Source organism: Xiphophorus maculatus, chromosome 19, assembly GCF_002775205.1.
Source record: "Xiphophorus maculatus strain JP 163 A chromosome 19, X_maculatus-5.0-male, whole genome shotgun sequence".
In the NCBI taxonomy this organism is placed as follows: Eukaryota; Metazoa; Chordata; class Actinopteri; order Cyprinodontiformes; family Poeciliidae; genus Xiphophorus; species Xiphophorus maculatus.
Window position 1 is genome coordinate 16,063,699 of NC_036461.1, and position 144,179 is coordinate 16,207,877.

Below are 144,179 nucleotides of genomic sequence, written 5' to 3' on the forward strand. Positions count from 1 at the left end.
TCTAATACCTAATTCCAGTTCTAACCTTCTCTCCTTTTTCCCTAAACCTAACATGACCAATAACTTAATGTTACAAACCTGACATTGAGAGCAGTAATCAGAGAATCTGCCAGGAGGACCATGGTATCTCTGTGGAGATCCACAACTCAGGTAGAAAACACATGGGAACCCAAAGGAATACAAAAAAGTATGAGGTTGCAATGTGAAACAAAAGCAAAACAGAGACATGTAAGCCATGCACTCATTGACCAAGTTTTATTAGTGTTATACAGGCTTGCTGTTTGTGAAATCCCCACACTTAATACAAGTTTAATTGAACTAAAAAAATACCTTTATATTCATATCAAAGGAAAAAAAATACATTTAATTGAACTAAAAAATACCTTTATATTCATATCGAAGGAAAAATAAATACATTTTTGTTACCTTGTTTTATTGATGTAATTATTTTTCTTTCTACAAATACTTGCAGAGCTCAGTTATGTGGAATGCATGATACACCAGAAATTATTTACTTGCTTTGTCATTTTCTTGAAGGCACGACTATCATGTTCACGAGTTTGTATTCCGGCCACTCAGCCTGCAACCTTGGCCGGCGTGTTCTGACACTCAATTTATTGTCTTGTGATTTCAGGCCTTTGTTTCTCATTACACCAAAGTTTTTGTGTCCTTGTGTGGCAAAAATTAGCTTGTGTCTCTGTGTAAATCACCTGTCGTATGTACATGCTCCTTTAAGGAAAGGCCAAGGGTGTCATTTGATTCCCGCTGCCTTGCTTTCATATTTATGCGTCTCATATTCACGTCTGCTGGCTGTGTCTCTGCTGAGCTATCCATCAAACACTTTTTATCCCCATCCCGCAAACAATGTAGACATAAAACGTTCCTTTACGTCAGCAGAAAATGCTGCCACAAATAAAGTGTGAACAACATACCTCTTTATTTGTCTTGGTAATAAACTAGATAGATTAAAAGTGATAAGTGACACAATTTGCATTAGTCAAATATTTTAGGCTTGGGCTTTAATGGATGTTACCTATGGGAAAGAGGCTGTAATGTAAAGTATAACTCAAGAATCGGAAGACATAGATGATATATTAACGAGTTCAGAAAACTGAAGGACAACCAGACCCAGGGGGATGTGTCCTGCTTTCTTGGGCCAGGGATATTTTTCAAACTAATATGTTGAAGTAACATTTTGAAAACTATATCACTCATTGTATCGAAATAAATCTGTAAGTGAAGTAAAATAACACATTTATTTGCAGTTGTTTTGCCATCATGATGAATCAGATGTACTTTGGCTCACCTGAAATATTGTATCAAGGTAAACTACATGTAAGATGTTCATTGTAGAACAGGAATATGCTACTGGATTTTGTTAGGGAAAAAAAGTTATTAACTTCAAAGAGATTAAAAAAAAAATAAGAATTGAATTTAATAAATGAATTTTAGAAAGGTAAAGTGCAAATTCTTAACCAACACTGGCATTTAGCTAAAAATCTACACTTGGAAACAGTTCTTTTTAGTGTTTACTCAGGTTATCTCTTGGGTGATATCAAAATTTGTCTGATGGTCTGAAGTATAGTAAAAGCAGAAGAAAACTAACTGTAAGAGGGAAAATACTGTTTTCACAACTCTGTACTTTAGAGCTACTTTTTTTAAAATAAAGAAAGCTCTACTTTCAGCCTGTTCTGGTTGTGCCACAACTAAAATGATGTTCGTCTGCAGGTTGTTGATTTTGTCAATTATTCTACAAGAAAAAAAAAAGAAAAAAATGCAAAAAGAAACAAAACAACAGCAAAAAAGGAATTTAGTTAAAAGCAATGGGATGAAAAGATGTCTCTCTCAATTTTGTACTCTCAGACGGAATCAGTTGCCTTTGGCCTGCTTAGGGGTAGAAGGTGAGGGAAGCGCACAAAAAGCAGTGCAATTATTCTGCTCTGGCACAACAACAGAGAGCAAAAGGAGCATCAAAGGCTTTCCTCTGAGCAAAATAGGGCTCCCTCAGAGGAAAAGCACAACCTGCGTGTGAATACCACTGCCTGGACTTTTTTGTCCTCTTTAAAAAAATGAGAAGTACAGTATCCACAGCTGTTGTAGCTTTAGTTTATATTAAACTTTGAAAATGTTTTTTTCCCCCTTGTTTGCACCATGTGTTTGCAAAAACAGTGTCAGACTACAGAATTTTCTATAGCCCTCTTCCTGATTGGACCAGTGATGAAATATAAAGCTACATGCTGCCATTCAACAGCTGGTTGTCTTTGTGGATTCATTGATAATTGTTAAACATTTTCGGGAAAACCTGGTCTGATAAACAGAGAGAGCATCCATCCTAATTTGGACAAAGCAGCTCCTCTTCTACGGAATTTATCTGAATTTATCAGTCCTCCACAGCACAATTCTCAGTAACTTAGTTACTCACCCATTACCCCACTGAGACAGTGTCTTACCATAGCCAAAGTCAAATGGATTAAAGATTAAGCCCTAATAAACAAATCATGAAAATCCAAAAGAAAAATATGATGCTGGCAGAATGGAAAAATAAATCACAATTATTAGTTGATGACTTGATTTCTGATAATCCGATTGATCCAGATTTGTTTTATTTCACGGTAACATGGCTGCAGTAAGAGGATTATATTAGCATATATGAGTAAATTCCTTCTAATTATTAAAATGTTCACATTTATTGAACAATAAGGTGAGGTGGGGGAGTAGCAACCACTTTTCATCCAGATTTAACATTAAGCCCATACCTATAAATAGCTACAATTCTTTTAAACAACTAACCCTTACTTTTTCTCATCAAAATTGCACTAAAACCACTTCTGTCTGTTGTTTTGTATCAACCAACAGGTCCTTACACTCATTTTTTAACTCAGATATTTTTAGCTGATTTAGTGTTAAATATTGATCAAATTAATATGGTGGGGGATTTATTTCATTGATGTTGGCACACATAAGTTACTATCACACATGGAAAGTGATTACCTACATGTATACTTTAATACCATCTTAGACTCAATTGACTTCACTCAAAAAATCCACAGACCTGTCTACTCCTATTGTGATACTTCAGACCTTGTGCTGAATGGCATTGAATGTGAAGCAATAACAGTATTTCCCCATAAGGGAACAAATTCTGAATATATTTTAGACCCTTACACATTTCTAGGTATGGTGAAGGATCAAATATCAGAAATGTTCAAATAACAACCTTTTTGTCAGACTCAGGTGTTGAAACAGACACATCTAAAAGTTGCAGGACACCAAAGTTTGTAGTGTATATTATGTAGTATTTCAGTATGTTCAAAGACAAGATATTTTGATGAAGCATTTGTAATAATTGTTGGTTAAAAATTACAAGTTCATCGGTGATCTAGAATAACAAATTTGCATAATTTTACAAGTTCTATTATTTCATTTCATGAGATTATAGTCCTTTTTTATGCTTGTGATGCTTCTTTCATTTTTTTTATACAGCAGATGTTTCTTTGTCTGATATTTCTATGTCTACATTAGCCTTATACAACCCCAAAACCTTTGGTGATCTGCAATAAATTAAAATAAACCCATTTTCTCAAATGTTAAAAAGAAACAAGTTTTCATTCAGGCACATTGAAGGCCGTCTAACATTTCGAACGGGGTCCTCGTTAACCCGGAAGCTTCCTATCACATGGTTTTGTGTACATTTACCGGTTGCTAAGAGCACTTATCTCACTATCACAGTAGTTTCTGCTCCCTTTTTATAGCAACAGACTGAAAGACGGGTTATAAGAAGATGAAAGTGGTTGCGTTAATCAGGTAATAACAGCTCTCTGCTTTTCGTTTGCAGAACTTTAAAACGAGCATCTTAAGGAGGCTGGCTTCATTCAAACTTCGACTGTTTTCAACACACACCACTTACAATAATTTACAAGTTGTCATAAATGTCTATAGAAAAGTATAAATTACTACAAGCGTAATAGTTGCATTTGCAACTCATTCCTTATAATAATAGATTCAGTCTTACTGCTGTAACTCTGCCTTTACCTTTCTACCTCTTTGTGATGCTGTGTGCAGTGGGGGCAAAGACAGCTGCTACAACATGATGCAGTGTGTTGCTGCTGGACACAAGATTGTGGCTCTGGCCAACCTGCGTCCCGCTCACACAGGTAAGGAAAATGTTCTGACGTAGCTTAATTGGATCCACAGTGGTCCTCATAGGCTACATGTTGTGTTTGGGACAGCCAGTACGTTTGTCGATATACATTTGTATATGTCACAGAAGTATTACAGTTTGCCCTTCTCTGTAATTAATAAGTTGTGTTAATTTTGCTTTTTTTAAAAAAATATTTTTTTGCTGCATTATTTTAGGAAATTCCCATTATTTAGAATTTTCTTTCTCTATCAAATATAAATATCATATGATAAGTAACGTCATCATTTCTATCAAGAAATAAGATGTAAATTTAAATTTACATTTAAATTTCAATACAACTTTGGAGGTTTTTGTTTACTGTACTGAGAGATTTGGTTCAATTTACAGAGATAACAGCAACAATACTCTTTTCCTTTTTTATGTTTCACCGTTTCTCTATACCCAGATAAAAGGTAAAAGGATGGCTGGTTATTAAAAGCTGACAGGCAGGGTACATCTTTGCATATTGTCAGAACATTGCAGGGCAACACAGAGACGCACTGAACCAATAAACATGCATCACACCCTCACCCGGTAATAACTGCGTGTTTTTGGATATGGGAGGAAGCTGGAATACCCAGAAAGTAACTTTACACACAAGGTGAACATGGGAACAATGTAACTATTATAAAATGGGATACACACCCTGGGCATTTATGCTATTGACCATCATCTGCTTTGTTCTTCACCCAATTCACTAGGAAGATTTCACTAAGTACATACAAATGTAAATATGCCGATCAAAACCAGCAGATGCTTTAATTTACATCAGTTTTTTTTTCAATCAAATCACAGTTCTGTCTCCAGCCTCATACAAAGCGTGTGCCAAATGATCAGATAAATGGTGAAAAATGTTTTATGAAACAGGGGTATTACGTAAGTTTGACTTTTTGAGCTTTATATCATGTTATAATATTATTCCCTCATCAAACATACCTGGACTATCGCTTTTCATTCTATCATGGAAGGTTAATCCTGCAGTGGTCTTAGTGAGACGGCCAGACCGTCAATTTCCACAAAAATCCACTGTAAAAATGCACACAGGGTCAGTGTGACCCCACCACACCCCGCACAGAGTAAAATGCCCCTTTCTCGGTTAAGGAATCCTTGACTCTCCCATGGCAGCCACTTGACTCAAAATGATTAAACCTTTGCTCCCACAAAGGTTCCACCTATTTCCACAAAAATCCTCCTCAGAGCTACATTCGCTAGCTGTGCTATTGCCTTACTGAGGACCCCTCTCCTGTTTCTCCTCTACTCAGCTCCAACAGACTAGCAGCAGCAGCAGCAATTAGTTGGAGTTTCTTAAAGAAACAGAGGTCCAATTTCAAGGCACCAAATTATGAAGTAACATTTCTTTTACATTTTACATTTGATATATATGTATTTTTATATCATCTGAACAGTTACTTGATTGTGCTAAAAATGGCACTGTGCCTGAAAAATACATTTTACTCCTTAGAAGGCAAGTCTCAGATTTCTAAGAACAACATGTGACTGCATCAGGATGGACCACCAAATATATTATAATTCTCTTTAAATTATTTCTTTTTATATGATGGTTTTCTGTAACAATGTTTGCATTAAGCCATGTTAAAATGGCATATTGCTAATTTACAGTAACTTAGCAATATACAATGGTCCTTAACTAAATTGGTAATTTTGCAGTGAGTTACTCCATTGCTTATTGCACATTTTGATGGACTTCTGCTAGCATCCTTTTTTATTTAAAAACACATCCTATGCACATCAGATATTGGGGTGACAGAGGTAGGAGTGTGTCCTGCAAACTGTGTCCATTGTTGTGGAGCTACAATCCATTAGCTTGCCATCATCAGCATGTGAATGGGAATGACTGATATCATTATAAAGCATCTTTGAGTGTCCTGAAAATGTGCCATATAAGTCCGATGTCATTTCATTCCATATATGCACTGCCATCAGATTTTGACTCCAAAACACTTTCCCTTATGCTATAGATGAATTGGATAGCTACATGTACCAGACGGTGGGTCATCAGGCAATAGAGCTGTACGCTGATGCAATGGAGTTGCCTCTTTATAGACGTACCATACAAGGCTCCAGCCTGGACACGAGCAGAAATTACAGTCAGACAGAAGGGGATGAGGTGGAAGACCTGTATCAGCTGCTGTACCTCGTTAAGGTAGGTTATATCTCAAGAAGAATTTATGGAATTTTTTTTCATTCTTTGTTTTTTTACCTCATCATCTGACAGTAAACTACTGCACAAAGAATTGAAACTACTGAAAAAAAAGGTTTAGAAATATTTTGTGTTGTACAATGGTAGTAAAAAAGATTAATGTGGTTTAATGTGGATTACATGTGGTTACATGGTAACTGCAGCCCAATCAGTTTTAAATAATTGGAACAGGAAACCAGGCACAGCCACCTGAAGCCTGCAGCCTATACTGGAATGTTGGTGAAGGTATCAGTTAATAAACACATCTATTTCCTTTAGAACTCCTTTTCATAGAGACTGGTGTCTGTATGGCCTTGGAGGAGGCTACTGTGGAACATCATTATGCACTTCCCATTATGAATGATGGAGCTCGATATGGCCTTGATTTTTTTGTACAAGTACAAAACCGCTGTAGTGACATGCACACACATCTCCAAATTGCGCATGTAACCTGGTTGATTGAAGAGACCCTTTCAGAAACAAAAATACATTGCAGTATTTTGAAGTATTTCGTGCAGTATTAGAATATATTACAATATATTTCAAGTATGACATTGGTGAATATTATTTCCTTTTGTGAGCGGAGTTGTACATTTTTCGTGTTGCAGTTTTTTAAATTTTATTTCATTTTTGCTAATCTTTGGTGCAGGATCAGATGGCATCGCTTTTTGCAGAAACTATCCTAATCTGCATTGCTGATAATTTAACCAAAACATTTATTGGTTTATTCCTTCACAACAAAGCTGAAAGTGGTGATGGACATGCAAAAACCTCCTATATGTAGGACAAATATGAAGATTGTAAAGAAAAATTATAGTGCATAAGGGATACCTATGGTAGTGGCATTATGGTTTAATCAAATGCTAAGAGAGCCCTATTGAATGATTCAAAAGATCTGAGAAAAAGAAGTTTACATTTTCTGCAAATATTCATACTTAGTTTAGTGAAACTGAACTGCGAAGCAGGATTTGTGGCTTACGAAGTAACTTCTGTCTCAGCTTGGGGTTTGTTCAGTTTTATGAACTACATTCACTTCTTATCTGGGTCTGTAGCCGAGGCCCCCCAGGTCTTGACCCTGACATGTCTGATCTAGGATGTGCGGGATGGTCTGCTTCCAGATGTCTCTTCAAGTTGCTGTGTTTTGCCAGGTATTGTTGCTCCACATGCTTTGCAAAATGCCTTTTTTAAGATTTGAAACGATTCCATATGTTCACCCTTTTCCTTCTTCTTGGTGACGCTTACTTCTTGCTGCTCAAGAAGATTGAGTCTCATGTGCTATTTTTCAAACTCTTTCCATCCAGTTTTACTTTTTTCTCATTTTATTTGTTCACCAATAGGTCAAATTACTTTGGCATGTAGACATTTTCACTATACCGTACTTATAATTACAAATTAGCCTTTTATTTACTTTTAGTCTGGTTTTGCTAAGAAAAGGTGGTGTTTAAATGTGGTGGATGTGATGGAGTCTAACCATCTGTTTCCTCATACTGCCTTAAGGAGCTGCTACTTATGTTGTAGCATCAGCTGAGCTGCTGCACTCTTCATAACACCTGTTATCATCTGCATGTAGTCTGCTCAGAAGAGTAAAAAGTCATGTTTGTGCTTTTAGTCTGTCTCATTTAGTATGCTGTAACTTCACTTGTAAGTGTGGTAAGTTGCCTCTTCGTCTCACTCCGGAACAATAGTATGCATGCTGCATCAGTTGATCAAAGTTTTATGTGCAAAGTTGGAGAAAGGTGCCCTTCAACAATGGCTTTGCAGGAAAAGTAAAATTTTTTTTTTTATCTCAGTTGACGGAAGATCAGATGCAAAAATTAATCACTGAATGAATATTTCATCAAATAGCCCGTTTGCTAGGACGCTGAGAAAATATTCATTTGATGGCAAATTATGTATGAGGACCTCGGTGGTCCGGTGCGGTGCAGGGGTGGCTGACTGACAGCTTTGAGATAAGTGCATGTGTGGTTAACTCAGCGCTGCCTATCTGACCGCCTGCAGCCATGAGGAAGCTACCTGGACAGAAACTTCAACCGCGGCAAAAGCTCTTCCTGCTGTCAGCGCAAACAGTGTGCGGGGATTGATCCTGTGCAGTGTAACGCATTATTCCCGCTGCACCCGTACACAACCTCCTATTTTAGCCAGATACATCAAAATTTAAACGCCTCTTATGGGATTGTGGAGTTTGTTTTTCAGATGAGAGCTGGCTCGATGTGCTGGAAATAAGACAGATAGTGTTTTCTCATGGTCCTTTCTAAAGAGCTGATGTGGAGACATGTTTATCTGGAACGCAGGGCTGCTCTGGGGTTTCCGCATGTTCACACATTCAGACCTAGTGGCAAGGGCCAGTCAGACTGCCCGGGGGCATTTCAAACCTTCGGCCCGCCTTTTTGTTTTTTTCTTTTTTATCATCTTCTAAATAAATCGCCCAGTTTTACACTTTTAAATCGAAAACCTCTTGATGTAGCCTTCGTGCTGTGATTATATGCAACTTCACACAGCCTGCTTTCTGTTTTTATGCTGTCTCGTAATCATTTACATTTAAATATTTCTGTTGCATGTGAGGCAATACCATCCTCGCCTGTGGCCATTTCTCTAATTGCAAAAGCCTGCTAATTTCCCATTTCCAGGGCTCTTCTGGCCTGACCTCTTCAGTCTGACTGGCCATAGATCAGGGCAGCTGGACTCCCATGGGGCCCTTGTAGGCCTGCAGAAACTCCAGTCATGTCCCCATTTACCCTTCTCACCGTCATCAACAATCCTTCACCATAAACAACAGGCTTCCTCTTTTGCTTACTGAGTGATGGCAACCATAAGAGTACAACTTGATGGCTCAGATTTCAGTTTCAGCTGCTGCTCTCTGAGGCTGTTTCCTAGTTGGATCTTGTGCTCTGCATACATATTGCTGTCAGTTGTATTTATATTGTCAACTTTCCTACAAAATTCAACTTTAACAAATTATTTACATGTCTTAGGGTTATTTTTAGTGTTTTAAGGTTCATTGTTTTTCTTTTAAAAACAAAAAGAAAAAAAATATTTTTGGGTTTACAAAAATTTTAGATATTGCTGAGAGAATAGATTTTGATAAAACTAATAGTAAAAACATTTTTGCTATAAAATAAATTCAATAAACAATATAAATTAAAATGATAACTTAAAAGCAATCAATAATGTTTTATTATGATTCATAAAACACCTTTTATACAGAGAAATGAGATAAAGTGCTGTGCAGAGGTTAAAAGGGACATAAAACTAGGAAATGCCACATTAAGCAAACAGTAACAAATAATAAAATGTATTGAAGAAACACTAGAAATAAATATCAAATAGAAATAAATGGAATAAATAAATAATAAAAATTTTAAAGTTAGTCCTTAGAAGTTTGAATTAATTTCAAGTTACAAGCCTGTATCTGGCAAAGAACACTTGCATGTAGATGAAAGATTTTTTTTTTCTCTTCCCAGATCCAAAGTTGATGACTTTTAAAAGTGGATATTCTTCCCCCCTCCTCCTTCTCTGTTTGTGAGGCTGGCAACGCAAACTTGTAGCATTAGCCAACAGTGCCATCTATGGATCATTCCCATTCTCTGCCCAAGAAAAGTTGTCTGAGAATGTTTTAAGCCATTCAGAAAATTCAAAGGAAGAGATTATATTCTTCAGAACCTTTGTTGATAGAGGGGGAAAAAAACCCTCCAATTATATTAGAAAAAAGTGAGCTATCCTTTCCTTGGCAGTGGCAATATTGGCAGAATGACAATGTGGCTCTTTAGTTGGCCTCTTTGCTCTCATCGCTGGCTGTGCATGGCAGCGCTTCTTTGAAGTATGTAACCTGATCGACATGCAAGCCACGCCGTACCCTGTCCCATCCTGCTAGGTGCTGATCTTTGAACTCTTCCTTTGAGGAGCTGAAATAACAGTTTGGGTGAAGATTTTTTTCTTTTCTTTTCTTTTTCTTTTTTTTTGCTTGAGGCTGCATTTTCACTGAATAAATTGCATCTTTGTGTCATCTGGGAAATAAATCTAAGACACTTGAATCCAGAAAGATATTTTTGTTGTGGTTTTAGGGTTTAAATACTCATATTTGCTTTCAAATGAAAGTGCTGTCACCGCAGAGGCGCATGAGTTACAAAATGTTATTTTGCAAGTTCTGTGCCCATACTTGACTGTGAGGTTGGTCTGCTCCGCTTTGTGTGATCCGCTCTGATGTGTGATACAGATCAACAGTGTCAGTCACCCCTGGCTGTAACGTCAGTCTCCACACTGCCCAAAGCTTGCAAAACCCCTCATATTAGTCATATCGCATCCCTCAAATCTTATATCCTTCTCTCTGTGTTCTGTGACCTGACACAGTGGCTCTTTGTGCCCCGTGACCCCTGTTGTGTGTCCGTGTGTGTGTGTGCCTTCCATGCACGCTTGTCTGTTCAAGGTCATTTCTAATCGGGGCCCCTGTTACATGATAACAGGTCTATCTCTGTTCTCATTGCACACCTTTCCACAAGCTTGGCCTCTTTCAGCACTCCAGGTTAAACAGAGGTGTTCTCACTCTTCTCAGTCATCCATGCACTCTGTTTCTTTTCCCTAGATCCAACTCCAAACATCGCAGATGCCATGGATTACTAGCTCTTAGCTACATTTCTTTTTAGAAACGTAAACAATGTTTTAGAAGGACGTCAACATGTACAGCACATTGCTAAAGTATTTTGGTTTTTTTTTCTGTAGAAACCCGGTTTGCTGCAACTACAGCTGCAAGTCAGTTAATCTTGCTTTGCATAACAAGAGAGTAACATTTTTGCCCGTTCTTTGCAAAATAGCTTAGACTAAGTAGGTTTAGGCTATATGTTAATTTAGGGTCCTGCTGGAAGATGAACCTCTGCCCCAGTCTGAAGTCTTTTGCAGCCTTTAACATGTTTTCTTCCAGAATTGTCCCATGTTTAGCTCTGTTAAAGAAATGCATCCCCACAGCAATATGCTGCCATCACCATGTTTTAAATTTGATGGGGAGTCTTAGTTTTCCACCATGCACAGTTGAATTTAGATCTAATCTTACCAGAGAATCTTCCACCTCATTGGGGCTTGAGACAAACTGCAAACATAAATTCACACAGCTTCATATCAACAATGACTTTTTCTTAACCCTCCTCCATAGATTTCCAGAGTTCAAAACTATTTGGCATACTGAAATACTCTTCCACCTGAACAATTAATCTTTGCTGCTCCACTAGACTTATCATAGGTATTTTGGATGCTTCTCTTGTTAATATTCTCCTTGTCTGACATGTCGGTTTAGGTAGATTTTCAGCTGCACCACTCTTCAAATGATGTTCACTCTTAACCCTTCTTTAAAACGCTCTTCAATTTTCTCCCCAACTTTCCTGGTGTGTCTATTTGCCTTCATTTTTCACTGATGTTCTTAACAAACCTGTAAGTCCTTCACAGAATATTAGATTTGTGCTCAGCCTTAATTATACGTACTCTGTTTGCTACCGAGGCACCTTCTGAAGATAATCGATTGCAGTGGATTTTATGTAAAGCTTTTATATTAGAGGATGTTGAATTGATATCCAGTCCGACCTCTCAGACTACAATGGGTGAAAATGTTTGGTATTATGCATCATTTCACCCTAAAGTTTACAGTTGCAACATGACAAAATGTGGCAAAGTTTGAGGGGTATGAATACTTTTTTAAGACACTGTGAGATGTAGAAAACGAAAATGACTTTATCGCATCGACTCTGCAACCTTTGAGCTGATGAATAAAGACAAAGACATTTAAGCTCATTAGAGTGATGAGGAACAATAGATGATATCTATGCACATGTTCTATTCCGCCAGCTCTAATTAGCCGGGCTGTAACATCTCTGTCATAGCGAGACCCCGCTTACAGGAAGATGGAAATGTTACTTTCAAATCTAATTTTTTTTATCCTTTAATGTTTGACTTCTCAGAAATGCAACTTTTAAAATAGTTTGTTCTGTTTCAATGGGTGATCTTTTTTCTTTCCAGAGGTGGAGGGGTGAGATGAGTTGGAAAAAAATCTTGAAGAGGCAGACTGAGACCTTTGGCCTTTATAGATTAAAAAATTCCCTCCCTCTCATGTGGGTTAAAACACCTTGTGTTTAGTGGGATAATCCTTCTCTTGAACTCACACACACTCTTTCCTCCTCTTCTCCATGTTTTCCCTGACCTTTATTAAATACACACTCCACTTCCCCCCACTGACGGTATGTTATTGACATCTGCACACAGGAGTGGGGCCCTTGGAGATTGTCAAGGCAGCCCATCCACAAGTCCAAAGAATTATCTTCTTTTAGCCTTTCCTCTTTCTTTCTACCTTTCCTCAACTTTTTCTTCCTTGTATTGTTGTCGCACTTTCATCCGGACTCTTCAGAAGCCGAGACACGTGCGTCCTGATTGAGGTGACTCCTGCTGTGAAGAGAGAAGGCAGAAGAACCAAAGGTAGTGGAGAATAATGGAGAACAGTGGTGAAGGGAGGTGGAGATGTCTTTGGTTGAACAAGGAGCCAAGCAGTATTGATTAGGCAGCCAAGGTGTTGTGAGACAAGATGTTGAGGTGCGGTGTGAACCATGAAAGGTGGAGGGAGGGGTGGGTCAGAATCAAACACCCGACTCTTCTCTGATTACCAGCATGGTGCCGCATTAGACGTACATCGGGGGCTCAACAGGAAAATGGATTTCTTTAAAAAGCTGGTTAATACATAAATCATGACCTCTGGGGTCACCGTGAGGGTTTAGAAGGTCTGATCGATAATAAAGCTAATGCAGGCTTATTGTAGGTGGTTTGTGGTGCAAAGAGACATCTAAATGGTGTTATTGGAAGTCGCTCACAAGCAGTTTTGGGCCAACAGGCAATCATTTTTTTTAATTTTAAGTTTTTATTGTTAAGAGTTATTGTTTGAGATGCAGCTTAAGAAATCTTAAAATAATTAAAAAGTTTGAGTGTTTTAGTTTGTAAAGTGAAACAGGGCTAGAGTTATCACAGGGAATCTGTCATACATTATTGCAAGCTTTTATTTCAGTTCATTTCGATTATTATGACTTCAAACTAATGAAAAATCACAAAACAAATGTTCACAGAATATTTAAATATTGTTTCAGATTACTGAAAAACATTTTAAATGCAGAAATGTCAGCATACTGAAAATGATGTTTATGTATTGTAAAATATATTCACTCAATACTTGGCTGGGTCTCTTTTTGTATAAATTACTGAATCTGTGTGTTGTGGCATGGAGACGATCTGCCTGTGGTTGCTTTTATTGTAGACTTCAGCTCGTTTATGTTGTTGGATTTTTTTGTCTTCTTCTAAACAATATTCCATAGATGTTCTGTGGTCTTAATGTCAGTCCAGTTTACTGGCCCATCTAGTAAAATGTCATTCAAGCAGGAATTGGTACTTTTGGCAGTTTCTGTAAGGGTTTTGCATTCATAATCTTCTTAAAGCTATAGCCATAACTGTTGATTTTCTACCACAGTTATTCCTGCCATTACATTTCTTTCTAGTATCGTCTTTTATTTGATCAGTTTCAAGTGGTCTAATTAAACCATATAAAATAGCACTCCTTGTACTGAATTTCAGAAATAAATCAACTTTTTTGGCATTCATTCAGGTAAGTTTAAGAATGTATTACAGTTCTCTCATAAAGGTTCCTTCAAGTAGCTGGATCTCTGGTGCCGCCTCTCTGTGATAGTCCTTGTTATCTTTTCCTCAGCTCTAAGATTCTTGTATTTGTGTTGGTCGACAGGCTTGTTTTGCACTTGAGGAAGGATAGCATTAGCGGTGAGATAATGGCGCTGTGTATTGTTCGCTTGGCCATGTGGAAATGGTGGGACAGGATCTATTAGATGCAGGCCCATTTCCCACCAGCTGACGCTACCGGTTAGCCGCAAACATTAGATAAAGAGCCGAGCCTCCCAGAGCCTTTGTAATTTGTTTGTGTTTTTCTGCTTAATGTACTTTGCTCAATCTTGTTTAGCGATGATGGAAGCTGATAGTCTTATCTTGCCTTGCCAAGGGCATGAGCCACCACAAACTGCTAGGTTTGAACATTGTCCCATTGAGGAACACAGTGTTTTTTTAAATCTTTGTTTTCTGGTGCTATTTTGAAGCTATGTTAAAGACATCAAACTTCAGTGCAAAAAACTTGTTTGCACTGAAGTTTTTGGGATTGAATTGAGCCTATAAGAAAGTCACTATGATCAAAATGATATTCTCAAATTTCCCTTTTCTCTCTCTCTAGGAATTTCATCTCTAAATGTTTTAAACTTATGAGGTACGCACAGCTAGCTTAATGCTATCTGCCTCACACCATGCAATAAGTGAAGTCTTTCACCTCCCTGCCAATAATCTTCTCACATTTTAGATGTTTTTTTTTCTGTGAACCACTCTCCCCTCACAAAATATTTGTTGGAGGCTTCATCACCTCCCGCAGTTAAAGACCATCTATAGAAAAAAAATACAGTCTGGAGCTTGAAGAGTAAGTTAAACCAGTATCAATGCTGTAATTTCTTCTCTCTCTCTCTCTGGGGATTAGAGGAGGGGTCTTTGAGATCTCGGAAGGATGTAGGACAGGAGAGTTACAACCCTAAAAGCTGGGAATACAGTATAAGCTCAATGGGAAAACAAGAAAAGATTTTACAATTTGGAGGTTGTGTGTGTAAATGGACATGAGCACATGTACGCCTGTACACCCTGCGGACCAGGCGTTTGCTTTGGGCCATAAAAAACAACTGACATAGTTTGCCTCTCTGTGGCACTGGATTTTGCTCTTTGATTCTGTCCCTCTCACTTTCTGAAAGCAACTTCCTGTATCAAATGCTTTTTTCCTCCCTCCAGCCAAACGGGAATGTTGATATACAACAGCTCTGGGATCATAACTTTGTTTTTGTCTCCCAGAGAAAGCTCTTGCTGCAATGTTTACGACTTTGCAGCAAGAGCTGCAAAAATTATGAATTGATTAAAAGCAAACCTTTAGTGACAGTTTGATTGAAACCTGGTAAGATGTAAGTTTGTTTGCTAAAGCTGCATAGATTCATCCATCCATATCTGTCTTCTGCTTCTCTCCATTTAGTTTTCACTGTGTGTTGATAAGGAAAGCCTCCTTGTCCTTTTCCTGCTGAAACAAAGACGTAGCGCTTGCTTTGGCCAAATACTCATTCCTCCCTGCCTGGCAATTGTCTGGGGGTGTGTTTACGTAGCCGTATATATGTTAAGAGAAAATCCACCAAATGTTAATCTCTCTACATTTCCAACCCCTAATGAATTTCTACATTTTCCAGCTGTGATGCATGGAAAATGTATTTGTCAAAAACAATTCTGTCACTGTTAAAAAAATAAATAAATAATACTTAGCAGGACAATATATTTGAAATTGAAATTTGTATTCTGTCATTTGAAATGAATGTGGTAGTAGTGGTAGTATTTATATGAAAAAACATTCTTATAAATTACATATGACAACAAAGTTGAACACAGTTTGGAGGTATCAAAATAAGGCTAATAACTCCAAATGGAGGCTGAAAGTACTTTTATGCTTTGGTTTGTGATGTTAGATAAAGTCTCAGTAAATTACTCCTTGCCTTAACATGCCCAAATACAACCTCAATAGAACAGAATGCCACTGTTGCACCTCCATAAATAAATTCAACATTTTTCCTTCTTTGTCAGCGCACACTTGCTTGTCACTCCTCACATTTCTGGTTGATGAGCATAGCTCATTCATCGGCCTGAAGAGACAACGTGTCATGTCATATCCTCTGTTGGCTGGTCACACCTGCATCGCAGCCTAAGCGGAGGATTATGCTCTTCTGTGGTCTGCTTCTTCCCTCCACGTCTTCATGCTACATCATCATCTTTGGAAGTTTATGTGCAGCTGGCTTAGTGGGAACTTTGTTTTTATTGTTTCAGCAGTGCGCATGGTTGAGACCTGACACATGTTGAGTCATCTAGCCAGTCTGTCTGCTAGCGCAAAGGAAGAGCCCATCATTCAGCAGCTACTTCAAACACACAGCAACACCAGTGTACCATAGAGAATGTGTTTTTGAAAAGCTTTTCGAACAAGATTTTACCTAATATGTGTTTTAAATAGACACCTGCTAAGCCTCCATGTCCTTTTACTGTTTTGTTGTAACTAAAACCCTCCGTAGATGCTCTTGTATCCAAATGGAAAAGGTTAAACTTTAAATGTTAACCGCTGCAACATAATTATAAACACTACCAAATATTTCTTGTATACGGTTTTCCATATGCTGTAACCTGCCTCTTTCTGAACTCAGGTTGTCACTTTGGTTCATACAGAAAGGTAAAGAGAATCAAACAGCTGTGTTCTTCTTTGCTCAGACTCAGCGTCCTGTCATTTTAGTATGTCTAAGCTGTCAGGGCACCTTATCACGCCCCAGGACTTTGTCAGTATTCCATTAAACGAGATCGCTTGACCCCAACAGGCCCCAACTCTGCACTGCATCCACTTTAGATGCAACAGCAACCCCCATCCCAATATTCCAGTGGGGGCAAGCACAGGAGGACAATCCCATTAGATTAAAACGGGTCCAGAGTGCATCTAATGCAGACAACATTAAAACTGTGTCACATCCAGTCACTTACATGATGGATGCAGGGAAGGTGGGGCAGAGAGAAGGCTGGATGGAGTAGAATGTTGAAGACAAGGGGGTGTAGAATTTAAAGCTATGGGGTCAGACATGCTGATAATATGACATTGTGATTGCAGCTTTGGAGAGCAGTAGACAGGACTTCTGTGCCCTTGTGCAAACTGTCATTCAATGCACTTTAATTGAATTCCTCCACCTTCTTCAGTTTTCCACCAAACTGATATTACAGATAGAACACTACATAAAACACACAACATTTATGTAAAGCATTATGCCGTACATGTTCACCAATTTGCAATTTACAAAGAGGATTTATAATCAGGACATTCTGGAAAGGTTTGGAATTATATTTTTGGTATTTTCCACTATGGGGAATTTAAAAAGGTTTAAACCTTAAAATTTTAAACCCTTTATCATTGTTTACAGATCTGTAAACGAATGGAAATGGTTGCACTTTAAAGCTTTCTGCAGGTTCTATGTTTAAAGCCTGATACCTGTAGAACTTTCTGCCATGAATTCAAAGTCATTTTTCCTGTTTTGAGAAATATGCTATTCTTATACGTGTTTTATTTTAAAATGTCATTTTCTAGAATATATTTTTGACATGAAAAATTCATAGGGACCCAGGGTGATAATTTGTTACTTTGCGTTTGTAATAGGTACAATCTGGGAGCTCTGGGCTCAGACTGAATCTGGCATTTTGGAAACCCACCATTCTGCAAATTGGAGCTTTGTATTGTTAGGGTGTATAATTAGAAGCTCATTGTGACAGCCATTGAGAGAGCATTAATGAGGGTTCTGATGTATTCCATATGAATATGAATATTGAATTTTTAATATTTTATGGCTTTCTAATTGCCTTGGTTGCTGTTAATAGCTTTGGCTGTTAAACATTTCCCTGACTGAATATCTACCCAAGTGAGGAGAGAATTGCAGCTTCCTTCAGATACATTTTTGTATGTATCTTTAGTGCAGATAGATGTCGTGACTGAAGGCATGTCTGTGACTGTGAATACATTTGAACCAGTCTTTTGCTTCCTTCCAAAGACAAATGTACATATAATTACAAAATACATCACACGCTACCTGATATAGAGTTTAATGGCCGTATCGTTTCTTTGTGGAGCATGTCTGCTGGCCTTAATCTTTTCCACAGCTGACATCTTAATAACTCAGGCCTCTCCATCTATTTCCACAGGAGACATCAGGATGTGGGGGAAGGATTAGTTTAATGAATTTGACAATTAGTAACAGAAGTTAATGACTGCATGGGGCTAAGTATCCTGATGGACATAGCTAGAGGGACTAAGGGCCTCCATTGCTGTGGGCCATAGATCCTCATTAATAGCTTCTCTGCCTGCTGGAGAATACATGGGAAGTCAGGTCATGCCTTTGTTTAGCCTGCCTTTGATGGAGCTTCTAGGACAGTTGCACAACACCATGCAAGAATAGGCCTGGGCAGGAGTTGAATAAAACCCCAATGTCTCAACAAGGTTAGGGTCATTTCATGTCAAAAATAGCAAATCAAGAACAAAGTACAGGGACTTTCAAAAGTTTTCATACCCCATCATATTTTATCACACTTCAACCTTAAATGTTTTTGTATTTTTTTACGCAATAGACCAACAAAATTTTATCAATGTGTTAGCATGGCCCAATCATAGTTCATAACTTAATCCAATTGAAAGTGTTGTTCACACAGCATTTCCAGTTTGACCATACTTGAACTATTTTGCTCTTCACAATTATGCACTATCTTGTGATGCTTTATCACATGAAATCACAATAACTACAAGGAAGTTTGTGGTTTGAATGTGGCAAAAGAAAAGGGCTTTTACAAATTGGGTTCTGACCCTCCTAAGAACCTTTGCGTTGATTATTAATATTACTTAGGTTTCACCTCTAACAGTCAAAGTATTGTTTTGTCAGAGAAGCTCTGGAAAAGATTCCATTTCATTCTGTGTTTTACTAAGGTACCTTGTTTTTATAATATCTTTACTTTTAACTATAAATTTCAGCTTTTCTAAAAACTACAAATTTGTTTTCATAGTAGTATGAATACCCCAAACATCAATCATTTCTAATCTATGGCTTATTCAAAATAATTCACCCTGAGTCTTGGACTAGATTTTGAAAAATAATCTCCAGAGCAGCGCTATCCCTCCTCATTCCAGCCTGTCTCCTGGCAATTCTGTAATGGCGACAAAAACACAGCCTCATCCAAAAATAATCATTTCCCAAAGCCACTGCCAAATGCTCCAGTAGCAAAAGTCTCCACTGCAAACAGAAAGGGATGTGTGAGAAATTCATCTCATGTTATAATTAGTGGCGAGTAGGCTGTAAGGCTGTGCGATGGGATGTAATGAGAGCCAGGGAAAAAAAGAGGTGCCATTTAATTAGACGAGGCAGAGTTGAACCTTTGAGGTCCAAGTACCCACAACCGCCTGCCTCCTGAGAGAGGGTAGATAGAGGGAGACAGACAGACTAAAATACACAAAGAAGCTCTTATTTGTTGTTGCTCTGGCGCTCTGATGCTCTTGTCAGGTCCTGCCAAGTTTAAAGCCGAGGGACTAAATTGGTGTTGATGTTGCACGCTCCTTTACAAACTCTCTCCTTTGTGAATCTTCTCAGCTTTCTGTCTGTCCTCCCTAATTCCACTCTGTGGCTCCTAATTTGCCTCTTTAGAGAGTGACAGTTGCATTTAGGCAAAAGGTTATCATTGTATTAGAGTGGTGTTTTCCTCGAGGCTTACCTAGAATTACATGACACCGCCTGCAGCCACCTTTCCCTCTATGCTGGCCTGAAATGTTATCAGTCTGACTTAATTACTGTCACCAGGCAATGGGATTGACTCTAATGTATGTTCTGGTCCTGGACTCTCTGGAGAGATTTTAGAACTTGAGGAATATCCCTTCTTAAGATATCTCTGTGTTTGACTGTATGCCTACAGTTTAATACCTCACATCCTCTGCTGCACAGTTAGCACAGTGCACATGCATGGAGCGCATCCTTTATCTGATTAGCTGGTGTGCCTATGTGGAGCTGTGCGTGCATGTTTGTTTGTGTGTCTGAGCTCAGCATCAAGCCCCAGGCAGGGCATGGATTTCATTTAGGAAAGTATCAAAGGTTTACACCATGTTCGCTTTAATCAGCATGTTTATCAGGCAGAGAAAAATTGCAGGAAGGGACCACAGGGAGAGGGAGGGGCAATGGAGGATGAGGAGGGGGTGGGGGGTTATCTTAAGGACCAGTAGCCAGGGAAATTGATAATGGCTACAAGGTAATTTACTGGAGACTTGGGCATCCCTCCACTGCTCCTACCCTTGCCTCTTGTTCTAATTACAGCCCATGTAATGTTCTAATGAATCTGCAGGTGTGTGTGGGTAGAGGAGGGGGGTAGCATGGAGGCATTTATGAGGATGTATAACCATCAGCATGTGGTTCTTGCTCGTGATCGTGTGTGTATATGTGCGTGTTTGAGTGTGTCACTCTAGATCAAGCCTGTTTTTCTGTAAGAAGATTGAATGCATCTCAAGGCTGCGCCAGCATCTCTCAAGTGCATTGTTGTCCCACAGTTTTTGAAGTATGAATATGATATGAAGAGCAATTAGATATGCCTTTAGCAATATTAAAGATACATGCCACTCACAGATGGAAAGTTGCGCTGGTGCTTTAAGTCGTCAGTGTGGCTCCATCTTATGGCTGGATGTGCAGAGGGTAGAAAATCTGGACCAGATGTTGATACAGTTGTTTCTAAGTAAATTAGAATGTTAACAATTTTATTATTTCAGAAATTCTCCTGGACTTCTTTCTGGTTTAACACAAGGAATGACACAATTTTAACCAGTGTCTTGGATAAATTTGTGTAGAATGACTCTTGAATCTCTGATCCCAGTTTCACTCCTATTTGTCAAAGTCCCCAAACTTGAATTGAATTTGCTTCTCAATCTTCTCAAAGCTGTAATTATGGTTGTTGCTTGTGGACAATTTTCTGCCACACTTTTCCCTTGCCCTTAACTCTTCATTAATATACTGGTATACAGCATTATGCACACCCAGCTTTACATCAATGAATTGTAATGGCTTACCCTCGTTTTGGCTTGCGTCAATGAATTTCTGCTTGTCAACTGTCAACATATCATTCTTTCTTGTAATTGTCTTGGTTTTAGCATTTCTGTAATATTGGTGGACAGCCTGTAAGACACAGAATCTATCATTGGTAATGTCTGTGCACATGCATGCACAAACACACACTTAAGTTTTTAAGACAGTTCTCATCTCCCTTCATTGCTCTGTCTGGGATTTGTCCCTTTGAGTTCAATTTTTCAGGATGCATTTAATCTGAGCCATTCAGCAAATAGAAGCCAGACTTGTGAACGATGACATTGAGTTTCTGCATTGTTTTTGAATTGTAGTATATATGGTAGTAGTTTGACAACAGGAAGTGAACAAAGCCATTCAGTCCCTGTTACCCATGCTTCCGCATAATGAGCAGTTAAAGTTGGAGCAAGAGGAATGTTTAAGACATTTTATTGGGATGGTTGTTTAAAGCACATGCAATTTACATTAAGCTTCACGTGTAGCTCCCTTCATCGGCAGTACCAAGGAAACCTTAATAAGCCCAAAGTCTGAACAACAAGGGAAATTTGGTTGCCGTTTGCCATTTCTGTAGCACTTTTGGATTCCATTACAAATTCAAAAAGAATAGTTTACTCTAGGAGAATATGACACCCCTGTTCAGTTACCAAGCAAGTTTTTGTCTTTTCTTTATAATAAAAAAAACCCCAATGAACTATTATTGTTTCTTGTCCTCACAGGAAAAGGAGGCCGTTGAGGCAGTGTCTGTAGGAGCTATTCTATCCGATTACCAGAGGGTCCGTGTGGAAAATGTGTAAGTCAAACACTGGAGGTTTAGAACAGCAAAGCTTATTTGCTCCTCTGAACTCAAGTAAGGCACAATCTGTGGCTCACCAAAGGAAAATGGTACATCTAGTTTTTCCCTCACTTGTGTGACTAAACTAAACTAAGACAGGGTTCTGTTTATTCGTACACAGTCACATGTACACACTTTTTGTTTTGCTTATGCCATTTGTATATAGACATGTTTCATTCTAGGTAAGTAAGCTGAAATTCTCATCATTTTTAAGATTTTTCTGAACAAATCTTTAAACATAAAAGAATTTTAACAATAGAAAAGCATTAGTTCTCCTTCCTTTTTTCTTTCCTTCAAGTTTCCGCCAGCTTAGTCTCTTTTTGTTTTCCAGACAGAGCAACACTAAAGATATTGTTTTAACAACACATACTAAATTTACTCACATGTATATGAAATTGAGACACAACCACATTTATTGGCGCCACTGATAAAAGATTATTTCAATAACAAAAATGTAAACTAAAAATCCAGCCCTTTGAGTCCCATTATTTAATAGAATAAGAAATCTATCATTAAGATACATCTTTTATAAATGTGAAATTACATGGCACACTTACTAGCCTTTGTACTTTGTTTTTTTGGCCATAGAAAGGACTTATCTTTTCTACCATAACATTATAAAACGTTGGACCAAACATTCATTGCACAATCTCTTGAGTCCACTAGATTACAGTCTTATTTAAAATGATCTGGTTCGTGATGCCATCCTTTATAACAAGGTCCCTGGGGTTCTTTGGCGAAGACTCAAGCCCATTGCATCATAGTATTTCACCATACTTGACAGTTTGCATAAATAAAATTCCCATTTTGATCAAACCAAACTGAATCTTGCTTGTTGCAAAACAGTTAAATTTTGGTCTAGAGTTTAGCGAACAAGATTAGGATTTCTCATTAAGTATATTCAAATTAAAAGTTGTATTTTTTTTATTTTTTTTTTCACTGTGAGATTATGCTACTGCTGCCACAACATGAGCTGAATTTCAACACATTTTTTAACAGCGATACCAATAAATATTTGTGCATGTGTAATAGACACAATGCTCCTCATCAGTACTTTGATTGGTGGACATTTGTGAATATACAGTTTGACTCATGTTACCTCTGGCTGCATGGTGTAATAAAAATCTTTAAATGGGGTTTTTTGTTTCCCATTAATAAGCTGTGAACTGTGGGCCTATCTGGGTGACAGCTTTCATGTAAATAGACAAGGTGCTATGCCAATATGAGGCTGTGACAATGTTCTGAAGTGGGCAGATATTCAATAATAACTACTTTGCATCTCTTTCACTTGTTTCACAGATGTCTGCGGCTTGGTCTGCAGCCCCTGGCTTACCTGTGGCGCCGAGACCAAGAGTCGCTGCTCTCTGAGATGATATCATCTGACCTACATGCCATCCTCATCAAAGTTGCTGCTTTTGGTGAGTTCTTTGCTTGTCTTTTGTTTGTGCCCCAGCCAGTTAACCTCCGTTCTAGTTGCCTGTTTCCCTCCTTTTATTTCCTTCTTCTTGAGGTGCCAAGCTGGTCAGAAACACAAACTTTTTATAATGAAAGTTAGTGGAAAAAAGCGGTGTATCTAAAGGAAGACAAGGAGATGAGTGAAGTAATACCAACCCATTAATCTGTGGCTTAGCGGCGGTGTTAAGACTTGCGCCAGCGGCAATGAATTGAACCAGAGAACAATATGAAAAGATAAGAAGCACAAAGGAGGAGGAGGGAGGTATTATTGTGGCGTTGTGTTAGGAGGGTGGGTGGAGAGATGGTTGGCAGTTGAGAAATACTCACAGGTGATTGCCCCTCACATTAATGCAAGCTGTCAATAACCGGCGCATGTCTGCACCGTGTAGGAGAGGCTCACCTATGCATAGCTCCATTTATACGGTCCGTGAAGTGAAGATTAAAATCTTGTTTCTCTCATTTGCAGTCTTCAACTGCTTCAGCTCTGAGGAAAGAGGTTACTATGGAGTCACATGCTCTCCTCTCATCTGTTTTGGAGCCTGAGGACAGAAAGATCAGATTACTGTAAAACAGTAGGGACAGAACAAAAGTTTTCCTTTATTCTTCTCTCAAGTACATGATGTCAGGATCCGTACCTGTATCTACTTGACAGTGCAGCTGGAGTCTTTTGGGCTGTTGCAGTGATAAATTATTATTATGGCTACAAATGGTTCTTTTTACTCTTAAATTACTTGCAGGGGGAGGTCATTATATACACACTGTTTACGTCCTGTTAAGTGCTTGTTGTCACCTTTGGAAGCAATCAGTCGGATCGGAGTCTGGAGCTGACTGATGAACTGTGAAACTGAGTATGTTTAGAATATTCTGCCCATCTTTCAACACTGCTTAAATAACCCCTTATGGCATGCACTTGCAAAACCATTTATTGTTGGTACTTAAGTTGCTGCAGCCAACACTCATTTTTTATGTTAATAATAAATAAAAGGGGTTTGACAATAAATATGATGGCCATCAAAGGAGAGATGTTTTCAAGATTTTATTTTCTCGCTAAATTAACTGAGCAGGAGAAATTTTGCTTTAAAATCAATTAAAGACATGATACATTTAGTTTATCTTCTTTAGAATCAAATAGTTCAGACTGATGAGGGCTTCAGTAGAACTGTCAAATGTACTTTTGTACAAATGCAAAAGTTGTTCTTCGTCTTTCATTTATGGCCTAATCATGAAATTAAATGAAAGAAATGTTTTTAAGAAAACAACTCACTGAAGACGTGTCGCCTTATAACTCTCCTACCCTGCCAAGCTTTCTAATCCAAACACAACTTGATCTGAAAGCAAATTCCTAAAATTTTTTGAAAGATTATAATTAGAATAGAAGATCACCTCGGGTGCCTTATGCGTATGTTTTGGCGTCCAGGCTGTAGATGTTTGTGTGCGTACGTGTATGTGTGTGTTTTGGCTACAGGTAAAGCGAGCAGATCGTATCAGTCCTGACTTCTCACCTGTCCCAGGGCAGTAGTAATTAGAAAGGAGAGAATTGAATAGAGGGGCAAGCGCCAAAGGCATTTTAGGCAGCCCCCCATAATTGCAGCTTTGGTGGGAGCAGGTCTGAGCAGTGAGGTGTGCTGCTTAGGGGAGATTGGGTAACAGAAGGGCGTACCTGGTGGGCTTTGGTTTTTGTGTGTGGCAGAGAAAGAAAATGAGTCTTTGAGGGATTTACTTGTGCAGACCTTTAGAAAAAGAGGGGAAAAAAACAACTTTCCTGGGGCAAAGGTTAAGTCTACGTCTGAAATCCCAACTGCAACAGCTTATGATATTCTGTATAAGTCTGAAATTGGTGTTTTTTTCCTCTGTTTGATTCTCAGAAATGAGAAGTCATTCAAGATTTACTTTCCATCATTAGCTTTTCTAGTCGACCAAAATTCCACCAAGACCAGAAATCCTTGAAGCGTATCTGTCTGAATGCTCAAAGTCGGTCTTCTTGAAAGCGTGTTTGTAAGCTGATGACTGCCTAAAACCTTTTTTTTTTTTTTTTAAAGATGCCAACTGTCATAGAGGGGAGTAAGTTCAATCACCCAAGTTTATGCAAATGAATGCTAGGAAATGCTTCTAATTAAAGAAAAATGTGTTTTGTGGTTCTGAAGCTGTCTCTTCAAAATGCAATATCTCTTGAGCTGACCATGCTAATTGGCATTTCTAAAAGCTAGTATAAAATATTCATGTAATTAGATAATTGATTGATTAGTGCAGGTATGTATCAGGGCACAGGTTCAGCAATTAATTGGTCCTGCCAGGAGTAATTGGCACGTGTGAAATCAAGGTCTGTCTGCATGAACTTTAAATTACCAGAAAAATAATTAAATTTATCTTTCAGGACAATTAATAGTTATGATAATGACTAGTAAAAGGTTTGCATGTTGAATAATTGAGTTCTTTTCCCCTCAGAGTTTTATGTTTTCTGATTATTAGATACGAGCTTCAACTTGTATCTAATAAAGCTTAAATTTTAGAAGATAATCAAAATGACATTGACATTATATGTCTTATGTCTTATACTGTATGTCTTTGTGTCTTTTGATTTATTCCTAATTAAAATCTTTTGAAATTGCTGTCACAGTAAGAAAAAGTTGTCAGTCTTTTTCTCAAAGCTCAGAAATAGTAAAATTATTTATCATCCTTTAACAAGTATATAAAAATACCAAAATTGATTTTTCTGAGTCAAATCTTATACACTTATTTATCATAAGTGCTGGTGATATAAAAGTATTACATTGTGAAGAATTAAACATTGAAAGGGGACCACTACCACTATAACTTGAAACATAATTGAATTTGTTGAATTAGGGATGCGAACCAATGAAAGCAAGTTACAAAAAAATCCAAGTGTTTTTCACCCTTTGTGGTGATGTGAGGTGAATGAGATAGTGGATTGTTTGCTGCAGTTTTCTGTGTTTCTGTGACCTGCTCAGGTGAGGGTCAGGTCTTTTTTTTTTTTTTTTAACACACGGCCGTTTAACCGGTTTTTGGTACCTTTGGCAGTGTAGGCAGATGCCAAGTGGAGAAACACCCTATGGTTCCAGGAAAACCATTTATCCACTGTTGTAGATGGCCATGCTGGCTAGCCTGAGCATTCATGGTAGGCTCTGCTGTGGGGAAGGTGCTGCAGTGCTGCAGAGCTAAAGGAAGGGTGTGAGCAGCGTGTTTGCTAGCATGATTGTCAGCGCCAAGACCTTCCTCCATTGCTCTGACTGTTGTTGTTTTCTGACGGTTGTTTTTGACCAGGAGTGGTGCATTTCTTCAGGTGTCAGTAGAAGGAGGCAGAGGAGTTTTTTTTTTTTTTTCAGAGGTCATCTGTCCCATATTATACTGTCAGGACAACGTAACATTTTTAACAAATATGTGAAAAATATATTTTATAAATTTGTAGCTTCTGTAAAAGATAGATCTATGAAAGTTGTAGATCGGGTAAGTATGTGTGATATATTTTTGTCATATTTCCCACCTCCGTATGACGTATAACATATAACTGACCAGATACAAGGGTACAAAAAGGTTAAGTGATGCCTACTTCACTGCAGGTTATTTCTTTTATTTTACTTTTTTTTCTGAAAATAAGATTACATCCTGATGGCATTGTAGCAAAGTTTATGCTGTCTATTATGCTTCTCACACCAACAGAATTTTAGATAAGAGCTTGACAAATTTCACATATCCTGTTAATCCTACCATGCTTTATGCTGTACCACTTCCCTCTCCTTCCTTATTTCATTTCTGTAATCATCGGTCTGCCTTGCAAAGATTAGGTGATAGTGAACAGCTTTTGTTTTGGCGAACAATCTTTTAAAACGTTGTTTAAAAGCTGATGCGGCTCACCTATGAGGAAGGAGATGCTTATTTCACCCATTTAAAGGCTAAAATGTTACACATCATGAATCCAATTTTCTCTGCTATTTCTCTCTAAAGGCAGGGATTAAAGCGGAGCTGTCAGCTCGCTCACCAGATCTTAAGACAGCCTGCGGATGTCGGCAATACTGTGCTCAGCTCAGTTTAGACAGTATCTAGAATCTCGCAGCTTTTTAATTTGGCATTAGGCTCAGTAACCAAAATCACAAGAAGTTTTAATTAAATAGGTAACCCAGCGCTGCTGGGCAACAAAAATCTACCTTCTCAAGGGTTGAAAGACTAATCGTGGTTTCTCAAAAGATATAGAGGATAGAGGCCTGGAGATAATTGTTTCTGACTTTAAGAAGGATAGAAGTGAGAGAAGCCTTTTCTCCTGAGTGAACGTCTGTTGAGTAAACAAAAGTTGCTTTTTCATTGTTTCCATTGGATCCAAGTTTTTTTCTTCAGAAGCTTTTCATGCATAAAGATAAAGTTTTATATCTTACTTTTTGACTTTATTAACTTCCCTTCTTTCCTCTTGGTCTCACAGAACATTCCTGGCCTGTTGGATCATAGACAAAAGATCTCTTGTGATATAATTAAGGTTGTGAAGCCAGGCTTTATGGATTCTTTGGGTTTGACCAGACCACAAGTTGGTGCCTACAGTGTTTGCATCAGTTTTAATGAACATTAACGGTTTACATAGGGACAGGTATTTATCATATTGTCTATCATAATAAGCTGTATTTATCATTTTCATAATAAATTGAAATTGATAAGTTGCAATTAATATATATTTTTACAAATTTTCCTTAGATTATTTTTATTATTTTCTCTGTTCAATGAGCGTTTTAACAAATGCCAATACATTTGAAAATATGATTAAATGCAGTTACTGTGTGCATTTTAGCGATACAAAGGCTTTTTTATGTAACTGGTGTCCTAAAGAAGCATATTACAAATGTGTAAGGCTGTTGTAGACAATTATTTTATTGCTATGATTGCTGTTCCAATCAATTAGTCATAGTTACCTAAAAATATGTAATACATAGTTCTTATAGTCCATTATATTCTTATTACAATACTATCACAAAATATCACAATAAAGCTTTAGATCAATGTTGCCCACCCCTGCGTAATTGTTTAGTACTGGAATTATATACGTTTTTGGTACTTGACTCACAATTCCTCAACGACACATTGTATTTCCGTCACCTATCTTGTTTTTAATGGGTTTTTTTCAAGCTCAGTTTAAGGAAACCTCAGTTTTTATCTGGTTTCCTTGTAAACTTTGTCTTCTTCTTGAATATTGCCCCCTAAATGCCATCTTGGTGCTTCTAAAAAATGCATTTAGTCATTACTGGACATTGAAGTTTTAAAGTTCACTGAATTTAACTGGACTTTTATGGGATAATAAGATGTAAAAGACCCTTTTAAAAGAGAGTCATTCCTTTCAGTCTCTCTCAGGAAAGCTTGTGTCTCTCCAAAGAGTGGTCTTACTGTCTCTGGTGGCAGACTAATGGCAGCTTCTAGTGGGCTTATTTGGGTTTAATGTGGCATAATGAGGTTAGGTAATTGGGTTTAGGTCAAGTTGTAAAACAGGTTTAGAGGAGACAGAGATGTGGAGATCATGCAAATGAGTGGTGTTAGATCGCCAGTAGCCTGCACTGATGGCTTCTTTAGGAGTTTGCAAAGCATATATTGTACAAGTGCAGCCTCATCCCAGCTTCCTTCATGTACAAATGGTTTCAGTAACCTTAATTCCAACCAGAACATCAATTAGGAAAACACTCACACAAGTGCTAAGTGGTCTTTGGAGAAATAGTTCCACATTAATGCCATCTTAGTATGGTTTTATCACTCACTCCTGTCATCGAAGGTTTCAGTCATCCTGTTCTCTCCTTGTAAATATCAAATTATGTGTCATATATTATTTAAGAGCTGGGAAGTTAATGAACACATTAAAAAACGCTGCACCCACCCTTAGGAGCGCGGAGCCAATTTTCAAAATTTGTTAAAAGGCATGACTAATTAAAGAGGATATTTTAATTGGATTGAATTTTAATGCTTTTCTTCACCCTCCTTATTACCTTTGTGGCGGGGTTAAGATGAGAGGATGTTGAGATTAGATATTCTCACACTAATTAAGACTACAGATCCCCTGGGAGGAGAATAAGGGCCTGCTCATTCTATCCTTCCACACCCTGTCTACTCTGCTTCTTTCCCCTCCTTCCTCACTACCATGGCCCTCCATCTCTCCTCCCTGAAGCGCTGGACCACGGAGACCCACAGCAGAGACGCAGCTGGGATTAAGATGAACACTCGATGGGATGCGACATCCCTCCTTCACATCTCCTTTCCATTTTCCTCTCGTCTTCCAGCCATCGCTCCTCATGGGGCCTGAAGATGACACATTAACCTTTGAGGTTGTCAGGCCATGAGAGACGAGAGATTCTCACATTAGGATTAACTTCATTTGTCTAATTAAACAGATGACCATGCCAATGAGCAGGACCACGTGATCTGTGCTAGTGGAGAAGCTATATTCGATTTTCGGTGGGAATTATGTGGCCATTTCAACAACTATCTTTATTACCGTGACATCACTGTCACCACTCTACGATTCACCCAGATAGGTCATCAGTTACTTGTTAATGGTTATGCCAGTCAGAGGAAAACCGTGTGGATAATGTACAGGTGCCTTGAAGTAAATTAAAATATCATTGAAATGTCATAAAAGTGAAGCTCGTATACTATAACGATTAGTCACACATACAAACGCTCAAGACTTTATTCCTGTTAATTTTGGTAAACTTGGCTCTAATGACCTGACTCAGGGTGGTTAGGCACCAAGATGAAGGCGATCCATCGTAGTCGGACTTTAAGCAGCCACAAAACACAGTCATACCCTTTTTATAATGATTTGTTTAGATGATGTTTTTCTTTTCAGATTTCAACACTGAAAAGGTGCTAGGTTCAGGTTCAGCGTGCACTTCTGCCAAAACATAGAACAACTATCTAAAATATCGAAGAAACATACCTATTCAAAATAAAGCAGCCAAAACAATAACACATAGACTCCTCACAAACATGTACAGCATTGAATGTGTTCTCAAAGGTGCTTCACAGTAAAGGTGTGGCAGGTTGGGATAAGCAAAGAATGAAAACGGGTCAATCTGCATCATCCACCATCTCCTCCTGGGAAACCAGTCCAAATCTGTCCATCTTTTGGCTCCACCAATCAGGAGAGACACCTGACACCTGCAAACTCAAAAACAAGCAAACATCCTGCCATTTTGGCCAAACAGCTCAAGCTTTGTCTTGCCTGAACATTTATCTACCAAAGGAATTTAGTTTTGCCTTGTGGACAGCTTCAAATTCAAACATTTACATGTTGATTAGGAACAGATGGTTCTTAGTCAGCAACTTCTCAGTCTGTTGATGTCAAGCTTTCTTCGAAGTGGACAGTGACATTGGCATCTTCCAGCTTAAGATAGATTAATTAAATTACATTTTAAATTGAACCAATTCAGTTGTTCAATTTACAATCACAAACATGTACAGCATTGAATGTGTTCTCAAAGGTGCTTCACAGTAAAGGTGTGGCAGGTTGGGATAAGCAAAGAATGAAAACGGGTCAATCTGCATCATCCACCATCTCCTCCTGGGAAACCAGTCCAAATCTGTCCATCTTTTGGCTCCACCAATCAGGAGAGACACCTGACACCTGCAAACTCAAAATTAGATATTCAGAAAAAACAGCACCTTTAGATAGCAGTTGTAACTATTGAAAACTCAACATAGTATATATTATAAAGGGCCAATTTTAATAAAGAATTATCAGCAAACTGATGTTCGTAATATACACTCTACTTGTCCTCTCAACATTGCTGTTATTCCAGATTATTGTGAAATGTTTTCTACAACACATTTTCCTTCCATTCTTTCCAACCAAAATGCTGGAAATTTTGGACTGATGCAGTACTCTAATTCTCTGAGAAACAGAACTTTGGGTTTTCCTTCTCTATCAGCAATAATCATTAGAAGTTAGAAAATTAAATCCTTGAAATAGATTACTCTGTGTTTAAACAGCTATTCAAAATGAGTTTCACTTTTTAAATTTAATATTAGAAATATATTATCTAGAACAGTGGTTCTCAAACTTTTTTCAGTGATGTAACCCCTTAAAAATATATTTTTAGTCAAGTACCCCCTGACACGGGCAAAACATTTTTGGAATTAAAAAGAGGTACAGTGCTGTAAAATCACTGTCTGATTTATTAAAGCCAAACAACTTATATCAGTGAACCTGACAAATACATCCATATTGCAAACATTGCATGGTTAAACAAAAAAGAAAAACAGAAGACGGTGACCACCAGGAAGGTATAAAACCAGTCAAACCGTTTTATTTTAAAGGATATTGAAACTAAATACTGAATATAAAATTCAGTGCATGAACACACATTTATATTTTATCGAACTTTTTACAAAATAATTTTTCCCAAGACTTATTATGAGGAGCCTACTGATTTTTTAAAGATATTTTGAAAAGCTTCACGTACCCCCTGCAGTACCTCCACGTACCCCCAGGGGTACGCGTACCCCCATTTGAGAACCACTGATCTAGAACATTATTTTAATTCATTGAGATACTTCTGTAGAAAAATAAGAAAGCGATCATGAAAGACCATCAGCTGCACTTGTGTGGTTCCTGTGACTTTACAATCGTACTGTTATTTTTTTAACTGTAAAAGTAGGAAAAAGGGCAAATACTTAGTTTGGAATTTCCTCAAATTTAGCATTTTATGTTCATGTCCTGTTATGTTTTTATTGTTCTATTCTTTGTCGTAAGCACCTGGTACTGTGAGCTTTGTTTTGTGTCTGAGCGGTAAAGTTGCTGTAGGAAATTGATGGCTGCACTTTCTTTCTGGGTGAGATGAAGTTCAACATTGAGGCCTCGAACTCCAGAGTCAAAAAGGCAAAGTCAGGACTTCACCGTCTCAAAGGAACAAAACCCCTCCAGGGTTTAGGACATTGTTGATTGATTTATTCTACCTTTCATTTCTAAATTAAACCAGTCAGTCTGTTAATATGAATCTGAAGCAGCAGATTTTTATTGCTATAAACAGGAAGAGCGCATTTGTTTTTGTAAATGGTAAATTAAACGCTTTTGTCTTATTGTCTGGGGAGTGTGGGGGAGTGAGCCAGAGCATGCCACCACTCGGTATGCATGCAAAACTGACCGGGACCTCTTTCTTTCCCCTTCTTCTTTTCTCTCCCATGCCTGTGAGTCACTTCCATGCACCATTTCAGGGGAAGGGGAGAAAAAAGGCAAATAAACAAGATTTCTTTCCAGAGTTTATGTTCTCAAAGGGAACTACATGTGCAGGGGGCAGGCGAGGGAGCATTGGGGGAGTTTGTGGCTTGCAATTGAAAATTGTTGCCTTTACAGAGAGAGATCTGTGTACACTACTTGCAAAGTCAAACAAATAGATCCAGGGTGCAGGTTTAGGAGAGTTTTTGTGAGACTGCCCGTAAACCTCCCTGCCTGTCATCTTCAATCACTAAGTCCGTTTCTGATCAGACCTTTTTTTCTCTCTCCCTCTCTCTTCTTGTCTGTGTGCACGGTGTTTGTGTGTGTGTATTTGTCTCTGTTTGTGTTGCTTTGTTAATGTTCTCCTGCATTTTCCATGCGGATGCCAGGCCTGGATCCAGAGAAGCACTTAGGAAAATCCCTGGCCGATATGCAGCCCTATTTGAAACAGGTCATACACTCTTAGATACCTTTCCAACAATCTGACCTCAGTACTTTGTGATATCTTAATGTGCACATACTTTTCTATTGAATACACATATGCTGTTCCAGTCAGAAGTTTACATACGTTATCAGTAGCCTAAATTTTTAACACATTTTGAGTATAAAAGAGATATTGGAACTTTTCCTTTTTTTATCTTCAATGATTTCTAAAAACAAGCAAACATCCTGCCATTTTGGCCAAACAGCTCAAGCTTTGTCTTGCCTGAACATTTATCTACCAAAGGAATTTAGTTTGGCCTTGTGGACAGCTTCAAATTCAAACATTTACATGTTGATTAGGAACAGATGGTTCTTAGTCAGCAACTTCTCAGTCTGTTGATGTCAAGCTTTCTTCGAAGTGGACAGTGACATTGGCATCTTCCAGCTTAAGATAGATTAATTTAATTAAATTTTAAATTGAACCAATTCAGTTGTTCAATTTACAATAGAAATTATACCAGAAGCTTGTTGATTTCTACAAAAGCGTGATAAAGGTGTAACTTGCTAGGGGAGATTTGTTCAGGAGGGGATGGACATTTGTATTTGTGTAATTTCAATTTTGTGTGGACCAGAGAAAAACAACTATTTTAAACTCACCCCATCCTTGCTATCAGAATATCAGTAAGTTAATATGACATTCATGCCCATGTTGAGGTTTTAGAAATGTCTGACTGGAACTGTAAGTTACATAAATCTTTGTTTTTCCATTGGTTTGGATATTGTCGTATAAAGTTGCCAGCACTGAATCATTATTGTATATTAATGTACGATAGCACAAATGCTAAAATATCTGTAAACTGATTAGCATCATTTTGCAGAATGTTTTCCATACTATGGCATATTACTAAAATAAAATATTTTGCTTTGCTCTGAGCAGCTCTCTGACAAGTATGGAGTCCATATTTGTGGTGAGGGAGGTGAATATGAAACCTTCACACTCGATTGTCCAATCTTCAAAAAGAAGATAACAATGTGAGTAAACCAGCACAACCCTCAGTCGACAAAATTATTTTCTTCCTCCAGGTGTCTGGATGTTTTCTGTTTGTTTGCGCAGAGATGAAGCCGAGACAGTGATTCACTCTGCAGATGCTTTTGCTCCAGTTGGCTACCTGCGCTTCACCAAAATGCATGCAGAGAACAAGCACAGCGTGAGTCTAATTTCTGTTAATTGAAGTTGATTCATATACAAAGTCAATCCCGTATCAATGGCTTTGCATGGAGAAGTTTGACTCTGTGGGGTTGATTACGTTCAAGCAGCTCTCAGGGCCAAACAGTATACCAGAACACAACCCTTTAGTGCTTGGTAACTTTGTCGAGGAGAGGGGAAAAACACAGCTCTGCAGGGTAGGATCCAGATCAACCTCCAGAAGGCCTTTCTAACTCTACTTCCACACATTCTAGCTCTTGGTCTCTCCTTTCATCTCCCGCTCTTGCTCCTCCAGCCCCACATGGCCTAGTTTGACGTCTGCAATATTCGCCGCAGCCTGAAACTAGGCCCAGCTTAATAAACATGTCTGCTCGCATTAAGGCGCTTTGCATTCAGGTAGCTGGCTGAGCGGACACAAGCAAAGGGTTGTGGGGAAGGAGAAGAAATTGGCTTTTGGTAAATTGAAGGCTGAATTGGGCCTCAAATGCTAGAGGAGGACGACACATTTCCCTCTCCCTGCAGGAGTGGACAGCAAATTCTAACATTTCTTAAATTGTTCTTGAAAAGATTTATTGAAGACAGATCATTTATGTATTTTTTTTTCTGTTTGAAGTTCCCATGTGTATTTAAAATTATTATTATTATAGTTTTCCTTTTCTGTGTTTACTGGGGTATTTTGTTGTCACACAGAATGATCAAGTATGTGATTTGAAGATACACACTGTGACATACACATGTCCCCTTAAATTTATATGTAGACATTTTTATATATGTACTGTATGTCTTTATTTTATATGGGGGAGGGGACTGTTATAGACAGAAAACATACCCCCATCCAACAACCTCTGCGACCCTCCAGCCTCACCCCCTTAAGCTATATATTTTTTCCTGCTCCCCTTGCAGCCGCTTCCACCCCCAACATGCAAATAGACACTGCATGCTCCTACGGCCCCTCTAGCCCCCCCTAGGTTGCTGGAGAAAGAGCAGGGAAAACCAGAGCCTGCAAGAGTAAGAAAGGGGAGGGAGAGCAAGAGGGGCAGTGGCGGTGGGGGGGACAACCAGGGGAGAACCTGCCCTGGTTCAGCTTTCTGAAGCTCTTCTCGTCAGGGTGACAGATCTGCGGTGACACCAGCACTAGAGGAAACTGCACCAAGCTCAGGGGGTGGGGATGGACCACCATCATTTGCCCTCAGTTAATGCTAGTCAAGCTATTTTTCATGCTGGCCAGGAGAGAGGGGCTGAAGTATAATTAATTTGATTATCATATGGCCTAATGCGGCTGACAGGAGACAAGGGGTGGGGGAGAGGGAGGGTGAAAGAGTATCAGGCGGCGTGAGGGTTGCGCCGAGGAAATATGAAATATGTATTTAAACGCGTGGCACCCTTGCAGGATTTGACAGGTAATATGTATGCCTTAGAGAATGATAATGATTTGTTATTTAAAGAAGTAGCAGGGAGCAGAGGCAAAGTATAAGCAAACAGCTGCAAAAACATAAAATAAATAAAAAAATGGTGCAATCCAAAACATGTCTCACTGATCTAGTGTTGAGTCTTGACTGACAGCCACTATGATTGGATCTACAGTATCAGAAAACACCACACCCTGTTCGCCTGAACCACGAATATGTTAGCAAGTTGTTTCATATTCATTCACCTTGAAGTTATGCGCGTCTGGGTCCTTGTCATGTAAAACTGACGTGCACACACAGCCTGCTCGGCGGCGTACGTGGTGAGGGTGGCTAATTATACGGCGTTTTGTCTGCCATTGCAAACGGCTCTGCGTTCTTTGGTGGGCACTTGGCCTGATGTATTCCCCTGTGGTGCTTTATTGCAGGATGCGGTGGCGAGAGCTTTGCCCCATGGTAGTTGTCCTTGCCAGAGCGCCATTGACAAGATGACTGAGGAGGTGGAATATGCTGATCAAGCTGAAGACAACCAGCACAAATTTACATCAAACTGTGACCTTAGTTGTCACTGGGGCCACGGTGAGATTCATTTGTTGTGAGACGTGTGCATGCAGACATGCATGCATGAATGTGTATTTATGTCTGGGTGTGTCAAATGATATCTTTGTGTGGTGTGTGTTGCTCTGGATCGGTGTCATATGTGACCAGCATCATAATGCCAGAGCTTTTTGCATGGCGGTTTGACAAGAGTTGTCATTTGAGTAGTTTATTTGTGACAGCATCTGAATTAATTTCTTTGATGACATAAAATGAATATTTATGGCTTGTTTATGAAGGAACAAATATTTAAAGATGTTTAATACATTATGATGAACTAAAACCTATTTAATGGTGGGAATCCTAACTTCTTTGTTATCTCTTCCCCCAGACGAGCCTCCATCCTGCTCCAAAAGGTGTTCAAGGGGCTATCAGTGGATCTCAGGCATCAATGGACTTAGGAGCCAAGATCTTGGGATTGAGGGCCAGACACTGGCAGCTTTAGCTATGCTTCAAGGTAAAGGAAATGTCAACAAGAACCAAAAAATCCTTCATACTCTTTCAACTCATTAAACACCTCAGTTTGCTGATACCCCTAAATAAAATCCAACGCAGCCTTTTGCCACATCTGTGTGATTTAACGTCATTTGTTGAAAATTGAGGTTCACAGAAGCTCACTATCGAATCTGATGAATCTTGAACTATTTTGCGAATAAGAATAGACAAAAATGTATGCTGTGCACATCTGACATATTGCGCCACCCAACAATGCCACTGTAATTGTAGCAAAAAGTCGTTCTACAAAATATTTAGTCAGGCAGGCTTAATAGAAATACACTGCATACTTTTCAAAACAACCAACTTTTTCATTCCTGCTTTTCAATTATGGATTAATTAGTGTTGATTTATCACTTGAAATCCAGACCTATATTTACTTAATGTACTAAAAATTCTGATTTTGATATCTAAACAGAAGTTACTGTTCTGGTGAGATCTAAATAAATGTCTGTCTGTGTGGTGTTAACTGGACACAAAACAAGATAAACAGCAAACCTTTAAAACTACAGCTTGACTCAGCAGTACTTCTTAACTCCTCAGACAAACTCAGTGTCAAAGATTCTGTCAGTCAGATGAATGGGATATGTATCTGGCCGCTGTACAAGGACAAGCATTGTAAGCCAACACAGAACCAACTGTTTTCAGACGCACACATGCGCACACAGTGCAACCATGTAGAGTTTATCATTTTTGCCCTGCAGAAGTTTTTATAGTGCACACTTTTCCCCCACTGTATTTCTATTTTTTTCTCTTTCTTTTTTTGATGGAGATGGAAGAGCAAAAGATGAAAAGCATATTTAATGTTTATGGTGGTGCTTGGCTGAGCAGCCCCTTCACAGAGACAATATTAAACAAGTTAATATTTAATGAACAACTTCTTTGTATGGGGGCAAAGTAGTGTGAGATGCTAGTGTTGGCAAAGGAAAAACAAACTTGAAGCTCTTTCAGATGATTGTTGGGAGAGAGAGAGGCCTTGCTTTGAGCCATGGAGCTTGTATTTGTATCCAAAGCCTCCAATATGCACACCGGATTGCTTTCAGTACTGCTCTCCAGTACTGCTGCTTTATACTTAAAGCCAGATACAAGTACTTTAGTTTGAGTGACTCAGGAATGTATTAAAATAAGAGCAGGAGTTAAAACAAAGATTTTTTTTTACAAAACCGAGCATTAAAGCTAAGTACAAGTAAGACTTTTTGCCAGATGTTTAAAGACTTAGTTTGTTCAGTCTAGGCAAGATTTTCTGACTTTGTACTGTGCTATTGATAATATCTAAAAATCTTATGCATTTTATCAGATGAGTTGCACAACAAGGCTTGGAAAATGAAGGACATCGTCTTGGTTCATCTCTATGTGAGGAATATGGAGGATTTTGTTTCTCTCAATGCAGTTTACAAGAAATATTTCGACATAAATCCTCCAGCCAGGTAAAAGCTTCCCTTTCTTGCTTTATATGTTTACATTCTTCACTTTTTTCATATTTCTTTTGTTTTCTTATGTAGGGTTTGTGTCCAGGCGCCTCTGCCTGCTGGACAGCTGCTGCAGATGGACTGTCTCCTCCATGACTGGACCGAACCTCTGGAGGAAGACTGTTTCCGCCACAAAGAAGCCCTTCATGTCCAGAGCCTCTCCCACTGGGCCCCCGCTAACATCGGGCCGTACAGCCAGGCCTTCAAGGTGAGGTTCAGGGACCTACATTGTGGATACATGTATGCAATGGTGACAGGATGCTTTTGAGGATAACAAGAAAGGAGAGTTTAGAATTAAGCGTTTATGGTTGATTCACAGTTTTGATGTACAGTGGAAAATAATTCATAGTCCTGCCATATTTAGATACAAAATAATTTTCATGGTGATTTAGCTTGATTGAGATTTTTTTTCTGACAAAGACAAAATTAAAATTGAGGATCTGTGGCTCCTTTTTGCATATGAAAAAATGCAAAATAAAAAAAGATCTGCACCTACCAAGGTGGAACTCTGATGTAGGAAATGACAGACTGACATGCATCATTTATAGAAACTGTTTCCTATTGAAAACATTTTTCCTGCCTTTTTATTCTTCCTCTTTATTCATATTTAAAAACCTCACTGATACTGAAAAAAGCTCGCTTCATATCTTCTTCCCTCAGTAAACACTTTCCTACCAAAGAGTGGTCTGGGAAGTGAAACCTGATAATGCTCAGGTTACCATCTCTGTCTACTGTTCAGGAAACAAAAAAAAAGTTATTTGGGGATAGTGAAACTGAAGATTGGATCATTTTCCGATTTTTATTTTTATTTTTTAATGCTAGGTGCCTTTATTGGGCCCAATCAGAATCCTCAGGAAATGAGCCAGAAGAGAAGCGGAAAAGAAATGCAGCAACAGTCTCATTCACAGAAGTATTCCAAGTTCTACCTCTATGCCGCACACCACCCCACATTTCACTTATTGTGTGATGGATTTTTTACTTGAGTAGTTTTGTCTTTACCTTTTACCATGTGTCCTTTCTAAAATTGCTAATGTGTACCTACCCTTTGCACTTGTTTATAAAGCAGAAAGTCTTTGTCTCTCATATTGTTTCAAACCTTTAAAGAATGTGAAATTCAAAGGCCAAGCAGAGGAAGTGTGGGCCGCGGTTGCATGGTTGGCTTGGTGTTGTGTTTACCCAGTGTGTATTATATAGGATTACACTTGTCAAGGTACTGTCAACAAGGATAGTGTCCATCTCCTCCACACGTCCTTGATCCTTCAACCAAATCCATCTGTGAGTGAGAACATGTGTGGATTAGCCATTCGCTCGGGTCTTGACGGGCGTATTTCAGCGGTCTGTTGCTGAAGCTGAGTTTGGATTCCTGAGATCTAACCTAAAGAGTTTGGTTTGTTTTTAGCATGCCAGCAGTGCTTGAAATCTTCAGTGAAGCCTCATCGAGACATAAAATTGAAGTCAGCTGCGTGCAAGTACTTTTGCCACAAGAAAAAAAAGTCTAATCTCTCATTCATTTAATTATAATTAAAATTCGCCATAATTTGAGCAAACCACAAAGAGAGTGCTTACTCAGAGCTCTGCGTGGCTCTTCACACGACCCCTGCACGGTCTCTCAATATGTCTACTCCCCTTTACGCAACAATGACTTAATTTGATCAAAAATGTATTAACAACTCTTCAGTGCAGTAGAGTTTTACATATTGATACAATTAGCCTCTTGCTGTGAGCAAGCACGCAGCTCACCCGCCCCCACCGTCTCATCATGGCTCTGCTGTGATTGTCTCAATCTTAATGACAATTTTCCTCATTGCTCAGAGGAGCACAGGGACAGAAAAACTGTGGCAACATAAAACAGAAAGTACCTCCAGTCCACATATCTTATTTAGGACGTAAAGGTTTCAACTATACTCAAAAATTAATCTGTAATCTTAAGCATATCTTAGTAGTGTGTTCAGTTATGTGAAGATGATGTCATGAGTGAAACCTTAAGGGAGGAACAAATTGAGCTCCAGATTCCTTAGCTTGACAAGTTCTGGGTAATTGTTTACTTTATTATTTACCAGTCGGGGGGCTAACCAGTTGATTCAGCTAAGTAGGGCTTTAAGCACTATGTTTATTGTCCTGCTATATTGGGACCAGTCCATTCCTCTGCTTCTAATGATCTGAGAGCGAGCACATGGCTAGTGACAGAAAATGGCCCTGCAGAGTCTAACCACGGAGGACCGCCGCTGGTGGAGGGATAGAGGAAGTGCATATTGGATTGGCATGTGATGGATGCTGGACCTTCAAACCCCATCCATCCATTCATCTGTCTGCTTGGCTTGTCATGTCTCTCAGCGTCAGCTCTCGGAAATGGCAAGCTGACTCAACGTCGACTTGGTCTGGCAGTATGACAGATTCAGATCTGACTTGATTTAGGGAATTAGTTAACCTTTTTAATGTCAGAGCTGGGGGGGCTCTTGGTGTATTGTGCACTGATATATTGTAGCCCATCAGTTTACTTTAAAGCCGCAAGCGACAAAGATAAAAACTGTAATTTAATTTATGATTTGATTTTCACTCTGTCATATTGTTCTTCACATGACTGACAGTTGTTTTTATGTATCCCAATATAATTATATCAAATTATTTGCGAGTGTGAGGTTACTGAAATTCTTGGCACAAATTTTTTGTTGTAGCAATAATTTACATGATCTAAGTATCTGTTTATAATTAATGTATTAGTCAAAAGATTTTGAGAATATTCAATGTTTTCAAGCTACTTATCAAGCAGTAGAGTAATTAATCATTCAAAGTAGCTTAAAAAGTTTCTATACATGGAAACCCAGCATCATCATGAACTTGCAACTTTCACTCCTCCTGGATGAAGACATAGTAACAATCGCCTAACAATTATTTAATACTTTAAATTATTTATATTTAAAGTTGTCTTGACACAATCCATATTATGGTATTCTTTCAAAGGAAAGTTTTGTGTTAGATTTAATGTTTGTGACTGAAGCCAGCTTTTGTTTTTTGTGGAGGGTGGGAGGACTAGCCATTCTACTTTTTACCAATAAAATCTAATTTAGAGTAAGTATTAATGATTGCTCCTATAAGTAGGTAGATTAATTAAATTGGTTTATCATGTACTAAAGCCAGAGTTGACGACAAGAATCTTAAGCTGCACACATCCCTCCATGTCTATTTAAATTGATTCTGCCTATTTGGTCACATTCCCTTTGGAGGCACATTTACAGAGGTGAACACAATAGCCCAGACAGGACTGAATAGAAGGACTATCAGTTGAATGGTTGTTAAACATCTCCTCTTTCCTGTTAAGGCAAGTGGTTCACCCTTGGGATATTTGCTGGGAAATTATACTCACTGATCACATTCTGCGGGGTGCGTTTAGGGAGCTGACTGCACCAGCCTCAGGTTGCTATAGTGCCTACCAATGCTTTTGCCGGGGTCTCCTAATTGTGAGTGACAGTCAATACTGTGGGATATGGTCTTGAGCAAGCCGCTGATAGGATTTGCATTGGGTTTTGAAAATTGTCAAAATGGACTGCGAGGCATCAGCAGTTATGTGGATCTGACGCTGCCCATTAACATCAAAGGGAGGGGTGCGTTGAGGGAGGTGGTGGAATTTGAATAATCTTCTCATAGAAGTATAAATATCTGAAAACAAATTAAATAAACTTTGTCTGGCCTTGTAGAAGTTGAGAGGTCAACTTGAGTGATGGTGGGCCACCCATTCTGGAGAGGAGAGCATGCTTGAAAGGAAACGATGTGCGGATGTTTCTGTCCTGGTTAAACCCAAGGTTTATTTACATAAAGACGGGGACAAATTAAATAGCAAAGAGGCCGAATGAGCCTTAAAATAAATAAACATTTTACATAGCATAATGTCACACTGAAAAATGTTAAAAATCCAACCTTTAATTTGAGTGCAACATACAAGTATTAATATCCCTAACACTATCCTTCAAAATAAGTGCAATATTTTAATTTATACTTTAATTTTTTGAGTTGGGCAGATTGTCCAAGAACTTGTAATTAGTAATCCAGGACTTTATAAATATGACATGACACAGAGGCCTTTTTTTTTTTCTTTTAGCCTCCAGCGACAAGACTGCATGAAAAACCATGTCTGTGGTACCATCATGCATAGTAAGGAAATGAGGAAAACTCTAAAGCTGACTGTGAAAGAAGTGCAACAAGCATCTTCCGGTTACCAAGTCTCCATAGCAACCATTAGATGCTGTTTACATGCCCACCAGTGTTTTGGAAGTATCACTAACATAATTATGCGACTTTTGCTAAACTCTTCTGGAACTCTAACTGGAACCATGAGCTGGATTGTTTTGGAAGAGAAACAGGCTCATGGCATGAAGGTTCTTCATCATACCTAACAGTGAGCATAAGGGACTTCTTCCACATGTTTATGTGTTAGGGATTTGGTCAGAAAAGGCTTTCTGTTGGCATCATTTCCAAAGAAATGGTTGGCATGTAGATAATGGTTATTGTCTTCATGCCAAAATAACCAATGGTAATGGTTATTTTTTTGCCAGTCTTTGCTTCAATTCTTTAACAGTGAGCTTTAGAGATTTTGTTGTTTTTACAGCTGTGTCCATTTTTCTATCTGAAATGAAAATGTGAAAAATCCCATGTGCTGCCTGTTAAGTATGATGAAAGATTTGTGATGCTCTGGGTCTGTTTATCCTCCAAAGGCCATGGGAACCTAGAAATACCCAGAAGTTTTACAGAACGGGAATCTGGTCACTGTAACAGAAGACTGGTATTGGGTTCTCACAAAACCTTTCAGCAGGATACCAATCAAAAATGTATAGCCAAATCAACACAGAAATGGTTCAGGTAGACAAAAATTCTACCTTCTTCCATTGTCTTCTCAGTCTCTTGGCTGAAATCTGATAGAAACCTGTGGGGTGAGATGAAGAGAAGAGCATAAGAAAGAACCCAAGTTTTGGGACAGGACAATAAGCGAAAAAAATGCTGGTCACAGATGCTTCTCTTTCTTTATGTTTCAACCTTGTGAAATGTTACAGGAGAAAACAAAGTGTGGTTCTATTTGCAAAAAAAAGAGAGATGCACCTTATTAACCCCATGAGTTTCCCTAATTGAAGCATCAAAGAATTTCTTAAGGCAGTTAACTTCCGCTAAGGAAATTTTCTCAAATTAAATTCTCTAAAATGTTCAGTGTCAGATTACCCTACTGCAATATAGTTTAAACCATGTTATACATCTTTACAAGGGGTTCAACAAATAAAATGTATCTGTGCCTGTAATCTTAATAATGGACAAAATGTACCAGCCAAAGTAGCACCTACATTTAGTGAGTCAGTACTTATCACAATTTGCACTATCACAATTCAGCATTTTCAAGTCTAATTGTATGCAAAAAAGAACAATGAATAGCAGAATTTTAATGTATTAGTTTAGTTTGGTGGTTTGAATGTTCTGCTGAAAAACAGCTAGCTTGCAAAAAACAGCAACACTTTTTCTACCACCAGCTCATCAAACCTCCCCCTCCCACACACACACCTTGTCCTCTTCTCCCCAAACTTCCTCAGCCCACATCTAAAGTCTACATCTACTTCAATTATCACAGAAGAGTAATTAGCTAAAATACTGCGTGTGCATGCATCTGCGTTTAGGGGGGTATTCATGCAGCACGAACAGATTAATTAGGACATTTAACTTCATTTCTAATACAACAAAATTAATCCAATAAAGTATGAGGCATCTCAGAGGAGGTGCCTGTCAGCATCTGATGCCTCTCCCCTGTTTGCCATAATCTATTAAAACCTTGCTTTTATCTCACCTCTCCCTTGTCATACTTTATGGATTTTTTTCATAAACCCGACCCATACTTCATAAATGTCTAAATTTTCTAGTCTATTAACATTACTTCAAATGCGCTTGATAAAAGAGGAGGGCATGCGTGAAATAATGCACCAATAATACAAAATGCTGGAGGCTAAAAACAGTAGGGGCGCCTCTCCAGCACGCTCAGACAATGCAAGGGGATGTTATCAGGTTTAATAAAAGAACAAATGATCACTTCCAACTGAGGAGGAGGGGAGATAAGGCAGGGGAAGAAGGAGTGGGCTGAGGAGGAGAACAGTTGTCGAGTAATTGAGCTGATGAAAAATGAGGTCTTGAAGGCTCAGCGGTTTGAGAAGTTGGGAGATTGAAGGCTACTCAAAGCTGCGGTGTTCTTTAGCACATGTAGTCACTTGCTCCAATTCGCAGCAGAGGAAGTAACCCAAATTTGTTTTTCTCCTTTTCTTTTCATTGGAAACATAAGCAGAATAGGCTCGTTGTTTCATTCCTGAGTGCCTGGATTGTCCGCTGCTCTGTCTGGGGAGAGCCTGGAGATGTTTTGACTGACAGTCAGGCTTCACCTCAAAGCTTTTCCACAGCGAGCATTGATTTAGTTTCTTTCGCTGCGCATCACCTCTGTAGTATCTCTGTAAGTTTGTTCCCAAACAACAGGGTCAGCTGTCTTTACTTGAATTAGACAAATAGGAAACAGTCTGATCAAACCAGTTAGACCTGAGCACAGAGACTTGAGTCTGCTTCAAGGCCTCTGGCAAAATGTTTCAGAGAGACAGTCGGACACACACCCATGGTCTTTGGGAAAAGATATGTGTGACAAGCTCTGTTTTTTTGTTGGGTTTTTTTCTGTTAAAATTGTGTACCTATCGGAAAAAATGTGTTTTTATTTTCACAATACAAATAGTTTTCCAAGATCTCAAGCTGTGTTTTTAACAATAACTATTCTCTGTAGAATTATCTGGTTTAGATTTGATGAGTTTAAAGGGCAACACATGCCAGAAGCAATATTTATTTATTTATTTTAAGCAATCCACTACCTTTGCTTCCATTTGGTGGCCGATTCTTCATGGTGCTGTGTCCAGTTTGTTATTCCTTTAGAAGCAATACATTTTATCATAATCCAACTATGACGTAAAGTGCTTCACATGATTCATTAGAGGCTAGTGTGTTTTCTCTTTCAGTGTCTTACATTTTGAGCTAAATATAATCAAAGCATCCTAGAATGATTAAAAAACTGAGAAACGGTTTTTTAGGTTAGTGTCATTAGGAAGTTAAAAGCAGATACCTTAGGACCGTTAGCAGCTGCAGCTGTGTGGTCTTTGTCACTATCTTACTTTTATGTTTTTTTACTGGGTACCAAAATTGCTGCAAGATAAATAGCTTAAAATTTTTAAAGGCTTTTTTAATTCTAAAACAACTAAACGTGGTCAGCCAACTCAAGTTTTTCTTTGTGGACTCTGTCAGCACAACAGATACTTCAAAATAAGAGTCTGAAAGAAATATACAACCGGGTGTCAGACTTAAATCTCTCAACTTCACACCCAGGGCTTATAATAGAAATGTTTGCTGAGACTTATTTCTCCAGAAGAAATCACCCGCTGATCAGCTGGATAGTACTTTGTGAGACGGGCATAACAAGAATTATCATGACATTTTAATATCACAAGATATTGTTACATCCTAACATAATCCATGCAGTCACATCACTTCAAACAAAAACAGGCACAACATATTTTTTATATTAATTTATACGTAAATATTTAGAATATTTGAAACCTTTATTCGATGTACTGACACGAATGTTTCCCTCGCTCTCTTTTGGTAAGTCTTAAGAAATGTATTTCTGTTTAAACATGTGGTCTTTGCCTTGAAACAGTTCTGGATCAGTTTAACTTGGGTTTGGAATTTTGTGCCTCAAAATGCAGACATCTATGAAAAAGGTCAAACCACAACACCTTTTTAATCTGATGAGGGGGCAGTTTTATGTGAAGTGGTAGACAGCAGCAAGGATAATTATTTTGCTTCCAACCAATATCCTCTGAGCCTCCCAGCCCGCTTCTCTCTTTCCTCTCCTGCTGTGACGGCATGAAGGCTGACCCGGCTTGGCAGTCATCATTTTCAGAAAACATTACCTCCTTTTTTTTTCCTTGTTGTTTTTGGTACAATATCCTGCCATTGCTGCAGCTCCATCATGGACGCAGGCTGGTATCAGCTTGTACCAGGCGAGGACAGGGGAAGGACTGGATCTGTCAGAGTGCATCGGCTCTCAGGCTGCGGCGTTCGCCTGTGCTGTGCCTCCGCCTCGGCCCCTGCCACACTCCGACTCATTAATGGGTCTGGCCTTGACAACTGATCCTAATTGTCTTTGAACAGCTCTTCATGTATTATTGGTGCCTGACTGCCTTGGTTCATGTCAACAGACCATAGGAAGTTGGGACAGGATAGCTATCGTGCCTCTTTCTCTTTTGCACGTAGAAGACAGACAAAAACAATGAGATACGCACTGTGTATGTGTGGACAATTTAGGCTTCTTGAAAGTGGGAATTGGATGGCACCTACATAAGGATTGTGCACGGGGACAATTACTGGCATGGATGTATTGAAGGTCTTAAAAAGTTTCAATTTTAAAACCACTTGATTGTTCTAACAGTTTAAGCTATTTTCAGCGAGATACCAATCAATCAATCAATCAATCAATTAATCAATCAATCATTCAGTTTGTTCACCCGATTTAACAAATTTCATCATTAATTTACAAACATGTTCTCTTATAACACTTACTATATACAAGCAGGAAGAAGAAAAATAAGAAAAAAAATGATAGGGTTGCCAGAATTTTTTCAAGTTCTGCCCCTCCCTCACCTATTACTGTGGACTGCAAGTCAGCTGACTAAAAAGTAGACATAATTGTGTGTTTGGGGAATATTTTTACCCCCGACCTGTTGCTGGGGGCTGCCTGTCAGCTGAGTGAATGAAGGTATGTTCCTCTTGTTTACAAGAAAGACATTTTTCTTTTAGGAATAATTCTGCCTGTGGAAAAGAAAAAGAATGGATAGTCATGGTTTCAAAACTAAATCAGCTCCACCCATCAATTAAAGTAGCATATTGAGAAATTAATTGATAAAATTTTTAACCTAAAAGGTTATATTACCTTATTAAAAGCAGAACATCAAGATAAGAATTTTAGAAATAACATAATTAATAATAAATATGCTATATTTTGCAAAAGTAGAAATGATTATTTATTTCCTGTCTTAAATAAAAGCAAATTAATCATTTTTGTCTTTACATTTTTCTGATAAGTGTATATATGTATGTAGATATTTTTACTTAAGATTATGATACTTTGATAATCACCTTCTCATAAATACCCACAGTTTGTGTAAAAGGGATTATTGTCTTCATTCATGAAGAGATTGCACCAAAACATTCAATTATATTTTGATTAATGCAATCAATTACAGTGTTTGAATATAATTACATTTGATAAATGATCGACACTGCTTTTTAATCTGAGGAGAGCGCATGTCGCATTGGTGTGTGCGAGAGCGTGTGTTTGAGAAGATCCTTGTTTGCTTCTCACTTTGTCACTGCTGATGAGCTGTGGGGAGGGGGGCAATGGTTCAGAGACATCAAGAAGGCATCTGAAAAGCATCATGTAAAGATCCCACCACCGCAGACATCTGCCAAGACACTCACGCTATTACAATTGCAATCGCAAACACTCAGTCAAAACACATCAATTATTTGTAGTCCCGTTTGTGAATTATTACCCCTTACCCAACTATTTACTTCCCATTTCAACCCTGTGATTCGGATCCAGTAAAAGGAGCGGTGGGATGGCTCTGTGTTTTTTTATTTTTTTTTTATTTGTACAATGTAATAACCGAATACCAGATGCATAGATAAAAAGCATAGCAGCGTGTCCTGTCCACTCCCATCAATGTCTCAGAATGGAGAGATGTATGACCATCCCATTACTATGGTAACTAGCCACTATATTCAGAGCTGCCCGGGTGTGTTTCTTCCCCCTGCAGTGACGAGAGGGCATAGCTGACAGGGCCTGCCTACACACATACGCATGCACACGCACACCCCTGCACAGTAACAAACAAATAAAGACGATCTCCAAGAGCTTTCTACATGTTTGTCACATATAGACAAAACAATATCAACCCCTACACAAATAATTTTGCAGACATATAGAGTTTAATCTGAGGTACCAATGGAAATGTTTTATTTCTATTGTCTTGAAAAAACATAGCTGAAACTAAAAACAGACAACAGCCAAATGTTTTTATTTTTAGTAGTTTATTAATGTATTGTTAATTTTTAAGAAAAAATAAAACTTGGTAAATGGTTATGAGGAAAAACTAGGGTTATAGCTGCATACAGTCATTACTTTAAACTAAAGAATGTTTCCTATTGCTGGTGAATTCAGTGTCTCTTTCACAGTCACAAGTGCTTTTATGGATAACTCCTGCAATTACATCAGCACTTCGACAAATTCCTCGAGTTATAAATTTTAACCATCTATTAGCATTTTGCTCCAACATATTACTACCAAAAATTACAGTATCAAATTGCCACCTTCATAAATTAATGTATATAAATATATTTTTACCTCGACTACAGATGATGCAGGAGAACGTAAGTGTTGATGTTTCATTGAGCCTCTCGCTTCACAATTAATTCCATGTAAAGCGGTTCTTCAGAGTATTAAATTTTAACTTGGGTTATTCACGTTTCAAATGCTGTTGTCATCAAAGCATCCCTTGCTGCGGTAAAATAAAGATGCTGCAGATGAATGATTTGCTGCCTGCTATTTTTTTCCTCCCAATATACCAGCGCATTCACTTTTAACATAAATTTATCATTCATGCTATACATTTGTAATAAACAGGAAGTTTAGTGTAGCCTGTAATGTTATGAAGTAGAGATGTTAAGGGTAAGGGCTCATTCTCCTGTTATGGACTAGACAATATTTACTACATGTCAAAATTTATTGAGCTGAATCTGATGCACTGAGGCAAATGTTAATATTTGCTGTATTTTTCATATGGGATTCAGTGCATTATAGGAACACTACTATATCACTTTGCTGTTGTTGGAATATTGTTAGATTTTATTGTATTATAAATTATGTATTACAAGAAAAATGTACAAATTAAATTTATAAATTATTGTTTTAAGTCTTATCTTTCTTTACTTATTTGTTGTTGGGTTTGTTTTTCTTTTAAATATATGTTATTTACTGATTTCATCCCTGCCAATGTTTTTTTTTGTATGAATTTACAAAAAAAAGAAAAACACATGTACTGTATATATATTTTACCAGAATCACCAAGGTATTATTAGTCATTAGATTTTTGATATGATTTCCAGTGGATTTTCTAATGTCTCATTTCTTTTTAGAATGTTATATATTTATGTAGTTTAGGATTTTCCCTCCAAAAAACAAACCAAACAATAAAATAATGAAAGTGAATCCAAAGGGATTGTTGATGCTCTCTGGTCAGCCTCTCCTATGTTTACGCTGTATTCTGTGCAGCTTTTTAATGTAGTCATACTGCCATCTGTTGATCAGAAAAGGAAATGCATGTCTCTACTGACACTGTATGTACTGTATTGTTGTCACTCTTTGCATTATTGATTATGTTTTTAGGCTGTTTATCTTTTCCTAGTGAGGTTTGGACTAAACACTTTGTCCACTAAAATTGTGTGACAAAAGGACACTGGGACAAGGTTAGAGAGTGTGTTTGTTTATGTCTTAATTTATTTTAAATGCAGGCCAGAACAAACTAACTTATTAGATGAATAGCTAAATATTTTTTTTATCAACTTTGGATTTACATTTTCCAGAATCTCATATTGTCCCTCACATGTAATTTAGCTTTTGAACATTCTTTAATCAGGCTGTTATGGCTTTACTTCTCTGATTTTGTTTGAGATTATTTATTTGCGTCCAGATCAGCTTGACATTTGTTCCTACTGGTCAGGCAAAGAGACAGAGTCTCACAAAAAAGGGGGGAAAAATCAGAAAAGACAGAAGAGATGAGATGGTCACAGCTGGGAAGGGAGACAGAACGGGGGATGAGGGTTGCAGTTTCAGCATCATTCAGTCAGACAACATGCCCCTCAGCTGAAACAGCGAGAGACCCTCCCCGATTCTCTCGAATTAGGGAGATTAGCGGGGGAAAGCGCATAATGCAGGATGATGGAATTTGTCATAATTTGCATTGTCCTGGAAAGATTCGGCTTGATAGAGCGATGCGTGCAGGGGGCTTGTCATGTCCCACGGGCAGGTCATAGAGGAAGCTTGGCAGAACTGATTTTTGCGATATGTGCATCAGTCGTAAAAGCCTCACAACCAATTTGTCAAAAAATGTGCGGCCAGGACAGTTGAAGGCAGCGGGGCATTTTGCCTAACCCGATGAAAAAGCATGCCCCTCCATCACTCTACGTTCACAGCCCCGACTCTGTTGTGGCACTGTGCTGCAATGCAAAAGCCAATTTCATTACGCCCGCCTCGGGTAGTTCGAGTTTCATTTTGCTGTTTGCTAAACGTTATATGCGTGCAGCAAAATGCAGAAACAAATATTGTTTCAAACCTAGTTGCTTTTATTTTATTTTTTATCTATCGAAGCAGAAAATGTATTTTTTTCTGTTTATTTATGCTGTATTCCTTGCAGACACATCTCTGAGCATTCAGTAGGCAGCTCCCCTCTGACCTTGGCTATAGTACTGAATGGCAGCTTCTGACCAGCATAAAGTTGACCAGAGCTGACAGTGCAGGGTTACAGCTCTGCACAGTTCAATGTCTACAGAGTGGACATGTCGAGGCCAAACATAGGAAGCAGAAAAAAAACATGCAAGCTTTAAAAACTTGGGGGGGCAGGGAACAGCTTCTGTCCCCCACACTGACCACACGTTGTCTCCACTACAGCTCCTTAAATCTCTTGACTTTTATGTACTTCTAAATTTGACAGTTTTGTACTTTTTTTTTACTTATTAATGTGTGCTTCTGGTTTGTTTCCTGATCATTTGTACAATTTTAGACAAACAAAAATCAGCTGAGAAATGTCTTATATTTGTTTTTTTCTTGTGCACTTTATACGGCTATTTATGTCACCGTTTAAAGAACGCTAATGTTTTGTGACAGATGAGCATACAGGGGTTAGACTCAAACTAGAGCACGAACAGCAAGAAGAAGAGAGGGAGCGAGAGAGAACGGGGGAAAAAGAGGAAGGAATAATAAGAAAATGGCTAATATCTTTTTCCTTTCCAATCCAATGTACAAAGTTAAAGGTTCTGTAGGAGAGAGAAAGGTTGTGCCTCTCCTGAAAGGTTTGCATTTGTAGAAATGAGGTGTCAGAGGAGGCAGGATTTCCTCAGGGCGCGGCACAACAAGAGCCCGTTTCTTATCATTTCCCAGTCCCAGACGTGATCTGCTTTGAATTCGCTAATGCTGAAAGAACCCCACAGACTCGAAGCCGGTTCAAGATGGAATCACGGCACACATCCCTGACAAACTGCCATCCACTGCATAAGGATTAAACAGTGACTGCTTTTCAAATCCCTATAAGGAACTAATATATGCACTTAAATGCATGCAACAAAACTTCAGCCTCAGTTTTTTGATCCTCACATTTTGGGGTGTTTTGAGCTGTTTGTCAAGCCTGAAATATTCAGGTAAAAAGGAGGAAATTGCGGAATCTAGAAAGACATCTTGAAAATGGAAGTAATTTTATTCCTTAAATGTTAATTATGATGTATTCACACCTCTTGAACTTTTTCAAACTTTGACAATTTTGTATCTTATTGGGATTTTATATGACAGAGCAATACAAAGTAGTTATAAATGTGAAATGGTAGGAAAATGATACAGGGTGATTTCAGGGGTTAAAAATCAGTACAGTGTGATTGATTGTTTTTTCTCAAGCTCCTTCAATCTGATACCCCCAAATAAAATCCATTGTGACCTACACTTCATGAAAGTGCATGATGGAAACCAACAAGCACAACAGTTTGGTTTAAAAACATGATTAAATAATGAACCTGAAAATGTAAAGCACAGCTACAGACCTACAGACACATGGCTGCACAGCTCCAGTCAGATGTGAGCAAAATCGAACACTTTGACCATGCAAAATGCTGTCTTACTAAAACTGCACCTCTCCATCCGCAATGAAGTGGTGGCAGTATCATGCTGTTGGAATGCTTTTCCTCAGCAAGGCAGGGAAGCTGGTCAGAGCTGATGGTAAGATAAATGGAATTAAAACTCGTTATAACAGACCAGTAAAAACCTTCACTGCCAGTGGGACAAAGAGAGCAGACATATAGCCAGAACTACAATGGAATGTATTGATCAAAGCATATTTGTGTCTTAGGATGACCTAAGTCTAGACTTAACTGCAGCATTGAGTCTTAAAGATTGCTCCTTAAGACTTGACAACATATGAAAATGTGAAAGGGGTATGAATACTGCAAGGCATTGTGAAAGTGTAATATAGATCTGATGAAAGGCTTTACATCTTGTAACATATAAATAGTGCTCACACATCAGAAAAGATAATAGGTCCTTTAAAGATACTTTTTCCTCTTACGTCTATAATGCATTTATTTGCTAGACATTTTGTAACATTAAAATAAATAGATTAATTACAAACAATAAATTAGTTTTGATTTTAGGTGTTGCGTTGCATTAATAATCCTTTTAAAGTCATATTAATCCAAATAGTTTTACACATATTTTCCTTGCTGAATTATGTATAAGGTCTCAACGGGGAGAAATGTGACCATTAGCATATCTGATAGGAATGTTGGAGCCATTTTCCACCTCTCTCTGTCCTTGGAACTAGGCAGGGGGAAAAAAACCTGACTGTTCGTCAATACCAGGTCATTTTATCCAAGCCTGGCTAGTTAATCTACACCATTCTAAAGTTTTGGTAATGACACTCTGAGGCGTCCTCGGTGTGATGGGAGGACCCAGAGGGCTCCAACACCAATATGAATATAGTCTCGCACTGTCTGGTCAACCCAGGAATCCTTTTGATTAAAAAAAAAACTGTAATTAGTAACACCTCAGACGTACCAATCTGAAATGAGACACCAGCAAGTTCCTTTTGAGAGCATTTAATTATGTTACTGTCTGCACCTCAAGAATAGAAGAAATATCATTAGGGCATTGACCTTTTGGCACTAACCGCCTTCAAAGTTTGTTAGAAAAATAATGCAGTTTTTAACTACGATGTAAAGAAATATGAGTTATAATGTAAATGCACAGGTCACATTGAAAAATCATAAAAAGGGAACAGTGTTTTAACTGTAAGCCCATTTAGTGTAAAGGAGAGTAATATGGCTGTTCAAAAATTTTTGCTGCTCTGTTGCATTTTATTCAAACATTGTGGATAAAAAATATGCTATTCTGAAATTAGCTTTCAATCAGCCAAATGACAAATATAACCCAACAGGAACACGTTGCATTCATTTCCTATCCCCCACATAAAGTCCTTTTCTCTCAGGGCCATTTGGAGAGCTAAGGCCACCATTTGAAAAATACTTACCTTGTTAAAAGAAAGTTAATGTCATATGCAATTATTTGACCCTTATGAATATTAAAGGTTCCCATCTCTGGCCTATTAAAAATGCATGTGGCATTGTGGTTGTTGATCACATTTAGAACGGCCATGCAAATTGGACTGTCTTCGCTGTCAAGGCCTCAGATGAATAATGTAGTTGTGTTGTATATTCAGGGACACACCAATGACAGTCAATTAACAAGTTTGATTGGTGTGTGAACTCATTCTTTTGAACTGTTAATTTTATGTAAATAGTATTCGCTCTTCCCTTCCGCGGTCTCTTCCCCCCATCCACGACCTGCATGGAAACGGCAAAACCCAAGATCCCCAATTCCACCTCCCACTAAGAGTAACCAGAGTGGGATCCTTAATAATTGATTATCACACACCTGCTCGGTAGACGCTATGGGAATCTACCTTTAACAGTCAAGAGGCCCCATGCTTTCACCTTTTGATATTCAAATTGACAAATGATAGTTGGTCTTTATGAATTCAAAATGCAGCAAGCACTTTTTCATAGAAGAGGTTGTTAAAAGACTCTAGCCACACGTCCAACCTGATGGACCTCCTCTTTGTTGGAGTGGATATGATGGCATTTGATGGCTCATAAATGGAATGCCAATTGACAATTTGTTGTTGATGTGTGGGAGTCTGGCTTTTATGTTAGGCAGTCTCCGTAATGCAGGCTCTTGGGCAGATCGTGCTAGCAGGTAAATGATCCGGTGATTGATCCAAATGGTTGAAAGCAGCGAGGGCCCTATCTTCCCTTTCACTCACACGTGCTTCTCTAATTCAGCTTCCCTCCATCTCCTGTCTCATATACTGTCCCAGTAATTTGCAGCAGCAGAGATGGAAACTAAAGCTTCATCAAAGCTGACAAGTGAACCCAAGAGCTGAGGATAATGGTTAACCCATTCAATTATGGAAATACCAATGACAGTGTCTGCTCTTTAGCAAAACACTTGTGTTGCTAACATCTTGTTCTGTAAGTATTTTATTAGGAAAAAAACCCAAAAAACAACTCGTATCACTATATTTCAGAGTGATAAATCAGAGCATCTTGAAAGTATTAAATAATTGCCTTTAACATTGTAAGTAATTGTACAACACTGTTTTCTGAAGTAAAAGGAAGCACGGCTCCATAAATGGATGATGATGTTGTGTCTGTAATGCCACCGTCTGGAAATTTCTTGATGCTCTTTAGTCTTCTTGGCAAAAATTATCTTTTTAATATTAATATGTGGGATGGATGTTTATCTGCTTATTGACATTACAGAAGAAGGGTGATACTGATGATTTTGCAACCAAACAAGACAACAGAGTGGCGTGCTATAGGTATGCTAAGAGTTTATTTGAATACAAGAATACAAAATACAAAATATACAAGCTTTGGACTTTTACTACAAACTCATGTTGGTGATAAGACAAAATTCCAAGTTCTGGAATAACAGGAGTATCACAAGCTGATATTAATTGGCTTATCATTTTTGCTATTAACCTTGGTAACTGGCTTGCAGTCAGTTGCTTAACAGACATAGATTAAGTATCTTATTGTTTGTTAAATCGCTTTGGATTTACTTTTTTGTCTTTTATCTGTCAAATAAAGGCCACTAGTGTGACAAAATAAAGAAAGAAAAACATTAAAACAAAGAAAAACTTCCTTTTTATTTGTCCAAACTTTTAATCACTCCATGCCCTAATTTTAAAAGTATTTTTATATATGCTAACCCTGCTAATACCACTTAAAAGTCTAAGCTCCTTGGTGGGGTCTGACATCGTACTTGTTCAAGCAGAGGAAGGTAACAGTAAATAGCCTTGTTCATGTATCAGTTTATCCCTGATAGAGATTTGCATGTGCTTGGCAGTCTCTGCAACTCTTAGCATACCTATAGCATCCATTTGCATTGTCCAGTACCTAGTGTCCAGCTGTAACGCTGTCCAACCTCAAATGCTGCCGATCTACTGTGTCTCTAAAGACCTGACCTCCCCTTATGCCGACTCGTCTGTCTGCATTAAGCAGATAGATTTTTTCAGCTTCCATTATTCAGGGAGCTTAATTCTAACAGAGGCATTTAATGGAGAATTGAGCTTATTATCACATGGTTAATTATGCTTATGAATAACAGCGACACCACTAAGGTATATTGGCAAGCATCTAACAGAATACTTGCTTGTATTAGACTTGTGAAATATGAGTTGCTGGTGATAAGATGCTGACAAATGAGAGAAGGAACCTGATAATTAATGTACTGCTAATGAAACATAGGTTTATAATTAATGTTAATTCGGTTATGCCACTTCTGTGAATGGTGTATTTTTGTTTTCTAAAACAAAGACTGTTTTTTTAGTTTCCAGGTTAAATTGCATGTTAATTAGAAAAATAGGAATACTACTCTGACATCTTACTTGTTCAAGCAGAGGAAAGAAGTTTGAATCTTTTACTTGAATTGAATTTCTTCTGAAAATATCAAATATTTACCTCAGTAGTTAACACAAAAGATAACTTTTCATGTTTTTATTTATATTGGCCCATTAACAATGTTATCATACTCCGACCAGTGATTGTTGAATTAACAATTTTTATCATTTTCCAAACAACCTTGAATTGTTTTGATCCAGATTTTGGGGTTGATTTTCCGATTTTCCTCCAGGTTATGAAAGAGTTAAAAATCTGCGCATTAGAGGATTTCAACTTTGCTTTAAGAACTTTAATTAACAATGTTCAAAATATTCAGCCTTCTTCCTTTGAGATATTATTAATTATGTTTTGTATTTGAATTTAAAATTGGCCACTGTCAATTGGTTTAGGCTTAAAATATAAAGTGTAAAGCCTTTATTTCATTTGTTCCAATAAAAATGAAGCAGTAAATAGATCCAACTGACAAACCCTTTGATTCCAGTCATAAGCTGATTTTTCATCGTGTCTCTAAGAATTTGTTTATCTCAACTCAGTTGGATGGGTTCAGTGTCAGCTGTTCCACTTCTTTTAATTTTTCTTGTCCAGGTAGATGAGTTGGTGTTCTGTGCAGGACAAATTCCTTTGGTCCCCTGCACCATGTCTTTGGTGAAAGCTGCCACCTCCGTAGAAGCTCAGCTGTCCTTCAGCCACGTGAAGAAGGTACTGGAAGCTGTGATCCCCAACTTGACCCTGGCCCACGTTGTCCAGGCCCACTGCTACATCACCAGACACCGAGACACGGCAACCATCAGAGCTGTGTGGGAGAGCATGCTGAAGGCTACAGAGGAAGAGAAGGTCAGTCGCTGCCAATAGAATGTTTTCACCATCAAATGTACAACTGTGGCTAAGCAGGGGATAAACGACTGTTTTATTATAGATGCAGAGGAAATATTGATCATACTATACACTCATATAGGATGAGTTCATGTTTAATAGATTAAAAGATAAATAAAACCATTCATCAAATAATAAATAAAAGAAGATAAACTTGCTGTGAAAACCAAGTTTTTCAGAGACGCCTTTCAGAATTGTGTTTTATAGCGGGGGCATGTTTGACGCCCCTCTCTGCTCCCGCGAGACCCAAGCCATTGCTACTGATATTTACCAGTGAGTGCGCTCATGAAAAGTTGATGATGTGGGAAACACTGGTGTCTTTGATAATGCAGAGCTTGGCACAGAAGCAGATGTCTTCCTCAGAGCCCTGCTAATCCTTTGCCCCCACACACCATTTTGGAGCAGCGTTCAAGTCTCAGAGCAGCTTATCCCCCCTCCTCCTTGCTCGTCTCCTCTGCCACCACCCTCCACCCTTTGCTCCGTTCTCCCGCGCTGGCTTACAACCCTTGCTCCGTACTTCTAATAGGGGCTTCAGTCTCCCTTGGCAGCCATTCTCCTCCCACAATAATCTGTCTAACCATGGGAATAGGACCTCTGGGAGAGATGCAGGAGCCCACCTCCAACATGTGGTTTGTTGCAGCGCAGAATACTGCTGAAGACTAGGGGGAGAATGTCAACTTTATGTCACTTCTTAGCACATAATCAAGTTAAACTATATGTAAAACTGTAATCATATTTAAAGTTAGTAATCATATTCACACAGCTTTGACATGTTTGATGGAAATTTCTACGTTTCAAAACATGTGTGCGCTTCATATACTGGTATGGTTAGGAGATTTGACATATTTTGCCACACTGCAAATTACAGTTGCATAAAAAAAATATATATCAAAAGCCTCGTTGGTGCAGATCAGATTTAACATATAAATGCAAAAATATTCATACTTCTTGAACTGTTTCATAATGTTTTCACATTTCAAACTAAATTTGACTGTATTTTGCAGAGCTTCTGGATGATACAGACCAATAGAAACTAGTACATAATTTTGAAGTGGAAGGAAATTTATTTTTTTTAAACAAATAAAAATAAGAAATGTCTCTTTGAGATTTACACATGTAGACACTCTGCAGTTTTTGAGTAGAGCTGAGTAACAACTAAAGCTCTGGGAGATTAGATGGACGGTGTCTTTGAACAGCAAGTCCAACCACAGATTCTCTATTGTATTTAGGTCTAGATCTTGATTGGACCATTCAAACACATGGATATTGCTTCATTTAGATCATGTCATTCTGACTCACGCAATGAGGTTTTTGTCCTGCTACAAGTTGAACATCTATTCAACTTTTTCATCCAGTGTCAGTTTTGTGCAGCAAAATGTTTTGCACGTAGTCTGAACAGTTTGGTCTCATCAGACCAAAGTTCCTTTTTCCATATGCTTTTTGTGTTCCATGCATGACTTGTGGTACACTTAAAATAAGACTTATTGAGGATTGAATACTGCAGTTTGTGGATGGTATGTGATAAAGTGGGTTAAGAGGTCAATGGGTGTGAATACTGTCTGACTTATTCTATTTAAAAAAAAAGAACTCAGATTAACCTTTGGCAATTCATGTTCATCCCAGAGGCCAAATATAATGGCAACAATGCCCGTCTGTTGGGCTTCCCTGCAGTCTGTCACAACAGTTTAAAATATTTATTTAAATGACCCTGGATTGCTACCAAGAGACCATGTCTGAGGAAGTAGTTCTAATTGACAGCTCGAAGTCTAACCTGTAATCAAGCTTCTGAACAAGTTAGGACTTTTTTTTCTTCTTCTTGGGTCTAAAACTTTTGCCCATCGTCTTGTTCAAGGGCACATCAAATGTGAGAGCAGCCGCTGTTTCATGGCAGCTTTTCACAAAGCCTTGTTCCAGCTTTAGGCATTAGTTATTCCTTAAATTTTTAATTGTGTTTAGGTCAAGCAATTTCAAAAGGGTATCATTAGCCTGCTTTATCAACTCCAAAATCAAACCTGTTATACAAGTTAGGATCATTCTCCTACTGGAACAATTAATTGTGTTTAAGTTTTAACCATCTTACTCAAACTGTCACACTCAGATAGAAAGACGGCGGTTTTAATGTCAGGAAAAAATTTAAAGAGCACCAAGGCACAAGCTGGTTATAAACCGAAAACTATAATCAGTTTGATGTTTTCAAACCTAAGAAAAACTACCTGGTAGCATAATTTTGATGGAACTGTGGAATAATGAGACTGGGAGATTAGCTCCAAAGTTTTCTAATTTTTCCCCATCAGCAAGATGGTCTAAATGTGGAAATGTTCCAGTGAATTCCAGTGATCCCAATAACCTCAACCCTGGTTTTGGAATAGATAAAATAGAAAAAAGAAGTTTCTAGAATGGTCTTCCCATAATCCCACCACAATCCCGATGAAAATTTGTGAGCTGTGCTTAAAAAACTACTTAAAACAACTACACCTTATTATCAAATTGTTTGCATTTTATATATTTCTTATGCATATTTTTGTTATTTTTCTCTACTTGTTTTGTCTACATGATGTGTGCTACTGGCTGTCTTGGCAAGGTCACCATTGTGAAAGAGGTTTTTATCTGGTTAATAAAAGGTTTAATTAAAAAAATATATAAATAAAAATAAATAAATGAAAGTCAAATCAGTATCACCAGAATTGATTCATCACAGTTAATCTGAACTAAGAAAAGTGGTCAAATATTCAACCAGGATACGTCAGAAGTAGTCAAATATTACAAAATATGAACTTCTTTGTAAAATATTCACAATTAGACAAAACCCACAAATAATTGAAACTCTCACGCCTCATTTTCTTTATGAAATGCATTAAACATGATTATTTTCTAATTATTGTACCGTAAAAAGAAGAATTATTCAAATAAATAACTCCAAATACAAAATTTATTTGACATCCATGTTCATGGCTAGTATATTTAAACTTTTGAGAGGAACTGGCAATGCATCAAGTTATTTGGATCATTGAGAAATTAAAAAAACTATGGCCTGTGCATGTAACACTTACTTAGAATATCAGAAAGCAAACATATTCCAGACAGCGTCTCTGTGAGGATGATGTTTAGAACAGAAATGCCTGGCTTGTCTTTGAAGCCACAGGGTTCCATAGTTGTTGTGCGTTGATAATTTCTCTAATCAGGTGGATGAAGAAGCTTGCAGGGTTAATTGGGAGCATACTGGAGTCGCTACATGTGTGAAATTGTATTTACGCTGCATTAAACCACAAAGAGCCTGTTTGTCAGCATGCATACAAGAATGTTTGATGAAACAGAGGATATGCATGTATGTAAAAGCCAATAAATGTTTTACCTCCATCCCCTTTTGAAGGTCTAAATCAGATGTTAAAAATACCACATTCTTTCATTCCAAAACAAATCACCTTTTCTTTATGGGTTTCGCTAAAATTAAGTATGAAGTTTCTTTTCTGAATAGACAGCAACACTAGTTATTTCTGCAACATAAAAATGGCCACATAATTATAAGCTCTTTTACACCCCACTGGCATCTGTGCGTTTCATTTACACAAACAATCTAACAAGCCTCAGAGTGGAATCTGAGAAAAGCCAGTGAATAAAAGAGTGAATTGGGGAGGAAGGGGGGTTGTATTATAGCAGACTGACAGCACTACAGTAAGTGCTGAGACATAAGAAGCACATGCTGAAGGCATCCTGCTGGGCAGGAAATGTAGGGGAACTGGCTAAGCTGTGCAGCCCCATCAGCTCCCTGCTGTTCCCCTCCTTTACACCACTTCCTTATTACCGTGTTTACCGTTCGGCTTTCATGCCTATCGGCCCTCCAACCCACCACACGCTCCAGGCACATGGGCACAAGTTGGAGGGAAGGATTGGGTAGGTGGGAGGTGGGGGCGCGAGGAAAAGGAAAACAAACATAAAGAGAAGCAGGTCACGCCCCATCAGGGTAGGGAGCTGATGGGGCAGATTCAGACTGTATGTGCTTTTACCTTGCTACCTACAGAGTGAGGCAGAGCACAGGGGGAATGGTGCATGCCCTGGAACTGAAGTGGCATGAAGTAATGAGATGGATTGTGTTAAGTGGCTGGCGAGGAGTAGAACAGAGCTCTTTGAATGCACACACACACACACGCACACCCCGGCGCACACCCTTGCCACCTTCCAGCCCTCGCAACTTGCCTCTCCAGCACTCAGGCTCCATCATATATCAAACTCTGCGTTTTGTCAGATTATTTAATTAATGATGTCCGATCGGGTAGGAATGAAAGTTGTTTTTTTCTTCCTTTTTCATAAACTTTGATACATAGAGTAACAGAACTGTGTACACCGATCCATGGGCGCACACGGAAATGCTATTAATTCTGAAAATCATTCCTTCAAATATTTAAACTCTTATTGATTTATCACACATAGTGATGTAGTTCAGAAAGTTTTTCTCCTTTTAATGTTTGTGATAACAGCTTATAGCAAATAAAAACCTAAAATTTTGTTTTTCAGAAAATTCCTTTATTACATAGGACCATTAAAACTTTTTATTTAATTCAGAAATATTATATAATGGCCTACACAATCACGGGACAGACTGATGGTGTGACAGTTTCCCACCAGACAGTCATCAACACCCTTCACAAACTAACTGACCCTTCAGGGTGCTGTAGCAAAGCATATAAATGGAAAGTCATGTGATAGGAAAAACTGTAGTATAAAAATATTCACAACCATGGATAACCACATTCTTGAGAGATTCGTGAAGTGAGAGAGAATCAGTGGTTTCAGTTCTCTAATAACCACTACAGACAAATGTATCCAGGAGATGGACTACATTCATTTCTTATGTCAAGTCACTCCTGAACTAGAGACAATGTCAGAAGGATCTTACCTGTACAAAAGGCAGAAAAGACTGGATTGCAAAATAAGCCCCGATCGACTAGAGTGTATATTGTACAGTGTAAGAACAAGCTTTGTAGTCAGCTGAGTTTTCTGTATTAAAATCTTTTTATTATGCAGTATTGTAGTTATCTTATTGTTGCACTTTTGTATCAAATAATCTAACTTTTTGATGATATTCTGATTCACTGAGATGCACCTAGGACATTTCGATTCACAGAACTGTTGGGTGAACTTCCCACCTCATGTTGAATCGCGGAAGGTAGGGGGTAAAAAAAAAAAGAAAGACAGAAACGAGAACTGATGTAAGCTTATCCGACAGCTCTTATAAAAAGTCAGCAACTGTGCTGTGGCAATAAAATCCTGCCAGAGGCTGAAGCACTATGCTGAAGTCCTCAAATCCCCCTCACAGGCTGCCGGTCGGGTATAGTACCCTGGCACTCAAGGCCTGCAGGGTGGCCTTTAAGCCTGGCTGAGCAAGAACTCCCCGTCCTGTCACTTCTCCCACTACTTTGCACTCTGTTCCACGTTCAATCACTATTGACAAGTGCTGGAGCTGTTCCCTCCAGGAGAATACCTAGACGGTGCCAGAAGTGCTAATATAACATTTATCAAAGCGCTGGACACGTATATGTGCTGTCACTCTGCCTGACACGCAGACCAGTCGGTGCTGACATGGCTATTGTTGTGGGCTTCTTTGATTCCACTACAAACGAGTTCTCTTCAAAAAACAGCCAAGTACAGATAGTCCTCAGCAAGCCCATTCTTACATGCTCATTAAAAACACACTGATTTCTGTTTTTGTTCTTTTAGTTTTGCCAGGGTTTGCTTAAGTTTAATCTGAAGCTAAGTGCTGCTTCGGCAGCAGATTGGGTCATGACGAGCCTCCGTCTCGTGAAGGGACAAAGGGGCCATCATCTGGTCTTGTTAATGATTTCTTTATTTTTTTGTGTGTGTGCGTGCGAGTATCAAAATAAAATGTAAGTAACCTGTTATTATTCTGCACTTACGAAGTAGGGTGTAAGTGGATGAAAATTGATCCAGCAAATTGAAAACGGGGTTAAGTGTTTTTGCCCTATCGACTCCGATTGGAATGACGGTTACATAAAACACTCATTTCTCTCCCATTAGCAGATGAAGCCGCAGCCAAGTATCATTAGAAGGCCACGTTGTAACACTGCTCTAAGACATTTTGTTTTTGATAATGGCTCTTCCATCCAGAGGAGAAGAAAGAAAATAAAGATATTTCACCCCCAATTGATAAAATTGAGCGTCTAAATGTGTGTGATGAAACATGTTGTGAATGATCTTCTCAAAAAGGTGAGAAGTCATCTCGGAGAATATGTAATTTTGCCAAATGCACCTAAGAAGAGAATTGCGTTTTGTTTGTGGTTGCAGACGCTGGATTCTTTTTGTATTGTTTGCACACTATCATTACCAAGGGTCATTTCACAGTCTCATGTTAATTGATAGGCTGTCAATCTGTCAAGCAAAAAGCCTGTCTTAGTGCTGTGTGGCAGTGTTTTTCTGATGGGCTTTATATTAAAGCTGATGGGTTAGTGCTTATGTTCAGAAACTGCAACATGCGTCTCAGCAGGAGGGTCTTGCATTTGATTGATTGTAGTGCGGTAAAACACGGTAAAACACACAGTATGTAATTTCCCATGAGGTTAATTTGAATACCATCTGTCTACTTGCAGGAGTTGCTGTGGGAATCTGAGATCAAACTTGCGCCACTTCTGATTGTTGTGATACCTGCTTTACCCAAGGATGCAGCTGTTGAGCTTCATGTGACTGCAGTGAATGACGATCCCTCCAGAAGAACTTCCCAGCATGTTACAACAAAGACGGTGTGCGGATCCATACAGTGCCACACCATGTTGTCTGCTGACCGTAGTAGCGCTTCACTATCACTTTCGATGGTCGCCTGTGAGGGCGACCTGGGAATTGCTGACGTGAAAAGCATCACAGAAGAACTTGGCACGGCTTTCATGAAGGCCACAAAGGCGATAGAGGACAAGCTGGTACCGCAGTGTGCAAGGGTGTTCTACAAGTGCAGCCCCTCACCAATTCAGCAGATAGTTCAAGGTATGCCTCTAACGACACTACCACCACGCAGCCATAACATAAAAGGTGCAGTCATGGTGGGGAAACTACAGGGCCACCACCCAATGTCAATGTTTCCAAAGTTAGGGCTGGTGCAATATGGCATAAAATAAAAATCCCAGATTTTAATTTATTTATTTTTCTGTCACTTTTTTCCCTTAAAAAAGATAACAATTACAGAAAATTGTAAGCTTAAAAATCACTTGGAACTATAGAAACCTGAGAAGTGCATTGGTGAAGGAAATTTGATTAATCTATAAAATCAATTTATCGCCTGGTGATAAATTTTAAACTATTTTGTGCAAAAATATATATAAAATATTTTCTCAGTTTGAAGCCTGTAGGATAATGTGATTTCTTCAATTTATTTTTTGTTTGATGGAGTAGGGGCAACACTTCTTGACTACATGGTCCATACAGTCAGGAGAAAAACTTCAATGAAATGAGACGTTTCTTTGCACTCTTATTAAAATAGACTTTAAAGAGGAGTAAATGTTGAAACCATAACTTATAAAACCTCAACATACCTTCATATAAGCAACTGGTCCATTCATTATGTTGACCTTTTGCTGTCAGAATTTTTTGTTGTGTGTGGGCCTTAAACTTTGGTCAGTGGGTCTCAACCAGCATAGGCCCACTGTTTCATGAATTCAAGAAAAAAGTTCAATAAAGTTTAAGAGTTTAATTTTAAATAAGGAAAATAAATTAACAATTGAAATATATACAATAATAACAATATATTGCCATAAATGTTTTGATTTTATGCACATAAATTAATTTCTATCACATTCTATTACACAAAGGTTTTTACAGTGGTATGCCTTTTTCTGGTGAATTCTCTGTTAAGATTTAGGAGTGTGTTTATGTAAAATTTTTGATCATTCTTCCAGGAGAATATTTGTGAGGTCAGACACTGATGTTGGATGAAAAAGCTTGGCCCAAATTCTCCATCCTAATTCATCCCATTTTGTTGTATTGGATTGACTCTGTGCAAACTAGTCAAGTTTCTATTCTCCAGATTTGCTCATTCATGTCCTTAAACAACTTGTACTGTTCACATGTTTCTGCTGAAGGTGGCACAATTGCTTATTGGTTACAATTCAGTTATCTGAGTCACCCTAAACCTCCAATGTGTGTTATAACACTGCAAAGGCTGAATGAGATTTGATTAATTTTAGGTCCCTATTTATTGCTGTAAACTGTCTGATTGAAGAGATCACCTTGAAACAAAGCAATTTTTATGCAGAGTTGGATCAAGTCCCACCCTAGTTGAAGGGAACTAGGGTGGGGCTGTATTTTAGCACTTGTAATCTTTATGTTTTGGTTGGAGGTTTAAAAAGTACAATGAAAGTTGACAGAGACTGTAAACTTGAACCACAGGGAGTGATCGGATTTCCTTGGGTCAAAAACGGAGGACCAGAAATATAAGTTTGCACCTCAACTTTTAAAAATGGTGCAGCAGCTGTTCCACTTGCAACCCATTGTTTATAAGTATTTGCAGCATGATGAGGTGCTTGACTTCAAACACTCATGAAAATGTTTGGAAAACCTGAATTCACTTTTGATAATAGGTTGTATATAGATCTAGTTTCTTAAACACATCCCTACAGATTTTGGGTCACATCAGCAAGTTACACTTCCATCTGTTGGATGGGCACTGTGACATGCTAAACCACAAACAGTTTTGTACTTAGTTAAATACAAACATGTGTATGAATACAAGGACAGAAGGTTTTCCAGTTGAGCTTTAAATTGCAACATCATTATTTTCTTCACCTGTTGGTGATTTATTATCTATGATTGTTGTACATGCCAGATTTAAAGTGATCTAATGCTTTCACTTACAGAGAGGATTAATCCCCTAGAAGACTTCCTGTTAAATATAACACTCATGACATGTTCTGGTTTTGCAAGTTGAGCTCCATAACACTCTTTTAATGGAAGCGACGTGACAGCCTCTCTTGCTCTGTGTTCTGTTTTCAGAAAAAGTTTGAGCCAACATTAGTTAAGCCATCATAAAGTATTCAAGGAAACAGTCTCCCCAGAGGATCTCCTCTTCTTCCTGTGTTTAATTATTGTAAGCCATTTGTTGTGTCTTCAGTGTGTACAGTAACCCAGGCAGCTGGCACAGTCTTTTGTCATCATTACACTTTTATACGCCGCCGTCTCCGGCTCCCAGGATTCTAGGATCTCGTCGAGGCAAAACGCAGAGCGGTGTTTGTTTTATCCTGAAAGATGTTCTCTGTGAGAGGAAAGGGCGATGAACACATCGATCACATGAGCTCAGCTGTCAGACCGTCACCAAAGCAGTCAATTAGCATTTCTGAATCTTTGCCAAACCAGATGCCTTTCAGTCATTTTTAACTTTGACATAATTTTTCATTCTCACAACGTTGAATTATGGTAACCAATAGTGAATAGAAGAAGGTCAGCGTGCTTAGAATGTGTCTTTAAATGCATGACAGTGAGTCGGTGCTATTTATGTTGTTGACTAATTATATTCCTGCTTCTGAGCATTTATGATGCTTGTCAATCTTTTTCCTCAGACATTCACAACAGGAGATTTTCAGCAAACATATTATTACAATATTTCCTTTTTAAACCCATATTTATACATTATACTGCAATAAAAGTGGGGCTTAGCTTTAAATCAGTTTTTTTTTGTTTTAACAGACATAACCTAATCCTTCACATGTATGTTTCTTGGATTATGGACTGCACAGAAAGCTCCCCTAAAACCATTTATTGACTCATTGCTGAGATGAAATCGGTTACCTTCTGATGCTTACACAGCCAGACCCTGCAAGCTTACCCGCTGGCATCTTTATGGGTCAAAGCTGATGCTCATTGGGTGATAAATCCAAAAAGTCAAAGGGGGAAAAGTAACACCTCTGGCGCCAGCAGTCACTGCCTTACTATTGTCGCTGTCAGTGCAGGGACGTACAGCGGAGCGAAATGTGACTGCACAACCCCGCCTTGTTTTGCTCGCTGTAGGATTCACAGTTGATAGACGTGGCATATGGCTCAAATGAAACCTTTAAACATCTTGTCTCAACTTGTTATTTACGATAGAAAGGTTTTTTTCCCCAGATATGACCCCACAGCTTAATAAAGTCTTCAGCATTTTTTTTCAATAAATGATCAAAATAATACCTTGTGATTATTATAGAAGTTTATACATAGATGAGAAATACAAAGTTATTTTGTGTTCTAAAAGATTTAATAACTACATTTCCTTGCAAAACTACAGTGTATCTTATTGGGAGTTTATGTGATAGAGAAACATAAGGTGAAAAGTGAAATGTCAGTCAGTATGAAGGCCTCAGAGGTTTTTAGAGAATGGTCAGAAGAGCATACCCAGATATGTAAAGCATAAACAACTGGAGAGACCGCAAGGAGAGTCAAGTTATAAAGCAATACCAGTAACTCTGGAGGAGCTACTTAGATCGACAGCCTAGGTGGAAGCATGTGTTGACAGGATATTTATTAGTCCTACATTAAGCGAATCTGGCTTTTATTGAAAAGTGGTATGAATGAAACCTTCATTGAAAGAAAGTCATAAAAATCTTGTTTTGACTTTGCCACGAGCTGTGTAGGAGACGCAGCAAATATGGAAGAAGGTAATCTGGTCAAATGAGACCAAAACTGAACTTTTACACCTATATATAAAGCCCTATATGTGGCGAACAACTGCGTTTGCACGTCATCCTGAACACACCATCCCCACAGTAAAACATGGTGGTGGCTAGGTCATGCTGGGAGGGAAGTTTTTCTTCAGGTTGGACCGGGAGACTGGTCAGAGTTAATAGAAAAACTCTCACTAGTTAAATACTGGACAACCCTGAACAAAAGCCAGTTAACGGCTGCAAGAGACTCAAACCTGGAGACTCATACTTGTTGGACAATGACACTAAGCTTACAGCCAGCGCGCTAGAAGCGTACGTATAAATGAAAGAAAATTTGCAGATGAGATTATAGTGAAAAGTGGTTCTGTGAATTATTCACTCACGGGAGCTAAATACAAATGTATACCACACTTTTCAGATCTTTGATTTTAAAACAAAAACTTTTATTTTTGCTGGCTAGCCATTAATACGTAATGGATAACCTAAACCCTTCAAACCTCTAATTTTTGTGCAGACTATCCATACAAAATGGTTACATTGTTAGTCCCAAACAATATTAGTACAGAAAATATCAGTAGAAATCAATGGATAATATATGTAAATGTTGGTTTCAGACTGATTAGAAAAGATAAAATAATAAAGAACGAAGACAAGCTGTTCCTTGCATGTTTATTCTTACATTAATTTGAAATGTTGTTTTATTTTAACAACATACTGCTTTAAGGAAGGTTATACATTTTCAAGTGTTTCAATCAGTGCACCACACTCCCAGAGCAGTCTTTTCTTTTTTCTCTCTCTCTCTTTGGCCCATACTGCTATAAGCCTAAACCTGCTAATTATTATTTAGTTCAGTGGATTATATGACCTGTCCAGAAATCAGTATATCACAATTATAACCTCTGGCTCCTAACCATACCCATTAGTAAAAGAGCACATAGAGTACATTTGAGTGTAAATCGAGCACATCATTGCGAGAGGTTTAAAAAAGAGAGCTGCCGTTCCTCTAATTTCACTAATAAAGATTTTAAAAAAGGAAACAATAACACAAAATTGCATGGCCATTCATGTCACCTTCACCCCTCTCGTTGTCTCCCTTTTATAAACACGGACCTGCCGGTGAGTACAGTCACTGAAAGTACCTCAAAGAGAGAGCAATTATTTCCCATCCGGTAGTACAAAGATTAAAACATTCAGACATTAAACAGGCTTAGTGTGCAAGGTGTGATGAAGGGTTTGTTTCTTCTCCTAATAAAACCATCCTCAGTCTGTGATCTCTGCGGCCTGCTAGGTTGTCAGCCAACTTTATAAAGAGGACCCCACTTCCCCTGGTGCTCTGATAACACATATTTAGGCTTTTTATACCTTCCAAAAAGGCCCATGTTCAGTGGGGGCATTTTAAGCCGTGGTGCGTATTAGCTAATTAGGGTTTTGGGTTCTTTGTGAGGGAATTCGCCATGCTGTGTGTGCATCAAATGAGAGAGAGTGAGGCTTATTAACAACCTAACTGCTCCTGTAACCTCCATGTGCTGACTTTACTTTCTGCAAGTTCACACAAATGTCATAAAGTAGGACAGGGTAACAAAGAATTGTATTAGAAATTTGTTGCTTCTTTGCCTTTTAAGATTATAATAGAGATTATGCAGCTTGATGTTACTTACAACGTAGAGTCACATCCGAGTCTTGTCCAACATGTTAGAAGAAAAGAAAGGCGGCTGGACAGGAGACGGCGAGGCTCTTGTGACCAATTAGAGCAACATCCCAGCTGCCTGCTGCTAAACAGACAGACTGTCATCAGGCTTGGCTCTGATGTGCTCAGTGAATTCTCAAAAGTCCACAGCCCAATAGTCCAGCTGCAGACACAATAACATGTTAACAAACAGAGGATCAGTTGTACTGGCTTCCCCCAACATTCACTACAGAGAGATGATTTAATGGAGAGTAAAAGGTAGCCATCCGCCTTTTAAACCTGAACTTAATGCTACTTATCTGGTTGAAGGTTACACTGCCTTGAACATTTTCATATTTTGTCACCTTGCTCCAGAACATTACTTGCTTTTATGTACAGACCAACAGAAAGTACATTAATGTGAAATGTTATAGAGTGATTTTTTACAAACAAATCCTGAAAAGTGTGTTCCATTCAGCCCTAGTTAGTTAATAGTTTGTGGAAGAACCTTTTATTCCAATTAAAGACAGAAGTTGAGGTATCTCTACCAGATTGAATGCGGTAGACCATTTATCTTCTCTAACAGAATTTCCCATTACGGCTGATGAAAAACCTTCCCACTGTATGATGTTGTCTCTGATGGGATGATGTGTTCAAGGTGACGTGCAACATTAGTATCGTTTCACATGTACTGCTTTGCGTCAAGCAAAAAAATTTAGTTTTAGTCTCATTTGACCGGAGCACCATTTTCCACTTGTTTGCTGCCTCATACCTGGAGTGTGGCGAACTTTAGTGGGATTTCTTAGGGGGTTCGTTGAACAATGGCTGGAATGCGTGACTAATGGTGGTCCTGTTGACAGATTCTCCCACCTGAGCAGTGGATCTCAGCTCCTCTTCAAGAGTCACTAAGGGGCTCTTTACCGCTTCTCTAAATATTCTTCTCCTCAACTGGTCTGTCAATTTAGGTTGCCTTACATGTCCTGTGTCATACTCTTTATTTTTGAACAAGAGATGAGCAGTTCTCTATAAAATGTTCAAAGCTTGGGATATTAAATAAAAACTAACCCATCTTTAAGCTTCTTCACTAGTGTATCCTCGTCTGCTGTGTTCTTTGGCCTTCAAGATGCTCTTTCTTCACTGATGTTTAAGAAAAGTGGTGATATATTGACTTGAGTGGATTCTGTGAACTAATTAAGTGACTTCTGAATATAATTGACTTTCCTGGATCTTATTTAGGGGTATCAAATTCAATACAAATGTCAACATAAATTGGGTATTGTTTCCCTTCCATTTAACAATAATGCAGGTTTAGGTTAGGTTCCCGTGATTTCTGTCTTTCACCTTCTCTCTTCTGTGCTATTTATATCTTACAGGACTTGAAGAAAGTCTACAGAACAGCTTAGGAGAATCCAGTCCATCTGTGGCCTTGGTTCCTGTCCTGGCTCTGCCCGACTCCCAGATCCTCCACTTGTCCTGCTGGCTCAGTTTATGAAAACACACCTGTAGTCAAGGGGAAGACTCCCCCAATCCACATATGATTCAGAGACACTTTTCTGGAAAAGTTACTGGATTACTTTAGACTTAAAGAAGAACATAAATGAAGGGGGCAATGTAAATTTCCCTTTAGTCTTGACAGTGTTGCTGTTCATCAGTGACAAATGAACAATGTGCAAGTGTGCAGCTGTAGGGATGTATTTGCTGCACCCTTTGGAGTGTCTTTAATCTAAAGGTGCATACCAGAAAACTTCTTTCATTCCAGCAGGCCATAAACTCCGTTCCATGATATCTTACTGCTTCTGGTGGAATTTCTCTGACACCGCTCATCACAGCTGAGCTTCACCTCTGACACTGCCTGTGTCGGTTGCAGACCTATAGATTTACTGTGTCATAGCTTTGGAGATGTGTGTAATGTATTTGTATGAGGTGAGCGAGTTTCTCTCTCATGCTCTACAGGGCACAGGGTGTGTTATTATTGTGTAATAGGCAATCAGTGCCAAGCACCTGAAAAGATTAAGCCTCTTTATGTTTTCTATTGATTCCAAGGCAGCCTGGTTAATAGAAGGACACTAGGACACAAAGATGCAGGGCAAGTGTGTGTCCTCTGTGTGTTGAGGGGGATATCAACGGATGAGTTGTAACCATGTTGAAAGAAAATAACACCATTAACCATTGCGTCTGAAGCATTTTTTTTCTCTTGAAGATCATGAATTGTATTGATAATCTAAGTTTGAATGAATCTTCACTCTGGCAATTCGCTCCAATGTGCTCTCAAAGTGGAGCAGGCTATTGATCTTTACCCACTACAGTGTTGCTTTGATTGTTGTCATCAAAAATTGAACAATAGAGGTAGCCAATAGAGCCTTCAGACTTTTATTGAGGGTTGGAAAAATACAAACAAGCAATTATTTATGGGAGCACGCATTCTAGTCCTATATCTATCCCACCACTTTACTATGTATGTTTAAATTGTCTGTGCATTGTGAGCAAAATCAAATTTCTTAGTGTGCACCAACTTAGCCAAATAAAACTGATTCTGATTGTGTTTGTTCTATGATGTTTTATAGTTCCAGAGTAAAATCCGATATTGTATTCTTGACAGAAGCTGCTATTAATTCCACATAAATATACATAAAGAAAACAGAAATATGTCTGCTTACTTTTAGGAGATTTTACTTAATGTTGCACCTAAACAACCCAACAAATAGACTTCAACATACTCTTCACATTTTAGCATTGTTTACCTATTGCACAAATTTTATTGTTGAATTATTACCTTTATGGAACCTCGATTGTTGTTCAATTTCAATGTTCTTTATATTAATTTGGATGACGTTTAAGTTTACAGCATTTGAATCAATATGATTTCCAGTGTCCTACATGTTTTGGATATGACTGTGCCAATAACATCTGATGGAAATGGCTTTAATACTTCCTTATTGTGGTTTCAAGTTCTGCAGAGGTTCTGTCAAGGCTTGGTTTCAAAACCACTATATGAAGAGAGTGTTTTAAATCTGGGAAACATGTAAAACCTGTAGAACACCGTATCAAGGGCTGAACAAGAGATACAACTGCTGCCACCACCGTACTTAACATTTGGCAAAAATTACTTCTAGTTTGTCCATGTAATGAGCTGCATGTTTTATTTCTCCATGAAGATGTTGATTTTGCAACAGCACCTTCTTATTTTGGGTCATTGCAAACAGTGCGTCTGATGTTCTAGGAGTTAGAGGTAGGGTTAGGGTTTGGAGAGACATGCACCAGTTGATTGAACATTGTTGGATGTTGAAAGAGAACAATCTCTCACAAATGCGTTAAAAGTAATTGTGGAATGGACAAAACCAGGCTTGCCTTAAACCTAACTAACCAGTTGAGAACACAGAACACAAAATGAACATAAGTTTATGAAGAATAGATGTGCATGTCTGATTAGAGCTCTGCAAAGAAAACAAACAGGATTTTATTGTCCTTTTAAAAACCTGGTTTTAATTGTTTGCTAGTTCAGATCCCTTCCACAATCCCAGTCATGATGTGTCAAGAAAGTGCAAATATGCATGTAAGAAATTTTTTCAATATTCCTCATTAAATATTTTTTAACTCCAAGTTTGGTTTTTGTGGGGGGTGGGAGGATGTAACTAATAAAGTTTGAGAGTAAATATCACTTCTTGAAAATCTGAAGCAAAATTAATTGGTTATTTCTTTAATTTTTTAACTTTAAATCTGTGACTAGAATCAAAAGTCAGATCTTTACAAATAGACTTTTGTATTATAGCACAGCAACAGTGGCAGATTCTAGATTTTTTTTTCTTTTTTACCATTCAGACTTCAAAATAATCACTCTTCCTTCACATACTCGCCCTTCTAATCTGTCTTTTAATAGATGTGTTTTCATACACACACTGGCAAAACCACAACTACGTCTTCACATCCTCATCTCCGCCAATGTGATGGCCCATGGCAGACGTGCGTTTTTGTGTCCTCACCACTGGGCTGCTTTACAAAATGAATAAAGACAGGGTGACATTTATCCTTTTTTTCATGTGCTTTGTCAAACGTACATTTTCTACCAAGCTGACCTGCAACCACTCCACAATGAAACAGACTTTTGTAGCTAATACTGTCCTTTGTGTGGAGTGTACCAGCCTGCGGCCCTTGTCATTGTGGCCTTGCACATGGACTTTAACTGTGTTTCTACCTCCAGGCAAACCATGCTGATGTCTGTGACTGTTTTTCCCCTTCCCCTACACCAGTAGGCTGCAATAGGGTTCCCTAGCTCTGGAGTGGCCTTGTCACAGCATGAAATGCCTTCTCCTCACATTGTGGTCCTCTTGCCTCAGTGATTGCGGTTTTGTTTGTGTTCAAGTTGGAATCCCTTGTGTTTCGTAATCGTTGTTTTCCAAGCTAGAACTGTTGTACGGCATGTCTTAACAGTCACAGCATTCGCTTGATGAAACTTTGCTGAACCCGCTGGCAACCTCATGCTGTTTGGTGGTGTATGCTTCCCTCATGTGGTCACTTGAAGTACTGCGGTTATAACATGCTAGAGCAAACGGTTTTTAATATTTTTCATAAAAATGATTCTAAAAAAAATTATTAAAAAAAATATATTTTTTTGAAGATTCAAATTGCATATTTTGTATGTCACCAAAGACATAGGAAAACAGATTTGGGTTCTATCTCTTTATTATCATTTTTTCAAACTTCTAAAAGGCTTTTAAAAAAATAGTTGGATAAGAGAAAATGGACAATAAATTCAACTTGAACACCTATTTCTTGTTTGTAAATCATACGTATTTATTGTTTGATGATTTCACTGGAAGAAGAACAGTTTGAATAAAATCATTGCCATGTTGAGTAAATGTATCAGAACTATGTATGCCACTTAAATAAACAATGATAAACTGGTATTACATCCATTCCTTTGGTTTAATAATTTTTTAAAGTGAATATTTAGCTTTCATGTTGCACATTTATTTATTTATTTATTTTTTCTCTGTTTTTGGTATAACAAGCTATTTTTGTTTAGGCTTTCTCACATTTTTTATGACCATTACTTCTAGTTCATGTAATGTTTGGTAGATTTCTTTTCTGTGAAGTTGTGACTTGTAACTGCTCAAATAAGGAGAATATGTATATTTGACAATAGGTGAAAGACACTTAAGCACAATATATGGCCATTAACATCAGTACTGGCCGTTGTTGGTCATTTTTCAGGTAAAACTGGACTTATATTATAGTTACTGTTTGACCAGGACTTTGTATTTCCGATTTATGATCTTTATTTGCACAATGATATGTCAACTAAATGCTTCACTTTGTCAGTCTTATATAAAGATGTTAAACTAGTTTAAAATCAGTATTTTATGTTGGTTAACTCAGCATCTGAATGTTATATCAGTGTTGAAAAAGCAAAGGTGCAGTTGTTTCAGAGAAAAGCACTGTGCTAAATCACTCATTAATAATTAAACACACAATATCCAAAGATGAGAAGAAACATTGAAGATGTTTTTGTTTTAAATCTCTAAGCTGCTAATTTACATTTTCAGTACACCTTTAGTGATTCGTGCATTTTCTTTGACATTAATTTCTTAATCTATTGAACAAAAAAGAATGTGTTAAGTTCCTGTAAACCTTGTGTTAGCTTCTAAACATTAGTTTATACTAAATTTGACCTTATTAAAAGTATCATGCAATTTTAAAAGACCATCCTACATTTGCTCTAAGTATTATGCTGACACACTCATTGCATTTCTGAAAGTTGTTTTTTAATTCTTAAAATTATTTTTGCTGGAATTTTGCCTTTACAATACAGAATGTTATTTGTTTATTAGAAATTATATTTTACTTCCCCGACATGCTCCTCTAAATACCAGTTTAGTTCTTTCTGCCATAATATTTTGAACTGCTTTGAATTAAAAATGATAACCAAGAAAAATATGTAATTTGTAAAGTTGTGACTTTTAAGAAAACAAGAAAGCATCCAAGCCAAATCCCGAAAGACGAGAGCTATTTTTGGCTGCCAACATATGCTGAATACTGCCAAATAAAATGATGAAAGACTTGATAAAGACAGCCAAATGTGGATTGAATAAGAAACGTGGTGAAACTGGTTTTAACTCATATATTCTACTCAATAAACGTCTTGCTTAGCGGTACGAAAGAGCGGATTGTTTGTAGTTGGGGACGACTATCTGGACGTACCCATTCAGGAAGTTAGACGCTTTCAGCGCGTTTTGTCACGCTCATGTTGATTAAACATATTAAAGGTTAGTAAGCTTACTTCGGTATTTATTTCCATTACGTTTTTCTATTTCATTTACTTTAATGTATCCGTTTTAAATAATTTTACTTCTGACCCGGACTTACAATCTCTTTCTGCCTCCCATTCTTTATTTACTGTATTATTGCTTTTAACATTGTACCTATGTAGTATCCACATCAGGAGCCTAGTTCTGCTGTAGTGTTTACTATTGCGCCAATAGCTATTTTATTCTATTTTGTTTTCCTCTTATTTCAAATGGCAGCCTTTTGAGATGGCCACCACGGAGAAAGAGAGTCCAGCTAAAAAGGTTGCAGCGCCTTCAGTGTCCCAAATAAATGCGGAATATGTCACGCAGGTAACCACGTACTCCAACGAGTTATGTTATCTTAAGTCTCAGCTTTTAATATTTGCACTTATTCTAACAAGCAGATATTAGTAGCTGTTGAAAATTAAATGCAAGGACCGATAAGATCCGTACCTCAGTAAACAACATTGTATGAATGCACTTATAATTGGCATTACATGTTTTATGTCTTGTTTCTTGTTATCAGCTGGCTAATAAATATTGGGCTCCCCATGTAAAGGAAAAGCTGCCTTTTGACCCTCAGGTGAGTCATATGCGGCATCTTAAAGATAATTATGTGATTTATGTTTATTGCAAATATGTTGAACGTACCAGTTAGCCATAACTTTAGTCCTTTTGCATAATGGTTTTCTGTCATATGGGACGATAAAGGACTACATTGAATTAAAAAATCGCGGAATGGCGATGTTAGTGGTAAATATTGCGACAAAGCAGTAAATTAATATTTTCCCCACTCCTCCTTTATTTTGTGACTAGTGACCATTTATTGGAAAGAGACTCCAATTAGCAAGTTAAATGACATTTGGGTATCAGTTTAAACTTATGTCACTTTGGCCAAAAAGAATGTAAGTTCCTTCATCCCATGACATATTATTTGTTATGTTTAGGTGATGGAAGATGTCTATGAAAAAGAGATTTTATCATCAAAGTAAGTAAATATTTTTTTGTTTGTTTTTTTATTTAAACTGCAGTTAAATGTCTGATGAATAAAAAATGACTCCTTATTGCCTTCTTGAATTGTTTACAGATTCGCCATCAGAAAAATTATGCTACTTGAATTCAGGTTAATGTATTTCCATTTTATCTCCTTACTTCACACATTAAGCATCCATTGGTGTGTTGAATATTTACTGTATTTTATTTTCCTCTCACCCTAGTCAATACCTTGAAAATTATCTGTGGGTGAATTACACACCTGAGGTCTCCAGCAAAGCCTTTATCATGTCCATTTGTTGCATCGTCAATGAGAAGTTCAGAGAAAACGTTCCAGCTTGGGAGGTAAGAGAATTGTTATATCCATGTTGTGCCAAATTCTCATTTGATATATATCCTTCTTTAAAACTATATTTACACAATTTAAAAAAAACAAACATCCAAACAGATTGTCTTTCTACAACTTTCTCCTTGTCTTTTCTTTGGTGTTTATCAGGTGTTCAAAAAGGAGCCCACACACTTCCCGTTTTTCTTCAAACGTGTGATGGAAGCTGTGCTGGCAGGCGAGGAGGCTGGTCTCACCTTAAAGGAGCAAACCATACTTCTGGTCTTCCTGGACCACTGCTTCAACAGTTTGGTGTGTAGTATTATTATAACACCTTACATTACCTTAACCTCCCTAAGAAAGCAAAAGATAGTTTCTACATTTATATATGAGCATTCCAGATCGCAGGTTTATCCTTTAGTTCATGTAAACATGGTCTGAAATTAGGAAGAACCTCCATCAAAAAAACGTATGAATTTATAACAAAAAGTTCAGGTAAATCACAATGAAATTCAGAAGGAAGTGTGGTGATTTGTTTGGCACCGAGATATTATTTTCTTTACAAAAAAAATAAAAAATAAACTCATTCCACATATCTCAGAGGGGAGATCTATCTACATTATAGTGCCAAAATAATTGGGTCATGCATGCGCATCATTAAACTGCAGTTAACCAACCACCCTCATAACCCTCATATGTGATTTATTCATGAATATGAAATTAGTTGAAATGGTCTTTAGATTAGGTCAGGAATATATTTATCAAAATATATTTAACAAATGTCTGATGAATTAGTAGTATTTGCTTACTGTGCAGGAAATAAGTTTTTGTTGTGTAACAAGATGAAATTAGAACATAGTTTTTTGATTTGACTGCTTAGGTATCCATCCTGCTGGTAGCACACCAAATATTGTAAATACGGTTCTAGATTATTATCTGTTTTTTGAGACATAACATTCATAAATATTTAAACTATGTCTTTATTTTAAGTCAATCAAAGATGTTTAGCCTCCTTTCAAAAAACTGAATGGCAGTGAGCAGCAACAAGTAGGGAAGAGAGTCGGGTTGCTTTCACTCTGCTATTTTCTCTGGTGTATCTTTAAATGGACTTCAGCCCATGGAAACAATATGAAGGAAAATCTTTAGCAGTTTTTAAACTTTTTAAAGGTTTTGTATATACGCTGGGAAATGGACCATGCCTTTTTACATTATTTTATGTGATTCAAGGTAGTAGACCTTCAGATAATATTCCTTTATTATTTTTCAATATAGTCAGCAGTGAGGCCTTTATAAAAATTATTACTAAAATTACAACATTGTTGTAGTTTTAATTGATTGTCTAAATGTTTACCAGTTTATTTTACACACCTATGGAAAACACTCATTTTTCAAAGTTTAAAGCTGATTAAATTGAGACTAAAGTTCAATTTAACTTTTCTAAGATTTCTGTAAACCTCAACATTTTTGTTGTGTGCATATTGATGACAAACTTCAACCATTTTTGGACCAATTGCTGATTTTTTCCCCCTCTCTATATGTTTAACTATGAAAATGAGAATACCTGTCTTTTAAGGTTGGCTTACTTGATAAGAAGGAAAGAACACAACATGAGTGGCATGTATTCTTACATCCAAAATTTGACTACTTAGTCAAATAGGTATCCAGACAAGATGTCCTTAAAATGGTTTGATACATTTTCCCTACTATTGGGGAGAGGGAGATGTAAAATATATGTAACCCAGAATGTTAAGTCCAGGTCAAAAACGTTTATTGTTATTATTATTTTTAATTTAATTTATTTACAAAAATGTTATTGTTTAAAACTGAACTAAAAAGCCTTGTCCGTTTAAAGACAGGTAGATAAAACCGGATATTAAAGATGCAGTAAGATTTGAGGCAGTTACTTATAATGCCCACTAAGTGGCAGTAACAGATAAAGCACTGCAAGCACTCTGTCATTTCCCAAAATAACTGCATGGGACCACAGGGAAACGCTGCAGATGTCTCACCTCAGAATCTGCTGTGATAGCTTGCTGGCCTGAAATCACATCCTATAAAGGCTTGTAAATATTTTATTTGGAGATTTTTATTAAGGGTCCAGATGCAATAAAAATCTGTCATGCATTGTGCATTCTGACAACTCCTTCCCCCTTCCTATCTCTTTGTATCCCTCTCTTCTTCCCAGGAGGTGGATCTGATCAGAGAACAGGTGCAGCAGCTCATATCTCTGCCTATGTGGATGTGCCTCCTACCAGTAAGATTAAAATCATAGCCATAATTACATTTTGGTGGTGAATATTGACTAAGTAATTTTCCCTTTTTTATTTCAGTTTTACCCCATGCAGACTTATTTTTATTTGTATGTGTGTGTGTGTGTGTGTGTGTGTTTATAGTCCAGACTCCTACAAGAGCTGAAGAAAGTTCCCAAGCTGCAGAAGTTTTGGAATCTAATCAAGAAAAAATTTGATAAGATGGATGCCGAAGCAGTGGAGCAGTAATATAATTTTCTTTGCTAAGCACGTTTAGAAGATCTATAGTTATTATGACATTATAATTCATGATTTGCAGCTACTGATTGTTTTCTTTCTGTCTTCCCCAGAGCAACCAAGGAAAGGACTTTCCTTTCGTCTCTCATTAAAAAGTTTCGGGTCATTCTGATGTCAGTTCCAGCTGAGGGTAATTGGAAGAAATGCTTTTAGCTCTTTAGGGAAATGATTCTTATTGGGTAGAATAAAATAGGATGAAATCAAATTAGAAAAAAAAAAACTGCATTTCTGTTATTGATCACTGCATTTTAAATTATTAATAACATGGCACAGTCCTACATCTTTTTAGCTATTTAGGAGAAACTGCACATTGTTCTACACCTGCAGTCAAGATAATAATCTTGACTGCAGAAATTTTATTTTCTTCAACCAAAAAATATATATATTCATTTATTACATGCAGATTGGTAGATAAACAATAGATGAAAAATATCTGCACCCAATCGAAAACACTACAAAGTAACATTCTGAAGGGATTTGAACTCCATAAAGTAGAAAAAAAAAACTGATAGTGTATTTAAAAATATTGTATTCAAATGTATCCATTTGATTTAGTAGGCAATACAACAACTTGGAGAGGGTGGGGGGGCGGGGGGGGGGGCATGTTGAAAATTTAAATGAACTGTACAGTTTTCAACTTGGACCCCTTCTATGCCATTTCGATCAATGTTGCTAAAGCTATGCGCTAATTGAAAAAAGTTCCACAAATGTGAAGATACACAACAGATAAACTCTATTGAAAATATCACTTTTTTTAATGCATGCTTTGAGTTGCACTACTTTCTACTTTCCTTCTGAGTGCTGGCGAAGAAGCATTCACTCAGCCACTGTACACCCACTGGCACCGACCACGGAGTGTGGTAATGCAGGCCGACACACAGACCCCCTACCTGAATGCTAAAAACAGAATCTGTGTTTAGGTAGAATTCAACGCTGACATACTAGATTATGATCTAGAGGCCAGCGGGATACGCTTCAGTCGCATCCTTGCTGCATTCGTCGACTATAAGTGCAGAACACGCTCGCCTAATGTGGAGTTGGGTCCCAGCATGCCGCTCTGCTGAACATGCAGCATCTTATAGAAAGGTCCATTCGGACAGCATGACACCTTCATTGTTGTCCACATGCATTTCTTTAATGAAAATACAGTCCTTTACAGCACTGCAACATTCAGTGTTTCATATCTTTCTTAAAAGTGGGTTGTTAGATCTAAGCTGCAGTTGCATTCAACAGTGTCTTTTATTGTTCACAGGGCCTGTTCCCATGGAAAAAGTGCATTACTGCGAAAGATTCATTGAGCTGCTGATTGATTTAGAGGTAAGACACATCATGTATTCACATTCTGTCTTAGTCAGTCTTACAAAATATCTCTATTCAAGCATTTCTGTCATGTTTTATTTGAAATTTACAGTGTAACAGCTTATCATTCACAAATTAATAACAATTTTACAGTTGAAACTTGATGGTCTGATATCGGTTTTTAGCTCCTCCAAGTGAATACTTTGTAGAATCACCTTCCACTGCAGTTACAGCCAATAATCTTTTGGTTTTCTGCAAGTTTTTAAATTGCTGAGTTGGAAAAACATTTGTAAACAATTTTCCTCCAGTATTTGAAGCAGGAGTGTTTCAATTGAGTCAAGGAGGAGTTACTTTCAGGTTCATGAGTTTTTGAATTTGTAGCATCTGGTGAACGTGGTGGTATGACGATTAATGTTACAGTTCTGTTCGCTGGTGTTTTTTCTTATCATTGTTTGCAATTTTGAGATCTTCTTTTCTTTAATTTTATTTGGTTTGATGAGCTGTTTGGAAATTTGATAACAGTCAATTTAAAAAGAGCTGCCAGTGACAAAATCACTTTGTTTTGTCATGTCATTTGTGAAATCTAATTGCATTTGTTTGCATAAAAAGAAACTGGCCTGGGAATGTAAATTTGTCAATGAGGCTGGTGATGACACATCATCCCATAAAACTGATTTTAGTGCTGCTGTTAGCGGTGAATAGAGTTCATGTGGCTGTTTGCTGACAGGCTGGCCTTGCAGTTCCTGGCAGCGTCGAGTGGCCGGCCAGCTGACTGTCTCTGCAGACTTCCCCTGTCCTTCAGCAATATCATTTTACAAAGCAGTGATGACTTGGAAAGGAGAGCCCAGGAAAAAGATCTGTGTGGCTTTCTTTATGCTGGCTCCAAGGACCGTGTTGAGATCAAAGACAGTGCTGGATATCAAAGTATCTGTTCAGCTCGTGTTTGGGTGTAACTCGCTGCACCTGCTACCTCTGAAGAACAGTCTTAAATGAATAAAGGATGATTCCATTTTACTTTTGTTTCTTTCTTTAGAATTTCACATTTCTAATGTATTTACCTTTATTGCTTCCTTGCCTGAGTATTTTTTTCAGTTAGTGTAGTTTGATTCTATATGTATCAGCCATGCTTTTACTCTGAGTTGCCCTTAAGCATTTTCAGAGTTTTCACAAAGCATAGCATCATATTATTTCCTCTCTTTCTGCAACAACAAGCTTTATTTATCCCTCTATTCTAGTGAGAGTAAAGGGAGTTGACTTACGTATGTTGTTGTCTTACTGTCAGTGTTGATATTTTTTTCATTTCTGTCAACCTTAAAACATAAAAGAAGCATTATCCCATCTTGCTAATCATAACCTGACAATCATTTTAATGACTACGTACATGAACTTGTCTGTCTAGGCGCTCCTTCCTACACGGCGTTGGTTCAATACTGTGCTGGACAACTCCCACTTGCTGGTCAACTGCCAGCTTTCTGGTCTCACCAAAAGAGAGAAGGAAGGACACCTTTTCTGTCAGGTACAAAACTTGCAAAGATTTCAATTCTACAGACATGGAGGGGGAATGCAAAGAGGTGTAAAAAGCCTTAAATTTAATTAAACTTTTATTTCTGTAGCATGACCTGATTCAGAAAATGTTGGAAACATATATGATTAAATAGTTATTGTGTGCTGATTTGAAAAAAATACTCTATTTGATGTAATGGAAGTCATAAGTAGCCTTCTTAGTTTTTTTTGTTTTTTTTAAATCAGTATTTGTGTTGCAGTCGGGCTTTGGCTCCAGTGAAGTGGAGACGCTGCCATTAAATCCATTACCAATGAAACTGCAATGGATGTTTCAATACTTTTTATTATAACTTTTATTTGTTTTGTAATATCACTAAAAATCATCATAAACCTATGTGCACCTTATCCATCAATATGAACAACAAAATCAATGGTGGCACACTCATTAATTTCCTTAGCAATTATTGAAAAATGAATGTTGACCTTAGGTCTGGAAATCTCTACAGCTGAATAGTTAGCTCTTTGTTGGAGACCTAGAGCAAAGAGTGACATGTTATAGTTATAGTTCATAGCTTCTTATTTTAAGGCCTTTGTACATCTTTACCAGAAACAGGTGGGGGACTCAAACAAACTACCAAAACAAAGTATTTCAGTGCTTCATCCTCTCTTCTGATTGTAGCTTCTTGACATGCTGAAATTCTACACTGGCTTTGAGATCAATGACCAGACAGGAAATGCTTTGACTGAGAAAGAGATGACCACTCTGCACTATGACAGAATCACTTCACTCCAGGTAATAAAACAAAACAGCGCAGTTGTATACTTTTGCTGATAATTTTGTGGGTCATTCCTCCTGGTAAGATATTATATATCACAATATGTTACATCTTCTCACTGGTGATGTGTAATTATACAACATTTTATTACTTTTTCACAACTTAATTTTCCTTTCAGAGAGCTGCCTTTGCTCATTTCCCAGAGTTGCATGACTTTGCATTGTCCAATGTTGCTGCTGTGGACACGAGAGAGTCTTTGACCAAACTCTTTGGGCATCTCAGGTAAAGAAAGAAGAGTGACTCAGATTTAGAATTTGTAAGACAAGATCAAAGACGTTTAAGTCTGTTTTTTTTGTGTGTCTATTTTCAAAAAGTTTCTCCAACATTTTTCATCTTTATAAAAAAATGTTGTTTTCCTATATAACTGCTTAAAGGAAGCACTGCCAAAGAAGGCAGTAGATTTTGGAGTTGATCTTCAGTTTGAAAAGGTTCAATTAGCTAATTTTTATTAACCCACGCAGATACTAGTACCCTACCTCCACCTTGTATCTCACCGGTCTGCAAAACCTTTGAAAAATGTCTCTTCAGATATTTCTTAGCCCAGTCTTATCGTGGGATGTTGTTTAGTGTTGAGCGGGTTTGAATCTTCCCTGCACTGGCCATATCTCTGAAAACTGAACACACTTTTCTCTTTGGAAGTCCAGATACATTGTAGTTCTGGAACATGACAGCCTCACGTTTGATTTTTCTCAAATTTTTTCACTTAATTTGTAACTTGAGTTCTCAACACGTTTCTTGCAACAAACCATTCTGTGAGGGTTTTTTCCCCCGTTTTGTGGTTCTTTGATCACCGCACAACATTTTGGCAATTTAAAAAGGGTTGCGTCTCTCTGAACAGCCTTTTTGAAGGTCTGTTAGATATGATTTATGGCCCCTTTTGCCTGTGCACTTTAAGCTTCCTAGAAATTATTTACACTTTGAAAGAGATTTGATCTCTTTAGACCAGACCCTCCCTCATTAAACAAATTCACATCACCTAATATGTTTAAAACTAGTGAGCATTTTAGTTTATATAATTTTGAGTTTGAAAATACTGTCTAAATGCTTACTTGCCTAATAATTGTGCACATAGTGTATAAATGCTTGACACATTGTTAAATGTGATCAAATCAGCTAATTACACCTAGTCTCTTTTTTGTGGCCAAATTTAGGCCAGACATTTAGACTACAAAATATTTAGTTTTTAACACATTTTCCAGGCTAAATGAAGTCAAGGACTTGACAATCCATAAAAGCCTGTGTTTGGAGGAACATTACCTAATCAAAATGTCACAGAAGTCGCAGTCAAAATTCAGGCCCTACATTTACAGTTAAGTCACCACTGTGTTGTAATATAGCCAAGCTGCCATTACTGCCTGACTTCCTTGCTAAAAGGTGGCTAGTGAACCCTTGAACAGGCAGCTGGTACAAGCCAGAGAGGCACGCCTCATTAATTTAATCGATTTGCAGTGGCTCGAGAATAAACTCTTTGAACAGCTGTGTTTGTCAAATCATATTAGCTGGCCAAATAGCCAAAAACCACCCTCACTTTGATGAGCAGTCCTGTGTCTCAGTGGCTGTGAGAATCTAGATTAACTTCAGGTATACATAACTGTATAATCACTTATATGCTGCTGATCTGCAAAAACTTATTAGATGTATGTGTTTTGACAGTGTAATTTTCCTGAGTACATGTTATCACTGTGCATTAACCCTATAACACATTTAACAGTGTGAGCCATTTCACATGTTGGTAGAAACTTTTTTTTTTTCTCCTCCCAGAATTTGGGTGTGAATATTGAACAGGCTGCATTTTCCACATCTTTCCTAGCTGCCACTGAAGCAACCGTTGAGTAACTCTAAATGTGGCGATCAAATTTAGCCATGCAGTTTTTGCCCAAACAACGCATCCAAATGCCAGTTTATTCCAGCTGTGCTAATCACAGGCTAAGCTTCCAGTCAACGACCACTCTGAATTTATCCGCTAAGTGCCTCACACACAACAAATGCACCATTATTGTACAGTCTGCCCACACTTTTAAACACTCCCACCAGTCTGCCTGCATGGAGACAAACTGTCAATTCTTTCAAACATGGCAAATGCATTGTAGGCAAAGAAGAGAAGTTAACTACATGATGAAATACAGTGGTAGCAGTATTTGTTCTCAAAGGAATACATCTGTACTTGTGATTGTTGTCCTCAAACTGGTGGATTTACTGAATACGAACCCTCCTTTGCTAGCTAAATACAAAATTGTCATAGGAAAGTGACAAAATACTGAGACATTTATTTTACTTGACTCAAAAAAATTTATCAAACTTACAAGGCCTTTCAAAGTAGTCATACGCTTTTAAACCTTTTTGCATTTTGCCTCATCACAATAAAACTTTGTTGCATTTTATAAAACAACTCAAAGTAGAAGAATCAAGAAAGTGTTTGGTGCATTTGTATTTAAACGTAGAGCTACCACCCGAGCAGAAGAAAAACACAGCTATATCCTGTCAGAACATGAACATTTTATTATACCGAAAATGTTTTATCATGTTATTACAATAAATTTTCACATTTAAACAATATTAAGTTAATACAGCATGCATATTTCCCAAGTTTGCATAGTACAGTGATTGTATCATAATAACATGATATGTTCTACAGACATGAAAATGACATGATGATTAGATTAAAGGGAGGCGATTAAATCCTTTTCCAATTTACTATTGAAAAGTTCCTGATATGTCCCCGCTCTACCTTGTTCTTAAAATGTCCTCACTCTACCCTGTCAGTGTCTCCGCTGTCAGTCAGGACCTGATCCAGTCATCTTGCTTACCCCGAATGACTTATTGTGCCAACGTTATCTTGTTGCTGAGGGAAGGAACTTCCACACGAGCCATGCCAGGTCATTCACTGGGCCACCAAAGTGCAACACTGGCAAAATTGCCACCCTGCTGCTCAAGTGTGTGGGTGCACATGCACGGTCGCAGTTGCTTAGTGCCACGTGTGGCTGTCCAGGCCTGTCACAACGTGTCCAGGTCCTGTCCTTTGCTGTTCACCAGAGTCTTCCTGTGTCACAGTGTGGAAGGCTGATTAAAACGAGTCTGCATGCAAAGAGCCGCGCCTCAGCTTTCCCAGCCTGAGATGGGCTTTGGTTTTCCTAATCCTGTCTCTGAGTGCGCCCTCGGCCCTTAACTCACATGCTGACGGTGCAGAAGAGCCGTGTCAAACCAAACAGAGAAATTGCTTTGTGCCGCAGTGCTAATAAGCATGAATTATTTGATAAGGCTGTGTATTGTCACACAGACAGTGTTGACAGAATTTTAAACATTTGTCTATCAGGAATGTAGTTTCAAAAAGTGCTAGAGAGACTGATTTTTCTTCATAGATATGGTTTGCACAAGCATCATACTGTTTTATATCTCTCAGATGTGGGTAAAAACCATGTTGTCCTTGTTGTTCCTCTGAATCGTCATAATTTTAGCCATTGCCAAAAATCATTATCTCAGTACTCCAGTAAGCTAATATCTTATTTCAATCCTGCATACTCTGGATGAGTGTCAGCTAAATTAATACCACAGGAATATTTTTCTCCGGTTTTCATTTTTTCTCTGACTAACCAATTGTTTTTCCTTTTCTCTGCAGTCCCAACATGCTCCACCGGGTGGCCTCATACCTGTGTCTGCTGCCTGAGCTGCCTGAAGGCCAAGACACAACCATTGAGAAAGAATTTCTCCTCGAGATGATGGTAGGATTCAGTGTTTTAAGATGTTGTGAGAACGTCATCATTTGAACTGCTATAGTAAATGTGTGTAACTTTAAAAATTTAAAACTGAAGAGAAAAATGTCACTTTGCAAGAAGCAGGTCTTCTTTTCTGAAAAAACATCTATTTAGTTTCTTTTGTGCTTTTAAGTTAGTTGCACTTTTAAGTTGATATTGTCAGTGTTGGTTGCTTAACTGACTGATGAGAAAGTTCCCATGGCAATAGTTTGTGGACTATTTTTTTAACATATTGTATTTCAATTCATGGTGTAAAATTATGGAACAAGTTAAATGAAGAGTTAAGACAAAGTCAAAATTTAATACAATTTAAAAGGAAATATAAGAAGGTCATTTTCTCAAGATGTAGAAATATGGGCGAGAGATAGCACTAATGTGTATGTAAATTGAGGCTAACGCATATGAGTGTGTGTGGGTATGGATGCATATATTTAGACATATATAAACCCAGATAAATTGGAAAATTAATTAACCTATGTTTATTTTTTAATTTGATTTAATAATGAGGGTCCATCTGAAAATATGGTATGAGTTTGTGGGGTAGGAGTTCATAAGTTTCTTACTTCTTCCTACTCTTTTTCAAGCATATTAAGATTATTGTGGTAGAAAAATGTGTCTTTTGCAAAGATAATAAACATGGAGCTAAGGCAGCAGCAGAATTTTTTCCTTACATTATTAACCTTGAATTTCTGTCTACGTTTTATCTCAATCACCCATAGGTGTCTCGCCATGAGCGCAGAATCTCTCAGATTGAGCAGTTGAACCAGATGCCCCTTTATCCAACAGAGAAGATAATCTGGGATGAAAACATCGTCCCAACGGAGTATTACTCAGGCGAAGGTAGGAAAAATATGTGTGAACTGGGATTTCATTAATGCACTGTGTACGGTTAGTGCCTTTACACCCACATATTGTATTGTGCTTCATGTGAAGTGCTGTGCCTGCAGGGCTTTGGCACCTTTTTCTGTTTTAATCCTGTTTATTTAGAGGTGACACAATTACAAAAAAATCTGCATAATTTACTCAAAATCTTTGTTAAATCCCTTGTTTTTACTCATGTTTATTGTTTGACTTGTTGACCTTCTTAGGTTGCTTGGCGCTACCAAAGCTGAATCTCCAGTTCCTGACGCTTCACGACTACCTTTTGAGGAACTTTAACCTCTTTCGTCTGGAGTCCACATATGAGATCAGACAGGACATTGAAGATGTGGTGTGGAGAATGAAACCATGGTGGGTAAACTGATTCAGTATAGCAGGTAAAACACGGATCAATATTAGCGTGTCTGTTCCTGTCTGTAGATGCCGTCACATTGAAACATAGTGGCAGATCATAATTTGCCACTTACTTAATCACTAACTTTAAAAGTGATTAAAGTATGTAAAGTGATACAGCAACCTGCTCTGTGTTTTACCAGAACTAAATAAGCAAGCTGTAGAGTCATGAGTTGCCTTAGATCAAACTCATTTCCAATTCTAAACAGCCTTCAGCACCTGTGGTGACTCTTGTCTTTCTGTTCACACAGGCAATCAGAATATGGCGGGGTGGTGTTTGGAGGCTGGGCTCGGATGGCTCAGACTATCACTACTTTTTCCATCGTTGAAGTTGCGAAGCCCAACATCGGAGAGAGCTGGCCTGCTCGTGTACGGGCTGACGTCACAGTTAACCTCAATGTCCAAGATCACATCAAACAAGAATGGGAAGGTAAAAACTGACCGTGATCCAACGTAAATACTTTTACATTTTTATAGAACATTTCTGCCATGTGTTTCCCCATTAAGCATTTCTTAAAATAGATAGATAACAGATGTCTCACCTTGTTTGATTTTGTGGTTCTCTTCCAGAGGTGTTAATTCTGTAGAAGGTATTCTTATAACTTCAAGGTATTTATAGTTGGGAAAATGTATGTAGATGAGTGAAATGGTTGTATGAACATGTAAGTATTAGATTTAGTCTCTAGATCCACATACACTTCATCTTTTATTGGTTGCTGTAAATCTCAAGAAATACAAACATGTTTAAATTTAAGTTTTCATTTTCCTGTTGTCTCTAATAGTTCTCCTTCTCTGTTTCCCCTCTTTGCAGGTCTGCGAAAGCACGATGTTTGCTTTCTGATCACAGTGCGCCCCATGTTGCTCTACGGCACTCGCTTCGACCGACGTCAGCCCTTTTTGGACCAGACCGGCCTGGTGTACGTGAGAGGCTGCGAGGTCCAGGGTATGCTGGATGAAAAGGGCCGTGTTATTGAAGAAGGTAAAGTAGCAATTACCTATGAAAACACACCAGAAAACCATGAGACATTTAACCAGGCGTACCCATAGTGTTTATTACTACGAGCAAATCCTCAGGATGGGTCAGATTTGTGTTTTTAATGGTAGAATTTTAATTTAGACCTGGTATGTTAGTGTTAACATTTCATCAACTTTAGATCAACAACAATCCTGAGTTCTGCCTAATTTTTCAGGAGCATTTGCTGCAGAAAATCAGTAAGCTCTTAGATCTGCAACAATGCTTTTCCCAGTTGTAATATATTTTACCATAGATTGTTTTCTCAGCAGTAGGACCAGCTTATAGCTGATTAAGCCTTTATTTTTTGCTGCTTAGTTTTATTTCAATGCAACTGGTGCAATTGAATCACCTCCTTACTCTCTAAATTAAACAAGTTAAAGTTTCTAGATTGTTTTCCTCTGTTTTCCATTTTTTTAAAAACATTTCTGTAATGTTCTTACATAAGTGCTTTACATTTAAGCTTTACAAATCAGTAAATTGTTGTTCTGACATATTTTCTTCTAAATTAGAGTATATATGTGTTGCAATAAGAAGTTGGTGCCATTAAAATACCCTTTTGAAATGCATTCCATGCATGCTTTCTCATATATAAATGGAGAAGCGGACCACTCCCAAAATCATTATCAGAACAATTTACAAATTCATCCCTCCTTCATCTGAAAATGAAACATGTCTTTAGTAAAAAAAATTGTTTTACAACACTAAATATAATCTGAATCATTACAATTTCTTTGTGTTTTTTGAAATATGAAAAGCACAAATAAATCCTTAAATGGCTCAAATCTGCCATTTAAGAAATAAAAGTATTTAGTACTTAAAGTACTTAAAAGTAATGGTAACCCAAAAAAGTGAAAGAAAATTAGCACATTTGTATTTTTTCACCTGTTGGTATAAAGCATAAAAACACCTTTAACATATAAAATAATAGTGAAAACATTCTATATAATTATGAGTAAAGCACATTTCTAAAAAAATAATAGCTATTGACAGATCTGCCAATTACTTGAGCGGTAAATTGCTACCTGCTGTACTCTTCTTTGAAGTGGTTTGCTTCTGCAGCTTCACCCAAGTTACCCTCCAAGCATCTTCTTAGTCTTCCCTCAGAGCATGTGTCCTTTTGTTGAAGCACCCTTCTCCCTATCTTGTCTCATCTGCTTTGATCAAATATGGAGAAGGAAGGGTTTTCTAAGTAGACACAATGCCAGGAGACATTGTCCTGCCAGAGTGGGCTTGCTTAAACTTTCAGATCCCCAACAGGGGTAAGTGGCTCTGTGGTTAGCTGCGTCGTGTGTCCATGTCACATAAATCACTGAGCATTTGCTGAAGGGTTAAGTTAGGTATGAGTAAACAAAATATCTGCTTTTTTTAGTTATCATTGACTGTCCTGTCCAGTTGAAGATGTTACACTGCCTAAATACTGTAATACTGTTTTTAGAGAAACATATTTTTTGTGTTGATAAATAATTGACCAGTTTTTATTCTGATCATTTTAATAACTGCAAATAAAAGTTCAAGTTTATGACCACTTGCACACATTATTTCAACCCTGTATTGTCATACTGTGCTTAGATGCAGAATGCCTCGCAAAAGTAGTACAAGACATTTAACTTTTTACAATTTTAGTACATTAAAACATATTTAAAGATATGGTAATGGGTATTTTGTGATAAACACAAAGTAGACATAATTGTCACATGGAAGTAAAATGGTGCACGGGTTTCATTTTTATTTTTTTCTAATAAGTATGTGCAAAATGTTGCATGCATTTGCATGAGAAACATGTCTTCTTCTTTCTTGCTCTTGAACAGGACCTGATCCCAAACCCAAGCTACGTGGGGACACCAGAACTTTTCGTGTTTGGCTCGATCCGAACCAGTATCAGCAGGACATGACCAGCAGCATTCAGAATGGAACTGAAGATCCATATGAGACCTTCAACATCATCATGAGACGCAAACCCAAAGAGAACAATTTCAAGGTAAAGACTAAAAGCTGAAGATAATTTTGCTTTTGAATTTTGGCATTAGTCTCTGACTCACTTTGTAATAGAAGTCATGCAAAGAGCCATTTTCTTTCTGTAAAAAGCCATTATGATTAAGTAATTAAAAAAACCATGTAGCTATACACACAAGAACATGACAATATACTTTTTTTCCAAGCTGTAATTAAATTAATAATTTAAATCCTACCTGGGTACTGTGATTTGGTCCATTAAGCAAAATTTTCACATATGAAGCATACACTGAGCTTGAAACAATCCTATTTATACACAATCTTTTTTTCTTGCTGTTGAATGCAAATAGTAAACAATTCCTATGATTTCTATGTCATTTTAATAGTATCCAGTTTAATTTAATTTAGTTTTTTTTTAGGTATTTAGGTATCTATTCAGTTCTCAGTTTGTCAAATAATTTATAAGAAATCTCTGCCATAACTGTATTTATATCATATCACTGCAAGCTTTTCTATATATACTTTAAAAATTGTCCAAAAAGAATTAAGAAATTGGGAAATTTAGAACAAAATGGGAACAAATATTTTTACTGTTAGTACTTGATGGTCACATTTTTAGGAAATTTGTAGCTTGTCAAAACATAATTTGCTGCCATAAAATTACCTCATGTTAACTTAGTCTTTGTCAGATATTATTATTCTGCTAAATCACCTCTAGAGAGATGACGGTTCTTTTTTTCTGATTTGCCCCTTCAATATGTTTTAATTTGTGTTTCAGGCGGTGCTGGAGACAATCAGGCACCTGATGAACACAGAATGTGTTGTGCCTGACTGGCTTCATGACATTATCCTTGGCTACGGTGACCCAGGCAGTGCCCACTATTCCAAGATGCCCAATCAGATCTCCACATTGGACTTCAACGACACCTTCCTGTCTCTGGACCACTTACGGTCATGTTTTCCTGGCTACACCATAAAGGTTGTGGAGGAGAATCCTGAACTCCAAGTTCCTCCTTTCAGGTAGAAATAAAAAAAAACATTTTAAAATGGTTTAATGCAGGTTTATATAACTATTACCATTATTTACCTTCTGAATAAATCTGATTTAATTTATGGAATTCAGCATTATATATAATTCATTTACAATTCATGATAATAACCTCTGCCATTGCTTCCCAGAATCAAGTTTCCCATCTCTACCACAAAAGACAAAGGAAAGAAGAGAAAGGCTGATGAAGAAGAGAAGGACAGCGAGGAAGATAAAACCCTAAATGTGGAACCATATGTCGCCCCCAACCGTGGGCCATATCCTTACAACCAGCCCAAAAGGTCAGAGAGCACCTCTCTCCTACTAAAACATCAGTTATTAAAATGATTGATCACGTCCTTTAAGTTTTAACCAATTGAAATGTCTTTAAATATTGCTGTGTTGCTGTTTTGGTGGCATTTATGTGCTTAGTAGTTTTTTATCTTTAACGTTTAAGAGGAAAGTGAATAGCCATGTATAACACCAAACAGACTGAATTGAGGGATTTTTAGTATTGATTTTTCTGTTGGTTTTGTTCATTGGCAATCTTAATGTTTGATTGATGCATTACTTGATAAAGGAGAGGGAACCATCTTAGACAGGATTTGTTTTACAGTTGGAGAACGCTGGCATTTAGCCCTCCTGTTTTTCTCTGACTGTTTTTGCACAAAGTAGTCAGTGCCACTACTTTTGGCAAAAATCAGTGCCACTATTGCTTGCATTAGGCAAGACCTGAACCTCACAGGGGTAGTCCAAACTCCTGCAGGATGGCACAACATTTTTTTTTCTATTCCCAGGAGCTTTGCTTCATCTCCCAATCTCAGCATGTGAGATTTCAGGAGAAGACTGTAGAACAGATACCAATCAGCAGGACTGGTATCTGTTCCGTTAGTGGAAAGATGAACTGTGTGAGGACTACTAGAATATGATCTCCAACAGACCTTTAACTTCTCTGGCCAACAACCAGAAACAGGTTTCATCAAGGAGGCCTGGGAGCTTGATGTCTTTTTGCATGGCTTCTTGTAGCCCAATTGGGATTTATAATATCAGAAATTGCTGGTTCACTGGTGATGCACTGTGCTTTTACAGATGAAAATAAGTTAACTTTGAGCTCATGCAACAGTCAAAAACAATCTGAAACAATTGAACATGACTGGTTTGATGGTAGGTCAGTCATGGTCTGCGGAGACATATTCATGGATCAGTAATAGAGAAGAAATCCATGGATCCAATGTCTGACCCTATGATGGTAGAATTAGGTCCAGGGTTCCTCTTGGTTCCAGAACTATATCCAGCCTCACGTGGTAACAATGGAGGGAGTTTCTGGAGGATATCATTGACCAGACCCCGTGTTGGCCTGACCTAAATCCCCTGGAACACCTCTAGTCCATCTGATTGCCAGGTTGCTCCCCAGATTTTCCAGGAACTCATTAATGCCCTGATCCAGATCTGGAAGACCATTATCCATGACACCAGCTGTAGTCTCATTTGGAGCACACCCTGTTTTGATGGACGTTTTCAAGCACATTGGGCTCAATGCTGAGTATCATTCTAAATTTCTGCAAAGAAAATTTGGCAAAATAAACTAGCTTACTTCATCTTTTCCTCACAAGGATTTCTGAGTTGTCTTTGAGTTCTGTAGGTTAAGTTTAATTTGTGGTTACCATACGTTCCTAACACACACGCCAGTCTATATCAGTATAAATATTACATGTGATGTGACATGTAGACATCTTCAAATGAATATAAATATGTTAAAATTATTATGGACCATTTTTTTGTAACATTTCTACAAAATGACTACTGCACCCATAAGACACTTGTTATTGTGAGCTATGTCATGCAGACTTCTCTCTGCAGCATAGTGTTTTGTGGTAATAATTAAATTGATCTTCAAAAGTGACAGATGAAGCATAAAACATGCAAACATGTCATCAGGATTATTAACATCAGAATTGTAAAATCCTTACAGGAATACGATTCAGTTCACACCTACTCAGATTGAAGCCATTCGAGCCGGGATGCAGCCAGGACTAACAATGGTAAGGATTTTTTTTGTTTGCTGAGATTTCTTGTCTATGATGCATAAGATAAAATTTAGCACAAATATGAAGGTGTATAATGGTAATAAGGTTGTCTCTGAAAAAAAAACAAACCCATAAATAAATAAAAATACACATTTCTGCAGTGAGAAGTCTCAGGCAATTAAATGGTCAACATAAAACAGAATAACAATGAAACCATGGCTTCCTCAACTTATTCCCATATTCACCAGTGTTTAACTCCAGCCTGGTATTTAGATATGAAGAGTGGTGTACCATGTTCCTTTGTGGTGACTGAAAGCTCTCATCAGGGTCATAAGGCAGCTCTACATGCATGCTATTATCTTGATCTGTCCTCATCTAACCTTTCTTCTTGGTTTACACCATATTCATTAGCAGACAGAACAAGCACTCTCTACCACCTTGTTTAGCTGGCTTTCATGTAGGGAAACCAACCAGCTGATTATGTGCAGATTTATGTATGCATATGTAATTGTGCTTACTATTTTTAGCAGAGATTACTCACCTGAGAGACTCATGCTAAAACCAACCTGTTTTATGAATATGTATTTAGTATATTAGATATAACCACATCGCCCTCTTCTTGTTAGTTGAGTAAATAGAGCTTGGGGTTATTATCATGTTAACTTGAGATCAGTAGTGAAGTGGCAGTAATATTTACATATTAAGTATAACAGAAAGACTGGAAGTGTAATTTATTCCCCCCACTGGCTCTCTGTCCTTACCTGCATATGCATTCAAAATGACTTGTTTCCAGGATGCACTGTAATGCACTGCTTCCATTCGAGCTTCACTTCATTGAAGCACAAATCTTGTTGCTGTAAAATACTTAAAATCAAGCTGTCAAAATAAATTTTTGGATCTAACTCAGGATTCCTACACAATATGGACAGATCAGGGGAAATGGTGAATTTGATCTCAGTGTTTTCCAGGTGTCAATAAGTACGGAAGAATCTTTTACATTTCCCCAATTTATTCTGCATCCCATTGTCCATCCATCTGTTTAGTCGTCTAAATGTCTGGCCATCCATTTGTCCATTCATTATCTCCAAATGTCTATTTGTCCATCCGTCTAACCGTGCATCCATTTGTCTATTTGTTCGACAATCCCTTTCTCCATTTATCCAGTCATTCCTTTTAATAGTGTATCGATCTGGTCATCCACCTATTTGTCCAAAGATTCAGGCCTGACATCTGTAGAAAGACGCTTTTTTTAGTCCTTGTTCATTTTGTGTGCATATCATAGAAAAGCACTGAAAACTCTGGAAATATGAGTACGATTATGGAAATGCATACTCTGCTTTTTCCCTAATGTACCTTTTCATGTCTTTTTGTCTGACTGTTATTAATTTCTTTCTACATAACTGCCTTATTCCTTTTTGCCTGCAGGTTGTGGGACCGCCAGGCACTGGAAAGACTGATGTGGCTGTTCAGATCATCTCAAACCTCTATCACAATTTTCCTGAGCAAAGGACTCTCATAGTGACTCACTCTAATCAGGTCAGCACACTCAAACTCAAAGACATGGAAAAACGGTTTTGCAAACACTGCTGAAATAAGTGTCTAGAGAATTCACAGCTTAATAAGGCAACAGTCACATTTATACCATGAAGGAAAAACTTAAGCTCCTTTGTGCCACAGCCCTCCCCTTAAGTATTAAATCATAAAGTAATCTGCTCTTGTTTTACACCAGTGAATGCCTACCAGAAGGAACCTTATTCATCAGAAACATAGCTTGATAATAATCCCCCTCCTGTATTTATTCCCTGTAGAATCTAACTTTATACCAATGTTAATATATATCTAACTGGCTTAAAACAAACATCAAATACTTACAAAATTAACCTTCTTGCATGTTTTCTGCTACACCAGGCTTTGAACCAGCTCTTTGAAAAGATTATGGCTCTAGACATTGATGAGCGTCACCTTCTGCGTCTGGGCCACGGAGAGGAGGAACTGGAAACAGAGAAAGACTTTAGCAGGTGAGGACAACAAGAAACCAGTGGAAAAAACACACACACATACTGATGGCATATAGACATGAATGTGTATAAACGTCATGTCTCTCGCAGTCCAGAAAACAGCTGCCCATGATCTTATTCATTTCTGTACAGTGACTGGACTTCCTAATAACCTCTTGTGCCACACCGTAGACCTTGTTTTACTTTATTAGGCTTTACTGCATACATAGGCCTTTTCACTAATCAAAAAATGTTGTTCCTCCACTCTGTCTTTGATCAATGGATTGCATTCTTTCGCTGGAGAGCAATAAACATCATACGATGAAAGCTGCTTTGATAATCATTTTTAAAAAACAGCTCAAGTTATGTCAGTGTACAGAATTTGGAGCAGGACTCTAGGTTTAAGTTATAAATCCTTTTTTGTAGCTTCATAATTGTTTATCTAAAAATTATGCTTCATAATATTTCAGTGATTTTAGCACAATATTAACAGATGGTTCATATTAATTGAGATTAAATGGATTAATAATTTGTTATTAAATAATCAGAAATTGTTCTCAGTACATTTTGTCTTTAAAAATCACTTAATATATTGTAGTTTTTCACAAAAAAAAATTTATAAAGCACTGTATCAAACAACTTTATTATACCTTAGTCGGTGTAAGAAACAAGCTGCAATTTGTTTTGATTGTTATTTATTAATGGTTGGATATTGCTGACAGGGTATTTCATTTATATTTATTTGATAGGTAATTAAAGAGTGTGATGGTATAATGAAATAAATACATTCATAAGTGACTGCATAAATAAATGCACCTAATTTTCTTTAAAAATCATTAAAATGGTTATTAGGTTCAGGCGAGGGAGCTTGTTTTAAATTAAACATGTTTTAATTCTAACATGCATAGTGCAGATCTTCTTACATAACTGATCGCCAGCATTATATATATATAGACACAAAAATGCAAAACAATACAATTATATATATATATATATGTCTTGATGCTATCATTATAATTGTATTGTTTTGCATTTTTGTGTCTTAATGACTCTTGTTTTTTTGTATGCAGTGTAACAATTATGAAGATCTTTTGTTTCTTTCTTTTTTGTCCAAAAGCTAAACTAGAGATGTGCATCAGGCTTAAGGCTGAAATGCACTTTCTCTTGTTAATACCTTACCATTGTCTCCAGTGCAAATAACACAATACACTAGTCCAAACTTCTTGCATTGCCAATAACTAACAATTGAAGTCTGGTTTAAAAATCCACAACTGCTTGCAGCTCTGTAAACACTAATTTTGTGTGTGTGAATTGCCTTGAAGGTCAGTGAGTCATATCCTCGGTGAAATAGAGAATGATGTATTATGAAGTCTCATGACTGACTTGTAGAAGACTTGGCTCAAGATGCTCAAAGCATTTAGAGCTCACCATGACTGCTGCTATATTTAACACAGTCGGTGAACAAATAAGAACCTTTCTCTTTTTTTTCTTTTAGCAATTTTTTTTTGTATATAAATAGTCCCATATCACAGAATATTAGTTCCTATAGTGTTACTATTTAAAGCTTCCTTACTGGCTTTATTACCCAAATAATTATGTTCTGTTAGAGTTCCTCTGAAGAATGGTGGGGAGATTTTTGTGTCTCCCATGGATGTGCCTGATATTTCTGCTTGTTGTATTCAGTGCTGTATGTGAGCTGGGATCTTGACACAAAAGCAGTAACTAGCATTTTTAAATTATGCAAAACCATAAATGCTAAAGAAAGAGCTATAGTGAGCCACATCCAACATGTTCCCCTTGCCTTGCTGCCTCTCAACATGCAGACTCCACACTTCTTCCACTCCGCTGACACCAGCTAGAGAGCCAGAGGGTTTTAATTAACACTTTCTACAAGGTAAAATAAAAAATGGATGGCAAAGCTACACTTAGTGCCTGCCAAAGGGGAAACTACAAACTCTTGCAATCCATGGTAAATATTTTTGGTTTTATTGAGATTTAAACAAAGCAATATGTTTGGGGTTTTTTATGATCTAGAAAATAGGTCTGATTTGTCAGGTTTTTGTTCACTTTCCTTTCTTTTTACTTTATTCTTCCCAAACAGGCAGGGCTATATGATCCTCTTTCTGTCATTTGCTGACTGATGATCTTTGAAGATGGTCTAAAAATAGCACTCACCTCTAATATCACCCTAATGACCCTGCCTTTTTCCTCTGTGTGTGTCTGAGATGGCTCATTTATTTTCAGAACTATCTAGCTGCACAAAAAGATGCATGAATTAATAAAATAGAAATTAATCCTGTAATATCTGAATATTATTAACATATAATTAACATATCTTATTCAGCATTTTAACAGGTCCACATAAAGAAGTCGGTAATAACAGAACCAAATATTTGCTTAAGGTTGATTATTCTGTACATTTTGGATTAATTTTACATGTAAACATGACTTCAATTTCAAATTAACAAGGCTGTTGCTTTATTCTGTGAAAATGAAACAGTCTAATATAATACTGCAAATCAACAAATATTAATCATGTTGCATTTTTCTACAGATATGGCAGAGTGAACTATGTCCTTGCTAGAAGACTGGAGCTTCTCAGAGAGGTGGGAAGATTACAGGAGAGCTTGGACGTCCCAGGAGACGTGTCATACACCTGTGAGACTGCAGGGCACTTCTACCTCTATCAGGTAAAAATAACCCTAGGAATGAGTGCTTCTGACATCTCAAAGAGAAACATTAACTCATTTGGCACTAATTGTCCAAGTAGCTGAATAGTTTTGTTTTCCAAACAATATTTGTTTTTGACTACAAGTTTATCAATCTTTTTCAGAGGTCCAAATTGATTTTTTTTGTTCTTTTTCAGTTTCTTTCTTCTGTTCTTCTGCAACCAGCTAAATATCTTTGAAATTTGTGTTGGATTATGTCATTGAGCTACAGAGCAACAAAGACTCCAGAGAGATTTTGATGAATTTATTTGAATGCAGCTTTGTCCTTTTTCTCAGAAATCTTATAACAGTTGACTCCTAACATAATAGAAGTTTTATTTCTCTCAACTGTATAGAGTTCTAAATATTGTAGAATTATTGAGGTGTACTCCCCATGCTATGCTATGCATACTCAGACTCCAAAATAACTGGAATTTTAAACTATAATTTATTTTCACTCATATTTTTTACAAGATAAGTTCTGGAATAGACATGCTTTACTTTGAACTGTGAGTGTAGTCTTTTGGGGGAACATGTAAACTTTATTTAATTTTATTCTAAAACCAAAACATTCAGTTTGCCTTACTTGTCCTATAATGTCACAGTAATATTGAGCCCTTGCTTTAGGAGAAAGTATTTTTTTTACTTTGATCATTTAATTTTTACCTATATTATATAAGCACACGAGGCTAACACCATACTCTGACATTTATAAAAAAGCTAGAACTTGGATGTTCTCTGCAGAGAGAGTGTGAAATCAGAGAGATCATGAGGAAACATGTCAGTCCTGCTGTGATACTCAGAGCTGTGGCATTATGTTGTTGGATGACTGGAAAAGCAAACGTGAAATAACTATTTGCAGAGCACTGAGAGTACAGAACTTTTATGATTGCCTTCACACTCGTGTTAGGGTCTCAAGATTTGCCAGAATCCAGCTGTGTTCAAACAGTCAAGGAGGTCATGAGAATCTTAGTCAAGTCTGAGTATGCCTTGCTTTTAAATTTTGTATTTGATCCCTCAGCTCTTGTTTTATTTTTTTCTAATTTTTCTGGTGTTATTTTCACCAAGTCACAATGATTTCCACTTGTTCTTAGGTATTTATACACTTGTCACAGTCCAGGTGTTTCTCTCTTGCTTTATTAATTGGTGCTAGATAGAAAATGGACTTACTGTGCTTACACTTTCTTTGCTTTTAAAGTAAAAATAAAATAAAAGTGGCATTTCAGTAGATTATAAAACTTTCTCAATCAGTTAAGCACTTGTTTATAGCCCATAACAATATGGTGTGTATTTAGATGTTTCCATAGTCGTCACAATTATTTATACAGACAGATGCATCCAGTTAAATCACCAAGGTGCCTCTCTGAAGCAACTCTCTACATTTTTTTAATTTATCGGGCTATTTATAGAACAACCTGCTGTTAGGTTGAAGCTGCTTTATTAGTTTCTCAGCAGGAAAGCCTTGCTAAAAGGAGACTATCTGTTCTCTTTTGTTCACTTTTGTGCTGTTTTATGCAATACCACAATGACTATAGAAAGCAAATCGTAGGCACTAATTTGCACAAAGCCCTGCAAGTGTCTGCACATTTGTGTACTGGTGAGCATCAAAAAGTAATCAAATCTGGAGGTCTTTCAAAAATGTTTCCAATTTCTCTCCTCTCTACAGGTGATATCACGCTGGGAGCAGTACATGAGCAAAGTCAAACCTAAACAGGGCAAGAAGGTGGAGGTGGAGACTGTTGCTGCACACTTTCCCTTCCACAAGTACTTTTCCAACGCCCCGCAGCCTGTATTCATGGGCCGATCGTACGAGGAGGACATGGACATTGCGGAGGGCTGCTATCGCCACATCAAGAAAATATTTACCCAGCTGGAGGTGAGACGTTTTAAAAGAGTTTGCTGGTTTCATCACTGCTGAGCAAAACTCTGTGAGATATAGAGGTTATCTGAGAACAGTAATTCTATTTCTGGAGCATACATCACAGCTTGTATTTACAGTGCCTTGCAAAAGTACCCATACCTTTTCACATTTTGTTGTAATACAACCACAAACTTCAGTGTAAATCTGTGGGATTTTGAGAGGTCAATGCAAAGCGTCACATATTTGTAAAGTGGTATAATAATTATATATAGTTTATAAATGTCTTTTACAAATAAAAATTGTAAAAGAGAAGCTTGCATACGTGTTATGGTTCCTCTTCAAAAAATACAGTACAAATTTGTGCTATTTAGATCAAAGCATATTCATATGTCAGAATGGCCCAGTCAAAGTCCAGATCTCATCAAAGGTGGTAGAGCCATGTAAAGACTTTTAGCAGTGACTGCTATGAAGTGTGGAATCACGGAGGCTGCCTGAATACAAATGCATGCCGCACTTATCAGATTTTATTTGGAAAAGGCTTACAGAACTATCTATGATTTTTCCTGAAGCTTCATGATTGTATACTACTTTGTGTTGGTCTTTCATATCAAATTAAACTAAAGTATATTCAATGAATATGTAATATTTCATTACATGTGTTTGTAATGAAATATGTGTAAAAGTTCAGGATGTACGTATACTTTCACTTTCTCCTGCATATATGTGACCAACATCTTTCTTTCTTGTTCTTTTTGTTCAAACACAAACGCTTTGCCAGCTGCATTTGGTTCTTTTCCTAAGTTGTTAGCTGGGGGCCCAAATGCTGCACATTTTCCCATGCATAACTTGCTGCTTTTCCTATCTATATATGCTGTCGATTATTGGTCACTAGTAAGACGAAGTCTCTGCAGGGCTTTTGTGCTATAGTTCTGCTCGTTCCTTCACTTATTCATGATTATGTAAGCAGATTGCTCAGCAATATTTTTGTAGATTGATGGCTATGTTTGGGAATCTGAAAAAAATAACCATCAAAACCATATAATAAGGGCTCCATTAGTTGCTTTGCACTTGTCTTCATACTAATTCACACATTGCAACACCTACCAGAATAAGTGTTATCATAAGTTCTCTCTCAGCTTATCATCTACTTCTGTAGAAATAACTGAAAACATTTCTGATTTATTGGAACACCTAGATGGTTTCCAAAAAGCAATAAAGAAAGTTATTTGCCGGAGGTAATATCCCGACATGTGTCGTGTGGTGACCTTGATTTATCTGGCTGGCCTCTGTTTCACTGCATCGCAGCACTTCTCCCTCCTCCCTCGGCCTCACCCATGCTGCAGTGAAATCTGCTCGCCCATTAAGAGAGGGTGCTGTACGTGGCGCAAGGTAGCAAAAGTAACATCCTGCTGCAGTTGCTGATCTGTCTTCACTTCTGAATGGAAAAGCAGCTTTAAATAAGTTGTCATGAGAGTACTCTGTAATGTATTGTGATTTATTGTTCCTTAGGTGTTTATGTGTAGATATGTGACCTCCTTTATAGTTCTTCCAGCTTTTTTATTTCATTCTTTTTGCCCACTCATCAATTTCTGCAAATACTTATTATCTTAATTTTACTCCTCAGTCTGGAGGCATGATGGTTAAAAGTAGACCTCATCAATATTGCATGTTTTGATTGGTTTAATATTAATGCTAAAATAGTAACACATCAAATATTTATACCACGGCGCTGTCCGAATGTCGCTCGCCCTCCCTTCCCTCTTCCCCTGTCTATACAGCTCCTGGGGCTGCATGAAAACACACAAATTCTTCCAGCACTCCTTTAACCCCTCAGCGTTCCTGTAATATCACAATATTGACATGTTAAAATAAACTGCTGTGGATTTTAGGTTGAACAACTTTCCTTTTGCATTCACATTACAATAGAATCCGCCTGTAAAAGGATTCTGTAGGGCGCTTATATTGAGAGATTTATCACACTATGCATTAGATAAAAATGTATGCAGCAGCACCCCTATAATCACTTTTTGCTGTAGATCTCTTAACAGTGAGCTTTGCATTTTTTTTATAACTTCAAAATAAAACCCAGTTCTCTTCCAGCCTCATTTGTCATTGTTTCTTTTTTTAGGCTTTGAATTTCTTGTCATTTTTATAATGTTTTTCTTTTTTTTTTTTATTAAGCAAATCAGATTTGATTTATGGAGCGCTTTTCACATGCATACGTGTTACACAAAGTACTTTTAAGGGATTGGGCAACAATCGCAAAAGGCAAGGTTATACATATAACAAAAAATTAACATTTATTACACCCACTTTTTAAAATACCACAATGAACAGTTCTTAAAGTCTGTATCACTACTTTCGTTCTCATCTGACAGGAGTTCAGGGCCTTTGAGCTGCTGAGGAGTGGACTGGACCGCTCCAAGTATCTCCTGGTGAAGGAAGCTAAAATCATCGCCATGACCTGCACACACGCTGCACTCAAACGTCATGACCTGGTGGAGCTAGGATTTAAGGTAACGTTTCTAATTTGATAGCAACCAGGAGGAATGTATATATTTACCTCCAATTTGGGTTGTAAAACCAGCTTTTTGTGCTATTTATTAGTACGACAACATCCTGATGGAGGAGTCTGCACAGATTCTTGAGATTGAGACATTCATCCCTCTGCTGTTGCAGGTAACTTACTATTATCTGAAAAAAAAAATTAATAGAGTTTGACAAAATGAGATAACTGAAATTCTGTTAAATGTTATATGTTCACACTGATTATACTTTTTCAAGTCGGATGTTGATACATGGAGTGTTAACACTTATTTTTCTGTGTACATTACCTATTCTTCTTAAAGTACATGTGTAAAAAGTGTATTTTTAAACTTGTGCAAATGCCTCCAACTTGTTATCTCCTGTTGTCTATAGAACCCACAGGATGGCTACAGCAGGCTGAAGCGTTGGATCATGATCGGAGACCACCACCAGCTGCCCCCAGTAATCAAGAACATGGCATTCCAGAAGTACTCCAACATGGAGCAGTCTCTGTTCACCAGATTTGTACGGTTGGGGGTTCCTACCGTAGATTTGGATGCACAGGGCCGTGCGCGTGCAAGGTAGGTCATAGTTAAAGAAAGAGCAGGAGGTAATTTGGCTTGATCTAATTTGGAATTTGAATTCTATACATCTGTTTTCTCTCCTCAGCCTTTGTAATCTTTACAATTGGCGCTATAAACACCTTGGAAACCTGCCTCACGTTCAGCAGCTTCCTGAGTTCCAGGTACCCAACCCTGGCTTGACCTTTGACTTCCAGCTGATTAATGTGGAGGACTTTAATGGGGTGGGAGAATCTGAACCCAACCCTTACTTTTACCAGGTCAGTATGCAACACCCTTAAAACATCATCAACTGTTCTTAAACCATTTTAATGTGCACATTGCAAGCTGGATCAAAACAAATATCTTAATTATTGGGGTTTAAGATGAGGTAAACAAAGTGTTTGAGTATTTTTATCCTCAAACACTTACGAGTACGAGTCCACATTGATTTGTTTCTTCAGCTTGTAAAGTTTTAGTACAAGCACAACATCTCTATCCCTAACATCTGCGGAGCATTGGCAACATAATGTCAAATCAGCTAAAATGTCTTGTGCTCCTCCAGAACAGAATTTACTGTCTTTTACAAAGACAAACACACCTGCAGACTTAAAACTGATGTCGCATGAAATCATCTCCATCACTCCCCTTTAAGTGTGTCCTCTAAATTGGTGGTTGGACAAGAGTTCATTAATTTTTATGTTCCAGTGGTTCTTCTATCAGTTTATATGCTATATTGATCACTGTGCCAAGTGTGCTGCCCACAGCTGTCCAGAACAGAGCAGTGGGTCTGTCCTTTACACCGGAGCCAGATTGCATTTCATCATGACATTGCTAAGACTCAGAGACAGAGCGTGGGCAGTGGGCTGGGTTCATAAGCTCTTCTTTCTTTTGCACCAACCTCTTCAATATGTCAAATGTCATTCCTACATATTATTTCCAAATATATTATTGCAATAAGAGAAGATTTACAAATGTGCAGATGGCAACAGCAACGTTTTAAACGACGAGATGCAAAACTACTTACATACAGATTCAAAATGGTTTTGATGAAAACAAAGACATATGGAACAGCTTCAGGGTCTTATTTCAGGAAAAAAAAACTGTTCTTAAAATAAAATAGAAAGAGTTTCTTTAATATTTTACTTGTCTGTCCAATTAGTTTAATCATATTGCTCCATGAGGAGTACAACTTCCTTTTGTCCTTAAATGCAGAGCATGTGCACTTCTCAAGCACCAGGTCACATGCAACTCAACTCCATTTGCTGTTGCCATTTCCAGGTTCCTCGAGGGAATTACTAGGATCACTCTGAAGCACACACATGCACACACATTAACTTTGCTAGGAAACGGTGGGGAATATGGCTGACACAAGAGAAGCTGTTGTTTCCAGTCCCTGTTGAATACCTCCCACAGCTGAGCAAACACCACTACAACCACTGTTGTGCGTTAACAGATCATCTATAAAGAAAGTGCAGCGCGTTACTTCTTCACCTCATTTGCTAAAGCACTTTCCATATTAGTTTTCAGTTTATTGATACTTCAGCAAGATTCTTATTTGTTTGAAAAGTCCTCTCCAATCCACACTTCTCTCATAATTCAGTTTCACAGCCCATATCTGGTCCGGTTGGCTTATTTAAAACACAACATGCTAAAAGAAAATAACTTGTTTAAATCATCCGTGGCTCTTCCACCACTGTGACATTCTTTCATAATCTCCTGTCTTTATGTTCTCTTTGGGGGCCGGTTTCAACTGCGTGAAGTTACATTCGGACTGCTTGTTTTGGTTTCTAAGCGCTCCACACTTAGAGCACAACCATTTTAGTACTTGGTCGTATTAAAATGTTTTTCATTTAACTATCTCAATTTGCAGCCAAAAGTCTGCAAATTATGTCCAGCTTTTTCTAACTAGGTCCGATATAACATTTAGTTGTCTTTATCCAACTTTTAAAATATAATAATTGAGAAGATTTCTGGCAGATTTTTTTGTTCTGAGTTGTAACCCCATACTGTGATTCAGGTATCATAGCTCTTTTGTGATATTGCAAGAACCAGAACAGCTGTAGCTGACTTTTTGTAGATTGCTTGAGGGAAATTAAGATAATTATTTTTCAAGCCAAGATGAATATTCAAGATTTTCTGAGAGATTTGGCTTGAATCAAATATCTCACCTGCTATAATTGTTCTCAATTCTAAAGGATCCCAAATTGATAGCGTATATAATTGCAAAATTTAAAACGTGCAAGATCCAACATGATTTTTTAAAATAAATACATGTATATGCTTCATTTGGTGGCAGGTAATGGGAGAAAATGAACAAAGGCTCCCATTGTTTTTGATGTGTTGATTCCACTGAAGTTGGATCAGAAGCTGTTAATGAAGCTGCATAAATTACTAGCAAAGATGTGAGGCTGCAGTCCACATTTAATTGAAACTGAATGAATAATGCATACAGTTGGCTTGTTTTCTTTTTCTGGTCACATTTGAAAGGCAAAGAACGATCTTGGAGCCAGAACACAGAGATGAGAAATGTGTCATTTGGAAAGTTAGTAAATGACCAACAACAATTCATTTTATGGACACTCTGTTCTTTCAAGAACAATTTTAATTTGAATATGTTTACTTAACACATATTATTGTTTAACTGTTATTAAAATGTATTTATTTTCAGTTTCACCTGTTTTAAACCTCTGATTTTCCAGTTCGAATTAGTTGTGTTCTGGCTCAGCTTTATCTGACTGAACAGCAGATGAGAAATCATAGCAGTATGTTGGAAAAAAAAACATTTCTATATCTGCAAAACTCTCTACAGAAAGTAAATGATATGTGTGTAGTTGAGTTTATTCTCTGGAGTAAGATAAATTATCTTAAATTCGAATTTGCTGAAGTGATAACAGACTCCAAAGTGATTTAGAAGACACGGAAAAATTCATTTGCCTCTTCACTTTTTGTCTGAGTGGTGCTTTACTCAGCATTCAATCAAATGAATATGAATAATCGGATTCTAACCTTTCTGTTACCTATTTTTCTTTTCTGTGAAGAACCTGGCTGAGGCGGAGTACTCTGTTGCTCTCTTTATGTACATGAGGCTGTTGGGCTACCCATCGGAGCGAATCAGCATCCTCACTACCTACAATGGACAAAAGCACCTGATCAGAGATGTTATTAACCAACGATGTGCTGGAAACCCTTACTTTGGGCAGCCTCACAAGGTAGGTCCCAATGGTAACTCACCATATGAATAAAAAACTATATCCTGACAAATGTGAAGTAAAGAACAAAGAAAGAAGGAATATATCAGATCAATGGGAATGGCTGCTACCTGTGTTTTTCACACACTAAGAAATTGTCTGTGTCATGAATTATTATTATTTTTAAAAAGTTTTACATAATGTTGAACACATCAATATCTTTTAACTCAATAGTTCTCATAGAATGCATAACAAATTAGCTTTTTTAAAGCAGAATAGTGTTTGCTTTAGGAGAACGTTTGACTGTGTAAATAAAAGAACCATCAGTGTTTCAATACTTTTCTGACATTTGGGCCACTTTGGATTTAGACAAAAATAAAGACTACAGTAGGTGAACTTGTCAAACCTAAACTGATTTGTCTTTTTTACAGTGATTACAGATAATTCAAGTTTCACAGTTTGACACATGATACATCAACTATTTGTGGAAGCACAAAAATGGGGGAAATAAATATTGCCTTGTCTTGCATGCTGGGTGTATTATTACATCCCTAGTGCTGAGCCTGGTTTCAACAATACATACAGTTGAATCAAGTTATATTTACATGCACTGCACAGTAATTTTTTAAGCAGTGCAAACAAAGCTGGTGTAACTAAGTTAGGTTTGTATGTGACCTTTATGACACATCTTTTCAGCTTTGACCACAAATTTTCAGACCTGTGTGATTTCTACTCCAATAGACAATTAAGGACAATTTGTCCTTAATTGGACAAATTGTCCTTAATTAGTTTAAGGACAATTTGTTGTCCTTAAGCCATTTTTACTATTTTGGCAGTGTGCTTCCTTTTGAAAGACCAGTTTGTGTTCATTTCCTAACTTCCTGGTTGATGTCTTCAGATGCTACTTTCCTTCGGATGCCATTTACTTTGTGATGGTCTCTATTCCCTCTAGAACACCCATAAAACATAATTCTTCTATTCTTACTCTATATTTTGGGATGGTATTCTGAGACTTGCAAGTCTCTAAATGTACTAATTGTCACAACAGCTTTTATCTTTAGGAAGTGCATTTTTGGATGTTTTTCACTTCTAGTTGCCAGGCATTCAACAACCACTACTCGTTGTGTTGCAGTGTTTCAACTCTGCAACACAACCCACTCCTTGGGTAATATAACTTGAAGGTGATATATGTTTTATGCCTTATGTTGAAGGAATCCTCAATCCCAGAAGACATTTTTATACCTCATTTAAGCGTAAACCTACTTAACATACAAGATATGGTCACTGCCATTTACTTCACAACCTCATATATGAGATGAGGTCCATCCCCAATTATCTTAAAGCTCTTGGTGTTTGTTTTCAGCCATAGAAAATGAAATATGCACATTGCTCTATGTGCACTTTTAAGAATATTTGTCAGCTGTACATTTTCACTGCCTTTCAGTCTTTATGTGTTGCACTGTGAGTCATCAAGAGACAACATTTTGTCAATAAAAGGTATTTTTGTTCAGTTGTATCAGATCATGAGACTCTGGGAACAGCTGCAGGTCATGAGACCAAATGAAGTCCTTCTTTTAACCACCTGACTGATTGTGGGTGCAGGAATGTGAATTGTGCCCTTTTTTATCTCTAAAAAATACTATTATGATGTATTCGTCTAGCCTGTGTTAATCAGTTACTCTGCTGTTGTCTCCTTATTTTTTCATTTTCTTTTTTTAACATGATTATTCAGCACCTTGTTGGCAAATTTTTTTCCCCACTGTTCTAATTGTTTTGTTTTGTATCACTAAGCTCAATTCAAAGATTATGTTTTCCTCTTTGAGTTCTGTTACTTTACTGGCCGTGAATATTTTCATACACTCATTGATTGCTAACATTTGGAGAAAGGTCTGAAAATTACGATGGGGAATAGAGATATATTGACAGTAACATCGGTATTGATGGAAGTGGAGATGGATGCTGGTCACCTTTTAAATATATCAATATCAGCCCCATAGGTAAAACTGGGCTGGTATTAACAATCCTGTTTATTTCCATCTTGTTGCTGTTGGTGTATGTGTTTTGCGAGGGGCAGGAGGGGGTTGAGTTGACCGTGTGGTATTTGTTGAATGTGACCTTGTTGGTAATGTAGTGCAGGATTGTGGGCTGTTTAACTGAAGCAGAGATGTAATGTCAGTTTTCAAGGTGTTGAAAGGTTGTGAAAATATAATGAATTGACTGACAAGCTTTGTGTATTTTTCTGGTAGCATTTTTTAACCATTTGTGTTTTACGATGAGCTTGAAGTGTTTCAGGTTGGAAGGTCTTGTTGCTATCACCCTAATCTCTACATAGCTTCTATATCTCTACATGTCAGTTTGGTGACCTTCAGTTGTCCTTTTCAGTAAAAGACAATGGTACAGTAGTTAGGGCGGAGTTACTGGCATCACACAAAACAATGCAGTGACTAGGGGTCAGAAAAAACGTCACTGACTGCGACAAACACGAGACATTTTAGTGGGTTACTTGAGTCATTAGCCGTTTGGTTTTAGCTCCTCCTGCCCAATGAGAGTCCAACTGGAAGTGGAAATGCTCTCCTAAATACATTGGACCATAACAGCAAACTGAACCGCACCGACCTCAGTGGAAATTTCGCAATATTTTTTCTATTAGATAATGGTTGGATCTCTGACCGGGTCAGAGATCTGCACCCTCTTTTTCCAGATGCAGGTTGAATTTTCACAATAGAATGGCACTACAAGTAGCAGGAATAACTTTTTGCATCTTTTTTAACATAATTATTTTAAAATATCAATTTCAGGGTAGGCCTATTACCTACATTCAATGGGCGAAAGACAGGATACACACTGAACAGGTTGCCAGTCCTGCCTGAGAAGACCCACATATGTACAGGGAGAACATCCAAACTCCATGCAGCGTTTAGATGAAAGGTCCCATTTGGGATTCATTCCCAGGACCTTCTTGCTGCAAGGAAACGGTGCGGCCAACTGTCCCACTATAGGGCAAAAATGTATTTTGGTCATTGAAGTTTCAGACCCTTTGGCTAGGTCATTTCAACTTTCAGTCTGAATAAACATGTTAGTAAAATTAGAAGATTACCTAAATATGAATTTGCACAAGGGTACAAATATATTTGGGCTTAACTGAATCTCTAACTAAGCTTCAAGCAGCCTCTTAGCTATTTCTTAAAATGTGAAAATGGGTCAGCGGAAGTGGATCCCATTGAGTCACTTACGGTATCAGTTTGAGTGCCAAATTAATGGTGTGTTGGACACCTGCAGGGCAAAAGTGTTTACTTCCATTTCTTATTCTTATCTAAAGCTTCTGCTGTGCAACCATACCTCCATCCTTTCTCTTGAACTATTGTTTTGACAGTGAGCCCAAAATTGTGCTTAGCCATGTAAGATGTCTTGCAAAGTCAAGACAAAGCATCAGTCAAAGTCCTCGCATCCTTAGTCAGTGTGCATACCCAGTGATACAGTGACAAGAGTGACAGGCTGCTAGATGTGCTGAAATGAAGGATGGCCAGACAGGACGCTTGATGAAAAGGAAAGAGGGACTCTTATGAGAAAAATGCTGAGCGGCTGAAAGGTCAGGCGCTGAGCACCAGGTCCACAGTGTGTTTGACAGTGTGTCACAATTGCTAAAACCAAGCAAATGTCAGCAGCCTGCTTACTTTACTTTGATGGCTTTAATTAGACTCACTAGGACGGGAAATCCTGGTTAGCACAAGTTGGAGTCTCAAAAGGAGAGGCATTAGCCTACATTTCCATTTGAATGTCAATAAGCCAGTTTCTTATACTTTCAACAAAGTTCTTTTTTTTTACTTTTACATTTAATTGCTTAGTGTTACAATGGATTTGTAACACTTAATATTACAATATTAAGTGTTTAATATTTTCAATATTAAAGTTTTATATAGATAAACAACTAAGAAATTTGTTCCTGACAAGAATTGGATGATTGTCTTGTTTTTTTTTTGTTTTTTTTTCCCCCATCCAAACACAGTTCTTTCTGGTCACATTGACCTCAAAACTCTTGTGAAAAAAACCCCTCAAGGTTTGCTATTTTCAAAAATGTCAAGGTGTTTCATTTGTTTCATGAAAGCACAGAGTTTTAGGAAGCTATTTGCTTGAAAATATATTTTTTCAGAATGAGTCTAGTGATGACTGTAGTTAATTAAGTTTAAGATGAAGCAAGACTTGAAGAAGAAAACAGGAAGGCTGAGTGGAATACCAGAAAAAAATTATCTGATTTGTCCTGTATTTGAACACATTCCACATCTGGAAATGTTAGTAGCCTTTTTTAAAATCTTTAGTTAATCTAAGGGTTTACATTTATTGGGGGAATACAAATCTGACTGACAGACTCACCTTTTAATAATACTAAATGCAGTAGTTGCTAATATTGTATCCTAAACATGAGAATGTGGCTATTCTTATTTATTAGTTTTTTTTGTTTGTTTGGGTTTTTTTTTACCAGTTATTTGTTATTTCTTACATTGTGTGTGAATTGTGAGACAGTTATTTTTTGTTTTTAAGCATATGCACTGACTGATGGCACTTTTTAAATTTCGTTGTTCTTGTGACAATGACAGTAAAGATTTATCTCTATCTCTAAAGCCAGTGAGTTAAAACTTGAACATTTTGTTAATAAAATCTTTACAGTGAAACACTGTTTCCTGTTCCTTATATAAAAATAAAATATTCTTTTAGCACTGTTGTTTTACTTAAGAACAATATTTTAATTCTCTTAAATTTCATAAAGTGAAATTAATATCTGTATCATCAGGTCAAAGCTTGAATGGTGAATTGTGAGTCATCCATTTATTTTCTTACATATTACATGGGTAGAAGAGAAATTAAGGAGTGTTCTTACTTAAGGTCTCTGTTCTCATTCTCTGCACATCTCTGGCTCTTTCACGTTACCATAAACTATATTACTGGAGAGAGAGAGTAAATGTAATAACATAAATAAAGGTGCATACCTTTCATTCATAAAATATGAATCAGGATGTCTAAATGCTGCATAATAGTCATTAGAGGAAAATCTTCCTGCATTCTGTTTTTGTTCTGTTTTTTTTAAAACTTTAAGTCATAAATAGTAAGCCATCAAGAGCCCACAAAAATAAGGCACACTATTGATTTTGTTGTTCCTCGTGCCTCGTAAATAGTTTAAAAATCTAACTTAATCTGCACATTCCCAGCAGTGATTACAACGAATGCTACGTAGCAGAATGGATTAAATAACCAAAAAGAGTGCAACACTCCATGGTTGTCTATTAGCTGAAAGACAGTGTGTCATTCTTGTTCTGACAATGAGGAGAAAGACAAGATGGTAGAAAATGATCCCCTGTAAATAGTTGTGTGTGGGCGGGTGCGTTGCGTGTGTGTGTGTCTCACACAGTATAGGTAATGGTGCTCCTGCATGTCCACAGGCGTGTGTGTGTCACATTGACATGACCTCTGTGATTCTCTCGCAGGAAGATTTCTCATAAATAACTAAACACCATGCAAAAAGCTATACCTTTGGGAGAATGTCGATAGGCGTCCGTGTCTCCGGGCCAAGAATAACTACCTGTCAAAAGCTTCTCACATCTCGTGGTGTGAGAGGCATACGTTTATGCATGCGGATATACAGTCCACGATTCCTCATGTGCTTAAAAACACAACATATTTTTGCCGGTGAGTTTGCACAGGCAAAAAACGTAAACATCAGGAAGACATAAATAAATACCTTTTAGCACATACACAGACACACTCAACACATTACTTTTTACCGAAGATAGGGTGTTCTGTGGGAGTTCCAAGTTACTTTGGATTATGAGATCGGAGAAAGTTCCAGCCACTGCAAGATTTATATAACATGAGTGAGGTATCCAGTCCAGCACTGTGCAGCTTCTTGATGGAGGTCTATTGATCTGTTCTAATGTGAGCATCTGTAGAGGACACACTAACCTCATTGTGTTGGGCTTTAAATTCTTCTGGACATTGCTATTGTAAAGCCACGTGTTTCATACAGTAATGATTCCGAAGAGCAACTTTTGTCTATGCACTTTTTTTTCTTTATTTGAGTAGTGTAAAAATCTCTTGGATTTATAAAATGTCATTTAGCACATTTCTTTAAAAACATCCCTTTAGCTGAATGGTTCTCTTTGTGATCTTGAGAAAACCCAGAATCACAATATCTTTACTTTTATCCACAGGTTTTATACTTTAAAATTGCCATTTAAAGAATCCACACATCATCTTAATCTGGATTTTTCTTATGTTTGCTTTGTTTAAGGGCCTCTTCCTCCATGAGTGGCTTTTCAGCTGAACTTTGTAACAATGGAAAATTGTTTCTCATCTAAAGCAGAAAAAGTTTTTCTGGTTTTAAGCTAAGTCAGACAGTGAGAATAAATGTTATCTTATATTGTATATCTCTGTATCTGGATTTATCTGTGTATTCTCACACCTGTTTCACTCGGGGATGGTGCCAATACAAAAAGAGGCATTGAAAAATGTTGTTTTAGACATATGTCCAATGTTCGTTCAGTTTTTTTTTTTTTAAATCTCTCTTCAGCTTAGGTCTGACCAGGTTTTCTTTGAGGTTTGAAGTTTTGTTTTCAGTTTTCTTTCTAAGGACAGACAGTGCTACATCAATTTACAGAATTTTAGTTTTAAACCAACCATTAAATGTTTAAAAAAAATACATGTATTAGTTTCTTCACAGAAGTATTACTATCAGTTATCCATATGGTAACAATCTGACAAAGGTCCATGACTTTTGTCTGATTTTTTTTATGAACTTTAAAAAGAAAAACAGCATTGAAGTGCATGCTTATTCATGCCTGACTTCTGTAAATCAGAAGTCTGGTGTGTTTTTTTTCAGGGGTCTTTATCCAAAAAAATCTTTCTTTCATTTGTGAACAAATCAGAGTGCCAGAAATGAACATTTATCTATTACACATTTTTGGTGGTCAACAAATTAAGTCTTATTTTTTAACTTTCATTAGATAATGCAACTGTGTATGTTATGTGTATTAAATAATGTTATTAGTTCCAAGGGAACGTGTAAGTTAACTACTTCAGATTTTACAAGGAGCCATATCTTTACTTTGTAATGCATAAAAGCACAGGAACATTTATGTTCCTTATGTGTTGAAGTCAGTACAGTTGCCAGCAGCTTGAATTAAAGTGAAAAGTCTCACATAGAAGTACTTTTCAGGCATTTTCTCTCCTCTGAAAATAACCTTTGATTGAGGCTAACCGCATGGCCCCCTACTACCTTGGATCTGCTTCTCAGGAGGCCCCACTAAGAGGCTAGTGATAGCAAATGCCCTTTAAGCCGCATTAACTCTTTTGGCTGCCCATGTGGCCCTCAGCGATAACAGCCCATCAAGAAGACGCCGGCTTCTTATCACTCTCCTCTCAAAAATAAAGAAAGAAACCAGAAAAGAAGAAGCGAAGAGGGAAAGTAGGCTCACTCATATTTTCTTTTAACATTTCAGGAAAAAACTTTCCACCTGGCTAAAACGCATTCATTTACTTTGCAAAGCATCTTAGCTGCTGAAGCTTGTTTAGCAAATCTTTCAAATTTATGCAGATGTGCTTTGGGTTTATTGAATAATAAAAAATGTGCTTGTGTGTGTGCAGATTACAACAGTGGACAGGTTCCAGGGTCAGCAGAATGACTACATCATCCTCTCGCTGGTCCGTACCAAAGCTGTGGGACACCTAAGGTGATTATTCCAGTGCATGCAAAGCAGAATAAATGTACCTGATTTAAAAAAAAATCTCAGTAGCTGTTCTACAATATTACCTATGCAAATGCAACTTCTATTTTTTTTATGCTATGTCTTTATGGGAATGTTTATTTAAACTTTTATTTAATAGATTTAATTTTTAATAGTATAAAAATATTTTGAATTTCATACTCCCCTTTTCTGAAGTGTTATCCTTCAAGCCATCCATCCTTAAATCCTGATCACCATAGAGACAGCTGCAAAAGATTTTTTGGAACCTCTTTATTTACACAAGAAAGTTAGCCAAAAGAAGATTAAAATTGTCTCCAACACCATGACTGTCCCATTACGTGCCCCTCATCTTAGGCCTAGACCCTCGTTTGCTCCTGACTCTCTCCCTTCATTCCTTATTCCACTGATGTGTGGTCTAGTGGCCTTTCTGCTGCCATGAAATCTCAATGAGCTCCTTACGCTTTATATGCCACATGGTTTATTATCAAGGAGCTGAGGCTGAACTCATCCACTGCACTTCAGTTAGCTATGCTGGCTATTTGCTCTGATATACATTAGCTACTGTTGGAATTGCACAGCTCACAGCTTTATCGCTGTATTGGACAGCCAACAAATTGGTACTCCAGAGCAAATAACAAGCCATTCCTTTTAGAGCTGAGTACTATCTCTCTCTTTCTCTCTCTCTCTGCACATCAGCCCTCATCTTGGACCAGTTAGGTGGCAGAAACAAGACACTTAAAAGGCCATTTTTTATCTCACAGATAGGGAATTGACTTGATGTCCCTGACAATAAATATACCTTATCTTTTTTGGCAGTGCATGCTTCTCTCTTTTTCTCATCTATCTGATCTTATTGCACACATTTCACACCCTACCCTGCCCACATTCAGAGTGTTTCTGATTGGTCAGTGGATGGCATTGCAGCAGTTCTGTGGATGATTTATGGCAGCACTGAACATCAAAGTCCTCAAAACCCAGTTTTCAGTCAGCTTCATACTATTGGTGATAACACTCAATATGAATGTGGATTTTCCTGGCAATATTAAAGCATGCATTCTTATTTCATTTGGGAATATTGCAGAAAGTGTTGCTTCCAAGCCTGCCAGATTTCATCACATTTCATCAACTTGGAGCCTGCATGAAATTATTTAAAAAAAATTTTTTTTCTTATCCTCAGATTGCTACTTTTTGAGACTTAAGTAAACAAGGCAATACTGTAATTTTACCTCAGTTACTGTTGTCATGAAACAACAGTAAAATAAAGAATACTATCAGACTCAGCCAATCCCAAAGCAAGAATATCATATTAGGAAATTGGGACTAACAGTTAGCTGACTCATCTTATGCAAAAGTTTCTTGTTCTTTTCATCCAAACCCAAATAATCCTACTTAATGTTTGTCATAGACTATTTAATTAACACTCAAATCAATCCAATACAAACCCAGTCATATAGACATACACACACACACAGCGTATTGCAATTTGATCTTTGTCATCATTCACTGTAGTCAAATTCAGCAATTCTCTTCTCCTGAACACTACTGGGTGCAGCGTTGCATATAACTTGTGCATCAAAAATGTCTTTAAACAATGGAATAATAACGTTGTTTTATCCTGAAGAACAGGAGTGTTTTTTCCACCCTTCCTGTGGTCCTGCTAAGTCAGCTTTATTTATGAATGCTTTAATGTGTGTGGAACATGAAGATCTGGATTGGTGATTTACGCCGCCAATGGCGGCGTAATGAGAGGTTCATCTTTGTAGTTTTATTAAGAAAGAAATTGTTGAAAATGACTGAAACTAGGAAGCAATTTTTAAAAATATTTGTGGCTTTTTTATTGATTTAGCTTTAGGAAACTATTTTAAAGGTCAAGAAGCATAATCACATATTTTCTTTAAAAACATTATGCAGAATATATCTTATTCACCTGTTTTTATTACTAGTCCTTTTATCATCATCCTTCATCTATTTAATGTCCAACATTTCATTATGATCACTAAGCATAAGTTGGTTATGATTACTAGCAAACATAGTCTCATACTTAATTTTTTTAAAATTTTAAAATATTTGTTCATAGGATTTCTTATCCATCAAAATATATTTAAATGTGCATCTCAAACAGTTATTCTTTAATCACAGTAATATAGATACAGCAAATACTTTTTACACTACTTTCCTTGCGATTCATTCATATGTTAGAGACACAGTTACCTCTGAAAGGATCACCGAGATATACTGGGATCACTGTGGTCTGCCACTAACTTCACCCTCATAAGCCATGCTCCTCTTCCTCTCCTCTGATCCTGCATCTCTCCTCTTGACAATTTGCTACCGTGACAACCAAACGGCATACAGCTGACCATATGATGAACTGACCCTGGCTTTGACAGGAGAAACCTTCCTGCTGATACACACTGGCACACTCGCATACAGGATCACACACTTTGACAGGGATGCACACAGGCCACAGATGCACACAAACACGTGGACACACAAAGGGTAGCTATTCGTCCACTTTGCCCCATCGTGTCACAGCCCAGGTGGGCATCTCTCGACACTGCCATGTCCACAGGCTACGATGATTGGCTCATGTCCTCCACAGTATTGTCTTCCATGGTTCAGACTCTTTTTTGCATATTTTGCATATGAAAAAAAATATCATTTAGTTCTCCAGTTTGTAGCAGTGAACCTCTTTTTTGAACTATGCATTAATTTTCTGCAATAATCTCGATATTATGCCGGTATGAGCTGTTAAAATACTAAATGCCACACAGCAGCTCCCAAAAGCCTTTTTTTTTCTTTTTTTGGACAAAAATCTCTTTTTTGCATATTCATGAAACTCATCATGCATATTTCAAGGATTACTTCTCTTAATCTGCCAAGTTGTTCATCTGGACTTATTTTACACTTTAGAATACATTTCCATATTCTCAAAAAAAGGTCCTTGATTTTATAAATGCTCCATCATAACTATGAGTTATATCCTTATTCTTCAGTGACTAAAAGTACAAACATAGTTTACTGTTTCTGCTTGGATTTGTATGATTTGCATTGAATTAATTGTAATGCAGTAGAGTAGGTGGATACAGTTCACATTCAGCATAGTTTTTGTGCATCTTGCCTTTGGGTTCATGATGTGTTCACATGCAGGTCTGTCTGTTTTTCTTTCCAAACCTGCGTTGTCAAGGAGAAATTATAGAACAGTTCTTTGCCACATTATTTATATCCCTCATACATTGTCACAAACTACAATGTTTGGACGATGTGGATGGAGTTCATCCCTCTGTTTGTATTTCTTCTTAATTGGAGCAGTGTAGCATTTTTTGCTTTTGGTAGGGTATGAGGACAATATGGAAAAATTACTGTAAATCATAAGTTAGAGTAAATACAGCATGACAGTTACAGATTTACACATCTATATGTTTTGTCATCTTTTTTTCTAACTTCCGAAAAGCACTACCAGTAAAAATGTCAAGACTCATTCATATTTTTTAGAGCCTTTTAAATATTTGTTAAATATAAATGTTACTTTTAGAGAACAACCTCCCAAACCTTCAGATTCATTGCAAAGCCTTTAGTTAGGTACATGTAATCAAGTTGACAATAGTTTCTGACCAACATTGGCTCTGTGAGCTGCAGGGGAGCTCATTCACAACCAAAAGAGGTAATGATGTCATACAGAACCAGCCTCCTTAGAAAAAAAATTAATTAAAGGTGACAATAATCATAAAGGCTAGCTAAAATAAACTTGGTCTCAAGTATTGGCAAGAAGCCACCCTGAATTTTAAAAATTAGTATCTGTAATAGAGAATTTGTGTCTGTCAGCATCTACGTAAAAGGGATTTTAGTAGAATTAACATTGGAAACAGAAATGCTAATACTCTTGAAGGGGGGCTGTATTTAGATTTTCTGTTGCGTTCCTTGACAGCAGAGTATATTAACAAATGTGTTAGAACAAGCCAAGTGGGATTTTTTCTTTCTTCATAGAGAAATTACTCCTCTGTCTTTTTTAATCTCTTAATTCTCTTAGATGGCAAGAAAAAGTAACCTAAATCTGCCCCTTCCTCTACTCTCCCACTTCCTCTGCTTATGTTCCCTCTTGCCTCCTTTTCCTTTATTTTTCTTTCATCTTCTGTATTTGTCCCACTCACCTAGTCCCTCTTATCCTTCTTTAAACCTTCCTTCCTCCCACGCTACATAGCCTTTTTTTCCTCTGTCTCTACTGTATCCTTTAACCCTGATCTAAGTTTTAGCTATTCCTCTGCACATGATAATTTCACAGTCCTCTTCCCCTCCCACTCATGTCTCTTTGAATATTGCCCCCCCACCCCCCACTTCATGTCAAACCAATTCTCAGCTGTGTTTTGTTTTTTTTTCTCCTCTCTCCACAGGGATGTGAGGCGTCTTGTGGTCGCCATGTCAAGAGCCAGATTGGGTCTGTACATCTTTGCTCGGGTGTCACTGTTCGAGAACTGCTTCGAGCTGACTCCCGCCTTCAAGCAACTGACTGCCAGACCACTGCAGCTACACATCAGACCGCACGAGTACTACAGCCAGGAACAGCCTGTATGTACATCCACATGCATGCTCTGCTCTCTGGATCAATTATTCTCTCGTAATCCGTTTACCTTCCTTATCATGAGTCAGGCAAATGCATTGAGATCCATGCTAGTCTCCTCTTCCTTAAATTATTTCTCCATCCGGTGCCACTCTGTCATTATTATACCTTCTGCTACTTTACACAGACAGATTGATCTGTTAACATCAGTGTGCAGGGGCCCTTTGTGAGCATGGGAAACACAGGCCTGACTATTTTTAACTCCCAAAGATCTAACAATAAAACCTTGGGCCAGACCAGCGTGACACGGCTGTTGTCTGGTCACTGCATCTCAGTGGCTGGCGCGCTGTGGCAACAGGGCAGTCTAAAATACCCCACAGCCTCTGACACTTTCTCTGAATCTCGAGTGTTCATCCCCACGAGGGACAGCTCTTTTGGGTACACACATGCGGCCCCTGCTTAGCCTGTCCATCTACAGTTGGTAAACCTTTGCTGCTAACACGCACGACCACAAGGATAACAAGAAATTTGGCCTTACTAAATCGCAAGCTGACTTGGTTCACAGGAGTATTTGCACACAATGTTGCAGCAATGTGTTTACATTGTACAGATAACTAATTATGTTTTAAGATCATTTAAATTAATTAAGGTGAAAAAGCTATCCAGACTATCATGGTCATATGGGAACAACTAACTAATAAAAATCACTCAAATAGCAGCTGTTGCACAACATGAAGGTGGCCAAAAGTCTCAAAACTTTGTTTGTGTTCTGAATTAAAGACGTTTAAGAACAGATGAGAACTAAAGTCACCAACATATTGATCTGAAAAAGGTTATAAAATCATCTTAGATTGGGACAGCAGGAAACACCAATGAAAACCATTATATTTAAAATGAGAACGCATGAAATAGTGGGGAACTTTCCTCGGAGTGGTGAGGATGTTGACAACGCCACTGCAGGTAAATATTGTGAAAAAATGAGTGGCAACTGCTAGATGGAAACTGTTGGGTTGGGTAAATCATTAACTCATTAAGCAAAGGGCCAGGTTGGTTAGGAGAGATTTTTTCTCTTAATGGTTGAAATAATCATTTGAAAATTGCTTTTTGTATTTACTCTGTCTGTTCTTACAATTTATTCTGCAATCTGAAGAGGTTAAATGTGACAAAAATAGAAGCGTCATATAAGGGAACGGTTACTCTTTCATGGCACTGTATGTTTAGTGAGTTGAATTACAGTAAAGCAACAAGTTTTATTAACTTTTCGCTACAGAGAATTCTTCCACATTTAAGTTGTAGTCATCAAGTGTCTCATTGACTTTGACGTGATGCCAGCAGGATTCCAGTGAGGATCTTCTCTGTTAGCAAAGCAAAAGTCTTATCAGCAGATAAAATATTCTGCTCATCTCTCTCTGCAGTTTAGGCTGCAAGAAATGGTCTGCATGCTAATGTTGTCGAATTACTGACTCTGCATTCTGCACTTGGTTTCATTAGCCAGTGAGAAGTGGGAGCTGCAAGGAAAATTTGTGTTCGGGGATGAAATGTAATTTCGTCACTGATTTTGCTGTAAATCCATAAAACCTCCATTGGTAACTTAATGAATGATCCCTAACAAGATACAAGGAGTTTTTGATTTCATTACTATTCTGAAACATCAAATTGCCTTTTTCTCCCCCCTCCTCTCCTTTAGAGGGATGAGCAGCCCGACCGGATCATCAAGGACATGCCAGAGATGACAAACTTTGTGTACAACATGTACATGCACATGATCCAGACCTCCCAGAAGTACAGACAGGTAAACACCTTTCAGGACCATTATCTTAGAATGTGTAAAAAAAAAAACAATTGTAACCACTTCTAACACTACTATTCTAAAAAATGTCCAGTCAAGAAATAAATGGTATTTATATTCATACGTATAGAGAACAACTCTTTTCATTTTACCAAAATTACTGTGAAAATATTTCATTTGTTAAAAATCCTTGTGTTTTTATCTTTCTCAGCAGCAACAGCAGAAACTGGCTTTGCCTCCACAACAATCTCAGGAGGACGCTGCAGTCGAGACAAAGCAGGGTAGCTCCGCAGAACCACAGCCAGAAACTCCCATGGAGCAGGAAACCCCAGGAGCTGCGAACCCTGAGCCAAACGCAGAGAAGACCACAGAGGAAGAGGGGGACCAGGAAACAGTCGACCACACGAAGATGCCAGAGCATCCAGGCAGAGACAGCGACAGTGAGGAGGAGGAGGATGACGAAGAGCAGTAGAGGATCCGTTAGTGGACTACTACACATGGGGAGATTATATTTTTCATTGAAAACATGTGATGACATTGATACTGAATCTGTTTTCTGCTTCTCAAAGATCCTTGTGATGTTTTCTTGCTACCTTTTTTTAAAGCAGATGATTTTTTTAACCATTAGTACTTTATTAAAGAAACTAAAATCATTTTATTTATACTGGCTTGTTTCTTTATGTGCAGCTACCAAAGCTGATAATATACTTTGTCTCCAAACATAATCATTGTTGCACTTTCACTCTATCAAATAACCTCGGTGTCATGATACGCTCATCCATTCATGGTAATCTTAACTCTGCTGTGACTGGCTCAACCCAAACCGGCAGTGCAGGCTGCTACTAAGCTGCATTTATAGGTCAGTCACTTCACCCAAGAACCCGTATGCATGCCGGGGGATTTCACCCTGCCCTCTAGAAGCACAGTCACTCAACCAGCAACAGTAAATCCTTCACCATTCATACATCTTTGTGCAGTACCGAAGACACACTTATGTTGCAGAACAGTTCTTATAAGGGATGAGATCGGCTGAAAGAATTTAATATTGGTGTTAAAATCAAGAGCAATATCCATGATCCAGGTTTAAAGCAATGCTTGACCATTTAAACATAAATTAATTATGATTAAGAGTTTAATGGGGTTCACAACCCTGCAGGCGAAAACTCAGACTGGAAATTTAGTCATTATCATGCACGAGAGGTTGGTCGTTGCTACATCACACCTCAGGCTGCCTGATAGCGCAGCAGGTCAGCTGCACAGCTGCTTGTGCCTCGGCCAGTTCAGGGACCTGCTGGAGAACCATGTGCTGATAAATGTGGAGAGACACATTTTCTGCAGTCAACTGTAAAGCCATAAAAATTCTTTTCTGTTCTTCCGCCATATTGTGTAAATTTAGGGCAGTTGAGGTAAAGGTTCAGTGGACTTTGCTGGAGCAGTAGTAGGTAGGGATTTATGTTTCCTAGAGTAAGGACTGGAATGACGGTTTAGAAATATTTTGTGTACTGAGTAAGTGAAGGACTTTCATATATGAGACTCATTTTTATTCAACTATTTATAAGATTAAGGGAAATCTGCTGAATTTTTCATATACTCACCCAACACAAAATAGTGCATAATTGTAGAGTTTAAGACAAAAGATTAACATTTTTTATTTTTAAATCTATAAGAATCTGAAAATTCGTGCATTCGAACTACTTGCCCCTCTGGTGAGCCTAAATAAAGTCCATTGCATGTTAGGTTTAATTCAGGGTTGGGTTATAACAATTACTAACTTCTCGTCAATGCTGGTTACAGTTGATAGGAAAAATGTTTAATTGAAAGCATATTTTAATGGCCTAGTCAAAGCACAGATCTAAGTCCAATTGAGATATCTCAAAGGTTGATGTTCACGGATCATCTCCACTCAGAGCGTGAGCTATTTAGCAAAGAAGTGGAAGTCAGAGAGGCTACATAAAAACGCACGACCTATGAAAAATCCATGAATCATTTACTTTCCACCCCACAATTATCCACTCTTTTGTCTTTGTCAGTCACATAAAACCTCAAGCTTCGCGACATCTCGCTATATCACCAAAGAGCTGAAATCTCATGACACCAGGCAAATCTTTCCCCTGAGTCACATGAATAGCTTCATTGTGCAACAGCCTCCCTCCGATCAGACTTCCCGTTAGCTTTCGTTCAGCCGGCCTTAGACAGTCCAGCTGCTGTGGCACCTTGTTGGAGCAAATTAGTGGCAAACTGGTGGGAAGTGACTACTGCTTACAAACATCTTCCCTGGAAGTCTGAGGAAGCATCTGGGAGAGTTTTGTCCGTGCGAGAAGGAAAGCAGCCGCTCAGTTCCTCCAGAACCTTGTCTGTGCTGAAGGTGAACATGTCTTTTATACTCACAGGACAGGTATACTCTAGGTTAATAGATATTTTTGCAAAGCTGACACTCCTAACCTTTTGCTTGGATATAAAATTGCACTAACCGCCTTTAACATAACAAAAGTAGATTGATTGTTGCTGCGCTTCCTGTGGAGTGATGTATAATGAGAAGATTCATTATTATTAAATGTTTTGTGGGATATTTTTTGAAAAAAGACGATAATTCCATCATATCTAAGAGTTTGCAGCTGTAAAAATGTCAAAGTTTTAAATTGAATGTTTTATCTAATATCAAAAATATTCTTGTAATTTACTCTAATGTTTTTCCACTGTAAAAACTTGTAATTTTGTGGCTCATTTATGTGTGTTTTCCCTCTCTTTTCAATGTGCTGGTGTTTACTAAGAGCACGGGATACACCATGAGACACGCTCGTGCAAGAACATGTAATTTATTGGCCAACCCTACATGACAGTGCTGTCAAAACAGGAAATTACACGTTGCACAGAGTTAAGGCAGCAGTGCCTGCAGGGAGTTAGGGGGGGAGAAATCTGACCATTGTGTCTTAATGCTTTAACAAGCTTAAAGAATCAGCCTGACAGCACACAATACTTTCACACTCATAAAACCATCAGATCTACTATCTTAACTTCAAGGCTGGGCCGCGGGCCAGATTTTTCTGGTGGATTTTATCGCAGGAAATACTTAAAGCCACACTTCTTATTTGAAACCCTTTAGAAAGTGGTGAAAAGGGAAGTTGAGACCTGCACAGTTTACCAAGTGAAACTTTGTCTCTGCAGGTGATGCAGCAGGCTGAGAATAGCAGCACATTACGACTCCTGGTTGCTGTTTATCTGTGCTGACAGTTATGCTTATTATAAAGGTCCTGAATGATGTTTGCTGATCTGCTATTAGTGGGTGACTAACGTGCCTCTTCAACACCGTGTCATTCAATGGTCAGTTGACCTCGACAGTCAGACAGGCATGGTGGCTATCGCTTGAAGCTGTCAGCATATCGTGCTTTATAAAAGCGACTGTCTGATCCTGACAAGCACTTCTAGATCAACAACAATTCCCATCTCATACCGATAATCCCTCATCACAACAGAAGAACATTAAATTTTGTCCTGTGTAATCTAAATAGTCAACCTTAATTATTTTTAAAGCCAGATACAAGAACTCATAGTGATAATCACACACTGTGAAAATTAAACTCGTTACAAAATATATAAATATTGATATTGTTAAATTGTTACGTTGATAAACTACATATAGTGGAAAAGAAGCCTATACGCCCATACTAACGTACCATGTTTTTATGATGTTTTTATAATGTGACTGTATGAGTCTGCATGCTCTCCTACGCCACGCAGAATATGTCTGCTTTCTGAAATAACCACCACATTCTCACCTGGTGTCAAACAGGAATGAGTACACACCAAAACCACAAATGACAAATGACGTTCAGATTGGATTCCATAGAAAAAGAGCAGTCAGAGGGATGCTATTATCACAATGTATCAGTCAGGAAAAGGTTAGAAAACAATTTCCAAGTACATGAAGAAAAAGATATTTCAACAGAAGTCTGTAGACTTTTTACATCTACTGTATTAATATTACATATCATGTGAAATTCCTGTTCCTCTCCTCTGTAGTTCAGTCTGAGTTAAAAATGTGTGAGTTTTTTAAAATGTTTTATACAAAACCATTTGTGCCACTGATCCATAAAATATATCTGTGACAATACATTTCACAACTCACACACATTTTCTTCAACGTTTACTGTAAAAGATGTTATATTTGAGTTAGTAATTAGTATTACTTATTAGTTCACATATACAGAATGTGTGCATTACCATTTTTAAGACCATAATTTGTATTCTAACTGATTTCATTTTCCTGTAGACCAGGATGGCGAGTTGTGGCTCGTGTTTCTGGTGCATCATTTGGCTGGTGGTACTCCTGTGCATTGGCTGGCCAATCAGCATCACCTTAGGCGGTCTCTACGGTCTCATCAGCCCCCTCACCACCTGCCTTGGCCTTGATCGACTTTCTGACTTACTGCTGGAGGGGGCCAACGTAGGCCGGACCTGTGCCAACAACATGAGGCACTGCAAGCCTTTGTGCTGAGAATCACCCTGAGTGATCAGGACCTGATCACACAGGGGTCATAGGCAACTCGCGTTTTATAGCAACAAAGCTTCTTCACAGAGATAGGAGCCGATGGTGTCTGTTTTATTTTGCAATGAGTGGCATTTGATAAACTGGCATTCTGTCTTGCAACCTCTGTTACCAAAAAGTTTGAACACTGGTTTCCACCTCTGCTGTTAACACCTAATTAACCTCGGATTTCAGTTTTGTGTGCAAGAAAATAGGCTTTGCATTCATGGTCCATGCTCTCTGTATAATTCATGGTGACACTGCATGCAGAAGATAAGAATGAAAATGGCATTTTAACAATAGGACTGTTTAGACTTGTAAAGCACTGTACTGAAACCTAGAATGCGATTAAAACTGCTTTAAGCTTGTCCTCTGTGGTTGCTGATTGACTCGTAGTGTGTACTGTTTAATTAGGAAGCAAACAGAAAAGAATTTGACAGTTTGACATATGAACAACATTTTAATTCTTATAACACACATGCTGTGTTTAAATAATTCATTTATTCAATTCAATTCCAATACTAAAATACTTTACTAATCAAAAAGGAAAAAATAGTTCTTGTAACTTGCTTTATACATATTTCTCAAAAGAGTTTTTATAGATAGATGTCTGTAGGTAGTAAGAATCTTCTCCAGTTGTCAGTATTACATCAGTTCTTTAAAAGCTTCTGACTGAAAACCCCTTATTGTTGCATCACAGCCTCATAAAGAACATGCTCAGGGTTGATGTAATGTTCATTTTATGAAAAATTCATCTCTACACAATCATCTCCAGAGGTTCTATAGCAGTCATCAGAACAGAGAAATTCTTCATCAGCTTGTTGACCTTTTTTAGGTCACTGGCTCTGATGCTGCTACCTCAACAGATGATGATAGAAGAGATAACACTGTCCACAACAGACTAATAGACCTACAGCGTCTGACTGAAAACACTGAAGGATCTAACTTTTTACAAGAACTACAGTCTGCTCTTTCCCTACTGCTACAGCAGCAGCAGCAACATAAAATGTTTTTAAGACCACCGAGGGAAAAGAAGTCTAACTCTGCTTTGTGTATATTTGAGTTGATGGCCTGCCATAAATCCAAATATCTACCCACCAACCAAGAATCAAGCTGACCAGATGGCACTACAAAACTTCCATTTTCACATAGATTATAGAATATTTGAGTTGAATCCTGACCTTAGGTGTTTATGCCAGACTTTGACCCTGATGACCCCATGATGGATGCTAAAGTGACAGCCAACGATGGAGCAAACTCTGATCATCAGAATGTTTTTGTATCAGAATGTTTTGTTGGTTGTTTTTTTTTCTTTTTTTGCATATTTGACAGTTGTAAAATTAGTGAATGCTGCATTCTGCTTACATCTTCTTAATTGATTTAAAGGTTCAACATAAATCCTGGAAACCTTTTCTCTTTCTGACTGCAGCGCAGAGTGATTCGATTTTTTTTGTTACTTCCTCTCTCTGATGTAGACTATTTAGGCTGTACTGAAATACCACTGTCTGCCTTATCAGGTTCTTTGCTGGTTCAGTCCAGCAATGAACCACATACACTGACATAGATGTTTGACAGGAGCTGCAAACTGGCTCTTCTAGCATTCAAAAGCACTTCCAAAGTAGCTGAAATCTTACTAACACAAAGGGGGAGAAAGCTATTAAACTTGAAGAGTAAACTGAAGACTTTCCAGCAAAATTTCAAAGGGAAAGCTATAGTGTTGGAACCCAAACAGAATATCGTTCAAAGCACACACACATCATAACATCTTTTCATGTTATTTTAGGATTTAACTAATTCATACACACAACTATAACTAACTGTGACTTTACAGAAAAAAAAAATGTTCTGAAAGCCCTGGCTAATGGTTTGGTTCACATATCCACGCTTCCATCTTTTAAGGGAAAACTTCTTGAAAGTAAACTGAGTGCTTTAATAAAACGAAAGCCTGAAAGCAGTTATATGTTCTTGGGCTTTGGGCTAAAGTTTTGACAGTTTGAGTTCCTCTAAGTAAAAACTGATGTCCAGATAAATTCCTCGGAACTGTAACGTTAATTAATACTCCATCTGCTTCCGTTTGTCTTCTGCACGTTCACATTCATCCAGTTTTAAGTACTCACAAAAATGATTACGTGTGAGTTATTTTAGCGGGTGGGTGGATGGATGGATGGATGGATGGATGGATGGATGGATGGATGGATGGATCTGCTTGGTAGATTTCTTTTTTGTTACAGAAATGAGTCTATTAACATGTTTAGACCACCAAAAAAATGTATCACTTATCAGTGCAGATCCCTGTACTGATATTACAAAAGAAATATTAATATGGCTATGGCTAATATGTTGTTACTAACTACATTAACAACATATTAGCCATTTATTTGATTGAAAGAGCTTCTTTAAAGTTAATGGCCCCTTTTCCTCAGCATTTCCAACTTTTACTGTTCCATGAAAACCTTATAAAGCCCCTAAAATTTTAAACCGATGGACCTGGATAAATACAACTGATCTGTTTTCTTATTGATATCAATTGATGTGTGATGCTGACTGGCTTTCATAACAGCTTTTCTGAAGCCAAAAAAGCTGCAAAATTGCCTCAACATGAGAATTACAGATTTTTTTTTCTGCAATAGAGGCTCACTCAAACACATTGACAGTATTTCTGCACATAGTAGAGCAAAACTCTGTTTAACTGTATTTGTCAAGGTGAGGTGTGAGGGTACTTTGCTTAACAACTTAGAAGCTGTCTTAATATTTTGACTGGCATCACACAGCCTGAGTCAGGACCAAAATAGCTCCAGATACCGTCCTCAGAAACCCCCATAAATACTCTCTCAAATAATCTTACTGAGCTGCCTACCTACAAATCTGCCAGTGTTGTAGCTTATTCAAATTTACCCACATGAATATTTCATTTTCCTTTCAAACTGCTTTTCATCATAATTTCAGATTCCTTATTGTTGACTGAAACACAGCGTCAGAATCTCACTCTTACTTTAAAATGCATGCTGAGATAAATTTGCTAAAAAAAAAAAAAGAGGTGAAGACCCTAGTGTGTGTTGTAATATTTACAGAAGTGCCATCTGAGACCCAATTAGATTGCATTTTTATATACTACCCGGATTTGCTCCCAAATATCCTGAAGTGAGACCCTGCTTGCCAAATAAATAAATAAATTAGCCCAGTTTTTAAACTACTTTGTCTGTTTTTCCTCCCAAAAGCCTTTGCAGAGGGCACAGGAGGGAGGCCTTCAAGCCAAGATGACAGCACCGAACTGAGAGAATTAAAGAGAGGCAAGCTAGTAAATTTTTCATCGAAGTCTGAGACTGACCATGAAAAAGGTTTGATGCTGTCTGGCTGCGAGGAGACCTCAGAGGCAGAGAGAAGGAACGACAAGAGTAGATGTCCCATTTCAATTAGCCACATACTGCTCAGAAACCTCACCCCATTAAATTCACAAGCCATCGCCAAAGAGTTTGGAGCAACACAAGTGTCATGGTTAGTAAATCTTTCAGTTTCCGGCTGTTCAGATTGTTTTAAACTACTGTGCACAGTTTATAGCAACTGCCAATTTTGACAGTATTTTTTTTCCCGTCACAGTAAAGGCACGGGTAGGGCACAGCTGAAACCATTCAGTTTAACGCAGTCAGCAGAATGATTTGGAGGTTTAGCTGAAGTAAAGAAGCTTCAGAAAGCTTGATGCTTGAAAGTGTCCAGCAAATACCACAACTGTGTATTCCTGAGAGAAGGGAAGAGGAAAGTAGCCAGCGGTCCAAAAGAAGGGCAATGAATAAGCCATTTGTACATTTGACTTCTTTTTTTTTTTTGGAATCAAGTTCTTAAAAACAAGGAAATACAATGTTTTACCAAAGATAAAAGATAAATATTAAAGTAGGCTCTATTTAGTATATATAAAATACTGTACAATTTTCAAAAGATGATTTCATTCAGTAAGGGAAAAAAGCTATCCAATCCAACTTGGCCCTCTGGGAAAAAAATTATTGTCCCATTGATGAATTGTCAGTTGACTATTTATCTTTATTTTATTTCTTTTTCTTAGGAAACTTAGCCCTATTTTACAAGTCAAATCCAGATCTGGATATTTTCTAATCTGCAGATATAATAAATAGTCTCAATAGAATCTCTCTGTAAATCTCAGAAATTGGAGTCATTGACATTCACCACACTGTCTCAAAGTCACATCTAGGAGAAACAGGAAGAACTCTGATGATATTCATTTGGCTAAAGTTCATTTCGGTTTTCCAAGAAGCTGGACAAGCCTGAAGTCCTCTGGGTATTGGATTGTTGGGAAGTGAAAGAAAAAATGGTATTGGACTGGGAGTAGGAGTGGTCTTTTTCCTGAAATGCATCTATTTCATAATTCCACACAACATATCAAGGAGGGACTTAATACAAACGCATATAGCACTTTTCAGATTTTTAGTTTGTTTGCTTTGTCTCTCACTGTACAGTTGTGTCTGCCACATAAACCCAATAAAATACATTAAAAACTGTGGTTGCAATGTGACATCTCATCTAAAACCAGCTCTCCTTTACTCGTGTGGTCAACAAAAAATGTGTGTGGCATATCTGAATAAGATTCAAAACATAAAAACCATGCATTCATTTGAAAACGATTCTCGCTTTCTCTGCAGTTAGCGATAGCATACTGTACATGTCAATGTCGCTGCAGCGACAGTAACAGCGATGTGAGCCTTGTACTCCTTTGAGGTACTTCATGCAAGACTTTAGGAAAAACCAACAGCTTGTCACTCATTATTTATTGTAGCAACCAGAACAAGGGAACCCAGTTTCCACAGAGCGTTTTCCTTGCCTTCCATCTGCTCTGACCTTTAAATGCCCCCTCAATCATTATAAATGAAGCAGACAAGTTGAAATAAAAAAAGAAAATCCTTACAGAACATTAGTATTGAGTGAGTTTTTGATGGGCAACTTAAATGCCACAATCTGGTACAGGCACATTCCAATATGTCTGCATGTTATTGACTAGAGCACAAAGCCTTGCAAATGACTTCCCCTCGGGGTTCTTGGAATGGCTTTTTTCCTCTGATTAAGATGCGAAATTCCCATAGACAATCAATATGCTTTTTGTTTTCCACAGTTTGTTCCTTATTATCTCATCTCTTCTGCTGAGTAATGAAGCTGATCTCCTGAGGGCTCGTGAGTGGTAGAGTGATTGTGCCACTGTGATTTAATCTCAGTAGCAAACGATAGAGTGAAAGTCACACTACGAGATCTGAGCAACCCTCTAGAAACCCTAAGTTTAACACAGGCAGTTTCACACCTCTGTGTTCACTGGGAACAGAAGAGCATTTTCTGATAATATGCCCTTTTTTGTGTCTGTTATTGTTTTTATTGTGCAATTTGAATTTTAAAATCTGCAGAAAAGGCAAAAAATAATAAAAAAAATAAATAAATTCCATTGTCCTTTTTAGCTTTCACAATAAACTCAAAGGCAGTTTCTCTCTATCCATAGCCCTAAATGAGGTATGGTCAAAAAATGTTGGGAATGTTTGAATACTGGGGCAAAAGGACGCTTAAAGCAGACCACTGCCTAAAATTCATTACATAAGAGCCAAACAAAGAGTCACACAGTGGAGGGTTATGGCTCGGGGTCGGTTGACAGCAGCATATGATTCATGGCTCGCTGTGCCCTTTTGTCGTGTCCTCCTTGTGGAGGGACCATCCACTGCTTTTAGCCAGTGTTATTTCACAGCCTTCAGAGTTTTGCTCTCTGTCTGATGCGAGTAAACCGGCAATGTCATTTTCAGTGTCTTCTTCTTTTCCGTCTGTGTGGGATTAGAGAAAGAATATGTGGTATGTCACTACATGAGATGCTCCTTTTTTACTCAGACTTGGGAACTTGCAAACAATAAACACTACCAAGGTTACTTTTGATTCACCTGTGGAGGTCTATAATTATAGAAAATCTACTATATTTACCCCGTGTCACATTAAAGCCATGCTACAGTAAATTTCAGCTTGAGTTACATTATCTAACTCAAGCTGAGTTTTGCCACATTTACAGTATAAACCAAAGGTTTGCAACCTGTGGCTCCAAAGCTGCACATGATGTTTTAGACCATATACATTTTTACCCAAAAACAAATACTTTAATAATGCCGGAACAAGTCTTTTTTCAGTAAAAACAACAAAAAGAAAAAGATTAGTTTTACCTATTTTTCAATTTTCTGTTTTTTTTTTTTTGCTGATGTAAAATAATAACTAATTTGGAGTTTTTACAAAATTTTTAACAAACAAATATGTTTAAAGCACCTTCAAATAAAATTCTTTTGTACGACTTTCTTTTGTCTCAATTACATTTGCAAATGTTTATGTTTTTATCTCTGGCACTTTTCACATATAGAGAATTAATTTGAGCAAAAACAAAAAAAAGAGATGAAGTTCAAGTTCCCCTTCTGATTGTTTGGAGTGTCGTTGAAGAGAAATGTTGGTGTCTTTGTCCCCTTGCATAAATGAGTTTTCTCTGGGTACTAAGGCTTTCTTTCACTTAGACTGTTAGGCTAAGTCTCCCTTAGGTATGAGTGTGTGCAGGTTGTGTGTTTCTGTGCCCTGTGAAGCATTGGTAATCAGGGTACCCTATCTCGGTTACTGACCCTTCGAGTTGGGCACCAGATGACTACAACTAATATTACTAAATGACCCTTTAAGGATAAGATATAAAGATAGATTGATTAACTGACAGATCGATAGATATATAGGAATTTTGAGTATCTTAATTGCCCTCCACTACAGCTTATTATATTAAGAGAAGCTAATAGTAAGAAAATATATGATTTACTTTGTGAGTAAATTTCCTTGCAGAATCCCTATGACATGTCCAAACATAACCCATATAACCTGCACTTGCTTGTGGAATACATGCATACACATTGATCTCATTGTAGAACCAAAACTGTTCTGGGCTGAAACTGAAATCCCACTACAGTAGAGAAGGGATGTTTTGTCTGCATGAAAGCTTCGCTGTCTTTGCAGAAAATCAAAATGGGCATGGGGTGGTGGTTGGGGGGCAAGTCAATCGTCTGCTGACAGCAGCTGGAGGAACAAGTGGTCTCTCTGTTTGGCACTGTCAGCTCGCATGTGTCTTGACAGTCCAAAGACAAAAACTAAAAAAGAAACAAAAAACAAAGCAATGGATTTACTATAGGTTTCATGTCAGAAGCTTCTTAGTTTGCTCTGTTAAGCTTATTCTTCCTGATTTAGTTAAGATAAACAGCATTTCTGGACTATTACAAAATATGAAATGGAAATTAGAAACATGTGACTATGTCTTACCTATCATGGACATACTGAGGTTTCCCTGTAATGATACAATGACTCATCAGTAGGTAAAAGATCAAAGGCAGGTTTGTCATTGTCTCGCCCACCTCATTGCCCTCTTCCATATATGGTTTGCAGGCACAGATGTCCACTGGGGAGTTCCCTTTCCTACTGATGCCATTCATGGAGCGGTTGTTGACAATGGGAGCAATTGGCTTCCAAATATAGAGATGGGGGTCACACTACTTGGCCTCCAGGGCCTTTCTTCGTGGTATAAATTGTCTGGCCATGATGTCTCAACACCTCTTGTTTTCGTACTCATAGTCTGGCCCCCACTTACTAATCTGGTGAGTATCAACACGACTGGCTCATACTAAATGATTATATATATATATTTTTTTTGTTACAATAAAGTGGGTGACGGATTTTAATATAAAATAGTAGTGATTCCACTTTCAGTTAGCTTGTTTGCGATCTTCTGACTGCGTTGGATCATCCTGTTGTACTGACCTGGTGGCTGCAGGCTTTAAACTTTTAAAAGACTGACAAATACTAGCCTTTTATGCACTAGTGTTTTATTTAAGTAGTCTACTATTGGTCCTTCTCAACAAATCATGTTAACGTCGAATGGTGGATTTTATAAGTAATCTTAGCTTCATAAGACAAAGACTGACTTTTAAGATGCCCAGTTCGATGCATTGTGATGAATATGTTTTACAGCTAAAATTTCTGTTTCTCAAAAAATGTGACCATTACATAAGATTTAAAGAAGATATTCTTAAGATTTGGAAATGTTTTATGTTTTTCTGTTTGAATTTTCAGATCTGGATTCTGAACAAATATGTTAAATCCAACGTTTTCTTTTTACAATAATGATTCTTTGTGTCTCTGATGAAAGTAAAGATATAAATCACAAACATGGTTCTATTCCAGTTGGCTAAATTGTGGCTACATGCTGCCCTTTGTGTTTCAGAGTTGACAAGATGTGCGATGATGAAGAGACCACTGCTCTGGTGTGTGATAATGGGTCGGGTCTGGTGAAAGCCGGGTTTGCGGGAGATGATGCACCACGAGCCGTGTTTCCTTCCATCGTTGGTCGCCCACGTCACCAGGTAAAAAAAACTATTCAACATATGTAAAGACAAAAAAAACTCATAACTTGAATAATTACACAGCAGAAACTAGTAAAGTTGTGCACAACAAGTTCATAATCCATGCATAGTCCTCATTTCTGTGCTCAGACAATGAAGTACGGTTTTGTTTCGCATCATGAGGACTCAAATACATCACTTCCTATTTCTCATGTTTGTCATATTTAGGGCGTCATGGTTGGTATGGGCCAGAAGGACTCATATGTCGGAGATGAGGCCCAGAGCAAAAGAGGTATCCTGACCTTGAAGTATCCCATCGAGCACGGCATCATCACAAATTGGGATGACATGGAGAAGATCTGGCACCATGCGTTTTATAATGAGCTGCGGGTTGCCCCTGAGGAGCATCCCACCCTGCTCACAGAAGCCCCTCTCAACCCAAAGGCCAATAGAGAAAAGATGACTCAGATCATGTTTGAGACTTTCAATGTCCCCGCCATGTATGTGGCCATTCAGGCCGTGCTGTCACTGTATGCATCTGGGCGAACCACAGGTATGACTGAATTTTCAGCTGTGCTTTTTATTCACAGAGACGGTGACACTTCTGACATTAGAAATTTGGCTCATCTCCCAGGGCAGCATAATCGGGGGTGGAGGGAGCACTGTTGGCCCTGAAGCTCTCCTCGACTATTTGACATTTAATTGTTTATTTCTACTTCTTGTTAGATTATACTGCGCACTCTTGTGCTGTGCGCAGTATAAGCTCTGAAGGAATATGGCTGTATATCACAGCTGGTTAAAAGTCCTGATGTTGGTATCCATTTTAAAACTTTTATTCAGTATTTAAATAATAATAATAAATTGTAGTGTTTCACATTGAATCTGGACAGCATTTCACAATTGCTGCTTCGACCTTTAAGATATGTCCACTGAATAAATATGACATACATAAATATACACAACAGATAAAGATGAGTAAAAGATTAACGATCCTTTAAAAGACAGATAGTGATTTGTGAAATGAAATATGACTATGACCTTTGGTCATCGGTTGCAGGTATTGTCCTGGACTCTGGTGATGGTGTAACCCACAACGTACCAGTTTACGAAGGTTACGCTCTTCCTCATGCCATCATGCGCCTGGACTTGGCTGGTCGTGACCTCACAGATTATCTCATGAAGATCCTAACAGAGCGAGGATATTCTTTTGTCACAACTGGTGAGTCTTAATTCCAAAAAAAAGCACCAGATTTAATGGATGACAACATGAGGCATCTTATTTAAACAGTCTAGATGAACAAAAATGGCCAAGTAAAATAAATTCAAAATAAAATAGTTTAACTGTTCAATGAATGATCTTAACAAAATGTCAAATGCTCTTTGAAGAAAATTCTAAAATAGTTAGCTATTAAGCAAGTAGAGCGGAAAAGATTTAGAGTATTTTAATCAAAGCTTTGTTTTAATGATTAATAATTGTCTGACAACTTATAAAATGTTCAATGTCTGCGTATCTGCAGCTGAGCGTGAGATTGTGCGCGACATCAAGGAGAAGCTTTGCTACGTGGCTCTGGACTTTGAAAACGAGATGGCCACCGCAGCGTCCTCTTCATCCCTGGAGAAGAGCTACGAGCTGCCCGACGGCCAAGTTATCACCATCGGGAACGAACGTTTTCGTTGCCCAGAGACCCTCTTTCAGCCCTCCTTTATTGGTGTGTAAACGTGCACTTAAACATCCAAACACCCATACTAATATCACCAACATATTCTGTGATCAGCTGAATAGTCAACAAAGTGAGTGGCTTCGCAATAATAATTTAGAAATTGTATAACTTGAAACCAGATAGATTATTGGATACTGTATTCAGAAAGAGTGTTTGTTTGTAGTATGAATTGGAAAGCCCTTTTCTTCTGCCGTGTGTGCACCCCAACATACGAATTCCCACGGCAACGCCACGCCCCTCTCTCTCTACTCTATTTTTCTCTAAAACAAATTTGCAAGTAATCTGAAAATAAAAATTAAAGTTGAACGGATACCTTCATTTCAATACAGAAAAAAACTAAGGCCCCCTTTTCTAGCTAGAGATTTTACAAGTATCAAAATGTATTTAGAAACACCCATAATCTGTGCTTTTCACAGTTGTCTCTATCCGAGGTGACCCTCATGTCCAAAACTAGTTGGAAATGTTCGTTAGTTTTCACAGAGAGGAAAAAATCAGTCTTAAGCTGTGTTCAGATATCTCTGGTTAGTATTTATTTGACAAGTGACATGTCTAATTATGTAAAATTTTGCAAAAGAGATGATTTGATCCTACTGCTTTCAAAAACACTAAAGTAGCTGTTCAGTATGAACAACTTTTTCTTTCTTTGCTTTCACCATGTGCACCACAGGGAAGTGCTTATTCCCATAGACTGAAATGCAGCTAACTCGTTTGCATTTCAGTCGTATGCACCCCAAACAGTGGTGCCCTGAGTAGAAAACTATATTTTCTACATCAAGGATCAAGAAGAAGCAAAACGTCTTTTTTTTTTAAATTCATGTAAAGTCTGAGCTGGTGTGACATTTGTTTACTTCCCTAATTTTAAAGTGATTCTTCATTAGAAATGCTAAATGTTAGTTTTTAAGAACTTTCCGTTCATAGGATCCAGAGCACGGCTGTCATCAGTTAAAGATCACAGGTTATCCACCTCAGATATGCCGTCTCATGACAATACAAGCAGCCATTTGATTTATGTTTGCAGCTGTTAGTGGAGCTATCCCATTCAGCACCTGTCCTGACAGCGGATGGTGGCATGTTTCTTGCTACAGATGATTCCAAAATACACTCAGCTGTTTCCGTTCACAGGCATGGAGTCTGCTGGTATTCATGAAACTACCTACAACAGCATCATGAAGTGTGACATTGACATTCGTAAGGACCTGTACGCCAACAACGTCCTCTCTGGTGGGACCACCATGTATCCTGGTATTGCTGACCGCATGCAGAAAGAGATCACTGCTCTGGCCCCCAGCACCATGAAAATCAAGGTAATTCAACTCTCTGCAAAATGTCTCGTTATATATTATATTGGGCAGGTTCGCATCATCATAAATGTGTTTTTTGGTTTAGATTATTGCCCCCCCTGAGAGGAAGTACTCTGTGTGGATTGGTGGCTCCATCCTCGCGTCTCTGTCCACCTTCCAGCAGATGTGGATCAGTAAGGAGGAATATGATGAGGCCGGACCGTCTATAGTCCACAGGAAGTGCTTCTGAGGAATTTTATTTTCTTTCTCTAACCATCCTCTATTATCTTCCCAGCAATTTATATCTTGTCAAAGTCTATGTTTATGTATTTGGAATTTATAACAGGATATGTATATATTTCAAAATAAATCATTTTTAAGAATTTGTTTGTTTTTTTTCTTGACCCTGGGCAGCAGTGGCTCTCTGAGCTCTGTCCTTTCCTCACGTGATGGCTGAGTAAAGGTTATTGAAGATTTGAATTAGAAAAGATTACAGCGAGAGAAGAGGATCAGCCACCTCATGAGAAACATTCATTTAGTGACAACACTGGGTCACGTGACCCCTAACCCCGGATTGAACAAAGCAAATAAGAAACTGAACAATGGCAGCAATAATAGTATTACTCTTAATATTCCGAACAAGAATAATGCTTAGAATTATTATTGCAGTTAATGCTGTTATTATTATAATAATATTTGTATTGTTATCACTTCTGTTGTAATGATCATAGATGAGTTTCAAAATTCCAATTAAAAAGAATCTAAATTTCTAAAGTGTTTAAACCAGACGTGCTAAGGTTTTAAAAATAAAGCTATAAAACAGAAATATAAACAAAGTAGGTTTTATAGTAATCAGCAAGTTTGGACTTTCAAATTAAAGCCTGTCTTTAAAAAAAGTCCCACTTTTCATAGATTCGCTTATGTTAAAAGAAGATTCCACATTAGTAATAGAATTAAATCTGATATGAAAATAAACTTTGCTGGTATTTCAAAACTTTATGTATGTGCCACAAAATAAGAACATCATAGATTGTTTCAAATGGAGAGATGACGATACACGTACATGTTTTTCTTTTGAATTGAATTTTAGGGAGACTCATCACATAAAAAAATCAAATTTTTCCATCGTTCAGTTTATGTTGATTTTCATACATTTGGCAGGTGCTTCAACCAAAAGCCCCTCACAAATGAAAGTTTAACAATGCAGCTTTTTACAAAGGTAGGCTTTTGAATCTTGATGGGCTTTAAATACCAGAGCTGACGGATGGTCCAACTAAACCTGCGGTGAAAAGACAAGCACACTGAATACACACTTCATTAGAGTAAGCCCAGTGCAGCATGATAAGTTACATTCTCTGGGTGTTATATGGAGCAAAGTATCATATTTTGCTTCTATTTTCAGACTTCAGTGAGAGACGCAGAGAGGCAGAGAGGCAAGCAGGCCACTTCATAAAGTGATTAACAACTTGGATGGTACTTTCACTCTGTCACTGTATCCACAGCGTCATCTTTGCTCGAGGTGGAAACAACAGCTCTGCCATCCGGGCCAACAGCCTGTGACATAGGGAGGGCTACCTCTGGGCAAAAGAGGGAGCTGTTTTCTCTACCAGAAAGAGAGGAGAGGCTCCATTTAGCCGGGAGCCGACTCCATGGGTTTCAAATGTTGAGTAAAAATAGAACAATATATATATACTGTATATATATATATATTTTTTTGGAAAGAATTCTTATATCGAAAGCTGGGACATTGCATAAGCAAACTGAGCAAGTGCCTAATGCTGGAAAAACAGGAAGGGGGACCCCAAGATAACTTTCCCACCACTTGATTTAAAAGTTTCATAGTGATTTAAAAGGATAGTTTTACATTCTTCTTTATATGTGTACTAGTTGTAAACAAATGAAGAAGACTTCTATATTTTGACATATATACTTTGATAGCCATCACTTATTACAGCAGATTTTTTAACGGTGTATTTTGTTGCTTGTGTTACTTTTTTTGCACAAGTATCTCAAAATCTTGATAAACAACTTCCCATTTACTGTAAACTTTTAAAAGAACAATCCTCCTTCCTGATAGATGACTTGTAACATTATTTATTTAGAATTAAGGCCACATTAAATCCTGTGCCAGCGATGCGGTGCCTTGTACTGGCAGCCTATATGTCATGAGTACTTGACTATTTTTAGTCTCACGATAAAATACAGTCCATCAATTTATTAGTGAAAATTAGACAACAAATTGTCCTGATCAAAGTTTGTTGCATGCCATGTAAGGGAAACAGGATGTGGAAGAGTCTGCTTTGGTCAGATGAAGTAACAGTTAACATCATACTCCACAATGTGTGGTAGACAACTCCCACAGTACAACACACTAACCTCACTATTCCAATGGTGACACACGGTGGTGGCAGAATCATGCTGTGAACATGTTTATCTTGAGTAGAGATAGAAAAGCTGGTTTAGCATTGATGGAAAGACTGATGGAGCTAAATATGGGGCAATCCTGGCTGAGAACAAGTTTAAAGCAGCTGGGTCAAAGGTCAAAGATGAGTTCAATGCATCTAAACACATTCGTTATGATGAAATAGTTAAGATTAAATTAAATTTATATGTTAAAGCACAAGCAGGAATGGAAATTGGTGAAAAGATTTCAAAACTGAGTTTTTTCTTAGATGTGTAAAGCTTGCAGAGACCCCCCCCCCCCCCCCAAAAAAAACTGTAGCCTACAAAGTACTGGTTCATGTGAGCTGGATACAAAATACAAAACACTCTTCAGATTTTTATTGGTTAAAAAAAAATGTTTAAAGCAATTTCTTTTCCACTTCACAATAAGCAGCATGTTGATCAAGACAGAGTGGTTGCAGTTTCAGTAGCTCTGTGGAGACGATGAAGACTGTGCAACTCTTAACAAACCAGGCCAGAGCAGAATGTACAGAACCTGATCCAAAACCTTAAAAAACCTTAAAAAAATAAAACAAAAGTCAGAAACCGTGGCACTCCAGGTGGAGCTACACCGACTTGTCTTTGTGTACGTGACGCATAGAAGGGTGTTGTGTGCGTGTGTGAGCGTGCGCGTTTGTGCCTGTGTATGCGTTTGTGTGTGTGGGGGGGGGCGTGCATACTACTTAAAGGCGGATTAACGGTGCAAGACATTAAATCCAACCTGCCTCCATCCAGACACAGCGCGCAGCCAATCAACCTGATCTGAAGATCGAAAATAGGAGGGCTTACAGTAATCAGCCCTCGGAGTCTCATGACAAGGAACAGTGTGGCAGCGTTGTGGGAGCGCTCGGCACACACAGCAGGACGCTCACTGGCGCTGCGCTCTCAGCTCATAACCAACCAGATAGCGCGAAGCGAGACAGAAGGGGGGGACGGGGACGGTATAGGAGCATCCAGTGACGGATGCGTTTTTTAGCTGGTTTTGGACGCTCTGGAGTGTAAGAACATCGGGAGACAGAGAGAGGCCGAGCGGGGAAATTAAGCCGGGTGCTTTTTTTTTTGGAGGGATTTGACCAGAGTGCCCTTGTATCGTCGTCTCCTCCGGATGATCAGAAATGGGGGAATGGACTATACTAGAGAGGCTCCTGGAGGCTGCTGTCCAGCAGCACTCTACTATGATAGGAAGGTAAGATGATCTACAAAAACCAAGAACAAACCGAAGAAACGCAGCAGCCTCCAGGATCGTCTTTAGCATGGCACCCCAGTCCCCCGTTTCTGTGTTGTGGCTCCAGGATCGTCTGTGCCGTGGTGTCCAGTGATGCTTCGTGTCTGTGTTGTGGATTTTTCCTGTCTTGTTCCCCAGATCTTCTTCGTCTTCTTCTTCTTTTTTTTTTTTTTTTTGCTTCCTTTTTGTCTTCCTCCTAAACGAGACAGCTCAGATGACAGCTGTCTTTTAGGAACCTGGGATGGTGCTGCAAAGTCAAACAGCCTAAACTTGAAATTCATGTGTAGCCGTTCCATGTGATCATTCATCCGTTTATTCATAAGGTGGCTGGTCGTTGAGTTTGAGTGGTGGTAATGCACTCAGAGGAGGGTGGCAAGAAAGAGACATCGCCTCATTTCATTAGCATGCTCACACAGGTACAATCACAGCAACGTCGATTGCTGACGTGTCATGATCATTAAATCACAACCACACGGACATTCATAGTAAGAAACGCATTTCTCAGAGAGCGACCAGTTCCTGCACTGGACAGCTCCTTACATTGCAGAAGGGCGCTCCTACACTGAACAAACAGTTAAGATACATTTTCACATTGCTCTGCTTGTATTCTTGTAAGAAACACATTTTTTTTGTTTTGTTTTCGCAGAGCGTCCGTTTCAGCACTGGACAGCTCACTAAATTAAATCCGAGAGCTCCGGCACAGCTGAGGGAACATCTACTCTGAACACATAGACGTGCACATAGTGGCACATGGTTATGTTTGTTTGATTGCTTTATAGGCTCACAAACACAAATATGAACTAAAAGAAGCACTTTTTTTTTTTTTTTTTTTTTTGGCTGACAATGTACCGTTTCAGCATTTGACAATGTCAAATCAAGTGGTGTTAAACTAACTTAAAACCGGGCGCTCCTAATACCAACAACTCGCACCCGTTTTCAAAAATGTTTTGTTTGCTTGGTTTCTAGCATCAAAAGACACGACATGACATTTTAAGAAACTCCTGTCTTCTCTCGGAGGGGATCCTGCTCCTGCAGGGGACAGATCCCTAAATTAAAGTCGGACTCTCTCGTTTTCCGTCCATGTGTTTGCTTTACGTTTTGCATTACTGTAAAGACAAATTTCATTAACCAGAGCGCCCTGTTTCAGCCACGGACAGCTCCTTATGTTAAATCCAAACACCCACACATTGAACACATTTAACGCACATATTTATTTATTTATTTATTTATTTATTTATTTATTTATTTATTTTATACACATTTTCTTTCCCCCCCTTTTTTTTGTTGATATCTTTGGTTTGCTTTCGACATATATTGTAAAGATCCTTTCTTTTTTTAAAAAAACGCCCTGTTTCAGCACCGGGCAGCTCTCTTGGATCACATCCGAGCGCGTCCGCACTAACGACGTTTATTGCACATATTTTCACATTGTTGTGTTTGTTTTCTTGCTTTTTAGGATCCTACTAACAGTGGTGGTCATCTTCCGGATTCTAATCGTAGCGATAGTGGGAGAGACTGTCTATGACGACGAGCAGACCATGTTTGTTTGTAACACCTTACAGCCGGGCTGCAACCAGGCATGCTACGACAAGGCATTCCCCATTTCACACATTAGATATTGGGTTTTTCAGATCATCATGGTGTGCACGCCTAGTCTCTGCTTTATCACGTACTCTGTGCACCAGTCGGCCAAGCAGAAGGAGCGGCGGTACTCCACGGTCTACCTGACGCTGGATAAGGATCAAGATTCTCTGAAGCGAGACGAAAGCAAAAAGATAAAGAACACCATTGTGAACGGAGTACTCCAGAACACTGAGAACTCCACCAAAGAAGCCGAGCCGGACTGCTTGGAGGTGAAGGAGATCCCAAATTCGGCCATGAGGACTACAAAGTCCAAAATGAGGCGTCAGGAGGGCATCTCCAGGTTTTACATCATCCAGGTGGTGTTCAGAAACGCGCTGGAGATAGGCTTCCTGGTGGGCCAGTACTTCTTGTACGGGTTCAACGTCCCGTCCGTGTACGAATGTGACCGCTACCCCTGCATCAAAGACGTCGAGTGCTACGTGTCCAGGCCCACGGAGAAGACCGTGTTTCTGGTCTTCATGTTCGCGGTCAGCGGGTTCTGTGTGGTGCTGAACCTGGCCGAACTCAATCACCTGGGCTGGAGGAAAATCAAGACGGCCGTGCGGGGCGTGCAAGCCCGGCGGAAGTCCATTTATGAGATCAGAAACAAGGACCTGCCGAGGATGAGCGTGCCCAACTTTGGCCGCACGCAGTCCAGTGACTCTGCATACGTGTAAAAAAAAAAAAAAAAAAAATCAACCCATGATGGACATGATGGACAGCTCCGCACGCCTAAAACTTATGTCATGACTTTAAAGAGTGGGCAGATTTATTTATTTACTTTATTTATTTTCTGTTTCATTTGGTGATATTTTATGGACTTCAAGACGAACGTGGATCACACGTTGGTTTACTTTTACTTATTTTATTAATGCACTGATGCAACTTTTTAAGTAACGTTTCTACTTAAAACGTGGAGACCATGTTGACGTGTTCGCAGATTTACTCTTTCTTGGGCTGAACTTGAAAAGAGCAACTGCAAAAGAAGAAGAAGAAGAAGAAGAAGAAGAACTTGCACTAAAAGAGGTGAACACATGAGAGCTTGATCGTATCCAAATGTGCTGACATTTTTTTCCACCCATATTTCGTTTATATGGCACCATTAAACAGGGAAAATATAGCATATTCCTACCAGACCTATATATACTCATTATATATATATATATATATATATATATATATATATATATATATATATATATATATATATATATATATAGATCCTTACTTTTTAGCTAAAATACATCAGTTCGGTCAACTCTTTCTTCTTGTTTGTTTTTGTTGCCTGTGTTGCACCACTGACCTTAACATATGTAACCATTCCATTGCTTTATAGCTATAACTTGCAAAATAGTATCTGGTGAATTTGCTGCAAAATGCTAACGTCTGTGAATTCCTTAATTTAAGACACACCAAAGCGCCCACTGCTTTTATTTGTGAGTGTTTATTTTCTTGCTTTTCGTGTAATCAAGTGCCATACTTGTACATAGACATTATATAAATTATAAATATATGTATACATATGGATATATATATATATATATATATATATATATATATATATATATATATATATATATATATATATATATATATATATATAAATATATAAATATCTGATGATAATAATAATCATGAAAGCTGATTCCTTGCTTGGATTATGCTCAATACTGGCCAATTTATTTTTGTTTGCTCCAAATGTATTTGTTGTGGTTTGACTGAAGAAATTAAGATATTCTGATTTTTTTCCCCCTGTCTTTTATTTTTGGAAATGTCTGGGAAAAGAAATGAAGTGCTAGTTTTTCCTTTTTTTTTATATATAATAATAATAACAAGACTCCCTCCAATCACAGCTGGTCAAATCTGAAAAGAAAAGCACAAAGTTGAATTTTTGTCAATGAATGGGCAATTACAATCTGCTCTGGTGCTACAGTTTTTCATAGAATGGTTTTAAATGTAACCTTCTGAACCAGAAAGAAGAAGAAAAAAACCCACACACATCTTTTTTTCTGTGGAAA

The 144,179-nt window shown here is 37.9% G+C and overlaps 4 protein-coding genes and 1 long non-coding RNA gene across 5 annotated transcripts; all 5 read left to right on the forward strand.

The window, feature by feature from the left end:
- The first annotated feature begins 3,692 nt into the window (after positions 1-3,692).
- On the forward strand, positions 3,693-71,739 carry dph6 (diphthamine biosynthesis 6). The gene is made up of 15 exons (XM_023352287.1): positions 3,693-3,804; positions 4,063-4,154; positions 6,160-6,344; positions 21,820-21,893; positions 23,235-23,353; positions 32,979-33,040; positions 33,950-34,044; positions 34,127-34,220; positions 36,054-36,204; positions 36,554-36,679; positions 38,015-38,144; positions 38,220-38,394; positions 56,610-56,858; positions 63,500-63,887; positions 70,571-71,739. The coding sequence occupies exons 1-15, from the start codon at positions 3,782-3,784 to the stop codon at positions 70,687-70,689; spliced, it is 2,082 nt and encodes a 693-aa protein (XP_023208055.1). The 5' UTR covers positions 3,693-3,781; the 3' UTR covers positions 70,690-71,739.
- Positions 71,740-75,378: 3,639 nt separating this feature from the next.
- On the forward strand, positions 75,379-121,575 carry aqr (aquarius intron-binding spliceosomal factor). The gene is made up of 36 exons (XM_023353139.1): positions 75,379-75,460; positions 75,719-75,811; positions 76,008-76,064; positions 76,429-76,469; positions 76,569-76,604; positions 76,699-76,819; positions 76,971-77,111; positions 78,985-79,053; positions 79,193-79,293; positions 79,399-79,475; positions 80,598-80,662; positions 82,044-82,160; positions 82,827-82,940; positions 83,102-83,205; positions 86,600-86,702; positions 87,455-87,575; positions 87,824-87,965; positions 88,259-88,437; positions 88,819-88,986; positions 90,831-91,000; positions 91,754-91,995; positions 92,155-92,304; positions 93,975-94,044; positions 95,455-95,565; positions 95,938-96,047; positions 98,581-98,716; positions 100,401-100,610; positions 102,974-103,111; positions 103,203-103,274; positions 103,515-103,702; positions 103,791-103,962; positions 106,723-106,893; positions 114,508-114,593; positions 119,000-119,174; positions 120,854-120,958; positions 121,167-121,575. The coding sequence occupies exons 2-36, from the start codon at positions 75,728-75,730 to the stop codon at positions 121,425-121,427; spliced, it is 4,407 nt and encodes a 1,468-aa protein (XP_023208907.1). The 5' UTR covers positions 75,379-75,460; positions 75,719-75,727; the 3' UTR covers positions 121,428-121,575.
- Positions 121,576-123,065: 1,490 nt separating this feature from the next.
- LOC111612168 lies at positions 123,066-125,848 on the forward strand. The gene is made up of 2 exons (XR_002754450.1): positions 123,066-123,320; positions 125,226-125,848. It is a non-coding gene; the product is annotated as an uncharacterized LOC111612168 (long non-coding RNA).
- Positions 125,849-133,029: 7,181 nt separating this feature from the next.
- actc1 (actin, alpha, cardiac muscle 1) lies at positions 133,030-137,254 on the forward strand. The gene is made up of 7 exons (XM_005798320.2): positions 133,030-133,126; positions 133,753-133,891; positions 134,099-134,423; positions 134,928-135,089; positions 135,388-135,579; positions 136,714-136,895; positions 136,978-137,254. The coding sequence occupies exons 2-7, from the start codon at positions 133,763-133,765 to the stop codon at positions 137,119-137,121; spliced, it is 1,134 nt and encodes a 377-aa protein (XP_005798377.1). The 5' UTR covers positions 133,030-133,126; positions 133,753-133,762; the 3' UTR covers positions 137,122-137,254.
- Positions 137,255-140,023: 2,769 nt separating this feature from the next.
- On the forward strand, positions 140,024-142,864 carry gjd2 (gap junction protein delta 2). Its single transcript, XM_005798321.2, has 2 exons — positions 140,024-140,499; positions 141,995-142,864. The coding sequence occupies exons 1-2, from the start codon at positions 140,429-140,431 to the stop codon at positions 142,836-142,838; spliced, it is 915 nt and encodes a 304-aa protein (XP_005798378.1). The 5' UTR covers positions 140,024-140,428; the 3' UTR covers positions 142,839-142,864.
- The last annotated feature ends 1,315 nt before the right edge of the window (positions 142,865-144,179 follow it).

Bases quoted from the DNA above. Each gene is read 5' to 3' on its own strand.
- dph6 (XM_023352287.1), top strand. From the start codon at position 3,782: ATGAAAGTGGTTGCGTTAATCAG. The intron at 34,045-34,126 runs GTGAGTAAACCA...TTGTTTGCGCAG, and splicing joins TTCAAAAAGAAGATAACAAT to AGATGAAGCCGAGACAGTGA. The intron at 63,888-70,570 runs GTATGCCTCTAA...TATATCTTACAG, and splicing joins AATTCAGCAGATAGTTCAAG to GACTTGAAGAAAGTCTACAG.
- aqr (XM_023353139.1), top strand. From the start codon at position 75,728: ATGGCCACCACGGAGAAAGAGAGTCCAGCTAAAAAGGTTGCAGCGCCT. The intron at 100,611-102,973 runs GTGAGACGTTTT...CTCATCTGACAG, and splicing joins AAATATTTACCCAGCTGGAG to GAGTTCAGGGCCTTTGAGCT. The intron at 103,703-103,790 runs GTAGGTCATAGT...TTCTCTCCTCAG, and splicing joins CAGGGCCGTGCGCGTGCAAG to CCTTTGTAATCTTTACAATT.
- actc1 (XM_005798320.2), top strand. From the start codon at position 133,763: ATGTGCGATGATGAAGAGACCACTGCTCTGGTGTGTGATAATGGGTCG. The intron at 133,892-134,098 runs GTAAAAAAAACT...TGTCATATTTAG, and splicing joins TTGGTCGCCCACGTCACCAG to GGCGTCATGGTTGGTATGGG. The intron at 134,424-134,927 runs GTATGACTGAAT...CATCGGTTGCAG, and splicing joins TGCATCTGGGCGAACCACAG to GTATTGTCCTGGACTCTGGT.
- gjd2 (XM_005798321.2), top strand. From the start codon at position 140,429: ATGGGGGAATGGACTATACTAGAGAGGCTCCTGGAGGCTGCTGTCCAG. The intron at 140,500-141,994 runs GTAAGATGATCT...CTTGCTTTTTAG, and splicing joins CACTCTACTATGATAGGAAG to GATCCTACTAACAGTGGTGG.